At 36.1% G+C, this 144,179-nt stretch overlaps 1 protein-coding gene and 1 non-coding gene across 2 annotated transcripts; both read right to left on the bottom strand.

Annotated features, from left to right (window-relative positions):
• Positions 1-25,988: 25,988 nt before the first annotated feature.
• On the bottom strand, positions 25,989-26,061 carry LOC123845165 (small nucleolar RNA SNORD112). The gene has a single exon (XR_006790998.1). It is a non-coding gene; the product is annotated as a small nucleolar RNA SNORD112 (small nucleolar RNA).
• A 14,312-nt stretch (positions 26,062-40,373) lies between these two features.
• On the bottom strand, positions 40,374-105,634 carry SYT10 (synaptotagmin 10). Its single transcript, XM_045868555.2, has 7 exons — positions 105,286-105,634; positions 86,157-86,514; positions 71,685-72,252; positions 49,048-49,168; positions 45,954-46,125; positions 43,239-43,368; positions 40,374-40,445 (listed from the first exon to the last, which is right to left on the bottom strand). Exons 1-7 carry the CDS (start codon positions 105,434-105,436, stop codon positions 40,374-40,376), a joined length of 1,572 nt encoding a protein of 523 aa, XP_045724511.1. The 5' UTR covers positions 105,437-105,634.
• Positions 105,635-144,179: the final 38,545 nt, after the last annotated feature.

The following is a 144,179-nucleotide window of genomic DNA, read 5'->3' as shown; positions in this document are numbered from 1 at the left end:
TCCTTCTCCCATTCCCCCTACTTGTGTTCCCTCTCTCTCTGTGTCTCTCTCTGTCAAATGAATAAATAAAATCTTTTAAAAAAATGTTTGGCCTTTACTCAGGTCTTCATTTCCTTATGAATGCTCCCTTGACACATAAAACTTATATTAAATAAGGTTGTATGCTTTTCTCTTGTTAATCTGTCTTTTGTTACAGAGACCCAGCCAAGAATTTAGAAAGGTAGAAGGAAAATATATTTTCTCTCCCCTACAAAATGCATAGGTCAAGTTTTAACCTCCATGGTTTTAACCTCCACAGAAAATAAAGCATATGTTTATAAATTCTGTTAAATATTGTCTCTCATTTTTAAATTTTCTTAATAAATTAGAATGTTTATATCAGAAATATCAAGGAAAGGAGAACTTACAGTCACAAGAAAATTGCTCTTTGATATTAAAAATAGATTTACAGTGTATAGATGATTGGTTGAAAAAATCAATCTACCAGTAAACAATGAAATTTTCTTTACTCTTTCTCATATTATGTAGGTGGAGGGTAGCAGAATATGCCTCCTCCAAATATGCCTTTTGGGGATAAGGATTATTTTGAGCTCATTATTTTGAGAAATAGCAGATACTGAAGCAGTTCTGGGAACAGAGTAGAAGTTACCCTTTTATAAGGAAAATTTACATCTATAAAGCTCCATTTGTAATAGTGTCTCCTTGTCTGTTCCAGGAAGAGAAGGATGACTAAATCACAAGAGAGTTTTATCAATGGAGAAGGCTACCATTAAAATCTACACAACAAATCTTACCCTTGATTACCAAGCTTTCTCTGGTTACCTACTGGTCACTGACCAACCTCACCCACACACCTTTCTTCTTTTGTCTTTAGTTGAAAATGGTATTTAAGCTGGAGTTCTAAATCACCTCTCTGAATTACTCATTTTCCCTGGGTATCTCCCATGTATACATGAGGTATACATATTAGTAACTTCGGTTTGTTTTTCTCTTGTTAATCTGTCTTTTATTATAGGGATCTCAGCCAGCCAAGAAGTCAGAAAGTTAGAGGGAAATTATTTTTCCTCCCCCACAATCTGGTATTTCTATTTTTAATTTTTTGAGGTACCCCCATACTGTTTTCCATAGCAGCCACACCATTTTGCACTCCCACCAACGGTGTACAAAGGTTCCAATTTCTCTACAACCCTGCTAACTCTTGGTATCTTTTTTTTTTTTTATAATAGCCATCCACGAGTGTGAAGTAACATCTCATTGTGATTTTGACTTGCATTTCCCTAATGATTAGCAATGTTGAACATCTTTTCATATACCCATTGGCCATTTGTGTATTTTATTAGAAAAAATGTCTATCCAAGTCCTTTCCCATTTTTAAATCAGCTTATCTGTCTTTTTGGTGTTGTTTTTTGTTTTTGTTTTAATTTGTTTTCTTTTTGCTTTTGAATTACAGCAATTTAGTGTCACATTTTAAATAATAAACTGTATCTTCCACAAAAACACATATGGTCCTTTTGATTTGTTTTAAAACCAAGGAGTTAATTTTTAGTTTATACTTTCAAAATGAAGTTCATTGTCTCTATGATTTAAAATGACAGTTCACTCTAGCAATAAACATCAAAATTACACTTTGTTAAAAAAAATGCTTTCTTGTTTTCTCCAGCTTTCTTGACACTCTTCTTGAAGATTTTGCATGGCAAGGATAATGCTATACATTTATCAAATCTCATTTCGTTTTCTTCCTGAGCACACAGGAATACAACATTTCCCAAGCTCCCTTGCAATTAAATTGGGGTCAAATGACTGGGTCCTAAACTAATTGCCAAAGTAGGTAGCACTCAAGCCTGTGTCTTAAAAATGGCTCTTGTAATAATAATTCTCTCTCTTTTTCTGAGGTGGGCATTTTGGAAACCATACATTACAGAGATAGCTGTAAGGGTGGCCAACTCATGTTGGCCTTGGTGTGAGCAAGAAATAATCTTTATTAGATTAAACAATTTAAGATTTCAGGTTTTTTTTTTCAGATTTTATTTATTCAACAGAGAGAGACACTGTGACAGAGGGAACACAAGCAGGGGGAGTGGGAGAGGGAGAAGCAGGCTTCCCGCAGAGCAGGGACCCTGATGCTGGGCTTCATCCCAGGACCAAGGAGCAGGGAGCCTGATGTGGGGCTCTATCCCAGGGCCCTGGGATCATGACCTGAGCCGAAGGCAGACCTTAATGACTGAGCCACCCAGGCACCCCTCTTTTTTTTTTTTTTTTTACAAAGTATAGCCTAGCTTTTCATGACTAATTCAACTCTCATCAAACATTGTGTATTAAGCCTGTATAAAATTTGATACAGAAAGGATTTATTAAGAATTTAAAAAATGGAAAGAGGCATTTCACAACATAAATCAACATTTCCTATGGTATTCTTATAAAAAAATTGATATTTTACCAAATAACTGATAATGAATTAATGTCAGGAAAAAAATTAATTGTTTTTGGGATACCAAACTGCAGACTGGAGAAGTCTAAATATATTTAAGAACATTGGATAAGGCAACATTAGCTGTAATTATATTTAATTATATGGTAACAGTTTATGGGTTAACAAATTTGAGAAAATCTTTGGCAGTTGGAGCAGTTTATCTTCTTAAAAAAAATCTCCTTAACTAGAAGATGGAAAGAATAATACTGTTATACCAGGCAATTAAACTCAAAGTGCCAAGAGACCAAGGCAGGAATCTGAGGAATACCCATAAACCTAATAAAACTAAATGAATAGATCTTCAGTGAAGTTCTTGGTAAGTAAATCGATAACATTTTGTAATTTTCATAAAAGTTATATGCAAAGCCTGCAGACTGAAAAAGATTGAAGTACAAGCAATAAGGTAGCCATCAACTTCAGTATAGGATCACTCTGACATTATACAGAAAAAGGAGCAGTTATAGGTACTAGAGTGTGCAGTTTCAAAGTTCAATGAAGAGGTACCAGAACGTGTCACCCCCAAAGTAGGTTTCTTTGGCATATTGATTATTTTTAGTTAAAGGCCATTGAGAACCAGCAGATGCAGGAAAAGCTCTAAAAACAGGGTGCAAATTTTCCTTTTGTAAAGGAAATTTACATTTATAAAGAAAATTTCCATTTGAAGAGCTGTCTCCCTCTCCAGTACCGGAAGAGGAGGACTCTCAACTCTTATCAGTGGAAAACACACTGACTTAATTCTGCATAATAAACTTTACTAAAACAATCCTTATTTACCATACTTTTCCTGATCACCTTCTCATAATTTGTCTCTTCCACACAGAAGCCCCAATCCCTTTTCTTTTGTTTTACCTAAAATGGCATATAAATCCAAGTTCTAACCACCCCTTGGAGTTAATCATCTCTGGGTGCTCCCATCTGTAAGTGCAATGCACAAGCTAATACAAATTTTTTTTGTTAGTCTGTTTTTCTGTTACAGGGACCCCAGGCAAGAATTTAGGAGAGTAGATGGAAAAAATTATCTTTTTCTCCTCTACCCCGACAAATTCACCCCTGTCAATTTGTAGGGATTGTATACTATATGTGTATATACACCCACAACATCAATTTTTAATGAACCAGGTCAATTTTTGGTTACATTTTGATTCTGCTATCACTGTTTACACATAACCGGCCTTGATTTTTAGCAATTGTTTTAGAATAATGTGTACTTTACCATAAATAAAGATTGCTCAGTTATATATCTTCCCACTAGAATGACATTTATAGTTTTTTGAGTTAAAAACTTATGAAGAGAAGACTGACACAATTATAGACAAAATATTTAATGATCAGTATAATATGAACATTTTTCTCTAAGTTTCCATTAAAAAAAATCACAGAGAATCAATTCATTCTCTCCTGGGAAATTTATTCCACAGATGAATAAATGAGTGATACATAGAATATGCTTGTCAAAGTAAATTTTGGCTATGTAATATGGGTATAAGGCAGTGTCAGTATCTTAAGTGAGAAGTCACAAATTACAAATCATTAGAATTCAATTACTATATTTTCTTCATAAGTAAATTTTATTAACAGGACACTAATACTACAACAAATATGAGTCAAGAGTTTTTAAAATATACCTCCTCTTTGCTCTTTGAACTTCTCATCCTTAGTTACTAAGGTATATATTTTTCATTGTTTTATATTGGGTAACAAGCTAAAGAAAAAACAAGTATGACCAATTAAAGCCAAATGTTAAGACATTTGCCATGAACCTTCCCTTATGCAAGACAAAAAACAGAATAATTAATGTTTTAGAACTGGAAAATATCTGCTTTTTAGAGAGAGAGAAAGAAGGAAAGAGGGGGAGAGAGAGAGAGAGAATCTTAAGCAGGCTCCATGCCCAGTGCAGAGCCTGATGTGGGACTTGATTTCACAATCCTGAGATCATGACCTGATCCAAAATCAAGAGTCTGGATGCTTAACTGTCTGAGCCACCCAGGTGCCTCAGAGCTGGAAAATATTTTTGAGGTCACAAATGTTTTGCTTAGCTGTCCCTTCTTAGTAAGAAATCTTATTCTCATCTTTCTCGGGTTGATAGGTTGAGATAGTCAACAATGTACCAGGTGATAGCTGTTGCCCAAGCAACCTATGCAATTGCATTACCAAGAGATGCGGAGGTACTGCAGCCCAGAAAGGCTCTGCCAAACCAGTTTGGTAGCCAGAATTATAAACTTTTGCTTTTGCTTGATCTGTACCGGTAAGGCTCTAGGTAATCGTCAAATGTCCCTTAATTTCCCCCTCAGAATTAATGTCCCCTTTCTTTAAATGAACTAGTGAATACAACAGAGTCATACATAGAGACTGGCAAATAATGGAAGCTTTTAAAATGTTTGTACCTGAAATGATTGCACTTTGTACTTCTAACAAACCTCTTAGGACATTCTACTCTTAGTATCAGCACTGGTAGAATGTTCATCTCTGCCAGGAAATTGTACACTCTTTTCGGGTGAGACTTCATTTTGTTATGTGCCTTATGTAGTCTGTCTTGCATGGTTTGTTTATGTTTTTCTCCTTCACTATATTATGAGTTTCTGGAGGACTAACTTGGGTCACTTTCATCTTTGTACCTAACACTACTTGGTACATAATAAGTGCTCAAAAATTGTTTATTGAATTTGAATGATCTCTCCCCTGGATAAATTTATTTATAAAATATTCACATTTGGATGGGACTTATTTTATCAAAATGATTTATTTTGAAGATTAAGGTGATGGTGAATTAAGAAGATATGGAACTCTTTAAAGTAGTGCTTCAAACTTCATTAGGGGATTTAACAGGATCAGCACAGTATGGCAACATGTACAGATGCTATGTGGTACCTAGTTGTTTTCAGATTGTGTTTGCTTTGAAAGGGTAAAGAACCACCTCTTGGGGGCTTTTTGAAAAAAATTGAGTAAAGAGGCCCTAAAGACCATATGTGTTTAAAAGGCCTGTGTTCTTTGTATGCAGATTTTGGCAGTAATCACCTTAGGTTTATACATTCAAAGGAAAGGATAGCTAAGAAGCTAAACTACGCATTCCAAACAGTCAGATAATTGAGGTTTTTGGATTCTCAAAGAGAAATGTTCACTCATTCAATTGGTTGCCTATGTCTGAGGCAGGAAACCTGTTAGCCAGAGATGGAAGGAGAGTGAAGGAAGTTCTAAAAATCACTTTATTTTTATTCTATTTATTCCCCATTTCTAAAAGCTACCAAAATTCAGTTCTATAAAATTTTCTTTTAAATGCTCACTTGTTCGATTAAATGGGTTAGAATATGTTTTGTTTCTGATTTGGAATCTTTGTTTTCAAAAGATTCGATGTGTACCAATCTCTAGATACCTGTGAAGTCTTTCTTAATTTCCCTTCAGAATTGACTGTTGATTTGTTTGACCATTCTATTAAGATAACGATTTGACATCATTGTAATTATCAAAATTCTTAAAGTTGAAGAGGATGTCATCCAGTTTCCTAGGGTCAGGAAAGGCCCAGCATGGAACACTCTCTGCAACTGATTGGCCTAAAACTCAGAGTAATGGAGGATTTTGGTGTTTGAGCAGGTTAGGGTATCTGCAGTTTTCTTGGGAGCCCTAACAATTACAATTTAAAGGAAGCTCCTTTTAATAGCATTAAGTATGAGTTCCTAGAGGAGAGTTGGTAGAGTTGGTAGAGGCCAACTCTGTCTTTGAAAAGGAACTTTTCTCATATTAAAGTTAGAGCTCACCTCTCTTTGCTAATGGATATGGCAAATGCAATTTTACATCCAAAGTGAGACAACTGAAGAGTAGAGGGCACACTGTTAATAAACACACAGGGATTGCAGTGATAAACCAGTACTGTCTCAGGGAATCTACGGTCCCACATCAAGAGAAATTCTTATATTATAGTTGGTTCTGTTACTTTATGACTCATGATAATGATGATGATGATGATGATTTATTTTGCTTGTTTTCTTGTCTAGAGTCTAGACTGGATATCAGATTGGGAGTTTCTTAGGGAAAGAAACTATCTTTATTTCATTTTGAAGAAATAGCAGAATAATCTGTTTTATTTATTCCATATACATATTAGGAATAATGGAGAAATATAATTGTAAGAGTTTCCACTTCCTTTTCACTTTTTTTTTTTAAGATTTTATTTATCTGAGAGAGAGAGAGAGAGAGAGAGCGCTCATGAGCAGGGGATGGGGGATGGGGGGATGGGCAGAGGGAGAGGAGAAACAGACTCCCCACTGAGCAGGGTGCCCATCTCAGGGCTCAATCCCAGTACCCCAGCATCATGACCTGAGCTGAAGGCAGAGGTTTAACCAACTGAGCCACCCAGGTGCCCCTCCTTTTCACTTCTGTCTCCTCTTCAAACTCCTTCTCCCCTATGCTCTAGGTTTTTGAGGAGGAAGAATGCCTTGTAGTTTGGCCAGCTGCAAGTCTCTGGCATTCATTCCTATAGAACCTAAAATTGGTGGAGGTTAAGAGTAGGTGCTGGAAGAAATTGAGAGGGTCTGATGATCACTGATACCAGAAATGGCAGAAAGAAAGTCAGAGAAGAGCTTGGTCAAACAGGGAAAGAACAAGCAAGAAGAAAGGGGCCTTGTTAAATTTTGGAAATAGGAATGACTTAAGAGATGTGAGTAACTGCTATTTAAAGTGAAATTTAGGGGGAGTTTGGGAAGTTTTACTCTCTAATGTGGAAAGTAATTCTAATACATTTTCAAGTGAACTGCAATAAGGGCTTTCAATATTTTCAATGTTTCATGGAGCTGGGCTTCTATATCTTGTGAATGTAATAAGATACCCTCATTTTATGTGTGCTGTACCTATTAAGCACGTATCAAATAGCAGGCACTGTATTTGTATTTGGAGAGGTAATGTTGAATAAGGCATCTGTAACAGATGATGCTTGTTGAGTGAATGAGCAATGAATGCATGAATAAATGACCACATTTGGAAGACCAGAAAGTTTTTCTCCTCTGCGCAATTTAAGGGCTAGTTGCATACATCATGGCCCTTTACTCTAAAATATTTTAATGTCTATTCTGTTAAAATAGAAAATCACAATATTTTATTTACTATCTTGATTGTGTGGGTTTTTAGAGAGGGTGTGGGGAGATTCAGAATCGGGCTGTTGCTATTGTTTTCCTGAGAACTGTTTATTAATCATGTCTTTTCTCATACTGATATGACCCCTGGTGATTACTACAAAACTGTACATTGAGCCTGTGAGCTCCCTCCTTACTGTTCCACAGTCACACTCTCATGTTCATCATATTCTTTCAGATGTACTACTTGTGAGAAGACTATGAAGATAGTTTGCAAAACATTTTTCTAGAACAGCATCAACAGTAACAGTGGTTCCCTTCCAGTCTCAAGTCCTTCTAGCAGACATATAGCCTCAGTTAGCTATTCACATCAAGTGATTACCATTGTATTCACTTCCTCACACATGCCACTTCCTCCATTTGGCACCCTTATTGTATTCTGCTTTTCAGTTTCACAGGTAAGATCATTGAGTCAATGGGAATTCTCCTTTCACTTCCTTCTCCTTCTCCTACATGGGTCATTAGGACCTTATGTGAGTTCTGTACCCCCTACATTTCTCATGAATTAATTTCAATCATATTTTTTATTTATGTTATGATTATATTATGTTACATTATATTTTTATATATTTCTACTTTCCATATCTTGTTGCTTACTCCCAACTCACTTTATTTTTCATTTCAGTTCTAATTTTGACTCTCTCTCATTCTCTTTAATTTTCCTTTTTTATGCTTCCTGCAGTCCTCAAGAAAAATGCTTAATGTTAATATTCCTGCGTCCCCCAATATGTGGTTTGCTGGATCTTCTGAGAAGTTTCCTAAATTTTAGCAGACTCTGTTGGTGGTGCAGGAAACAGTGGGACGTCTGGACAGATTTAAATTGGTGTGAGCTTCCAAAAGTAACTAAAGGGAGAAATTGCAAACTTGTAACTGACACGTCACATGTAAGTGGCAGGACTGCAATTTCTTTTTTATTTTTTAAAAAATTTGACCCATATAGTGATTGAATCAATTTTTAATTAGTTACCAGCATTTTACATAGAAATTCTGGCTTCTCTTTAAGGATGATTCTCTTTAAAATATGGATTTCTAAGGCAACAATCTGCTGTAGCTAAGTAGCTGCTGATCTCCTCAGATGGGGTATATGAATTGGAGTTTACCAAGTCCCCACCACATCCATTTCAATCATTTATATTTCCTGCCTGACTTCTGTAGACATTTGAGTTTCTGGCATCCATATGAAAGGCTTAGAAGCAGCCTGTTTCAGGAGATGAAGAACAGAGCCTTTCAAGGTGTTAATTACCTTCAAAGGACACAGAGAACCCAGCTCTTTCACTTTGTTCCCTGCTGTGTGGTGAACTTTTGCTGAAAAATGACTGATTGACTGACTGAATTCTCAATCACTGTGATACCTTAATTTTATAAACTTCTGAAAACTCAGCAGTGCTAGTGTGAAGTTTGCGATCCTTTCAGCCCTAGGGACTAATGGCTATGGCAGAGGAGGAAGTTCTCTCACCCAGGCATGGTTCACCCAAGAGGCCAGGGCCAAAGGCACACTCTGGACCTACAGCGTGTACTCAACTGGCAGTGATTCCATCTTCTCACTGCTATTGGATTGGGAGTGGGGCCACTAGGGGTAAGGAAGAAACATGGGGGCCATTATGACCGATCAAAAATATAAATGGCTTCATGTCATGATCCTGATTAATACCATTCTTTGGATTTCAATTGCACTTGAGTAATATCTAAACTCCTTATTAGGTGTTCTCACTGCTCTCTGCCTTCCCTCATTGTAGCTCCAGTATAATCTTATATTACTCTATCACATTTGCTTCACTTCACACACACCTATGGGTCTCCTTCAGGTCTTGGACATCTATGTGAAAGACTTGGAATATTAAAGCCAGCCCATTTCAGACCATTTCAAGGTAATAGTTTGCCCTGAAAGGACATAGAACCCAAATCATGTCCTTTAGGTTTTCCCTGCATATCAGTCTCTTTGTTGCCCAGGAGATGGCATTTACTGAATGTCTGCATTGTCTTAGCTCATCTCTTGACTTGTTCTTTTCTCATCTTTTAGGTTTCAGCTTAAATGTGCCATCTTCTGAAAGGTCTTCTTTGATTATCTTGTTCAAAGTAGGCTCACTCATGTACTCTTCATTATGTTACCTTATTTAGTTTTATGTTAGCATTTGTTACAATCTAGCAGTATCTTTTTTTTTTTTTGTATTGCCCATCTACCTCAGACATGTATATGAACTCTATGACCACACAGACCGTGTGTGTCTTTTTATTGATATATTCCTAACACCAAGCAGTGTCTGGCTCAAAGATATTAGAATAAAAAAATGTGTACCATATGTTGACTGTCTTTTGTTAGTTTGTTATTTCTGCCTCCAGTGTTTAGGACCAAATTATATTACTGAAGCACAATATTTTAATTATTTTCATTATATATGTAAACTAAACTGAGAGTACCAAAGTGTTGAAGAAGAGTACAATTTACTCTAATTAAAATAATTATTTAATTTTCTTTAAATATGAATCATCAGTGATATATACTCCTATTTCTTTTTTCTTTTTTTTTTTTTTAAGATTTTATTTATTTATTTGAGAGAGAGAGAATGAGAGACAGAGAGCATGAGAGGGAGGAGGGTCAGAGGGAGAAGCAGACTCCCTGCCGAACAGGGAGCCCGACGCGGGACTCGATCCCGGGACTCCAGGATCATGACCTGAGCCGAAGGCAGTCGCTTAACCAACTGAGCCACCCAGGCGCCCTATACTCCTATTTCTAATGGTCTTCTTCCGTGATTCCTTTTGAAGGTGATAAGTTTGATAACATGAGGGCAAACTTTGTGGAGAAGATTGTGTCAAGGCAATTTAACTGAAGCATTTATTTGAGAAGTGTGATTACTGATTTACTGAACAATATGATTATCAAATAGGTTTTAATATATAACAAATTATTTCTCAGAGGACACTGTGAGATTATAATAGCCAGTGAAATGTATTCACTGGCACATTTTATTCTATAATTCTCAAACATCAAATTTATTTTCTTAAAAAACCTAGCCAATTTGACTTTTAGAGAATGTAATAGCCCTTGGAACTTTCACCTTTACATTTCTCTAAGCACTAGATCTGAGATTATTCAACATTCTCTGTGATTGCAGGCATACTCCATATTTAAGTGTAGTCAGAGGCAAAAGAAAGAGAAACTTGGAAACCTATGCCAGTGCATATCCACTCAGTACTGAATCAGCTGTTGCCTGCTTCTAATATAACCTGAGATCCCCAACTGTAGTGGTGAGATTTGCTGCCCTAAGCTCAGGGAACCAAACATACACAGTCAGGCAGGCCCCTTCTTGGCTGTCTTTTGTTTTTTTAGACCCTTCATCAGTTGCCTTTCCCCTCCCGGTTCTAGATCTTTGTTTTCACTCCAGTTTGTATTAGTGTTCAACTTATTCTATCCCCATTTGGACATGTGGCCAGGTTATAAGAAAGATTGGTTTTCTGCATCGGTCCATTTTTATTGTGCTTCACATATGTTTAGTCATGCATTGGATTTCTCTTACAATGCATATATCATGCATTGAATTTCTCTTACAAATAACCCAAAATGAAAAATATTAGATGTCATTACATTTGTATAATTTACTTTGAACTTTGAGTCTCATTTAGAAATAGAGCATTGAAGTTTTCAAGTGTCTTTATTTTGATTACGGTTCTCTTGGTGATTTATATCATAGTCATCTCACCTCTTACTGACTTAGCCCTCTTGGTTCTAATTTTCTTAGGTCTGCAGAAATGTCAGTACTATCCTTATTTATACTCACAGCATTGTCCAATACGAGTTCCAGAGGGGATCTCATCTAAAATCAGACCAAACACCAGTAGTATCTTATCTCAAACTATCTACCTTCAGTTCATTACCAGTTACTTTTGATTTCTAGTTTTAGTAAATCTCTATTCCCTATGATAGTGCTGACTATCAAGCTGAGAAGGTTATTTCTGTGATTAAAATTTCATGGTTTCTTACATCTAAATTCTTTGCTAGAGAGAACATTGAATATTCTCTGGAGGAAACAAAAATACAGCATAACATTTTCTGTTGTTGCATAAATTTACCATTACAAATTCAAGGGAATGCTCTTTCATTAGCTCTCTCTAGGAGAAATAGAATAATGGTAATAAGCTACAGAGCAAGAATCCAATTTGACAATTTATATTTATAATAATAAAATAGTATCTTTGATATATACAAGATGATTTTTTTCATCTGGAATTTTATTTTCAAGACCAAAGAGAAAATGCAACAATTCAGATGATTAAAACAACAATATACTATATGGTATATTGATTGTGCTAATACAGTCATGTTCCTCAAATATGTTTTTTTAAAAAATTTTTTAATAAGCCAGGGATTTTTTGTGTAATTAAGAATTTGGGGGAGGGTGGTATTTTTAATTGAATCATGAATTGGCTACCTCAAATCAAAGCAAAAAACATTTCTTAAAATCCTGTTATGTGCCTCGTTCTATGTTATGTACCGTAAAGGAATACATGGGCTTTGTTGCTGCAGATTTTATAATGAGGAAACAAGTAGATTTCCTCATCCTTTTGATGAGGAAATAAGTAGAAAGAGAAATGCAATATATATGTTATCAAGTTCTGGTTTTATAGCATAAAAGACGAGAGAGTAAAAAAAAAATCTCCATGTTGGCATCTTAAGATTGAGGAGTGTAGAATTTTGATTGCCCTTAAACAGAATGTAGGAATTAAATTTATGGATGGGTGAGGAGGAAAGGTCAGTTTCTACAAAAGGATGTGTAATCTTCCTGTAGGGCAGTAAATTTTTGTCTAATTCCTAATTTCATTGGACCAACTCTCCACAATATGTGTAGTATTTTCTTTAGAACTGTGGGATTTCCAGGTTTCTAGCTGTTCATCCCTCTAGAGAGGGATGGGCTTGTTGAGGTGGTTTACACCAAGTGAATTAGAACAAATTCAGTGTTATTCACTTTTGCCACATGTGTTTAGAGACAGCTATCACTAGAAGTTATTTAGATTTTATTTTAATAACAAGAGGTTAACTGATAAGGTCACTTTGTGATTCAGAATAGAAAAACAAAATGTTCTGAGCCAGATAATAAAATACAGTTGGACATGTGACCGAGATTGTTCTCAGTTCCCGGAATCTGAAATGTATTTTTATGTTAGAGAAAAACAACAAAATAATTTGGTGGAATATGTGACAGACAGGAATTAACATGTGATACTCGTGGTATCTGCATATAATAGGCATCAGATTTTAAGGAGCTTGCAAAGAGGAGGAGGGGATTTTAATATTGAGTGGAAATACTAAAGATTCCATAACTTCAGGGCAGTTAGGAAAAATGGTTTCAGACTTTACTCAACCTGGAATTTGTTCTCTTTTTACCAAAATTCAGGAGCTATAGATCCTTTCCACTGTTAGCATACTGATACAAAATAAATGGAAAAACAGAAATGGAGAAGTACAAAGAGAATACTGCTATAGAGAGAAAGAGAAGTAGAAACAGAGAGAAACCAAGAGAGAATAAGGCCAAGGCACAGAGACTAGATGATGAATAGAATATGGGTTATCAGCTCCCTCCTTTAACCTAATACTCAGTGTTATAAACTGAATTGTGTCCCCCCAGAATTCTTATGTTGAAGTCCTGATTCCCAGTATGCCTGGAGATCGGGCCTTTAAGGAGGTAATTAAGGTTAAAGTGAGGTCAAAGCATGGGGCCCTAATCCAAGAGGACTATTGTCCTTATGAGGAAGAGACACCAGAAATCTCTCTCTCTCTCAGTGCGTGCATAAAGGCCATATAGGAACACCCTGAGAAAGTGGCCATCCATTTTCAAGCCAGGAAGAGAGATCTAACCAGAAACCAACCTTGCTGGCACCGTAATCTTAGAATCCCAGCCTCCAGAACTATGAGAAAATAAATGTTTGTTGTTTAAGCCACCCAGTCCGCTATATTTCATTATGGCAACCAGAACAGACTAATACACTCAGTATGCCAATAGAGAAGCAGTATGCTTGGCAGATCTGGGAGCAGTGTCCATAATGGGAAACAATACCCATGAGAGGCACAAAGGGGGCAAACAATAGTTCGTAAGAGAGGATGGGGGCATAGCCTGGAGATCGGCAGTTGCACCCCTTTTTTTTCTCTGTATATACTCAGGTACACCTCAGAGTTTCAGTCTGGGAAGCAAAGCACAGAATCAGCTGGAGGTGCCTCCTCGATTACATTTGTATACTCTTGCTTATGCCTGCTGGATGAGCATAAAATTTGAATACAAAACATTACCATTTGCCTCTCTTCCCAAAACAAAACCCCAAACCAAAAACTCTGCATTACACACGTGTAATTTGGAATCCTAGGTTACCTGAGTCTACCTTGTCTGAGTCATGAGGCTAGAAGACACAGAGGACAAAGTACTAATCTGAGATCTAGACAGTCCCAGCATCTAGCTGGGGTGGGGCACTAGCAACATTGGGGTCAGCAGCCAGACTTGCTAACTTCCAAGTGTTGATATACCTACAAAAATCTTGTTTGTTTTCCTTAATGTGATACCATCATTGCATTAGACAGGTCAATATGACTAAGCCTTAGAAGAATTTTAAAATTACAAACATATTATTAGTAAAAAGTTACCCCAAGATATATTAAGTTGTTAATATAAGTTGAAGTAGAGGAAAGCTCTGCCTCAGTTTGACTAAGTCCTCTCTATGCCCCAATCTTGTTCTGTTACACCCATGTAATCCAGTTGCCCAATATTGGTGTGCACCCTAAGCCAACCTAAACAACAAATACAAAGTTAAAACAAAAATCCAATCTTCTTCCTGTACTCCTTACCTTCTCATGCCCAGCAAACAAACAAACTCTTGTCCTTGAATAGCCAAACCATTTTCTCTGCTATAAGGAGAAATGAGGTGACCATATTTGTTTTTATCTGAGTTTGAAGTGACACCACACTTGAGTTGGCTCCAATTTTGTTAGCATAATGGATATGTATTAGGCCATACATCAGCTCAGGAAGATCTTGAGCAGCAACCCCACCCAAAAACAATTACAATGACTTTCCCTAAATTCAATTTTATAACAAATCTAATCTCCACCCCTTCTTCTATCCTGAGACATTGCCAAGAGATCCAAGTGAGTCAGTGGTAGTTGGAATATATCAGAAAATGTCCAAGAAGCATTATAGCGTAGGCAGACAGCACTCCCTGCTAGGTGGTACTCAGTTTAGAGGTGACTGTCCTTCAAGGGAAGCCGTCTCACTAGTAGTAAGCTTAACCATGGGGAATGGATGCTGGACACTACTCCCTCTGGTGGAACTGGGTAAGGTCAGCTTTCCCCTTGAATAAAATGTTCCCTCAGACTGATCCTTTGCTTTAAAATCCTTCGTTCCTGTTCCTATGATTCACTCATGTTGGGCCTTCTCATCTTGGCTCAGCTCCCCACCACCCAGTCCACAGAAACCTGTTCTTGTTCTCAGACAGGTTGAAGTGGAAGAAAGTTCTGCTTCAGTTTGACTAAGCCTTCTCTATGTCCCAGTGAGCAGAGGCTTTTGAAACAAAAAGAGCCAGGAAGAAACTCTTTTTTTCCCCCCTCTGTCACATTTCTCCCCTGAGAAACTGATCATGGAAAATCTAGCTGCTGGAAAGCAGCAGAAGAAAGACATGGAAAAAAGTTCCAAGGAGGAAAAAAGAAAAAAGCAACAACATTGGTAAATATCTAAAAATATTATCCTGCTGTGCTTGTTACACCACTAGCTGTATGTATGTATGCATATAAACTGCTATAAGTCCCCCACTTTCTCCTGCCTTAAGAAGGAATTCAGGGAACCAGTGACCAATAGGAATGAGTTGAGAATGTCACACAGACTTAAGCCATGGAGAAAGAAGTGATATCATTAGATCAGTACTTATCAATAGGAATGACACTGCTCCCAGGGAGGTGTTTCTGGGTGTCACAGTTCTGTTTCATTTAATAAGAAAGGATCAGAGATATTAGATGTCCTGCAATATTCAGGGCAACCTTCCAAAAGAAAGAATTGTTTAGCATCCTGCATGACTTTTAATTGATCCACACAGAACATCCAGCTAGATGAAAATCTACTCATAATTATCTGAACCTAAACTTACCTCTGTTTTACATGTAAATGCAAAGTATTTTTTGCATAGTGTTGAAATATATTTAATTTTTCAGGAATAGTGCTATTGAGGGAAGATTGTACTTTCCTCTGGAAATTTACCAAGAGTTGTTAACTATTTGGAAAAATTGTGCCTCCAATGATACATGCTGCCAGTTGGCTTTAGACCTAAGTCCAAGCATCTAACTACATTACATATTATAGTCATGCTCAAACAATTTCATATTTAAATATCTATTGTTTTATTATAAATAATCTTTCTTCCATGTATTCTTTTGCATTATAATAAATGTCTTGTATGAATAGGGTAGCACTGGGAGAGATCAGGCACAAGCTGTCAGTTGTCTTCTCCCAGGGGAGTCACATGGACAGTGCTTCATTCTCCCAGCAACAATATGTGACAACATGTATAAAGTATTGCCAGCCAGGGAAGTTCACTTAAGCCATGTTGCCCAGGGTTTTGATTAGGGGGGCAGTCATGTAATTACGGAGTGCCCACATGGCTGACCTTACTCAGTCTCCAGTTCCTCCAAGATCAGATTGATATTGGGGCCAAATCTACTTGTTATGTCCCCATACCCCAGGTAAACAAAGGCATTCTTTTCATGCAGGATATTTCTAGAACTTAGAGATTACCTTTTAGGAGCTGGTCAAGGGCCAAACTTTGTTTGGAATGAGTAGAGTTTGGACAACCCAGGCCTGTTGAATTAATCCTCCATAGCATGCTATGAATTTTATTTCAGAACATGAAAGGAAGTATTACAAAACTTTTGTTTAAAAAAGCATCAGATCTGCTATTGAGGCTATTGAGAGCTTCCGTGACTCAATTTCTCATCTGTCAGTAAACTAATGTTGTAAATGCACCTACCAAGAACATAACCAGTTACTGATAAATGGTTCTGAATAAGCATTCAATGTCTGTTAGAATTACTAATAGTAATAGCTTTCTTAAGAGCAGAAATGGGATTACCAAATTCCTTCCAACGCAAAGGAAGTTTCATGGTCATTTGAAATTTTAGATGTGCCTTTTCAGGTTGGGGTTTTGATGGGCTCTTGCTCTCAGTCTTTCTCCCAATTAATGAAGGGAATACCTGCTATTCGAGATGAGTTTTGAATTCTAGGGAATGAGAAACAATGATAGAGAAGTGTCATTTGTCTTCCAAGGGCCTGCTCATCAATTTTGGAGGAAGAGAGCTTAAGCAAACCTCTTTTTTATTCCCAAATTGTTCCAAACTATTCACTAAGGTACTAATGAGACAGAGATTCAGGGCAGCAGTTTAAGTGATAAACATTTGTTTGAAACTTTCTTTTGGTGCTATTTCCATTGAGGGAGTCCGAATAGAGCTTGTGTGTGGCACCCTCCACACACATGGCAGTGAACAGCCTGAACTCATAAAACTTTTCTTACCCCAGAGTGAACAAATCACATTATGTAAAGAGATTTTGAAGTGCTTTAGTTATTGCTTTCATGATATAGATACAATTTATAAAAGTATGTGAATGATTCGTTTAGCCAAAATGGGTTGCATAAGTTGACTTTTGTCAAAAATGACTTAGAATAAGAGAATCCATTAATTGCAGACTATGTGATACCTCAGCTGAAGAGTCTCCATTTATGGTAGAAGTACAAACCACTTCGTCTAAAGTGAGGTGCCATCAAGCAGCAGAAAATGAGAATACATACTTTACATTTGAGAGCTTGCTTTCTAGATCAGCCTACAGGGCACGGAGGTGGCCCTTGGGGATGAAGTGACTCATTCTCCCAACCCTCACTAAAAACTATTAATCTTTCTTCTTTTTGGGAAAACTGTTAACTTTTTCAGAGAATTGAAGTAAAAGTTGGGTGTTGAATAATGCAGTTTAACAGAAGAAACATTCTCTAGGAGCTATCACCAAAGAGATCAAGAGAGCTTACCCTCTACCCCATCACAAGAAAAGGGGCATCTTTTCCAGACTTCAGCGACCCTGGGAAGCTGGGAGCCCACCACCTTCCAGAGACTGCTGAAGTGAAATCTGCCGTTTCATGTTCCTACTGTCCTCAGACACTCTATCATCCCACCACTCCCAAGTTCATATTCTCCTAATGCTTCTGGGGCTCCTCTGCACTGATCTGGTCTCTCATCCCTTTAGACTCACCTAAACCCTCTGACTGTGCCATTTGCTATTCCTTATCTGTGACCAGCAAACTCTTATAAAGCCTCAGTGTCATCCACATGTTTGCTTTAACTTAACTTCCTCCGGTAGCAGTTCTCAAGCAGCAGTTGTTCACCTGCTCATACTACGCTCATCTCTGGGTTAGATCATAATGAAACACTTAGGCTACTAATACCTTAGTCACCTGCCTGAAATGATATTCTCCCAACCATCTGAGATTCTCACTTCCATGTGTACATCCTGTATCTTTGGCTACCCCAAACTGCTCCAACTTCAAGTCACCAATTCAGACATCCCACTGTAAGGCCACAACCTCTTATACTTGTCAGTTTTTATAACCTTTTGACTTAATTAACTCTTTCCTGTTTAATTGAGATATAATTGACATGTAACATTGTGTAAATTTAAGGTGTACAATGTGATGATTTATATATGTATATATATATATTGCAAAATGTTTACCACAATAAGAATTGAGATATAATTGACATGTAACATTGTGTAAATTTAAGGTGTACGATGTGATGATTTATATATGTATATATATATATTGCAAGATGTTTACCACAATAAGATTAGTTAACACATATTTTACCTCATTTAATTATCATTTTGTTGTTGTTGTTATGGTGAGACCATTAAAGCTCTACTCTTACGGCAAATTTCCAGTATACGATATGGTATTGTTAACTATAGTCACCATGCTGCACATTAGATCCCAGGAACTCATTCATCTCAGTTTGTACATTTTGACCAACATCTCCCCATCTTCCCCTGGCAGCCACCAATCTACTAATTGTTCTGTGAGTTCACTGTTTTTAGATTCCACATATAAGTGAGATCATATAGTATTTGTCTTTCTCTGTCTGACTTATTTCACTTAGCATAATGCCATCAAGGTATGTTGTGGCATAGTTTTTTTTTATTTTTATGCTTCAACCCTTCAGCATCAACACTGACTTATGTAGCTTTCTCTTGCTCTCCAATAACTATTTCAGAATTTTCCTCTCTATCCTTAAAGACCTTGCTTCCTTCTTACTATCAGCAAATGTTTTGGATTACTTGACAGAGACGTTTAGACATTGCAGTCACCTCAAATTCAGTATGTGGAAAATATTTTTGAATCCTCCTCCTCCATCAGAAATGTCCTGCCTTCAGTATTCTTTATCTTTGTTTCACTCTTGCACACCTCCAATTTATTCCCTCAATATTAAAAAAATGTAAACCTGAAACTTTACTGTCTATGAGCAACCATTCCACTATTAGAAAGTCCAGGGGTGCCTGGGTGGCTCAGTCTGTTAAGCATCTGCCTTTGGCTCACTCAGGTCATGATCCCAGGGTCCTGGGATTGAGCCCCACATCGAACCCCGCATTGGGCTCCCTGCTCCGTGGTGAGCCTGTTTCTCCCCCTCCATCTGCCTGCTGCTCCCCCTGTTTGTGCTCTCTCTCTCTCTCTCTGTCAAATAAATAAATCTTAAAAAAAAAGAAAGTCCAGATGATTAGTAGTCATACTACTTCATGGGCTGGTTCCTACCTAGCTTCACCTTGTACTGCTCCTCACTTGGCCAACTTTTTTGTTCTACCCATAATCAGCATCTTTCTTTTCTTCTAATATGCTCAGGGTCTTGGTATAGGCAATTTTCTCTGTTTTCTACCACACTCACAACTGCCCATTTTTCATGTCACAACTAAAGTATCCCTTCTTCCAGTGAAGTTTCCATCAACCAAACTTTCCAACAGAGTGGGTTAGGTCTTCCTGCTATATAGTATAAAAAATTCGCATGTTTCAATTAGAATTATTGATTAATAGGCCTTTCCTGCCCTCAAATTAAGCTCCATAATGATAGGGGCTAGGTCCATTTTCTTCACTCATAGAGATTCTCAATAACATCCATGGAACAAAGTGAATGAATGACTTTAAATCAATCTGTTTACTATATTTTACAAAGTGAATTTATTGTGACTTACAGTGGTATGATTTTCTTTTCTCAAAGAAGACAAGTAACTGGAATCCTATTATCTCACTAACATGCACTGTTTTCTTGGATTGCTATCTCCTATCTTTCCAGTTCATCCCCTAAATTATTCTTATTCTATCAAAATTTTATGCCTATACTCCTGAAGCTGAGCATGACTGGAGAAAAATGTGCAACCACATTGACTGCTCCTACTTCAAATTCAGGGCCATGAACCTGAAAGTAGACCCTGAATTCTGCTCTGCAATCATAGTACATTTCCCTGGGCTGCTTACCCACCACTCTTCTGTAAGATTTTCTCACCTCTTCCTCTCTCAGACTTTGAATACTTCCCCTGTGGCCTTCCCTTTCAGGTGACACCTTTGCTTCCTTCTCCGCTGAGAATCCTGAAGTGTTCAAAGGAGAACTTCCTCAGATTCCAGCATCATATTAACCAACATACCAACAATGCCTGTAGCTAAAAGCTCTGGCAGCCATTGATAAATGAACTGTCTGTGCTCCTCATTCAATCCTTCCACGGGTGCATTAGACCTCGGCTCCTCTCATATAAAGACATTGCTCCACAGATTCTGCCTCTCTCTCTGGTATTATTATGTTTTCTCTTGTATTATTTGTTCTCTCCTTCCCAGCCAGACTTTGGCTTCATCCTTCCGTTGAACTGTGTGTATTAAGGTCACAAGTCACTTACTAAATCTGTTGGCCAATTCTCAGTCCTCATCTTGCTTCATCTTTTTGAAACATTTGACTCAGTTGATTATATCCTTCTCCTTAATATATTTTCCTCACCTGACTTGTAGAAATCTGCACCCTCCTGATTTTCCTCTACCACCTCTGCTGTGCCTTCTTAGTCTGCTTTACTGCTCCCTCTACAGGATCCATGCCTCAATGTGGGAATCAATGCCCTGGGGCTCAGTCCTTATTTGCCTATATTCACTCCCTTGATAATACCGTGGCTTTAAATTCCAATTATATACAGTTTAATTTTTTGAAAGATTTATTTATTTATTTTGAGAGAGAGAAAGAGAGAGAGTGCAGGTAGGGGGGACAGAGGGAGAGGGAGAGAGAGAGTCTTTAAGCAGACTCTGCACTGAGTGAGGAGCCCAACAGGGGGTTGATCTCACCACCCTGAGATCATGACCTGAGCCAAAACCAAGAGTCGGCTGGTTAACCGACTACACCACCCAGGCACTCCTAATTATATGCAGTTTACTTTCAAATTCATGTTATCGGTGTGGACTTCTCTCATATATACAACTGCCCACTCCAGGCCTACAAGTATTTCAAGCTTAAACTTATCCCAAACTAAACTTCTGTTCTTCTGCTTCCAAATCCACTCTTTCTATGTGTTCCGATTTCAGTTGAGGGCAGCTTAGTCCTTCCAACTCTTTAGGCCAACAGACTTTTAGCCATTTTTGAATCTGCCAGTAAATCTTGGTTCAAACTTTAAATTATGTTAAAAAACAATCAATTCTCTCCATCTCTAACTACTGTTACACTGGTGAGTGGCCATTCATCCTTCACCTAGTTTTCACTGGTCTCTCTCTGCCTCCCTATAATGTAGTCTATATCTGACATACTAGCTGGGCTGATTTTTGGTCAAACAGTTGGATTTTGTCACTCATGTTCTGAAACCCTCATAATGGCTTCCTAATTTGGAAGGAAGTCAAATTCCTTACAATAACCCAAAAAATCCTACATGATCTGCATGCACTTGTGCTCTGACTTATTCATCTCTGGTTCCTCTCTTCCTCACTCACTCCATTGCAGCCCAGTAGCCAGCTTGCTTTTCTTTGAACATTTAAGTATTCTCTATTTTAGGGTTTTTCACTGGTTATTCTCTTTGCCTGGGACATTCTTCTTTCTAGATAGCTTTATGTTTAACTCTTTCCTTGCTTCAAGTCTTTGCTTAAATTTGACCTCTCAAAGGCTTACCCTATTTAATTTTTTATTCTACTACCCTATTTAAAATGACAACCTACCCTTCCTAGCGCCAGTGGTTCCTCTTAATTTATTCTCTTTATTTAATGCCATTATTCGATTCTGCCATACATATTTCATCTATTTACTATGTATAGTTCATGATCTGACTCTCAGTAGAATTTGATCACCATAAGATAATGAATTTTGATTATTTTTGTATTTTTGATCACTGATGAATTTTAAGTCTTCAGAAAATGGCTGACATAGAGTAGCAGCTCGGTAGATATTGATTGAACTAATGACTAAAGGATTTTTTTCCTTGTTAGAAAATCTTTGGCATTTATAGTAAATTATGTTCACTATATTTGAAATATTACAATATATGTATAAAGAAAAAAAAACAATCACAGCAAAATGCATTGTCCTAAAACAGTGACACTTTTATCTACTTTTAATTTTCTTTCTATGCATCAATATGTAACTGAGATGGCAGCTGAGAGCACCCCACCCCTCCTCTCCTGGGCTTCTGTGTGCTTTCTTTCCTCCTGCCAGCATCACCCTGGCATGGAACTCAGCACCTGTACAAGTCTCCTTACACATCTGCTCACACAGATGTCAATGCGAACAATGAGGGCTTTACAGAAGGAAGAATGTTAAGGGGGTCATAGCAGAATCTTAAAGTCTCATTAGACATGTCTATTCTCTGATGCTCCTTCTAGGTTTGTTGTCACCAGAAGTTTCTTTCTGACACTTTCCCCTATAGTTCCCAGTCTTGTTGGCTCCAACCTCTTGCTTGCCTCTGGTTAAGTTCAAGTTCTTCTTTCCTTAATTTTGCAAAACAATTTAGCTCTGCCTCTTTCTGTTGAAACTGATATATCAAAATCCAAGGAAAAGATTAGCAAAAGACAATTTCATTAAAGAAAAAAACCAGTCAGGGGCGCCTGGGTGGCTCAATCGTTAAGCGTCTGCTTTCAGTTCAGGTCAAGATCCCGGGGTCCTGGGATTGAGTCCTGCATCGGGCTCCCTGCTCCGCGGGAGGCCTGCTTCTTCCTCTCCCACTCCCTCTGCTTGTGTTCCCTCTCTCATTGTGTCTCTCTCTGTCAAGTAAATAAATAAAATCTTTAAAAAAAAAAGAGAAAAAAAACCAATCACAGCAAAAAGCATTGTCCTGAAGCAGTCACAGTTTATCTACTTTTAAATCTGTGCATCTGCATGTAACTGAGATGGTGGCCAAGACTACCTCACCTCTCCTCTCCTGCACTGCTATGTGTTCATGCTCTTCAGAAGGTAAATGGTTGTTTTTTGTTTTTGTTTTTTTAAAGATTTTATTTATTTATTTGAGAGAGAGAGAGAGATAGCGAGAGAGAGCATAAGCAGGGGGTAGGGACAGAGTGAGAAGGAGAAGCAGACTCCCTGCTGAGCGGAGAGCCGGGACATGGGGCTCAATCCCAGGACCCTGAGATCATGACCTGAACTGAAGGCAGATGCTTAACAGACTGAGCCACCCAGGTGCCCTATCCCCTCGTTTTATAAAATCTTTTGCTTGCAATTTCTCTTTAAAATTTATAAAAATAATTTTCTGATATCAAGTATTTTTTTAAGTGTGATATTTTTTAATGCAGTATGTGGCATAATTTATTTTACCGAAGTCCTACTGTTGGACATGTATCTATTTACTTAATCTGACAGTGTTTGATATAAACAGGGGAGGTTTTCTATTTGCTTTATCTCAACTAATGTCTGATCTTATGTTATCTTGTTATGTAATTTATTGTTTTTAATGGTTTCTTATTGTTTTCCTTCTTTTTTTTTTATCTTTTGCTATATGGACTACTTTGCTTTCTTCTTTCAATTTAGAAGGCATAAACTTTTTTATTTTAGTAATACTGGTTTTTAGGTAACTATAATATAACTATTATTTTCCTTGAATATTTGTGTCTAAGCATGTATTAACAACCTCCATATATCATGATAAATTCAACTGGCCTTTCTTCTTCCATATTTTCCTAATTTCATTTCTAGTTTTTGTTTGTACTATGACTTCTCTGTTCTTAAGTTCTTTGTTTTTTATTCTTTTCTCATTTTGTTGAATTACTTCTTCAAATACTTTGTATTAAGTGTACGTGTTATACTATACTTTCTGGTTGCTTGAACATCTAAAAATATCTTTTTTTGTCCTCATAGTTGAATGCAAATTTAGTCTTGTACAGATTATTTTATCACATTATTCTCTCTGCAAAACTCAGAGCACATTGTTCTACTTTCTGATCTTAAGAATAAGTTCAATGAAGTTTGGGGATACATATGTCCTGTATCATACCCACAATTTGGAGGGGGAAGAATGTGCCACTGTTAAAATGTGGTTAAATTTTCAAAAATACAGGTAGAAAGGGATGTAAAAAGATAAATCATGTTTTTGTCTGCTATGTGGCAAAGTGAACACTGGAATATTTTTAGCCAGAAAGAAAATGAAAATAACACAACTGATTCTGGTACTTCTATCTCACCTTCTCTGTCCTACGTATGTCCTGCCTACATGCCTGTTTAAGCATACTTGCTTGTTTATGATGACATTGTACAATGTTATCATGTAAGACACATTAAAATCTCCTAAATCTCAGCTGTGGTCAGGTGACATTTATTTCTTGACCATAAAATGAGCATTATTTCAGTGTTTTAGTTCTTAAGATAATATTCCTATAAAATTGTGCAAATTTAAAATAGAATTATAAAGACTGGAATGCTGTATGACATTGGTAGCTAGATTCTTTTGGGCTTATTTAGTTGTTTCTGGCAGAAATATTGATGTACAAATAAATGACAGCTGTCAGTTCGTGCAAGATAGCTGGATTAAATGCCAAAATTTGTTTAAAACAAACTTCTTAAATTTTATTGTTGTTGAAGAGACAAATGGAAAAATTCAAAGAAGTTATAATGAATGTCAAATAAATCAAAGTTAATTTAAATAAGATCTGTGCTAATATTTATGGTATCTACATAAATTTGAATTTTAATGGTGATTTAGAAAACCCACCTTTTGGATTGAACAATGATAAGGCTTTGTAAAGAATAAGAGAATTCCAAAATACTCTGAATTAAAAAAAAATTATCTGACACTAAGCATTTGAAATTCGGGCATTTTGTTTCCCAAAATTTGTGTGAAGAAGGCAAAGATGTAGCATGTAAGAAATGATATTGTTTGCTGAAAACACATTGAATTATATATCATCATGGGTTATATGAAATAATGTTTCAAAAATGTAACTTGGCTAATAATTGGAGTGATTTGCTGAAACTTGCTTTCAGATTCACATGTTATCTTTTCCTTGAAACTTCTGCATTGTATGTTAAGAGCTGGGGCTTTTGCTCTAAGGGTGCCAAAGTAAGAGTATAGCTATTTCCCACTTCCTGTTCAAAAGTAGGAGCATTGACTAGAGACTAAACCATGGAGGAGGGTAAAGAGGAATTATGTAAAAGCAAAAATCCCCAAACCAAACAAAAAAGCAAACATCAAAACTAATATTTCAAAGTTATAAATAATAAAACAAACATTTTTAGATTAAACATTTTGTGAGACTAGTTATGAAACTTTTTTTTTTTTAAAGGTTTTATTATTTGACAGAGAGAGACACAACGAGAGAGGGAACACAGGCAGGGGGAGTGGGAGAGGGAGAAGCAGGCTTCCCATGGAGCAGGGAGCCCGATGAGGGGCTCAATCCCAGGACCCTGGGATCATGACCTGAGCCGAAGGCAGCCGCTTAACGACTGAGCCACGCGTGCGCCCCTATAAACCATGTTTTATAATATAAGAGCACTCTCCCCAATCTCTATTCCATTGCCAGTTTTATATGGCAGCCCTTCGGCCAGCACTGCTACTATCCTTACTCTTTCTTTCATTTCTCCATTGTCTATACAACCACTGAGACTGTGGTGGTAAATACAATGAAACAAATTTATTCAAAAGGGAATATGGGTATGGAGGAAATGGGGACAGTGGGGGAATGAACACAGATGTAATTATTGATCCTGGTGGAAGAGGGATTGAAAAAGATCAGTGCCTGTTCATTCTTGCATTTATTATTTTAGGTCATAAAATTAAATTTTTATCTCTGTTTAACAGATTCCACTAAGCATATTGATCCACTAACCCAGTTTTCTGAACTGGGGATGTGATTTATAGGATTTAACAGGATAGATGTTAATTAATTAATTTTTAAATGGACCTTAGTTGCACAGAATTGTGTTAATCATAATGCTTGGTTTGTAGACAAATTATCTTCATTGGTCCATGCAAGATCCTCTTTTATGTTTATAGGTATGGTACATATGTGTATTATTAATATAAAGAACATCCATAAACTCACAACTTAATCAAGAACTAGACTATTTCTAGTTATTTATACCTATACATTTATTCATCTTTATTCTGTTCTTCTAGCTCCCACTTCCAAGTAAACACTACCCTGGATTTTTTGTCATTCATTTTCTCTCTCTCTTTCTTTGTAGCAACAGCTTTATTGGGATACAATTCATATACCAAAAAATGCATCCACTTAAAGCATATAATTAATTTTTTTAGTGTATTCACATACTGGTACAATCATCACTACAATCAATTTTAGAATATTTTCATCATCCCCAAACTAATCCTGTGCCCTTTGCAGTCCTCCCCATGCTCCTCATCCCCTGCAGCTCCAGGCATCCACAAATCTACTTTCTGTTTCTATATATATTTCTATGCTAGCCATTTCACTTAAATGGAATCATCATGTTGATAATGACTTTTGTGACTGGCTTCTTTAACTCAGCATAATGTTCTAAGGCTCACAATGTTGTAGCATGTACTAGTGTTTCATTCTTATTTATTGCCAAATAATATTCCACTGTGTGGTTATACCACATTTTATTTTTCTATTCACCAGTTGATGGGCATTTGGATTGTTTCCTCTTTTTTTGCTATTATGAATAATGGTGCTATGAACATCCATGTACAAGTGTTTTTGCAGACATGTGTTTATATTTCTCTTGGGGATATATTTAGGAAGTAGAATTGCTGGGTCATATGATAACTTTATGTGTACAATTTTGAGGAACTGCCAGATAATTTTCTAAACTGACTATACCATTTTACATTTCTATTAACCATCAATGAGGGTTCCATTTAATTTTTTACAATTTTGTCAATTCTTGTTATTATCTTTTAAAATTATAGACATTTTAGTGGGTGTTAAATGGTATCTCATTGTGGTTTTGATTTCCATTTCCCTGATAACTGATGATGCTGAACATCTTTAGTGCTCATTGGCCATATGTATGTCTTTTGGTGGAAATGTCTTTTCAGGTCCCTCACCCATTTTTAAATTGGGTTCTTTGTCTTTATTACTGAGTTATAAGAGTTCTTTATATATCTAGACACAAGTCTTTTATAAGATATATAAGTTGCATATATTTTCTCCTATTCATTAGTTTGTCTTTTTACTTTCTTGATGGTATCCTTTGAAGCATGAGTTTTTAATTTTGATGAAATTCATTTTATTTATTTCTCTGATTGCTAGTGCTCTTGTTTTCACACTTAAAAAAATCATTGCTATATCCAAGGTCATGGAAATTTATGCTTATGTTTTCTTCTAAGAATTTTATCATTTTTGCTCTTACATGTAGGTATTTGAACCATTTTGAGTCAGTTTTTGTATATTGTATGGTCCCACTTCATTCATTTGGATGTGGATATCCAATTGTCCTAGCAGTCTTTGTTGAAAATTGTTTCCTCATTGAATTATTTTTGCATACTTGTCAAAAATTGATCATAAATATGAGGGTTTATTTCTGGAACCTAAATTTCATGCCACTGATTTATAGTATATTCTTACTCAATTATCACAGTTTTTATTCTATTGCTCTCTTAAGTTAGTTTGTGAGTAGTTTTTGTTTGCAATGATACAATATTCTTTAGAGATTAAAAAATTATATAAAGGTGTATTCATAACTTCTTCAGAGTTTAGTGTTTTTAGTCAACATTTTTTACTAAAATTTATCCATGTCATAGGTAGAAATAATTTAGTGATTTCACTGCTCTGTAATATTTTGTTATTGAATATACCATACTTCCTTTATCCAGCACCCTTTCTATAGGCATATGGGTCATTTCTTGCTTTTATGCCTCTTATTTGTACAGTGTTTCTGTGAAAGTTCTTGTACCTCTCTACTAAATCCACATGAGTAAAGGTTTCTCTGGGTGTATACTCAGGGGTGGAATTGCTCCATCCTGGGTATGCCCAAATATTACTCCCCTATACAAAATGTATTAGGAATCCTATTAGTCACCACCTTTTTAGAGTTGGTATTGTTAGACTTTGTGAGTTTGTCAGTTAAAAATGTTGATTTGTATTTCCTTGACTAATAAGATGGAACATCTCTTTATGTTTATTGCCCATATGCATTTTCTCCCCCTCCTTAAAATACCTTTCATGGTTTTCATGTTTTAAATTTTAAATTAGGTTATTTAAGCTCTTACTGATTGGTAAGATTTTTTTCATATAACTTGCTACTAACCCTTTGGTAATCATAAGTGTTGTAAATATCTTATCCCCAATTTGAGCTTCCTTCTCACTTTTTAAAGGTGTTTTTCATAATGACAAATTAAGTTTTTTTAAAAATGGAGGTATAATTGACATTTTATTAGTTTCAGGTGTACAACATAATGACTTGATATTTGTGAAATGATCACCACAGTAAGTCTAGTTAACATCTTTCACCATACATTGTTACAGCATTTTTTGTTCTTGTTATGAGAACTTTTAAAATCTGTACTCTTGAGAACCTTCAAATATTCAATACAGTATTATTAACTGTAGTTGCCCTGATGTACATTACAAACCCATGACTTACTTATTTTATAAGTGGAAGTTTGTATCTTTTGCCTCTCTTCACCAATTTCACACCACAACCCCCTCCCCCAACTCCTCCTACCCGCCCCACCACCACCTCTGGCAGCCACCAATCTGTTCTTTGTATCTATGAACTTAGTAGTTGTTGTTGTTGTTGTTTTTTTTTTTTTTAAGATTCCACACATACTGAGATCATATGGTGTTTGTCTTTCTTGGTCTGACTTATTTCACTTCACATAATGGCAAGATTTCATGCTTTTTAATGACTAATATTCCATTGCATATATATTTCACATTTTCTTTATCCATTCATCTATTGATGGACACTTAGGTTGTTTCCATATCTTGGCTATTGTAAATAATGCTGAAATGAACATGGAGGGGGGTGAGTGCAGATACCTTTGCAAGTTAGTGTTTTCATTTTCTTTGCATATATTCCCAGAAGTGGAAATGCCGCATCATATGGTAGTCCTGTTTTTTTTTTTAAGATTTATTTATTTGAGAGAAAGCTCACACGAATGCGGCAGTGAGGCAGGGCAGAGAATTTCAAGCAGATTCCGCCCTGAGCAGGGAGCCTGATGCAGGGCTCAATCCCACAACCCATATGATCACAACCTGAGCCAAAACCAAGTCAGACGCTCAGTTGACCGAGCCACCCAGGAGCTGCTGGTAGTTCTATTTTTAATATTTGAGAAACCTCCAGACTGTTTTCCATAGTGGCTATCCCAATTTACATTCCCACCAGTAGCGCTGGAGAGTTCCCTTTTCTCCACATCCTTGCCAACACTTGTTATTTCTTATCTTTTTTATAATAGCCATTCTAATAGTGTAAGGTGACAGCTCATTGTGGTTTTGGTTTGCATTTCCCTGATAAGTAGTGATGAGTATCTTTTCATGTGCCTGTTGGTTATTTTAATGTCCTTTTTGGAAAATCTGTTCAGTTCCTCTGCCCAATTTTTAATTAGATTGCTCTACAGTTATTGAGTCAGAAGAGTTCTTTATATATTTTGGATATTGACCCCTTATCAGATTTATGACTTGCAAATATTTTCTCTCATTCAGTTGGTTGCCTTTTCATTTTGTTGGTGGTTTTCTTGGCTGTGCAGAAATTTTCAGTTAGTGTAGTCCCATTTATTTTTGCTTTTGTTGTCTTTGCTTTTGGTATCAAATCATTAAATGTAATATGATTTATTGGTCTTTTTAAAAAATGTCAAGCATATTTTTTAGCTTAAGAAACCATTTCTGTCTCTAAAAAATTTATACTCTACAATAAAATTTTGAAAGTTTTTGACATTTAATGCCATTTGAAGTTGAATTTAGTATGTGGACTCTATTTTTCCCTATGAATAACCATTCTTACAAGTGTAATTATTTTTTTATTTTTATTTTTAAAGATTTTATTTATTTATTTTGAGAGAGAGAATGAGAGAGAGAGCACATGAGAGGGGGTAGGGTCAGAGGGAGAAGCAGACTCCCTGCCGAGCAGGGAGCCCGATGCGGGACTCGATCCCAGGACTCCAGGATCATGACCTGAGCCGAAGGCAGTCGCTTAACCAACTGAGCCACCCAGGCGCCCTACAAGTGTAATTATTAAATAGCTCCATTCTTCCCACAATCTAGTATGTCCTCTGTCACATATCTAATTTCCACATCTACTTGACATGTTTTTGCTCAATTTGTTTTGCCAATTTGTCTAACCTTGCACTATTGTCACACTGTTTTAATAACTATACCTTCAGAATAAGCCATGATATTTTTAAAGTCTCAGCTCTTCCTCCTTCTATTTCAGCAATATGACTGTTCATAGACCTTTGCTTTTCTAAACACATTTACATCAAGTCCTATTAAAATAAACCCTCATTTGGGTTCTGATTAGAGTGGCTTTGAAACTTTGAGTTGCTTATCAATTTGGAGGGAATTTAAATCTTTCCATTTTTAAGACATTCCATAATTGCCTTGGGCTATTTCTAAGAAACTAGAAAGTTTTAGCCAAGTGTGCCTACCCCAAGGTCATGAAGATACACTGCTTGGTCTTTCAGAAGCTTTATAGGCTTAAGACTTACAATTAGGTCCAATATGTCTGAAATTAACTTTTATGGATGATATGAAGTAGGTTTTCAAATTATTATTTTTAAACTGAATTTCCAGATGTTCCAATACCATTCTTTTCTGCTTTAGGATTCATTTAGGGTTCTTGTGTAAGGATATGGGATGTACAAAGATATATTTCCTAGAGGTGGCACTGGGCAGTAGAGAGTGACTTCTATGAGAATCTGGAGGTTTTTAAAACAATTAGCAAGATTTATAAAACTCAGAAAAGAGGTTTCATGGCTTGAACTAGAATAGTGGCAATGGAAAAATAATTTAAAAATGAGATATGATTAGCAGGATCTTATAGGACCTAAGCTTTTTACCATGCTCTTTCTCTTCCCTTCTTTGCCCTTTTCTGTAAGGTCAGGGTCAATTTGGTATCTCCTCCCTTCTTTTTAGCAACTTGATCTGCATGTACACCCAGTTTATGGCTCTTAAAATTATCTATCCTATCCATAGACATTAGGCATTAATGATAAGAATGGTATTGGTGACAAAAACCAGTACCTACTATTTGCATAATGGTTTACACATTATAAAAATGACATATACATTAACTAATCAGTAGGTCAAGCAGACAAAATTGATCTCAATTTATAGATGAGTAAAATAAAAGTCAATGAAGTTTATATATCTTTCATCTTTGTGATTTACCTACAGAGGCAAAAGAAGCCAGTAAATTCTCCTTTGTTTCATAGCATGTTTAGTGTTGTGTTCTGGGAAAGCATTAGCTAATAAATTGTGCATGCAGTTTGAGGGCCAAAGACCTAGATTTGAGGCCTGGTCCCACCATCTACTTCATGACTTCGAGCTTTCATTTAACCTCTCTCAATCACAAACACCATCTTTGGGAAATGGGAGTGGTAAAACTCACACGCTTTGTGGTAAAGACCAAGAAACAGCATGTGTGAAAAAAGAAAAAAAAAAAAGAAACAGCATCCATGAAAAAATTTTTAAATTGCATAAATATTAGCTTTTATATTTCATGACATGTAGAGAATAAAAGCCCAAACCATTTGTTCAAAGCTGTGCTCTACCATTAAATATTATGTATATCCACTTAATTGATCTGAACCTCAATTTCTCCATTTAAAAAAGGTCATAATAATACTTCATAGGGATTTTGTATAAATAGGGATAAGGTATGCAGTGAGCACAGTGCTTGGTGCATAGTACATGAGCTGTGTGTTTTAGGCAATATGCCCAATTTGAAACAAAACACAACAAAAAACCTCTCCTTTAATTCTTCACCCTTGCTTTCAGTTATAGCTTCTGGTTGAGGTAACTCTATGGCTTTTAGTACTGCTTCTCCGTTGTTGTTCACTAATTTAAGTTGGTTAGATTTGTGTGCTCCTGGAGGCACCATTTACATACACTACAGTGTGATCAATACCCTCAGGAATTGTGCAATTTGGTGGCCTGTTTGTGTTTTGTGTTCTCAATATGATTCTTACATGTTAGTTCCTTTATGTTCTGATTTGATTTCCCATCTCTGACTCAGGTGTAGCTTCCCATTTAAGATAAAATGTTCAGTCTTATTCGTTCTGAAATTCACACAAAAAAAATTGCTCATGAAAATGCATATAAGCTAACAATTAAACTCACTAAGTGCATTCAAAGTGGGAATTGATTCTGTTCACATAATTCATACTCATATTTGGAACTTTGGATGATTTTTTCCATTTGGAGGAAAAGTGGGTTAAAAAACCAGAAACTGTCGGGCACCTGGGTGGCTCAGTCGTTAAGAGTCTGCCTTCGGCTCAGGTCATGATCCCAGGGTCCTGGGATCGAGTCCCACATCGGGCTCCCTGCTCGGCAGGAAGCCTGCTTCTCTCTCTCCCGCTCCCCCTGCTAGTGTTCCTGCTCTCGCTATCTCTCTGTCAAATAAATAAATAAAATCTTAAAAAAAAAAAATAACCAGAAACTGTCAAGTGTCCTATTTGTGGTTACTATTCAGATTTTTGGTTTTATTCTCTGTAGACATTAATGGATATATATTCCTATTGTGTTGTATTATTTTATAAGAGTGGATAGAATCAAAACTGTTCAAATCTCGCACACAAAGGAATTTTAAATAGCTTACCCATGAATTGGATGCTTTCAATTTGTCAGATACATTGGTGGTGACAGCCCAAATTGTCAAGATAACAACTCATACTTTTCAAGAGATGATAAATTTTGATTACAGTTTGCTTTATATTTCTCACATATATTTTTTAATGTATATTTTTCATCATATATATTGTATAAGTTGCCTATATGATCATAATCTAATTATTATGCCTTCTGGTTAGCAGAATGGAGCTATGTTTAAGATGTGATCATATGAAGAATTTGTATGCATTAAAAAAATGGGATAACAACCTCTAAAAATCAGTGAGGAAGAAATTTAATAGAAGAATGGGAAAAGTCTTAAACAATGAAATCCAAATTTCCTATCAATACATATGAAAAGTGATCAATAACACTAGAAAAAAAGAAATAAAAATTAAAACATTGAAGAGATATCATCTTTGTCATGTTCAAATCGGCAAAGATTTGAATAATAACACTACCAAGTACTGACCAGGGTACTTAGAAACTATCCTATATTGTTAGTGGAAGTGTAAATTTTAAATCAGTGTGGATAGAAATATAAACGTTTGTTGAGATATTTGGAAATACTAACAAAAACAATCTTTAAAAGTAGACATTTAATTGCTTTTTTCAGAAGCAACTTGGATTTCATTTAGGTGCTGCACACCTCATTTAGGTTTCTACACACCATTTGGGTGTAGAAACTTAAGTAAGGCCAGACAGGTCAGATCACTAACTCTTTATCTTGCATTCTATCTTGCATTCTATCCAGATTTATTTACTTGCTTCTTCTTATAAGCTGTTTTTTTTTTTTTTTAAGTGATGATTCTAGTATAGCACATCTGGTTTATCAATGATCATGATTTCCTTTGAGTCATGTGCTGTGTTGACCGCCTAAGACTAGTTGTGACACCAATGTTCCTTATGAAAATCATTTTGAAAATCTGAAGAAAAACAGAAGCAAATGAACAAAATAACTGGTATACTCCAGCTACTGGATCACTTGCTATTTATAGGGACTTTTTGCAGATGAAAAAAATGTAACTAACATGCGTAGGTAGTATTTACATTTGATTAATGATTGTTTCATTATTCCCTGATGGAAATAATCCAGGACCTTAAATTAAGTTTTGCAAAAAAATGGTGTGTATTAAATGAGATTTTTAAGATACATTCAGTTGCTCGTGTTAGTGAATTATTGATAGATGCATCACACAGCTCTCTAATGAGTGGCAAAGACAATGACTACTAAAGTAAAACTTAGCAATGCAAAGGTCTCAAAATTAAATCTTAAAAAGGTATTTTCTTCAAAGACAAAAATAATTTATAATCACTTTATTTATTTTTCAAAATACATATGAAACCGTAAAATTATATTTCAAGTGCTTTTCCATTTTCTTTTACAAAAGTAATCATAAACTGTACACTTCATAACAGCTTTGAGGTTTCATTGTTACATAATTCATCTGAACCTGACAAATATGTTCCCACACATTCTAAAGAAGACATTGTAAAAATCCTGAAATGTATAACATCTTTTAAAGGTGGTGGCAAAACATTTGTTCTAAGTAATACAATTATATGTGGTCAAGTTTCACAAATGGCTGGTTACCATGTACAAAAACCCGAAACACAAATTTCAAAAGATTTTAAAATTTCTGCTCTATAATGCGGAAGTCAAAGATACTGATTTGAACAATGGCTACGTATTACATCACAAACCAGTTAAAAAGTCACCTTATGAACAATGACTGAAGGATACCAAAAAAGATCAAATATGATGGATCTAAATTATTCAATATCATATGTGAATGAAAAATGTTTGTGTTTTCTGGCAGTTTAGATAATTGGCAAATATCATGGACTATTTGTTGGTTGAATCATCACATTTACAATGTGAGGCAGCTCTTTAGTATTTTGACATCGATTCTTCATTCTGAAAGAAGGTCTCACTTCACTGTGTTCCATAACTTACCCATATACTGCTGATGAACCTCATCACTTCTCTCAGTTGGAAGGGTCAATAGAAAGTCAATGCAAATGACATGAACTTGGGTTGGACTCCTTATAAAAAACTATAAATGCAAATGTTTTTTATATTAAAGTTGGTTCACCTACTTCTTTCTTATACAGTGATAGAATTTATGAAGCTATTCATACTGGGGATTACTGTCTTTTAAATGGAAAGCTTAAAGGGTCTTTTTAAGGAAAAAAAAATAAAACCCACAAAATGATCTATATAGAGTAGATACAGATAGTACAAATAGAGTAAATCATGCAATATTTATGGAGACCGATTCTGTGGCTAGCTTGTCCATAGCCTTAAGGATTATAGTGTTTTTGTTGTTGTTTTTGGTTCACAAACTTTATTCTACAGCAAAATTATTGCCAAACATAATTCTGTGTATTGATGGTCAGACTGGGGAAAAAAAAAGTTTTGAAATAGATAACAAAAACAAAAATCCAATGCATTAACCATCCAACATTGAGACTTACTTCTCTTAACAATTTTTCATTCATTTCTATAATATGCCTCGTTATGCATTAAATTGTTTTTGAGGGGACAAAAATATGAAATTGAATAATTGAAATCCACCACCCTGTACAGTAAATAGGGATTCTATGCACAGCAGATGTAAATCACAACAAAATTTCTGAAGAAAATGACCTATTTTTACCCTTTCATAAGATCAGGCATAGTTTGCTCTTTGGAGAGGGTTCTTAAGACCCAGGTGAACTCAGAAGAGACTATTGTCAGTTGAAAACATTTCCATATAAATACTATCTGTACCTCTAGATCTATCAATAGCAAGTCATTTCCAGTGTTTCAGTGTAGATAAAAATAGAATTATTCTAATCAATTCCTCCTTGTAGGAGTGTATTTAAATCATTTCAAGCATAAAGAAGCCTATCTTTTCTCTTAAACACCTACTTGTTTTTTAAATCACCATTTCTAGTATTCAAAATGTTTGCATTCAATAAATCCTTAAACCTCACTTCAGCCCTTAATTTAGCTCTTTCTTGTTAAGTATCTATAGCATGATATTGTCATGCCATCAAATCCAACCCTGGTTACCCACCTTCCTGATGAACAGGGTGAAACGAAAATGCCTTTTTACTTTGATAAGAAAACACCTGAACTGAATATTAATTTACTGCCACTGTTCAAATAGACATCTTTTTGGTTAACTGTTAATGGAAGATGACAAGTATTACCAATGCATCTTTTTAAAAAAAATATTTTATTTATTTATTTGACACAGAGAGAGAGACAGCAAGAGAGGGAACACAAGCGGGGGCAGAGGGAGAGGGAGAAGCAGGCTTCCCGCTGAGCAGAGAGCCCGACGCAGGGCTCAATCCCAGGACCCTGGGATCATGACCTGAGCAGAAGGCAGACGCTTAACCAACTGAGCCACCCAGGCGCCCTGCCAATGCAACTTTTATTAAATTACGATTCACGCTAATTAACATAAAAATGAGTAAATATAGGAAAAGTCTTTTAATGAAATAGAAAATTCTTACCTTAAAGAGCATTGCTAAGTAATACATTGGAAACAGAATTTCGTTTAATCAGCTGTTTCCTATGTAAAATATAAACTCACTATTTTAAAGAATGAGTCTTAGTAGGTTCAGATGAATCATATCCTGAGCCATGTCACTGAGGAACTATTAAAATTCTGTGTCATGAGTTTTTTTTAAGCAGTATTAGAGGATTTACCTTACAGTAGAAGTTAAAGGTGGCACAAAGGAGATTTCAATTTTGCATTCAAAATCTTTATTTCTATGTGCTTTAAAATCTGTGTTTAAGTACCATCTAGTTATGTAGACTTTCACTTTAAATTATTTACTTTCTGTGCTTTTGCATCATCTCTTGCTGGCAGCAATACATTCTTAGCCTAAAAACTACGGAAGTTTAGATCAATTAAAGTACATCAGAACAGCCAGAGCTGCTTCGAGAAAAGTTGTGAAGAAAACAGATCTCCACATTTTCTTTAGATTTAGTAGAGGTTGAATGACTTTCTTAACTCCTCATCAATTCTTTTTTTGTTTTGTTTTGTTTCAATTATCAGGTAATTAAATCACCTGGCAATAATCACAACTAAGGTGGCAAGAAATAATCAGATGGAACTGCATTCCATGAAAATATATCTACTTAGTTAACATCAAGTACTCTTTTTAAAGAGGTAAAGAAATGACTGTGTGTTCAAAGTTAAGATTTTTGTGTCTCTTTATTATTAATAGCCTTTGGCTCTTTTGAGAACTCATTCTGAAATAAGTTATATTCTGTTTTATGGATAACAAAAGCTGAGAAGGGAGTGAAAGTTTGGCTTTTTCATTTTTAAAGCAATTATTAAGTTAAAGTCTAATGAGATTGATAGTTCCTTATTGAGTCTGCAAAATTTTAAAATAATAAACATTATATGAGAATAAACACGGGTGGAAATGCCAATTAAATATCACAATCAAATAAGTTCAAATATATTTGCTTTTATCTAAAACCTGAGTCAGTATTGATCAGTTGTGATCTCCCTGCAGTAACTAGAACAAGCACACACTCCCCAAAACTGCATAAGAAAGTGGATGCTTGGTTCTGCATTCCCGTCTCTAGTTCCCTGGCATAGTCATAATGATATTTTTTACTGAACTGTGAATATATTAATATCATGAGTTTTTACATGTGAAACAAAATTCCAGAATGGCTAGCCTAACAAAGAAAATTAAAACTGTCAAGAAACATATTATTAAGAAACCACTGTAAAAAAAAAAAAGCATCCGTTCAGATTTTTCTGAGAAGATTATACACTCCTCAAACATTAGCATACTTTTCATATTAAATTTCCTCATTCCTCTGATTACTTAGTGAATTGGGTAAAATACATAAATAAATAAATAAATAGATAAATAAATAAATAGATAAATAAATAAAATTTAAAAACCAAAAAGAACATTAGTATTGTTACATAATGAATCAAAACTTGCTCCTGTTCCCTAGACTTAGGTTTGACAAGTCCCTGAATAGTCCCTGAAATTAGGTGTTCATTATATACCTAAACTTCGACTTCAGAATGGGTCAGTGCTATCATCAAAATGTGGTGTCCCACACAAATTAGTGGTGGATATCTATAACATCAAAATTTATTTTAAATACTGAAATTAAAAACATCCTTCTTCAATCACACGCAGGAGGAGGATAATATAGGTTTGCATGGATGTGTCTGTGTAAAGAGTGAGGGTGTGTTGTATTGAAAGTGCTAAGATTATGTCTTTATAACATAAAATAGCCTCTAAAATGATCACAATTTATGGATAGGAGGGTACACCTCCCTCATGCATTGCATGAGAAAGTTGTGGTTGTTTCTCCTTCATCTCCCTAACAGGATCAACAAATATTGGGCATGATGAGCTTATTCTAGTCCCTATGAAACAGTTTTTAAAAATTACCTTAAAAACATATTCATATTTTAATCCATAATCCCCACAGTAAAGTCTCCTGTTTGGCTGGTTGTTTGTGTTTTTTCATCACAAGCATTGGCTTTTTCTCCATAGGAGGCAAAGAAAAGCAAGAGTTTCTAAGAATGTATACAAAGTCCTTAAAATATGTTTTCAGATGAAAATAATTATTATGCTCAGGAAATATAGTTGCTACCTAATTGTAAGCTGCAGCTATATCTACTAATAAAACACCTGTCTGCAAAAATGTCATTTTATTAAGAGTATAACTTGTCTTCCCATTTGACAATTTTTATTTCCTAGTAAAACAAAGAATTCCAAAATGGAAGTGTCATCTTCAGTCAGACTGTCTATAACAAATGGTTCTTTTAGGCTTCATAAGGTAGCTAGGTATTTTCAAACAGTTTCCTTCTATTATTTTCTGTCAGCTAATGCTAGCTAGAAATACTTGCTTTTACTAGGATGATACAGGCATTCTTGAAAAATTTTAGGGGATTGTGTTTGCCTTTAAGATGTTAAAGTGTAAAATGTTTACATCTGAATTAACAGTAATGCCATCATATGAGAGATGCCACAAACAAAATTTCACAGCTTTTAAATTTTTAATATTTAGAAATAAGAGATTTTACTAAAATCAAAATTTTATAACTGCTGATAAAATTTTCTCATTCTGATGAATATGTTTTTATATTCTAAGTACAGATTTTCTTGCTCTTTTTTATTTTTTTGTTCTTTTAACCTTCTATCTTGGGATAATCTTGAAATATGCACTATCCATAGTATATATCTCAAAAATAAGATTGGGGTCATTCAATATGGATACCTTCTGATAGGACCCAGACATGAGACAATAAAAAGTTGACCTGATTTAAAAGAAAGTCCCGTCATGTAAAAACATTTGCATAGTTTTTACAACTCCTGGCCTGATCCTTGATCCTTTCATGAAAGGACTATGTGTCTTGGCCTTTAGAATTATTTTTATTTTTATTAAATGTGTAAGTTATGTTATTTATGGTATATTTATATAATTTTCTGAAAAATAAGTCATCCCTTCTTTAGGAAAATACCCAATTCTAGTGATTAGTTTCTGACTGGGTTTAGAAGTCACTATTACTATGTACAATCTAATTGACAATGAGCACAGACATTTATTGTCCTTTTGGTGTCTGTTAGTATGTTCTGTCAGAAATATGGATCTACATATAGTTTCATGTCACAAAATATACATGCCAGAGTACTTGAGAACCTTACAAACACTTAAAAAATGAACAATTTCTGATTCTATCCATTAGGAATACTAATGCTACATTTGAGATAAAGAGTATTAGAATTTTTAAAGTATCAGTTAAACAGTTCAACAGATGTTTGAACTAATGTAACATTAACACAGTATAAAATGGTAGCCCAAATGGTTCAACCTCCATTTTCCAGATGCTAAGTATTACTTCTTAAATTTAACTCAAAATTGTTCTTTAAATTATAACATTATCTGTATGTTTTAAAGAATGAGCTTGAGAGACAAAGTTCTGAGTTTAGCAGAGCCAAACCTCACTGAGGACGTAATTTGCTGAGAATGAAAGAATATATTATCAGGTAAGTAACATTAATTTGCACAAGGATTTAATGCTGTGTAAGTTAAGTTCAAAATTTCCATTAAAGTTTATATGGAACCATCTGCACAACTAGAGATTAACATTGTTGTAACAAGATCAAAACCATACATACGTGACATGTGCTACTTTATACAATAGCAGCACAAACTATAATTTTAGATAAATACAGATTCTTTTAAAGGAACACATTTCTTTAGTTATGCAAAGAGTTGCAACTTAATGAAAACACTCTTTGTGCTAATAGGCATATGACATGAAGAATAAAATGCCTTATGCAAGTAAGGGATATTTGTATTCAAGTAAAATATATCAAGATGTCCAAAGTTAATGAACAGACAAAAAAAGTAAATGAGAAATTATATGTCAAGTTTGTTCATTATCAAGATATATTTTAAATGAGGAAATCAAACCTTCCACTCTTTTTCTGATCTGATGAGCACAGGGTCCTGGTTCCTTATTATAATGGTCTTTATTTTGGAGGCATTATGGTGTGGAAGGTGGTTTGGGTGATGGACAGGATCCTTGACTATCAAAACTGGTTGCTCGGCCAGGTAACTGAAAGACAATAATTTCATAATGCATGATCTAGTGCAAAAAAATAATAAAGTGGGTAGTTGCTGCTACCTTTTACTAGTGCCTATTCTACCCATGCTATGCGTGTCTCTGAAGAGAAGATGGACATAATTCCCCCCGCCCTCGAGAACTCACCTTCTCAGGCAGCATGATGGGGCACAGGCGTCTCATGGAGATGTAGGCAGAGCATGATGCAAACTGGCAAGCACAGCAGCACTGTACACACAACTATTCATGACTGCAGACTCCTTTCACATTCGATGATAGGCTTTTAATTCTTACTGTCAAACAATTATGGTTTGTGGTAGTGGGGGGGGGGTGACTGCTAGGTAAGAGCAAGAAGGCTCAAGGTACAAGAGACTGCACTGCACTTGCTCTAAGGCAGGAGGTGATTTTTCCAGGGGCGAATGATGAGACAAGAGGGACTGACTTTGGCTAATGGGAGCTATGAGTGTTGATGAATAATTTCTCATGGTCCCTAAATATTATGCATATTTAAAAAGTTCAGTTACAATGGGATCAACTTTTGACTAGGTACAAGTAACCAGATTTTCTAAATGATGCTTTAGTCTCTGTCCCACCAACTTATCCAGTTTTCAAATAATTGTTCCCTTCTCATTTTAATCCCTTCTTTGGCAATAAAACATATGATTATACACTCACCACTTTCCCAAAATGCAAAATCCAGCCAGTTCTTAGGTCTCTAGTCCATATATTCTGTTTGACCAATGAATGTAGGTGCAGGAGTTGGAAAAAAGGAGCTACTTGCTGGAGAAAGTACATTTACATAGTCTTTTAGTCCCATTTGTCCTCTGATACTCAGCTGCTAGAAAAATATCTGGGATCTTCTTCTGATGCCCATATGTAGCTTGTTCTTCCTGTATGTCCTACAATGACTGAAAAGTGTTCACATGTCCTGAGACACAAACATATGCCTATTCCAGAGCTCCCCTTCACCAGATAAATGTATAGCTGCTTATGTAACAGTCATCAGTATTTATAATATAATATACCACCCCTGTCTTTTCATTAGTGAAAAGTTCTTGTTCACATTATCTCTTTTCTCCTTACATAATTCCTGTGAAGTCTGTAAGGGCATGCATTTCTATTTGCATTAAATATGGAGAAATCCAGCTGTAGACAGAACAAGTGATCTGCTCAGGATTAGACAGCCAGCGGAGCAAGGATTAGATCCCACATCACTTTTCAGTGTGGTTCTCTGCCCAGCAAACTTTACTCTCATGTCTAGATTCTTAGAATTAATATTCGCTTTTCAAACTTTAATTGAAAGCAAGATGAGAAGCAGGAAAAGGATAGTGATTGTATAATAAGAAGGAGAGTATACTTTATACTTTAGACAGTACACACCGTTGACATGAAACCCAACTTTCCCAAGACTTGCTGAATACATCTATTTGTACTTCTGAAGCACTCTAGGGGAAAGTGCTGTGTGAATGGGCATTCATGTTTGTGTATGTGTGTCTTTTATGATTTACATTAAATGAAGTGAGATAAAGATTCAGAACATTAATATATATAAGCAGATATCTTATCCATGAGAATATCTGACCTCTCTTGACTGAGCATGCAGTGTTCATACAGTGTGCATCAAAATTTCCCTATAATGTCCTGGGTAACACAGCCAAGGTCACATTTTTGTGACTAAGCTGAAAAGAACCTGGGTCCACTGACATTTAGTTAATTACACTGTGCTGCCTCCTGCATGTAAGCCAGTGCTTAAAGCCAGAACAAGAAGGAGAACATGAACAGATGGCAGTGTATTCTTCACTTCCTATGTGGCCATCATAACTGTTCTTTTAATCGAATTGCAGAAATTCCATCATCTACCCCACGTCCTTTTGTCAACCTGCATTACTTCTCAATCAGGTCACATAAAAGACTTACTTTGTGACTTTTCAAGAGTCTCCAGCAATTATCTTTGGGAAAGAAAGTCATTCCATCTAGCAACATGCCGTGTATCAAGTAGACTGACCACTAACTTAAAGGCTAAAAATCCTGACAGAAACTGGTGTTGATACTTCTGGTTAATATAACTATTAATAGTAGTTATAATCAGAGCTAACATTATGTCAAACTCTGTGTTAAGCACTTAAAATTTGGCATATTATTTAGTTTTACTCTTTGAGTTTGCTACTATTACAAACTAACAGCAGAAGTGTAGAGAGGTTACAGGAACTTGCCCAAAGTTCTCCAATATGTAGTCACACAACAGAGCCAGGCTTTGAACTTGGGCAAGCTGATGCCTCAATATTTTAAAAATCTGTGAGCACTTTTACTTACTGCCCAGAGTATTGGGAGATATACCTGTCCCTTTACATAGAGGAGTTGTATTAGAAGATAGTACTTCTATTTAGGGATTCTAGGAAAGTTTAGGTGAGGTGGCTGTTTTCACAAAAGAGAAGCAGCAAAATTCAGTTTCCAGTTAGTAATGAATTTACTTGACTGCTCTATCACTCATCGATATAAGTTTTCAGGCTATACAAAGAAAATGACAGACTTGCAATTTTTATGAGCTTACTGTCCAAAGGAATATCAAACCCAGAAAATTTAGTGGTTTCTAAAATCCTACAAGGCACACAGAACTTTGAATACTGGATGAAAGAGTATGTGGGATGGAAGTAAGAGCAATGTTTAAAAAAAAAAAGATGAATATATAAAATGACAGACAAATGTTAGCAGATAAATAATATATAAGGCAAAAGAGATAAAAAAAAAAAAAAAAGAGAGAGTAGATGCCCGGGAACCACAGCATACCTCCAGCAAGGGGTGCCAATGTGTTATTGGTTTTCGGTGATAGGCCAGCATTTCATTCCAGTGGTCTCGCCCAAGACCTTCAGCGTCCAGTCCTGTTCTACACACTCCTATGACCTCATTGTGTCCTACCCTATGATTTGGAGAATATTACACTTTCACTCCAACATTCAAAGATAAATGGAGTTTCACACAGCTTAGCAGAATTTTAAACATATGATTTAAACACTAGATTTTATGATAGGTTCCAAATGATCCTGCAGGTTAAACTACTGTAGGTCAAATTAAAAATCTTAAGTAAACAAAATTTCCTACACAGGATATCAATTCAAATATGAATTTGTAAAAGGAGCACCCACAAACCACTTTAGTTCTCTGTAACTTGAGCAGATTTTACAAAAAAACTGAATGAGAAATGCCGGCTGCTCCTTACCTATATTGTTGAGTTTCCTTTTTAGCAGCACTACTATTAACTTTAAGTGATATAAATCAGATCTTGTTTTTTTCCACAAGGCTTAATATTTTATAATGACGCTTAGATTTCTTACCAGGAGCTCAATACCCAATTCTTGTACAAATGACCGTATTTAATTGCCTCTCCGTGACATGTCAGCATATGTCACTACTTGTACTACAATTAAACAGGGTAGGGCTATCTTCAGTACTATGGATTTGATTTATTACTGCACAGCAACAGAGCATACTGCACATCATTGCTATTTTCTATTCCTGTCCTGTTTTCACAGCAACAAATCAAAATAACAATGATACTTAATAATTCTGAGAGCTTATTATGTGCCAGACACTGTTATAAGTGATGTAAATGTACTGAATCACTTAATTCTCACACCATGACCATGAGTATCATTATCATCACCTCATTTTACAGATAAAGACACTAAACACCCAGAAGTTAAGGGACCCACCTCTACACAGTAAGAGGCAGAGACAGGATTTGAATCAAGACAGTTGACTCAAGTGTGCATGTGCTAAGTTGCTTCTCAAGAATGGAATGTAATTTAAAGGCATTTCTGCAGCGTTCTTTTGACAGACTTCTCTAAGGAGACTTTAGAGATGATTTTAGGACCTTTCATTACTTTCTTCCTGTCATTGATATAGATATGAATGTTTAGTTAGTTGTTTCTTCCATATGAAGTTTCCCAAACAAGCATATTTTTTTAAAAGATTTTATTTGTTATTTATTTGAGAGAGAGACAGAGATAGCAAGAGAGAGCAGGAGCAGGGAGGAGAAGGAGAAGCAGGCTCCCCGCTGAGCATGGAGCCCGATGCGGGGCTCGATCCCAGGACCCTGGGATCATGACTTGAGCCGAAGGCAGACGCTTAACTGACTTACCCATCCAGGTACCTCCAAACAAGCATATTTTTAGGAATAATTTTTTAAATCTTTCTTTTGTGTATATTGTCAAGATCCATTTCCCTGAAATTGTCTGCATGACAAACGCTCTGTTCTATCTACCTGCAATCCCTGTGAAAAATCAATAACAATACTTTTTTGGAAAGCAGAACAAGGGCTTCTCATGGAAACACTGCAACATTTTTAGAGTTTGAAATTTTAACTAATTCAAGACTTTTCTCTCTCTAAATAGTGACAGTTTTTTTTCCAAACTGTGATATTAATTAATTGCAAATAGATGGTATAAATCATTTTACTTTTTTAGTGCTTCATTTTCTAGCTCTGAGCCAGAGAATAGCATATTAATTTCTCTAGGTTATAGGGTCCTGGTTACTACTATTTTCATGATACTATAAAATGGAGCACTCCTTTTGAATACATTAGTACAAAATAAACATAGTAGAACACTGTCTATATGCTCGTAATTTTGTAGGTTAAACATAACAGTATACCTTTCCAAAAGGTTTATAAATATAAAAGGTAAAACAATACAAAGAAGTATATAACAAGGGCCAAATAAGAGATCTAAACCTTTGGTGGGACAAGAGTTCAGAGGAAGAAGAGGTTGGTTAGCTGAGAAAGACACAGAAGGGGTGACTTGAGCAGGGTTGTGAAGCCTGGGTGGGATGAGATCACAGAGCAGGGTGACGTTTCAGACAAGGCAAGAGTGGGAGAGTAAAGCTGGAGCTGAAGCAGGAAGAAACGTCAGAGCTGCAATTGGGAGTTTGCAATTTATTTTATGGAAGAATTGACTCAAAAGGTGTGAGCTGAAAGAATTACCTACAAAGCAGATTTTAAGATTGATGTGAAGGCATCAAGGCTGTGTCCCTATGGCCATTATTCACCTTCCACCCTTAATACTCACTGTTAATGGTTCTGTATTATGCTAATGTCTTACAAATGGGAAAAGTGAATCCCAAAGATTTTACATAACTTGCTCTTGGGTAAGAATTATGATATTCATATTCCAGCCCAGTTGGGAAAACAAACTCCATTGATTGTGATTTCTGTTGTTACTGTAAAAAGACGTCACTATAGTGCTTTCTGTAATGGGTTCCATATTACTTCTGCACTACTCTTTCACCAGCCCCAGGTGTCCTGTTCTTCAACTTAAGAATGACGTCTTTTGGAAAAGAAAAAAGAAATATTATAACATGGGAAAAATGAATTTTGAATGAACAATTTTTTCCTCTTCCATTTTAAATTAAAACTGTTAGAGCAGTAAATAACCTGGAAAGTTGAATTTGCTCTGCATATGACTAAACATGGCTGTTCTTCAGTGAGTGAGAAATACATGTACATACCTATCGTAATCCATGACCGCAATGGAGAGGCTGACCTGGTCCACATTTTCTGGAGGGATATCGAAAATAATGGCCTCATTGTACACAGGGTTTAGAGTATTTTTCTTTGTAGTTGTTTTCCTCTTTTTTAATCTTCGACCCTCACACATCAGAGACACTTTGACATAAGGATCTAGGAATGGTAAGGTAATTTCATTAAAATGAAAGTAATAGTACAAAGTATAAATAAAACTGTAGTTAATTGCTACTAAATAAGAAAAGTGGTATATTAAGCCTTTTAGTGTTATCAGTTTTAAATTCAAAATGACTTATTTAGGGGCAATAGACTAACACTTTCTTTTAAATGTAAGAATTTATCTTGAATGAACCAAAAAAGCACTAACTTTATCTGTTTTTAATACAACAGAGAAAACCTAGTCTATCAAGAGCCAGTGCAGAACTGTAATAATGTCTTCTAGTCACAGCTATTTGAAGACACATTTTGTTAAAAGTGATTTCTAGGGAATGTAATCCTAACAAGTAAGTATAATTGCCTTAAAGTTAATTTCCTTCAAAATGATTTAGGATAAGAAGACTAAAATTTGTGAGAGTAACATTGTATCTAGTGCATATGTGTGTGTGTGTGTGTGTGTGTGTGTGTGTACCCACAATGAGTAGAAGTTAGAATTTCCTCAGTTGTTGGAAAGGTACTAAAATAAGAAGTTTCATTTTACAGTCATAGTGTTGGTGCTTGATAAGGGGCTCAGGCTGAAGAAATGATCACTACAAATATATTAAATACATTGTGTTTAATTATAAACAATAGTATACAATAAAAAAGGTAATATTTGGTTTAAAGATGTTCTCAAGGAAGGTTCTTGATATGACATTGTCTATATGATGCCGACTTGAAAGGGAAAAAATTAGTAGGGGTATATTTTTATGGGCCAAAGGGGTCAAATAAATGTTTAACAAGTTCTACCCCAGTTGACTGATCTCTATTTTTACTTCTCCCACCCTGAGTAGGAAAACTGTTACAGTATTACAGAAAATTATGCAGTATTATACGAAAGTTTCTATAAAAGCCTCACTTTTGTACCTTTTTACAAGAAGGAGGCATGGCTTTGGGAGGGGGTGTTGGCACTGGGGTGAGAATGCTAGCTGGCTAAAACAATCAGTGTCTGCTCTACGTTCATTTATTTTTCCCCATTTATTCTGGTGGCCCTCCAACAGTAGCACCACCACATCTTTCTCCCTCTTTCCACCAATGTAGTAATAAGTCTCATTTCCTTAGAATAAGCCAAAATCATGGCAGTATAAATTTACTTGAATTTATGACTTTTAAGCTCTAGAAAAATGTATCTGTATATTGCATAAGCATTTCCATCAAGGAGCAAAAATATATTTTCTGGCTAGAAATAGGGTATGTAAAGGAAAACAAAGTAAAATGGCAATGTTCAATGGCTGTTTCCCATTTACTTCTCAATTTTTTAATAATAGGCAGTATGTTCTAAGGAAGAAACTCACTTCTGTGATACTCTTTTGTGTATGAGGCCCCAGGCCTAGACCTCTCATTAACAATGGGAACAAGGCATGCTTTATTCCCTGCCACCCCCATCATATCTCTGACGACATTTCTCCACCAGTGGTAAGGATAATTTACTGGTTCCTTAGTTGATTCACAAACCTCTTGTGAGAATTAATGAGGTGGTGTTCTCAGAGCAGGCACTCCTCCCATGAAAAGCTTCATATAAACAAAAAGTAATCTTGCACTTAATTACAACTTTGATGCTGTCTGCTTGTCTCAGAATTTGATCTCTTTTGATATATGGTGGAAAGAGTAGGATAAACGATAATTTGCAGAGTACACTGCTTAAATTCTTCAACATTTACTGACCCAGGACTTTTTCACCAAAATAAATGTGGAATTTACTTTCTTTCTACATTTATATATCAATGGCGTGTTGCAAATTTTGAAAAATGAAAAAATTATTCACCAAACAGTTCGAAAGTGAAGATGATAGAGAACGACCTACAATGAGGAGGCTCCCACCCATCTGTTCCCACATGTCTCTCTCCATCCCTAGTTTTCCTGTGTCACTCTGCTATTTCTTTTTGCAAATAGTAACAACATAAATATATATTGTAACACTCCCCATTCTTACACAGAAAGGAGCATGATATCCATATTTATTTTTGCACCTCACTTTTTTTTATTCACTTAGTATATCTTGGAGCCCTTTCTAGACTAGAACTTGGAGTTCCCTCATGCTTTTTGTAACGCAAATTTAGTTTATTTCTTTGTTCTGAAGAACCACAAAGTTATAGATTCCTTTCCCCATGTCATCCTTTCCTGTATCTCCACTACCATTTCTTATTTGTTTAATTTGACAAATGCTTACTGACCTCCCTCCTCTGTCCTGATCCATTTTTTCTTCTATAGAGCTGTGCCAGAGTTCACATGTTAAGTTAACACACACCCCTCCAGACTGTAGTGATATAAATGAAGGGGTAAAAGAGCATGATGTGGCTTTACCTTTTCATCAAAATTAGCACAGAAAGAGAAATTTCCTCCAAGAACATCTTTAAGAAACTTCAAGAAGCATTCCTTTACTTTATTATTTCTTTCAGTCCCTACACTTGCCCAAATTTTTATTTTGAAAGGTGGTAAGAATGCAAATGCAAATGATGGCCTTGGAAACTTGTTATTTCTCTGCAGATCAGGTGAGGGAGATAAATTCAGTCTACGTGTGTTTCCATACTTGTAGGGTGATGCAGACTTGAGGTCAAGGATGTTGTTTTATAAGCAACTGACTAGTTAGAAGTAGGGCAGTGATTGGTAAATTATGAATTTTTGAGAACAAAATCGGTAGAGAAAGAAATAAAAATCCAAGTTTATAGTCAATCTATTTGATAACATCTTTTAAAAATTTTGTAATGATAATGTAAACACAAGAGGTGATTTGAAGTACTTTGGTAATTTCTTTTTCTACTTTGATATTAATACCCCACTATAAACAAATGAACTCAAATTCAATAGCCATATATAATTTTGGATACAGGAAATGTTTTATTTGGAATGTACCCTTGACCCACTAGCCAACTGTGTACATACCTGATGAGCCAGTGATGTCCATAGCCTTCAGATTTCTGCACTTGATGACCGTCAATGTCATACGTCCAGCAGTTGGCAAATAACAAAGGGAGAACATGATTTCACCCAGATCTATACTTTCCTAGAAAGGCAATTGGTAATGTTAGTAATTTCAAACACCAGATAGTGAAAACAAGATATAATTGAAGAGGCTAAGTGGAAAATCACTTCAATAGAATATTTGAATGTCATTCTAAATTGTTTTATTAAGGATACAGATAATATTGCAAGAAAGCTGTTCTAAACAGAGTAAGAAAAGAAAGTATATTCCAGTTCCACTTGTGTTTTTAACAGGAATCTCAAACTTAATATGGTCAAAACCAGACTTCTCATTCCACTCACTCCCATCTTCCGAAACCAATCCCTCTGTCAGTCCTTCCAAAACCCAGTAAAGGATGTCTTCATTCACCAGAGGCAGGAGCCAGAGCCCAGCAGGTGCTTTTATTCTTCTCTTTCCCTCACCCTTACACATCCAACCCATGTCTTGTCTACACTGTCTACAAAATAGATCCCAAATTAGTGACTTCCTTTTCAGCTGTATTAATACCATTCAAGCCAATATCACTCCTCAGGATTACATTATGAGTCTCTAAAGTTGATCCATCTCAGAAGCAGCCAAAGTGATTACTTATGAAATGCAAATCAAGTTATTTCATTCTCCTGCTTAAAACCATCTAAGGGCTCGCAATTATACTGGAATAAAATTCAAACTCCTGGCATATTAGCGGGGTAACAATAAATCTTGGTATTTATGAGAAATTCTGGGTTTATACCCATTGTCCTGGTATAATTAGTAGGAACATCCCCTTCAATTCTTGAATATGTCTTTGGTTTGGACAGTGCATCACAAGGTCACACATATAAGGCCCTGTGTGATTGGGATCCTGTCTTTCTTTTCTTTTTTTTTTCTTTAAAGATTTTATTTATTTATTTGAGAGAGAGACACACAGTGAGAGAGGAAACACAAGCAGGGGGAGTGGGAGAGGGAGAAGCAGGCTTCCCGCCAAGCAGGGAGCCCGATGTGGGACTTGATCCCAGGAACCTGGGATCATGCCCTGAGCTGAAGGCAGATGCTTAACGACTGAGCCACCCAGACGCCCCCTACCCATCTTTCTAACTTTATTTCTCGCCTCTCTTCTCAGCTTATTCTGATACAGACTCAAAAGCCTTTTTTTTTTTTTTTTCTGTTATTCAAACAAATGCAGTTTGTTCCTGCTTTTGCCTGGTGCATTTTCTTTTTTTCTCATATATCTTTCCATGGATGACTCCTTCTAACTATGCAGGACTCAACTCAAACGGCATCTCCTCGGTAAGACCTTCCCCCTTCCTATCCTATGCTCACCTACTCACAGATCCTTCACATTTTTTTTTCATAGCACTTATAATCATCAAAAATTATCTTTTAAATTCATCTTTTGTTTCCCCAATTCCCATATATAAGGTCTAGGACAGCAGAATTCTTGTCTTTTGATTGCTACATCCTCCTGAAGTGCCTGGTACATAGCTGGCTCTCAGTGCATCTTTTTGAAGGAATGAAAAGATTATAGTTCAGATGGACAAAAACTGACCCGCTCTGTATCAAATATGAATTTGAACTGTCCACAGTACCCTGATATATATTTCCTCTCCATAGCTGCACAGATGGTGGGCAAACGAAAATGAGTGTGAACAATGCATATTTAGGATGCTTGTCAAAGAGCTGTTTACAGGATTTAATCAAATCATTCCTGGTAAGACAATATGTGGGAGATTTAATTTGGCAGGAAATAAGTTGCTATGCACCCAGGCTCACAGAACTAGGTTCCTAAAAATTCTTTTTTTTTTTTTTTTTAAGATTTTATTTATTTATTTGACAGAGAGAGACACAGCGAGAGAGGGAACACAAGCAGGGGGGAGGGAGAGGGAGAAGCAGGCTTCCTGCCAAGCAGGGAGCCCGATGTGGGACTCCATCCCAGGACCCTGGGATCATGACCTGAGCCGAAGGCAGACGCTTAACGACTGAGCCACCCAGGCGCCCCGGTTCTTAAAAATTCTTCATGACAGGGCGCCTGGGTGGCTCAGTTGGTTAAGCAACTGCCTTCGGCTCAGGTCATGATCCTGGAGTCCCGGGGTCGAGTCCCGCATCGGGCTCCCTGCTCAGCGAGGAGCCTGCTTCTCCCTCTGACCCTCCCCCCTCTCATGTACTCTCTCTCATTCTCGCTCTCCCAAATAAATAAATAAATCTTAAAAAAAAAAATTCTTCATGACAAACTATTAACCTTTGTTGGACTTACTCTTACAGCTTAGGTTCTGATTTATGTAATTCCTGTTTCTTTTTTTTTTTTTTAAAGATTTTTATTTATTTATTCATGAGAGAGAGAGAGAGAGGCAGAGGGAGAAGCAGGCTCCCAAGGAGCAGGGAGCCTGATGCGGGACTTGATCCCAGGACGCTGGGATCATGACCTGAGCCGAAGGCAGACGCTTAACCATCTGAGCCACCCAGGTGCCCCAATTCCTGTTTCTTTATTCATGGTCTAGAAGTAGTAGAGCCTGCTAATTAAGAGCATAAACCTAGAGTCATTTAAACTTGTGTTTGACTTCTGTTTTCTACTTCCTAGCTGTGAGATCCTTGGAAATTTAATTAAGCTTTGAATCTCTGAAACTTCATTTTCAAATTGAGGAAAATACCCACTCAACCATGGTTTTAATCATTAAATGAGATAATGTAAGTGAAGAACTGACATTACATGTAAGTAATGTAAGTAAGGTCTACGGCATTTAACACAGTGTCTGACATACAATAAAGGATGTTGTTTTATTCATGGCTGTATTGCCATCACATGGAGCAGTACCTTACACAGATCAGGTGCTCGGTAAGTACTGGATAATGAGAAAAAATTAATTAAGGAAAGCAGTTATTACTTTTTAAGAACTGCAGTAAAAAAAATATTTTAAAGCAAAGATATATCCAACTGGGTCTCTTCTGGGCTGTTGGAATGCTGCAAACCCAAAATAGTGAGCAAGATCCAACGGGAGAGGCCTGAGGAAAAAAACAGAAAGAGTACAACCTCCTACTAAGGATTCATTCTTTTCACCACCAAGCAATTACTGAGTATTATTTGATAGGTGTGCTGGTAGGTGCCATACATACCAAGATAGATTTGGCATGAGTCTGTCCTTGAAAATCTCAGTTGAGAAGGAAAAGAGTAGGCTCTAAAAGGCTAAGAAAATAAGTCTGGATCTTATTTTATCTGATGATTATCTTCCTGTTTCTCTTTCTATCTCTTTTCCAGTGTTTCTTTAGGCTGAGTCAATAGAGTTTTCTCTGAAGTTTTCTGTCTGGCAGCCACCACCCCTCCCTTTCTCTCACTGTGTATTTCTCCTTCCAGGAACTATCTATAAAAGTAGGCATATTTTGGGTGCCTGGGTGGCTCAGTTGGTTAAGCGACTGCCTTCGGCTCAGGTCATGAGCCCGGAGTCCTGGGATCGAGTCCTGCATCGGGCTCCCTGCTCAGCGGGGAGTCTGCCTCTCCCTCTGCCCCTCCCCCCTCTCATGCTCTCTCTACCTCATTCTCTCTCTCAAAGAAAAAAAAAAAAGTAGGCATATTTTGTCACCAGCTGGTAAAAAAATTAAGGGGTCCCTTTATGAATGTAGAGAGCAAGTATTAAGTTCTACCAAGAAACATGGTGGGGATGGCAATGGAGAAACTAGGGAGGAAATGGGGGACATGATCTCAGAGATGAAGTGATTACAGTCCAAGAGGGAACGTACCACATACAAACAGACAAAAGTACACAGACAGAGACATCTAAAGGGATTAGTAAATAAAACATATTTTTATGTGTATGATTGATATGGTTTTACTTTTACACATGAAACAATCTGTGGAAGTAATTTTTCTACTTCTCTAGATATATCACATGCTTACTGGTTGGAACAAAGAAAGTTTACTGTATTTGGTCCCATCTCTCAAAGGTCCTTTCTATCCAGCTGCAACATGATTTTGACTGTCTGTTATTAACAGGTATTGGTAAACATAAAGAAGTTAAACTGAGGAGCTGACCAAAGCACTAGCCTAAATAAATTGAAAGCAAAGAGCATGATTAAAGAACATTCCCAGGCAGCTCTGTATGACAGGCTAGCTGGCTTTTTGCCTACTGTCGTAGTAAGAAGTCTCCTTAAATATTTAAACTCCATGAGGTCAGGAGTTTTAATGAAACTGGAATGAACTGGTGGTAAAGATTAATGTATAGTATGCATGCATAATAACTGCACAAAAGTTAGATTTTTCATTAGACTAGATATTTCCTTCAGGAAGTATGAATGTGAAAGAACTGAAATTGCATACACACTGAAAAGGGCAGAATACTCTAAGGTAAATACCAATATTCTACAACTTTTTAAATCTGGAAGCAATCTAAGAGATAATTATGAGAAATGAACTTAATGAAGGTAAATGGCTGTATAACCTTTAAAAAGGTCCTGTAACAAATGTAACAGCAGAACTCCAGATTTTGGCTACAGTCCTATGAGCTAGTGTGCACTAATTGTTGGTAACCCCACTGAGTCTGTCTCTGTGTCGATGGCCCAGCTCCAGAGAGTGGGTTGAGTTTTCACTTCTTCTCTGCCCAAGATCACTGCAATTTATAAGGCCATACTCAGTCCCAATAGTCTGAACCCCCTCCTGCACTGCAAAGACCCAGAAAATAAGTTGAAGGTTCTCTGAACATATAGCATAAATAGAACAAAGTTATATGGTGAAATTCTTTTAAATGAGACTACCTCATTTCTTATTCATTTACTATTTACTTATTCATTTACCCATTTACTATTAGTTTTGACAAAATTCTAACAAGAATGTTTACTTTGGTATATTAATCTACAGCAGGTCAAAACTCACACGTGGAATGTGGAGATGGGGAAACTAACAGCTGTTGGTCTGGTGAAGGCAGCAATAAATGATAGCTGGAAAGACACTACTCATACAAGAAAGAAGCAAACATTTGAAAAAGGATAACAATCTGGAATTATTTTGTATCAAGAGGAACTGACACTAATAATGCCTCACTAACTTAAAAACATCATTTTATTATAGATTTCAACAGTAATTAATATTCAAAATGATGGTTTTTGAGTCACTAAGCTTAGAAAAAATATTCTATATGTTTTGTTTAAGAAAGTAGAGAAGCATACACTATTTTTTGGAGTTATTTTTATCCAAAATCCTTAAAATATTTGAACTGGTAATTTTGGGTTTTAGTTTCTTAAAATGAGAAAGGCTTTGGGTTTCTGAAAAGTTTAATTATGGATAACCTCATTTATTTCAATTCTATATAAACACGAACTTCCCATATTAACCTTGGAAAAACCATTGTATCTTTGGGCAAATAATCATTTGAAACCCTGCTTTAAGTCTAGCATATAGTGTTCCATAAAATTTCTTTCAAGTACGAAGACCATTCTCATACACACTAATGTATTTGTTGGAACATTCACAGTGACAATCTTCTGACTGTATTGTGAAAAAGACTAACACTGAGGCTGGGTCAGGGACTTACATTTGATTTCTTCATCCTGGTTCCACACATAGAGCTGAGTAGATAAAGATCATTTTCTAATAATTGGCTAAAGTTAACCTCATAAACCTAGTCACAGTTATAAAGATTTTTCCATGTACCATCTCTCCAAGATAGAAATAAAAGTCATTGGAAAGATAAGTTGATATACAAATAGTTGCATTGCACATCTTATTTCAGGACTGAGCTAATAGTAAGATTAAACTATAGCAACTGAGTACAGAGATGGAGGGGAAGCAGATTCAAGGCTTGATAACTACAGCATGTCCTAACCAAGGGAATCACCCCTGGAGGGAAGTAAACAGCATATTAGGGTTTGAGAACCTAAAGACATGGGACTGGCAGAGAAGAAGAGGAATAATGTTGTATGTGAGTACGATGATTAATATTTACAAATAAGAACGGGCAGTTTATGTTGAGAAATAAGGAGTTTGGTGACATGTCAGAGGAGGTTTAAGGCTCTATGTAGTTTATTCTGTGACTCCTATGGATAATAGGGATAAAAGGGATCCAAAGGTGTTGGTAATATGAAAGAGTGGGAGCTTGGCAGAATGAAAAGGGCATATAGGTTCCCAGATCAGAAAAGCCAGAGTTAAAATCCTACATCTCCCATGTACTAGTTGGTAATGAAAATAATATTTGGAAAAAATTTCTTTGTTTTGAGTAGGCTAGATTAGGATGAAAAAAAGAGAGGGGTGGGGCGCCTAGGTGACACAGTTGGTTGAGTGTCGGACTCTTGGTTTCAGCTCAGGTCGTGATCTCAGTGTCATTAGATCGAACCCTGCATCAGGCTCTACACTCAGCATGGAGTCTGCTTAAGACTCTCTCTCCTTCTACAAACCCCCAACTCTTTCTCTCAAATAAGTAAATATTTAAAAAAAAGGGAGAGGGGCCATTAAAATAAACAGGTATGTGAAGGTTGGCTGAAGAAAGGTTTGAATTCAGAAATTATTAGAAAGTAAGATCATTAAGACTTATTAAAAAAAAAAAAACCAACTGGTTGCCATGGTGACAGTAGTCATCACATCCACTTAGCACCCTAAATGCTGCCTGCCTTCCACATTTCCTGGATGGTAAGGAAATGGATGGTTTTCCTCACACTGTTAAACAATGTGTTAGATCAAATGAGCAACTTCATTAAATTACTAGTTTTTCATTCATCTGCTCACAAAATGAAGCTACTGTGCAATGCAGACCCAGAGTGGGTCTACTGCATTCAAACTACTATAAAATATTTATTTCTCTCTGACTCACATCATCCATCCACCTGAGAAAATCATGGAATTTAACCTTGGGCAATCCACTTAGCCTCACTCGACCTCAGTTTCTTTGGTATAACATGAGGGTGTTCAAAGAGATGAACTAATTTATTTTCCAGCTCTAAAATTTTGTAACTTTAAGCACTGGTAAAATGAGTACTAAATAGTATATATAGTTCAAGCATGTTCAGGAATGTATGAATAGGCCCCTTTAGCCCTTGTTTGCTATAGACCCAGCAGAGCTTCATTAGAAAAACCACAAAGGATCAACTAGTGCTAATAGCTCAATTTCAAGTTCAAGAACAGGGTCAGGGTTGATCTGGTTGGGGATACATGGGGAAAGACCATACTGGATAATGAACATACCTGATTCTTTTCATGAAATCTAGGAGGACTTCAGAGGTAGGTGACTTTTAATCTGAATTTTGAAGAATGACTAAAGGTAAAGAGAATTAAAAACAGAGGGAGCAGCATATAAAGAGGCTTGAGATGCATAGTGGGGGATCCAACCATGACTAAAAGGTAAACAGAGAACACTGGCTCTGGCAATGACATAGGATAATTTAAATGGCAACACACTGGCCTTATTCTAAATGATCCCTCCTTGTGGTGCCTGCGTGGCTCAGTTGGTTCAGCATGTCTGGCTTCTGCTCAGGTCATGATCTCAGGGTCCTGGGATCGAGCCCCACATTGGGTTCCCTGCTTAGTGGGGAGTCTGCTTCTCCCTCTCCCTCTGGCCCTCCACCCTGCTTGTGCTCTCTCTCTCTCTAATTAAAAAAAAAAAATGACCCCTCCTCAGGAATACGTAGATCAACCCTGATTTTTATTGTAGTCAGGATGAAATCCATTTTCATGGTTATGACAATTACCCAGAAGGGTTGCATTTAAATTATAAATTGATGATATACAAAGCTAATATATGTTATGGGCCCAGTCTGACACACAGTAGATGTTGAACAAAAATAATATATCTTTCCTTGTTTATAACAATTTGTCTAGGATTAGTGACTGGCATAAGGTTGATGCTCAATAAAAAAAACCGTATTGAATGAATAAATCATAAAAGCATCAGGCCAGGTCATGACTTTAGTGGCAGTAAGGACATCTACTGTTTGAAGGACTGAAGGCTACTCAGTAACCAGAGAACAAGTTAGCAAAGACACTGTTTATGGATGTTGTGCGCAGGCTCTGAGTGGAGCCCCCTGGAACTGTGCAAGGGCATGTGTATGTATGGTAGACCTGGGAGTATAATAGTCGTTAAGATTTGAGCCATGTAAAGATATGCTAAAGGTTTGGGGAGCTTAAGTTAGAGGATACTTATCTATTGGTTTTTACTAAACTTTATTTTTTATAGATCCCTCTACTCTAGTGTGATCTGGAATTATGTTTGCTATAATTCTATAGTGCATTGGAATTTCAGAATCAAATGTATCCGTAAGGTGTATAAATGGCATTTTTTCCTTGCACATCTGGGCATTTCCACCAAACAGGCAGTCTCATGACTCTGGGAGGCAAAGAAGGAGGAGGAAGCTGTTTGATGGAATACAATTAGAAGGGGCACCTGGGTGGCTCAGTCGGTTCAGCGTGTCTGCCTTCAGCTCAGGTCATGATCCCAGGGTCCTGGGATGGAGCCCTGCATCGGGCTCCCTGCTCAGCAGGAAGCCTGTTTCTCCCTCTCCCACTCCCCCTGCTTGTGTTCCCTCTCTCGCTATATCTCTCTGTCAAATAAATAAATAAAATCTTAAAAAAAAGGAATACAATTAAAAAATGTAATTAACATTAAAATCTTCTCCAGTTTCTAGCCCACTTCCTTCCTTTTCTTTCAAAGAACCACAATTTTTGCACAACACTTCCTTCCTGCCCTTCCTCCTTCTCCTAGTGATTGTGATTAAACCAGATCTCACCATGGTCAACGAGGATGGGGGAGGCAAAGGAGGGTTCTGTCACAGCACCTATTTAGACTCCTGGACTTTTACATACATTTGCATTATTGATTCTTCCCCACCATCTCCACTTGAAGACAGAAAATGCTCAGTAGGTGTCCTTTAGCAGGACTTGCTTGTATTTCTGCAGGAAGGAAAGAACACACTTTTCAGTAAGTGTGTAATAGTAAGTGTTGTGCTTGGCCATAGCACAAAGTCCAGGTGAAACTTTGCTGAAGTCAGGGCAGAAAGGGGGCAGAGAACATGGCAGTGTTGGAAATGGGATGATTACAAACCCCACTGAGCATTAAGTGATCAATAGTCACGACCCAGAGCTACTATTGTCAGCGACGCTATTTAATAGTGCCATGTTTCTGTTCAGTGGGAGAACCATTTTCCGCTCCCAATCCCAGCGGGAAATAATTCTGCCTGCCAAATGGTTTAGCTTTTATCCTATCCAACACAGCCTCAGACTTAGCCACTAGGAGGGACAAAATGCTGAGGCTGTAGAGAAGAGCTGAGGCCTTGGAAGAGCTGAGGTCTTTCACAGACTTAACAAATCAAATTTCATAACTACTGGTATAATGAGCAGCCTGAAGCAGAGGGGATAGCCCAATGTAGACACTGGGACAAGAGCAACTTGGGGCACAAGAAGATCCAACTTTAATAAGAACTTTTCCCTTGGGGCGCCTGGGTGGCTCAGTTGGTTAAGCGACTGCCTTCGGCTCAGGTCATGATCCTGGAGTCCCAGGATCAAGTCCCGCATCAGGCTCTCTGCTTAGCGGGGAGTCTGCTTCTCCCTCTGACCCTCCCCACTCTCATGTGCTCTCTCTCCCTCATTCTCTCTCAAGTAAATAAATAAAAAATCTTAAAAAAAAAAAAAAAGAACTTTTCCCTTTATAATACTGATTAAGAGATACCTTAAACTTTTTGGTGAGAGGAACTGGAGACTTATTCTCAAACCTTAATCACTGCTTATAGATAGTGGCATAGAAACTTGCACAGTACACTATGCAGCTCTCCTTGGAGTATTTGAAAGTTTTATTTTTTTAATTTATTGTTTTTTAAAAAGATTTTATTTATTTGACAGAGAGAGACACAGCGAGAGAGGGAACACAAGCAGGGGGAGTGGGAGAGGGAGAAGCAGGCTCCCCGCTGAGCAGAGAGCCCGATGTGGGGCTCGATCCCAGGAACCTGGGACCATTACTGGAGCCGAAGGCAGACACTTAATGCCTGAGCCACCCAGGCACCCCTATTTGAAGCTTTTAAATACCTAAATTCCTCATTAGAGACATCCCTCTCAGTACGGTTGTACAAAGACACTTGGACTGGATGAACCTGGCTTCCCTATTTTAGGGTCTACCTTAAATTAGTTTATATAGTTTCACCCCTATTGTGTACTGACTCATTATGATTTCAAACCCATGTTTTGAAAGCTTGTTTTGGACAACACTGTTTGTGGTTTGGACTTGTTTTGAATACCTTGTCTCAATGAAGTTGTTCTGCAGTTAGATATTAAAATTTTCTTACCAAATTCTTGCACATGAAAAGGAGAGGATCATTACCTCATTGATACCAGAGTAATGGCAGGGGTGTCCATCATGTGATGGACCTTAAAACTTGAAAAACCAAGATTTGACCAGTAACTTGAGAGTGTTTGGTCTGGGCAGGGCTCCTCTTTGCTAATCTGAATAGCTGTCTGTCGATTTTGAGACAGCCGCACCTGCCATGGCCAGGCTACTCTTGGTTGGCAGTGCTGGGAAACTGTGCAGCAGTGGCAGGAAGAGAAGGGACACGTGTTCCTGCCTTGGCCAGGCTACTCAGGCCAGGTAGTGAGGCAAGCTGTGTCCCTCGGGTAGTAACCTTCCGGGCAGCCTATCTTCTCTGCAACGTGGTGCGGCCGCCTGCTGGCTACACCCTCCTAGCTCCTGCAAGGCCAGCAGCTGATACCCGCGGTTCAGTTGGAAAGACCGACTCTACCGAGAACAAACCTGCTAAAAGGAGTACCTCAACGAAATGTGGACTTTATTTCATTCATTTCCTCTTGGCCTGAAACAAGAGTGTAATTAATCTATTATTGGCTTGGTATCTCTTTATTGGCATACTAAGAGATGTTATCCCGAATGCTATTGGTTTGTGAAGCACTATTATACATTATAATTCCTATGGTGAACCCATGTTAAACAAATTACTGGCAAAGACAATCTAGTCTCTGAGCATGATTTGATGCAAACCAAACAACCTCTGCTCCCCAGTGTCTATTCTCCACATAGTCGTCAGAGATCTTATCGATGCTAAGTGACACCATGGCTCACTTCTGATCAAAAGCCACCAATGGTCTCACAAGTCACTCGGACTAAAACTAAAAGCTCTTTCCATGGCTCGAGGGCTCCCAAAGATCTGACCTTGAGCTGTCTCTGATCTCATCTCCTAACAGTGTCATCAGAGAGTTCCCTTTCTGACCACTCTATCTAGCGTGGCCCCGCTCCGCTGCCACTTCCTGTCCTTTTACCCTGCCTCTGTTTCACAAAGCAGTTCATTCATTGGACACACTACCTATTTCCTTCCTTATTACCTGCCTCCCTTTTCTAGAAAGTAGGCCTTATACACTGGGGACAGATTATGCTCTAAAACATCCAGAAGAATGCCTGGTAAATAGGAGAAATAGAGTTGGTTGAATTGATGGATTTAAGATCCCTATTCTGTAAGTGAGCAGAGCAGGTAACTAGCCTCCATTACAAAATGTTCTTTTTTAAAAAAGATTTATTTAGAGAGCGTGTGTAGACGTGTACGTTGGGGGAGGGTCAGAGAGAGAATCCTTCAAGCCGACTCCCTGCTGAATGTGGAGCCCTGTGGGGGCTTGATCCCACAACCCATGAGATCTTGAGCTGAGCCTAAACCGAGAGCTGGACACCGAACCGACTGAGCCACCCAGGCGCCCCTACAAAATGTTTTTCTATCCATTATTTTCTCTGGATGGCCAATATATCACACTTGCTACTCATACATAACTAGACTGTAAGTTACATATTTGCAGCCCATCTTCTTTGACCAAAGCCTGACTGGGCACAATTTTCTGCTTCTGATTATCAGCTCTTTTGTGGACTGGCATTTGATAACTGCCTGTACTTATAAAGCATCCCTTTGCTTACCATGGGGTGTGGGATTGTGCATAGAGCATTTAAAAATTTAAAAGCACTCCAAAGACATGAATTACTGATATTCAGTCAGTAAGATCTCTGGTTTAGTGAATTAAAGTTATAGAAAGACTGAATGTGATATAAGCCATGGCATAGTCTCTTATAACATTGTCATATTTTATTCAAGATTGAAGAAAAGGATCAAGAAGAAGTATCTCATTCATTTTTTAAAAAAACATGAAGGTGATTCATTTAGGAAATTTAATTATTAGGGTAAGAAATTTAAAACATGGAAGACACTGGATATTAGCAACCAAGTAGGTAACAAATAGCTGTGTGCAAGAGTGTAGCACGTTGGTGATAAATGACACTGGGCAACTTTTACAGGAAGTTCACATTTATTATCTCATGTGATTTTCAAAATATTCCTGTGGGGTTGATAGTATTATAAAACTTTTTTTTTTTTTTTTTTTTTTTTGTGGATGAGGAAACAAGTGCAAAAATGTGAAGCAACTTACCCAAAGTAATGGAGGCAGAAGGGAGCAGAGCCAGTTTTCCAATGAAACTACACTCACTTCAGTTCCTGTAGATTTCTGCTTCCCTCTGTGACTTTCCCCAGCAGAAACAGTGCTTCAGATTTTACTAGCCAGGACAACAAACTTTAAATTGTTTTCATGGCCTTAGATTTCAAAGCTAGCAGTTGAAGTACTATATTTCTTTGAAAAAATGCTTTAGAAATTAGAAAATCAGTTACCTGATTTATAGGAAACTTTAATGCAGTCTATTAGAGAGAAGGAGGAGACTATTTTGAACATTCACATTTAAAAGTCAACTGCGTATTCCCTTCACTATATAAGAGCATGTTAATAATAAACTAGGTAAGCACAAGAAAGGAACAACTTTAACTCATGGTACCTTTAGAACTATACTGAATTCCTAAAACTTGCAACAGATACAGGCATGTTGCTAGCATGTCATGGGGCTGAAGAGCTTCTCCTTATCTCCTGCAACTTCCAAACATTAAAATACAGCGGGACACAAATGATAAAATTCAATTATACCCCACATACAGATTTTTCACTAATTACATCTGAGAGGAAAACTTGCCTAGAAATTTCCTGAAATAACATTGACTCCAACTGTTCTTTTAAAAAGGCCAAGAGAGTCATTATTTAGTTCTCCATGTATTTTGATACAAGTTGTTAACAAGATAGATTTGATAGGATTAGACATTTTAAAGGCCTTAAACACATATTTTTATCATAAGTATCATATTAAAAATTTATTTAATTCAAATTACGTAAGTATTTTGAGATTTCAACCTGTAAGCCAAAAGTTGAACTTCCATGTTAAAAAAAATCAATTCTTTTAATTTCTTTTTAGTATATTCCAAACATGGTAACACTCCAAGATAATTCAAGACAAGGAACACTGAACTAAGAGTTAAAGATTTAGAATCTAGTTCTGGATCTTCTATTAATCAGCTGGGTGAGCATAAGTAATTTTTTTTTTAATATTCCAAGCCTTCATTTTCTAAACTATAAAATTAAAGGATTATACTTGAACTCTCTAGCAATTCTAAAATAATATGACCACATGATCTAGACATGAGTGTTCTCAAAATCCTACTCCAAAATACTCTAGAATTTTAAAATTAATATGAAAAGACTTCTGATCTATTACAAGTCTCATGCACTTTACTCTGAGTAAAAGATCACTGGTCAATATTTAAAATGTATTGATTTTATTTGTATACAATTCTCCCAACTTAGGTATTTTAAAAGCAACAAATTGGAGAGCTAAGGAATGCAGGAAGCATGTATACTTATAATGGGGACGAAATAGTGTAATAGAAGAGCAATTGACAGAAATAAAAATCTGCTTTTTAAATTTATTATAACTAATGGTCATAAAGATCACCTCTCTTCAGAAAAGGTCAAATTATTCACTACATTTTACTTAAAAAACAGGGACATGCATAGTGTTTTATAAGTGTTTCTATTTTAAATTTTTAAAGTAAGAAATTGGGCACATAAACATGTTTTGAAACCTATAATATTAACATACACTTTTCTAGATGACTCTAAATAAATGATGTATTCTTCCTGTCTGAAATCTTGATTTTTAAGAGGCAGAAATTCTGACTTTTTCAATTGTGGTGAAATGTGAGATTCCATTTTAAGGAGTTCCTTTGAAATTCTCTGTGTATAAAGACTAGAGGATTTTAGCATGGCCATGGTTCTTTCTCACTTTCTGTGGTTGAAGGCCTTGTCTTACAATCAAGCGTTTAAAGGACTAAAGGTAATGAACACACAGAATATCTCAGACACATGGCAAAGTCCAAGAAGGTTATAGGAAATTAAACTGTAGTCAGGAATTCTTTGTTGTTGTTCTTTTTTTCCCCTTTAGCCTATCAGTCAGGGATCCAGGAGGAAATAGATGGCACACATAAACTAGGCTAATTCCAGAGGGCTTAACGAATGGACTATCTACAGAGATGTGAGCAGGGATCAGAAAACCACAAAAGGGGGTACAGCACCGGGCACTGGTAATGGGGGGGGAGGGGCTGTGATGACCCCTAGGTCTGAAAGGACAAGGGAAGGGGAACAGCTACCTGGACTCAGAAGGAAAAAGTGGTGAAAAGAAAAGGCTGCTTTGAGAGGAACTGTGCCCTCAGGTGAAGGACACAGTCAGACTGAGGCAATCTCTCAGAGCAAGATGAGAGAATACATATCCAAATGACATTCTCCTCCTGCCCTAACATCTCTCGCCAGAACCCAGAGAACAGTGTCTGTGGACCTAACAGTCCAGCCCCCTGAGCTACCGAACAGTGTGGAGGATGATAAGAGAGTGAACCTGAAGGAACACACGGAGTACATCTAGCAACTTTAGCTCCTGAAGTTTTATAAGATGCGCTCAATAAGCACATGTACAGGTTGGTAAAGGAACAAAGAGGAGAAGTGCCCGGTGTAAAAGGAAGAGTCAGGTTGCAGATGAGGGGCATGCAATGTGACATTATGAGTATATACTTCATAAAAAAATTATATACTCACTGAATCACAGTACACAGTCACTAAAAAGATTTAAATAAACTCTTAGACAAAACTTTCCACCCTACATAGATAAGCATACCACCTAAAACTACCTCCTACCATAATAATAGGACATAACCACTTTTTAGCACCAAGATCTTTATTCCTGTTTAATATGTAAGCTACATAACAACAACCAAAACCATATCCTGATGATAGCATCTGTAAAACTTCTTGGCAGCTAACATACAGTAAACATTGACCAATGCCTAGCTCTGCTAAGCATTTATCTTATTTACTCTATTCAACAAACTATGGTTTGCCTTCCCATAATCCCTGTTTTACAGATAAGGTAATTAAAGTTTAGAGAGATTTTGTAACTTGCTCAAAACCATAGAGGGAAGTGACAGAGCAGGGATGCAAAGCTTGTTAGTTTGTCCCAAAGGCTAAGTTCTTCAGTGATTAGGCTACAGGGCTTTCAACAATAGCCAGATAGGGAGAGGGTAGAGGGATGAGGGTAGGCAATGGGGAAGGGGGGAGAGGGAGAGACCCAAGGGTGATAGAGAAGTTAGTTATAAATCTTTACAAGTTGAGCAAGGTAGAAATTTAAATTAGAAACTATGTGGATGCAATGAATTTAGGCAAAAAAAAAAAAAATCATCTTGCTTTTTGAATAACCCCAAATATTATGACTAAAATATAGTTAGCTACCAATTTTTGACTGATGTTTTTTCAATGATTCAAAATGTCTTACTGTGCTTACCCAACAATTCTCTATTTATTTAAAAAGTGTGGCATCAGTGTTGAATTAAGACTAAAACTGGTGGGGCGCCTGGGTGGCTCAGTCGTTAAGCGTCTACCTTTGGCTCAGGTCATGATCCCAGGGTCCTGGGATTGAGCCCCACATTGAGCCCCACATTGAGCCCCGCATCACGCATTGGGCTCCCCACTCGGCGGGAAGCCTGCTTCTCCCTCTCCCACTCCCCCTGCTTGTGTTCCCTCTCTCACTGTGTCTCTCAGTCAAATAAATAAATAAAATCTTAAAAAAAAAAAAAAGACTAAAACTGGTGGCACCAATTTAAGTTTTAGATATGCATTAACTTTTTTTGTTTTGTGAAACAAAATGCTGTAACCAATATTACAGGGATCTACTGCTTAAACTGATAATAAAGGCTAATTTAATTGTTGTGGGCTATTTTAAAGCTAATTTGCCTGCAATCTTTCATGTGAAATGCAAAGGCAGTCAAAACAGAACGCTGAAGTCCTTGTTCTCTAAATGTACATAGATGAGGTTTAACTTTCAAAATAATATAAAAAACTATGGTGATTTATTGAATACCAAATATTCATGAGACAAAGTTCCTTATTTTTTTTTTCCCTTTTCCCCCATTTGCCCATCCCTCTACTCGCTTCCCCTCCGGCAACCACTAGTTTGTCTGGTGTTTTTACGGGTGTGTTCCTGCTTTGTTTGTTTGTTTTGTGGAGACAAAATCCCTTAACAGTCTTCCTGAGTTGAACAGGTGTTAAAGCCAAGAAGAACCACACTTTGGGAACTTTCATAATCTTTTGATAGTCTATGATAGACTCTATTATTTTGAACTTAATTTTAATTTGATTTTATATTACAACATAGGTACTTGCTATAAATTCTTGCAAAATGACTGAAAGACATTATAGATAGGTTCATAGAATTTATCTGCATCATTTGAGTTAATAGTCAATTAATGGTGGCCCATTAGCAGATGTGGTATCTGTGACACTCCAGGACAGGGTTTATGGCAGAGATGAAAGAGAAAATTAGGAATGCCTAAGGAGGAGCAGATCCGGGTTCATTGTCCCAATCTGCAGGCCTATGACTAATATTGCTTGCTGCACACCAAAGGCTGAGCTAGATGGCCCCTAACCAAAAAATTTACTCTCTACTGCCTTGCCTTCCACCACACTTTTTCCTTTAGAATGAAGTTGGAATTTTGCCACTCTTTAAAATGTTATTGGATAACAAATTATTCCAGAGTTAACAAAATTTAAGAGAGAATTGATAGCTAAATGCAAAAAACCAAAACAAAATAAAAAACAGTATTATTTTGATCCTGGAATAGATTCAGGATGCTCATGGGAAAAATTAAAAATATGTCACTAGAAGCAAGAAAACAAATAAAAAAAACTTTTAAACATTTAAAGATATTTTGGTACTGGGTATTAAAATACATAACTTCAAACTCAAGCTCAGCTAGTACATTCAGCACTCTGGTTGGTACAACAAACACAATAGTTTGTATTTGGCATGTCAAGGTCTACTCTTTCAAACTTGACAGATCCTTGGTTAAAAGATAATAGATTAAAGTACTTTATAGCTGTAAACCAGGTCATTGTGGTTATGTGCATACACTCTCTTTTCCTGTGAGAATTCCTCAGTGTCTGAACATCATTGGTGCTGAAAAAATGTTCATTGATTAGATGAGTAAATAAATATGTAAAATAGAGCTAGTTCTATTCAAAAAAAGAAAAGCTTTTCTTTAGCTACCTATACTTTCAATGGCTTCTTGAGTGTGCATGAGATCACTACATTTAAATTAGTCTTTATAATGAGTGACTTCTTGAAAAAAGTTAATTAAAAATTTGAAAAATATACTTACATAGCTTAAAAAATTAATGTATATGGAGCAATATGTTGCAAATCATGCCTTTTCTATGTTCAACTAGTTTCTACCATTTTTGCCAATAGGTAACTATTAGATTCTTGTGTGTCCTTAAATAGGCTTTACTAATATATATATAACCAAATATGAATATATATTTATTTCTCATTACCAAAATAGTGGCATAGGGTACACACTGTTCTTCAATGTGATTTTTCCCTATGTTGGGAGATATTTCTATATTAGTGCAAGCGATGACTGGCTTGCCCTATTTCTGTATATAGTGGGATGATCCTTCAAGTGAAAATTAATTTTTTGTAAAGAATAAAGACATACCTTTTTATTTCCTTATTCCTCAAACTTCCTTTTTATTCCCAATCTTAAAATTTAAAAACCTTGCTAATTCCTGATAAAAATATTAATCCTTCTTGTATAGAAATAATTAGTAATGAAATTATGAATACAAAATATGTGACTTTTGTTTCAACCTGAAAGGATTTTTGACAATAAAATATTCCTGCTTTATTCTGCATATGAATTTATGCCACACACTGAATAAATTTTTAATTTTTTGTTACAGAAAGTAGTTGATGTTAACAAATAGAACTAAGCATATATTTATTAATTTGTAAACAACAGGGTACAAGACTGCATTGTTTTTGCCCTCTGGTAGTGGCAGATTTATACTTATATACGTTCTTAAACTTGACCTACTATGAGAATTTGCTACATTAATTTATTCAACAAGTATTTACTGATTAATTACAAAGTGCTCATATACGCTGTAAAGAATACAAGAGAGGTACAAGATGATTTCTGTCTTCCAGCTTAGAGGCAAGGGGAAGACATAAGACATCTACTTGGAAAATGTTTAAATACATGCCTCAGATGGCACTTCCATGGCTGATGCTAGCTTCTTTCCATTTCCATTACTACCAGTCTCAGCCAGTCTTTATTTCTTCTAATCTAGACTGCCATGTTAGACTCCTACCTGGCCCCCTACATTTCATAAGCCCTCACTCCTATCCAGCGTACACACAATGCCATAGAGGGTAACAGCTCTAATAGTTTCACTCTTCACAAAATAAATATAAACCTCTACAGCAATAAAGGGCTTACTGAGTGTGGTTTAAATAGAACATTCTAGTTTTGGTTCCCTTTGGTCCCTTCTTCATCTCATATTCCCAAACTCACAAGCCTACTGTTTTCCCCCTGAAAATGTCCTAGAACTTGCTTTCTTTTTCCTCATGCTGTTTTCTCTTCAAGAAACATCCCTTTCCTTTTTTCAGAATTCTTTCATCCTCATATGGTGATCTTTTATACTATATTCATATTAGACATAATCTGTATGAGAGAGAGCGAGAGAGTGCGAATGTGTGTGTGTGAACAAGACCACATTTGTGGAGGTTATCAGGAAGATATTATATAGTTATTAATTATATATTAGCATATACTTTACTTCTTTGTTTACTTGTTTCTTCTATTAGACTAAAGTTCTTGACCAAAACTTGTATTTTACTAGTCTTTATTTCCACTTTAGAACAAAGTATAAGCTTTGTACATAGAAGGTTCTCAGTAAATACTTATGTAATCAAATTGAAGTTATTTGAATCCAATGCTGTAGAAAAAAAAAATCAATTTCATTTAGTGAACTGGCCTAGGAAGATTTTTTGAATAAGGCCTTGGACAGGTCTTTTTTTTTTTTTTTTTAAAGATGTTTTATTATTTATTTATTTATTTATTTGACAGAAAGAGAGAGAGCACAAGTAGGCAGAGCGGCAGGCAGAGGTAGAGGGAGAAGCAGGCTCTCTGCCGAGCAGGGAGCCTGACGTGGGGCTTGATCCAAGGACCCTGGGATCATGACCTGAGCCAAAGGCAGCCGCTTAACTGACTGAGTCACCCAGGCGTCCCTGGACAGGCCTTTGGATACATGGGGAAAACACTGACAGAGACTCTATGATAAAAATTTGTTGGAATGAGACACAAAATAATTAAAAACAACAATCGCAAAAAAGCAGCAACTCTGATTTCCATAGAGTTCTACTTTTAATAATCATATCATTGGCCTGAAAAAGTAAAAAGAGATCCATGGCATTTATATCAATATGATAGTAAAGTAGGACTTAATGATACTAAAGAGATTCATTAAACATTAAAAATATATCAACTATTTCAAGTTGGTAACAAAATTTTTTGACTAAATTTTAGAATTTTTAAGTTGGAGGTTTGCAGGATATAAAGTTACTCTTTTTAAAAACTCATACATGATTATTTCAAATAAGAATCTTAAATTAGGGGCGCCTGGGTGGCTCAGTCCGTTGAGCGGCTGCCTTCGGCTCAGGTCATGATCGCAGGGTCCTGGAATCGAGCCCTGCATCGGGCCCCCCTGCTCAGCGGGGAGCCTGCTTCTCCCTCTCCCTCTGCCTGCCACTCCCCCTGCTTGTGCTCTCTATCTCTCTGTCAAATAACTAAATAAAATCTTTAAAAAAAAAAAAGAACCTTAAATTATAAGAGTGGCTTAAGATCTATGTTTAACTAGTTATTTATGTGTATTTGTCATTAGTGTCTCCTGATATAAAGAGATTTATCTGTTACATAAAATCTGTGTTTACATAGTTGGATCACCTTTGCAGGTTTCTACAAAACTTGGATAAGTGAAGGTATATGACTACATTTCTTTTTATTTCTTTGCTTTCTTTCTTCTTCTCTGTATAAAACTCTATATTTCTGTACGAAATTATTTAAAGTTAAAATGTGTAAGAAAAGATTTCTTAAGCAAACTTCAACTCACATTTTTTCACTTTATTAATCTGAAATATGAAATTGTTTACTGATTTTTCAAAAGCTGAAGAGAAGCTTTACTTAAACATTACACTAACCATAAAGATGATACTAGTAAATATTTGGTGTCATAGTCAAGAAATTTAGGTTTCATTACTATCTTCCCAACAGAAAAGCCATAAGCAGTATCTAGATGAGTGGCTCAATGTTCCAGTTACAGAGAAATGTCATTTGGCTAGAATAATTTAATAATATATTTTATTATCTACCTACTTCTTTTTGTATCCAGAATATTGAAATGAAAATGTCGATAGATGTTGTACTCAGAATAAATACACTCCCAAAGATGGCCACATCCTAATTTCTAGAATCTGTGAATATGTTACCTACACGGCAAAAGGGACTTTGCCGATGTGATTAAGATTATTATGAACTTTAAGATGGGGAAGTTATCCTAGATTACCCACGTGGGCCCAAGAACATGTTTCGGAACAATTTTTTGCATCCCTATTACTTAGAACATGCCAAACCCATAGTAGGCACTTAGCAAATATTTGTTGAATGAATAAAAGAAGGAATAATATAATATTGGGGAATCAAGAAAGAAAGAATGTAACAATTAATTATTATCTGTATTTGTAGAATTCTAGAAGGTGTCATACTTTTTAAAACAGTAAAAATCACTGCTCACCATTTTTTTCCCTGTAGGAATATAGGTAATAAAGTGAAAAACACCATGAAATCAAAAGAGCCCCAATGTACCTTTGAAATATGATCCAGTTTGAAAATTTCTTCTTTGTTCCCGTGGAATAAAAACCTAACAATTGAAAATGTTATGATGATGCAATGCAACAAATTGGAAGTATAAAATTTTAAGTTACCTTATCTGTATAATAATTATAGTGAAAATATAATGACCCTAAATACTGATTTTAATTAGTAAAATACTGATGGGAGAAAAATAAAAAAGGAATTACTCTGAATTAAAATATAATTTTCTTATTTTTAAAATAATCCCTTATCTCTATTAAAAACTCCAAATTTTAAGCTTATAAATTTTGGTAAAATTTGGACAAAAGATGGTAAATTCATAAAGACAACCTAACCTGGTGGTAAAAAATTAAATGGCTCCATTGAAAAACCCAAAAATCAGAAGTACCTGGGTGACTCAGTTGGCTAAGCATCCCACTCTTGATTTCTGCTCAGGTCATGATCTTGGGGTCATGAGATCAAGCCCCATGTTGGGCTCTGTGCTGAGTGTGGAGCCTGTTTAAGAGTCTCTTTCTCCCTCTCCCTTTGCCCCTCCCCCCCACCCCCGGGCCAGCTCTGGCTCTCTCTTAAAACAAAACAAAAAAACCCCCAAAAAACAAAACAATTCTGCAGTCTAACCTAAGTGACCAGTTCTCTAGTTCCAATTCCATAGTTCTGTCCTAGACACATAATCTCAGATAAAACAGATTCATGTAACAAAGAACACAATATTTTTTAGTATAACAAAATTTATGCCTAACTCAAATATCCAACAATAAGAGAATGGTTAGGTAAATAGATCGTATATTTAAACATCATGCACTAAAACAAATGTAGCATGAAAGAAAATCAGTGTGGAAATTTTTAAACATAGTTTGATCTCAATAATTTTAAAAGATGTATAGAAAAAATTTAGAAAGCAATATGCCATAATATTACATATAATTGGTAGCATTATAGAATATTTTAATTGGTACTGTTTTTTACTGTTTTCCAAATTTTCATTATTAAAGTTACTATTTTATATTCAGAGAAAGCATTTTGTAATGGAAAAGAAAAATTCTAATATAAACAATCACTTATGATCATTCAACATTTCAAATTCTGTAATCATGTCTATTTCATGAAAGCCTCTGTAGGAATGGGCTGTTTTAAACTCACCCAAGGGCTTTTCAAAATAGCATCAAAGTACATTTTAGGTTTGATCTGAGGAACAAAATCTTCTTAAATAATGAAAGTCAATATTAACTACAAAGAGACAGGTTAAATAAACATTTTATGAGAGAAACAACCACTATTTTTGGTAACTTAAAGAGCTATTTTTTAATTTACATAATTACTGATATTGTGTTAGGTGGCTGAATTATTATTATGTATGTAATCAAATCCTACCTTTGCAGGTTCTTAGCATATAAATTCTATAACTTTGTACACTTACTACAATAAGCTGGTGATAATTAGTTTTATATACCACTGCTGGTCAAATAAAAACCAATATATTGGTGGAATTCTTACTTACCGTGGTAGCACAATGAATATCTTTCCACACTGTAGCTTCCCTGGAGAGATCAGAGACTTCAAACAAATTATCAAGAATCACTTCCCCAATCATGTCATGTCTAGAAAATCTGTCAAAATCATATACACTGAAATGTAGTTTTCGGTTGCTTAGTTGATCATATGCTACAGGAAATTGAAAAGTTTCATCAAATAGAGGATTTAAAGTCTTTCTGTGCACACGGGTCTGAAATTTCTTCTTCCTGTCTGGAAGAAGATACATCTTCATATAAGGGTCAGAAGTGCCTGTGAAGTCTTTAGCAGGGAGATCTAAGGCTTTGATAATTTTAACAACTAGAAGTTCATTTTCATAGTCATACTGGAGGGTGAAGTTAAGCTTCCCACAGGTTTTAATATCTTCTTGCCTGTTGCCCTCAGAGTCAACTGATTTCTGTTTGTAGAGCTCTGGTTTTATCCTCCCAATGCTGGTTGTTGTTTCTCCTCTTTGTAAAACGGGTTCTGTGCCCATGCTAAAATCAACACTGGAAACCTGCATTTGCCTCGGTAGGTGTCTCCGGAAGGAATTGTGGCTGTACAACACACACACAAAATAATTTAGGAAGATCATTTGACGACAACATTATATGGTGGCATATAAACTTTCCCCCATCCCCAGGATAATGAAAACATTGCATTTGTATCAATAGACAGACAGACAGACAGACACACACACACACACACACACACAAAGAGCTACTTTTGAAAAATGGGAGAAATGCAATATTCAAAGGAAAAGGCTTCTAAAATGATAGAAGCACCGGAAACACTCAAATGTACATTTTTTTTTTTTTTAAAGATTTTATTTATTTATTTGACAGAGAGAGACACAGCGAGAGAGGGAATACAAGCAGGGGGAGTGGAAGAGGGAGAAGCAGGCTTCCCACTGAGCAGGGAGCCCGATGCGGGGCTCGATCCCAGGACCCTGGGATCATGACCTGAGCCGAAGGCAGACGCTTAACGACTGAGCCACCCAGGCGCCCCTCAAATGTACATTTTTTATGAGCTTTTGGAATTTTGTACCATCAATCACAAGCATATAATTACATAAATTACATACTGTTGTAAAAAAACATGATTACCAACAAAGTTTAGTATTCCACAAAATACCGTGAATCATCAATCATCTGGTTATATCTAGCTGTCAGTCTTATGCAGACAAATCATTCAGATGGCTGGTTTCTTTATATCTACATATTTGTGTCTCATGAATCTCCTGTCTTACTGACTACCCCCATTACAATAAAAAACATAAGTCCACCTATTCTTACACTGTGTTAATTATTTCTAATACTTAAGATAATTAAATGAGTATTTACTTGCAAAGAGAATATATTTTGGTGACAGCCAAAATTAGTACATTTTTCTTTTTTCAACATGGAGTGGGCTTCAGAAATCCTGAGGATTAAAAAATGTAGAATTTTAGAATTTGGGGCCAACATAATAGAGTGTTTTAGAATTCAAACTGACTTTCCTATTATCACTGTTGCTACTAATCTAGTCAACATTTCCAGAACACTGGCTGTATCAACTAACTAGTGCTTTGTAAATGTGACTTGCACTAAGATCTGCTTCTCTTCTACCTCCTCTGTGATTTCTGGCAGGAACCATATCAACTTATGTGACTACTCAATGCTCAGTCCCAGGTATTTTGTTCTTTATTCTCCTTGGTCTCTCCATCAGTCTAATCATTTCTCAGACTATAACTGTCATCTTAAATCTGATGGTTCCTTGCATATATCTCAGATATATAAACTTCTAGTTCCATATTTCTATATCTCTAAGGGAGATTTCTAAATGGTTATCTTAATTTGGCTCCAAACTCAAGCAAATTCATTATTTTCTGCTTTTTACTCCCAAACTGGTGCTCCCTTCCACAATCTTAGAAAATAGCTCTAACATTATCAGCCACATATGCTTGGGAGCCTGCATTATGCTTTGGATCACCTTTCCTTTATTCATGAGATTTACTCAATTTTCTAAATCTTGTTGATGTTTGCTTTGAAACATCCCATATACTTGTCCATTCTGTTTCATTTCCATTGCTACTCAGTCCAGATCCTCATCACCTTATATTTGGCTTTCTATACTAGCCTTTGGCTGATTTTCCTTCTTTCAGCACTCTCTTATACTTAATATCTATGTAGCACTTACTTCAAAATCCTCTACTCACTTCTGTTGTTTATTACATCAGGTCTACATTATTTTTTACAGCAAGCGCTAAGTAATACTGAGGCTATTGCTTAACTAATACTTGATTCATTGATGCACACATAAGGACTGATTTAAGAGGGATAAAAAAGTAGTGATAATCAGAAGTAAGATACCTAGCCAAGATACCATTTGAGAAATAGCTCAAAGAGCTGAGGATATTGAGCCTAGAAAGGACAGGAATCTGACTTCTAATATCCGAAGGACTGTCATGGCAGAATTAATAAGAATCAGTGGAAGTTACAGGTAAAGATAGACTTCAGCTTGATATAAGGGAACATTTAAAAATATCTAGAGCTGTACAAAATGGTGAAGTAATGAACTTCCACAAACACAATGTATAGAAACAAAGGTCAGATGTTGAAGGAAAAGGTTTCTGCCTCAGGTGAGATGCTAGACTTCTAAGTGTTTTCTAACCCTTAATTTCTATGATTATCATTCTGTGACTCTTTAATAATTTTATTCAAGATATCATTATTATGATATCATAATAAGATAGAATTTTATTATGCAAATTGTAAATTATGTAAAATCAGAATTATAATCTGAGGTGTTCCAAATTCATTCTCTTACAATGAATTAGCTTATTTTCTATTAATGGGACTGAAATACTAAACAACTATCTTTTTTGTGTGTTTGGCATTTTCCATATTTCCTTTTTGTGTTGTTGTTTGAAATATTTATTTATATTCTAGTTAGTTAACATACAGGGCAATATTGGTTTCAGGAGAAGAATTTAGTTATTCATCACTTACATATAACCCCTAGTGCTCATCACAAGTGCCCACCTTAATGCCCATCACCCATTTAGCCCATCTGCCCACCCACCTCCCCTCCAGCAACCCTCAGTTTGTTCTCTATCATTAAGAGTCCATTTTATGGTTTGCCTCCCTCTCTTTCTTTTTTCTTCCTTCCCCTATGTTCATCTGTTTTGTTTCTTAAATTCCACATATGAGTGAAATCATATGGTATTTGTCTTTCTCTGACTGACTTATTTCTCTTAGCATAATACACTCTAGCTCTGTCCACGTCATTGCAAATGGCAAGATTTCATTCTTTTTCTTGGCTGAGTAACATTCCAGTGTGTGTGTATACCACATCTTCTTTACCCATTTATCAATTGATGGTCATTTGGGCTCTTTCCATAATTTGGCTATTGTTGATAATGCTGCTATAAACTTTGGGGTGCATGTGCCCCTTTGAATCAATATTTTTGTATCCTTTGGATAAATACTTAGTAGTGTAATTGCTGGGTCATAGGATAGTTCTATTTTCAACTTTTTGAGGAACCTCCATACTGTTTTCAGAGTGGCTGCACCAGCTTGCATTCCCACCAACAGTGTAAGAGGGCTCCCCTTTCTCCATATCCTCACCAACATTGTCGTTTCCTGAGTTGTTCACTTTAGCCATTCTGACAGGTGTGAGGTGGTATCTCATTGTGGTTTTGATTTGTATGTCCCTGATGATGAGTGATGTTGAGCATCTTTTTATGTGTCTGTTAGCCATCTGTATGTCTTCTTTGGAAAAATGACTATTCATATCTTTTGCCCATTTCTTAACTGGATTATTTGTTTTTTTGGGGTGTGGAGTTTGAGAAGTTCTTTATAGATTTCGGATACTAACCCTTTATTAGATATGTCATTTGCAAATATCTTCTCCCACTCTGAAGGTTGCCTTTTAATTTTGTTGATTTTTTCCTTTGCTGTGCAGAATCTTTATCTTGGTGAAGTCCCAATAGTTCATTTTTGCCTTTGTTTCCCTTGCCTCCAGAGATGTATCTAGCAAGAATTTGCTATGGCTGATGTCAAAGAGGTTGCTGCCTGTGTTTTAATCTAGGATTTTGATGATTTCTTTTCACATTTAGGTCTTTCGTCCATTTTGAATTTATTTTTGTGTGGGGTGTAAGGAAGTGGTCCAGTTTCATTCTTCTGCATGTTACCGTCCAGTTTTCCCAAAGCCATTTGTTGAAGAGACTGTCTTTTTTTCAATCAGATATTCTTTTCTGCTCTGTCAAAGATTAGTTGACCAGACGGTTGAGGGTCCATTTCTGGGTTTCTTTTCTGTTCTACTGATCTATGTGTCTGTTTTTGTGCCAGTACCACACTGTCTTGATGATTACAGCTTTGTAATAGAGCTTGAAGTCTGGAATTTGATGCCTCCCGCTTTGCTTTTCTTTTTCCAGATTGTTTTGGCTATTCAGGGTCTTTTGTGGTTCAATATGAATTTTAGGATTGTTTATTCTAGTTCTGTGGAGAATGCTGGTGGTATTTTGTTAGGGATTGCATTAAATGTGTAGATCACTTAGGGTAGTATAGACATTTCAACAATATTTGTTAAATATGAGCATGGAGTATTTTTCCATTTCTTTGTGTCCTCTTCAATTTCTTTCATAAGTGTTCTAGTTTTCAGAGTACAGATCCCTTTACCTCTTTGGTTAGGCTTATTTCTAGGGTCTTAACGGTTTTTGGTGCAATTGTAAATGGGATCGATTCCTTGATTTCTCTTTCTGCTGCTTCATTATTGGTGTATAGAAATGCAACAGATTTTTGTACATTGATTTTGTATCATGTGACTTTTCTGAATTCGTGTATCAGGCCTAGCAATTTTTGGGGGGAGGCTTTTGGTTTTCTATGTAAAGTATCATGTTGTCTGTGAATAGTCAAAGTTTGACTTCTTCCCTGCTGATTTGGATACCTTTTCTTTTTGTTGTCTGATTGTTGAGGCTAGGAAACTAAACAACTATTTAAATACCATAGAAATGGTACAGCTAATCCCATTCTAATTCTTTTTTTTTTTTTTTAAGATTTTATTTATTTATTTGACAGAGAGAGAACACAGCTAGAGAGGGAACACAAGCAGGAGGAGTGTGAGAGGGAGAAGCAGGCTTCCCGCCGAGCAGGGAGCCCGATGCGGGGCTCAATCCCAGGAGCCTGGGATCATGACCCGGGCTGAAGGCAGATGCCCAACAACTGAGCCACCCAGGCACCCCCCCATTCTAATTCTTGATATTCTTTAGCACTAATCTGATAATGGAATACCATTTATTTCTTTAAGCCTGTATATCTATCCTTGATACACAGGATTAGGGGCTTAAATTAGGGACAGGCAACCATTAGAGAGTATTTAGGAAAGTAAGAAGAATTTTAAAAGGAATACAAGTTCAGACCAACAATAGTACAAATCTCACTCCCTTCACTTGTCAGTTGCATGACTCTGGGCAGGGCCTCTTAGGGCTTCAGTCTGAAAAATGGGTGTAATGGTATTACCCACGCCATAATGTGTGGTGCAAATTATGTGAAATGATGCATGAAAAATAATGATATAAATTAAAAAAAATAATAAAGGAATATAAGTAGTATATGTTCTGTATTATGAAAGGAGTCTAGTATAACTTAGTTCTATATTCAGTGTATCTAAGAGATTAGGATATTTTGTTAAATAATTCAATATTTCTGCCCAAATCACTTTTACTTATATAATGATTTAAAAAAAAATTTGTAAACAAAATACCCCCAAAGGTAAATTCTTTATTTAAAAAAAAAATTTTTTTTAAAGATTTTATTTATTTGACAGAGAGCGCGAGAGAGCACAAGCAGGGGGAACAGTAGAGCAAGAGGGAGAAGCAGGCTCCCCGCCAAACAGGGAGCCCGATGCGGGGCTCGATCCCAGGACCCTGAGATCATGACCTGAGCCAAAGGCAGACGCTTAACCATCTGAGCCACCCAGGCACCCCTAATTCTTTATTTTTTATAGATTGATTCCATTCACACTCACTTATACTTTTCAGTATCATAAAATTTTAATCTTCTATCCTCTCCCTAAAAATCAGTAATTTCTTTCTTATGTCTCTGAATATAATTGTACAGCTGTAAAGCCCCTCCAGCAGGAATCAAAGAGTAGTAATGCCCTATAATTAAGGCAAATAGTGTATATTCTAAGTCATAGTTTAGCTAGTCAGTTAAGAGAAGCTTTAATTATTACAATGCTAAACTATTGCCATGACAAAACAGATCTTTTTTTCTTGCTCTCTCCCCAGCCCACCGGCCCCTTTTCTTTTTCTCTTTTGGAATGACATGATAAGTGGCTAGTCTCACACAAATATACAACCAATCAAAGTATAGGCCACTTGACTGTTCCTGATCTCATTCTTAGCCTTCAAACCTAGAACGGCACCACCCAAGTACTTCTCCAGGTAGGGAAGGAAAAACTTCCCCTACCTTACCTGGAACATCTGACAGTAGCTGGAGTCAAAATTACTTGATGCCATAGGAGTAATATGCATTAACATGGTGATTTTCAAATACTTATTACCAACAGATCCTTTCCTTCAAAAAAAATCAGAAGCCAGAAGTTGAGTATGTAAAGACAGAGTTGCTCCGGTTATTGTGTGGGTGGAGTCTTGGACTCTCACTGGAAACCAAGCCAGCTTTTCCCTACTACCCAGAAGAAGGTGCTTGAAGATCGTAACACTGAGAGGAGATGGGAAAAGTGCTGGCCTGGAATCAGACAGTGTGCTCCCAGCTTCCCTTGGGCAAGTCACTTAACTTGTTTGAGCTTTACTCTCCTTATCTATAAAATAGTCCTTTCACAGTGTGAAGACCGAATGAGATATTAGATAAGACGACTTTGAAAACTATAACTTCTTGTACTCGATAACAGTTATTGTCATTAGAATTCAGCTGAAGTGCAAATACCATAATGAATTCTCTGGTTCTGATGATCGCAAGCCTAGGGTTGCTGTTTGGGGCTGCAGAGGTGGAACAAAGTCATTCCTGTGTGAGCACGTCCTGGGCCACAGCCCTGGATAACAGGGCTCTCTAATTCACTCACTTCTTAGCACCTAGCAGTTCTCTTTCCCTTAAATGGGAAACTTTTATCCTCCTATTCTCAGCTGCAGTGTCTTTTTTTTTTTTAAGATTTTATTTATTTATTTATTTGACAGAGAGATTGAGAGAGAGAGAGTGCACAAGTAGGCAGAGAGGCCGGCAGAGGGAGAAGGAGAAGCAGGCTCCCAGCTGAGCAGGGAGCCTGATGCAGGGCTCCATCCCAGGACCCTGGGATCATGACCTGAGCCAAAGGCAGATAGATGCTTAACTGACTGAGCCACCCAGGCACCCTTAACTGCAGTGTCTTTATCATCTGTTAAGTTTACCTTAGATATTGCTTGAGAATTCAGAGAGGAAAAACAGAAATATATTTAGCAGCATTTTATTGATTTATTCAATATGTTCGTAAGGAACTCATCTCTCCTTGTTTTTGTTAGTACTGAACTTTTTATCAGAAACTATGAGCATATATTAAAAGCTATAGCCCCATTTCACAGTTAAGAAGGCTTGAATAGTTAAGACTAAATCAAGTGTGTGGTAAACTAAGTTTTCATCTTTGTTTCCTGTTTTCCTCTATTCATTTTGAAACAAGAACAGGAGTGATTCACTCAATACACTAAAATCTCAGCAAAAAAACCCACCCACAAACCAACAAACATACGTAATGCCACGCCTAACCAAGGCAAGGCACTACATACATGAAGGCAGACTAAGTTGTATGTCACAATGAAGTTTTAAAAATAAATATTGGACATCAGCAAAATCCTCTATAGCCTTAATCTCTTCTTTGAATGTTCTTCTCACCTTATTGCTCAGTAGAAACATGGCTTTTCTTTAGGACATTGTTTCCTCTGTGTCCCTCTCATGCGGCGGCTGATATGTTCCCCACAGTCCTTGTTCCACTAGCCTGGAGGTGGGGCAGTCCTGCATTCCTCTTGTTCCCCATTGTCACTTTGACACCATTCTCCCTCCATCCACCTCTACCAGCCCTGAAGCTCAAGTCAGCAAGTCACATCCCCATTATTACTTATTGTTAACCGTCTATTGATTAATAAATCACTCCCTTTAAAGTCTTCATTATTTTCATTTCATGGTTCACTAACACTCTCTTTGACAATGTTTTTGTTCTAATTTCTAGCAATGCACGTTTTTTTCTACCTTGTGGCCTCTAGGTTCTTTGAACTCCCCTCCTGCAATGATGCCCTTTACTTACTGAAATTACTACCATGTACATAGATTTTGTCATCATTAGCTACAAACTCTCCACAACCCCAATGTCATGCATACCTCTCTCTGATCAACACCTCTTATCTTTCTAGCTCAGACCCTCTTATACCCCTCAGACAACCTTTCCAAATGATGAGAACCTCTAATCTGTGACTGTACCACCATTTCATAATCCCTATGTCCCTGATATCATTTCCCTCTTATTATCCAGTTTTAATTCCATGGCTAATCATTAGAGTCACTCTCAGGGACACATCCCGAATTCCCTATTGCTCTCTACCTTCTTAGTTGCAGGACAACAACAACAAAAATAACTGCAGCTCTGGTTGAATTCAAGCCTCCATCATCTCTACACCTGCCCACGTGCAAGTGAATGCAATTGGAGAAAAACATAAAATAACTCTCATTGCTCCACTTTAAATTCATGACATTTCTCATGTAAACCCAAATGTAACACAGCAATTCCTTCTCCCTCTCAATCTCCTAGATTTGCAAGAAGACCATTTCACACCTTCTCACCTTTCTACAAACCTCTATCACCCTTCTTCCTCATGCTAAGGCTCAATTGATGACCTAGTTTTCCACTTCACTCAGAAAAATTGAAGCAAAGAGCAGAACCTTCCACAGACACCATCTCATCAACCCTCTCAGCAGATCTGTAACCCATATATTTTGCCTTAAAGATAATCCCATTTTCTCTCATGTCACCTTCAAGAATATTCCCTCTGATTCTTGCATTATTAATCCTCCCTCTCCGTTGGATCAATACTGTCAGCATAAAAGCACTGTTGTTTCTCCTGTCTTAAAGAAAACCTCATACCACTCCCTCTCTCTGTACTACTCTGTTTCTCTGACACATTTGTAGCAAAACTCCTTGAAAGAGTTGAGATAGTCCATTCACTATCCAATTTGTTTCTTTCTATTCTATTTAAACATACTCTAATTAGCTTTACACATGCTCAACTCCACCATAACCACTCCTGAAAATGTGAACAATGACTTCCCCACATTGCTAAACTCACAGGGCAATTCACAGTCTTTATCCCAGCCAGCCTTACTGGAGCCAATTAACATTTAATCTCTCCCGGTTGTTTACATACACTCTTCACTTGGCTCCCAAACCCTCCTGGCTTTTCTCCTACTTTACTAGTCTCTACTTTCTAAGCCTACTATGCTGTTCCTGATGTCTGCAAACAGTGTTTTGAAATTACTTGTTCTCACATCAGTCTTCCCTTCCTCAACACTTTTGCTAGATGGTGGTCTTTATAATGGCAGAGACTATGTATTATTCATCTTTTCATGAATTTCATACTAACATATACTGGGATTCAGGAAATGTTTGTTGGAGTTTGTATTAAAATAATTTACCCTAGGGGCACCTGGGTGGCACTGTCCGTTAAGTGTTGGACTTTAGGATTTGGTTCAGGGCATGAGCTTAGGGTCCTGAAATCAAGCCCCTTGTCAGGGCTCAGCACTGAGTGTGGAGCCTGCTTGAGATTCTCTCTCCCTCTCCCTCTGCCCCTCCCACTCATGCTCTCTCTGTCTCTCTCTCTCAAATAAATAAATACATCTTTTTAAAAAATCATTTACCAGGCACCTGGGTGGCTCAGTCAGTTAAGCGTTTGCCTTTGGCTTAGGTCATGATCCCAGGGCCCTGGGATTAAGTCCCCTGTGGGGCTCCTTGCTCAGCAGGGAGTCTGCTTTTCCCTCTCCCCCTGCCCTTCCCCTGTGGTTGTGCTCTCTCTCTGGAGCGCTCTCTCTTTCAAATAAATAAAATCTTTTAAAAAAATCATTTACCCTAATACTCCTGTGACTAATGAAATCAAATACCGTCAATCAATTTATAGTGATTGTAAAGAGGAGATCAATTTATAATTAGTGTTTGTAAAGAGGAGATGATATTTATCAGTGCCAGAAAACAAACTCTCCAAGTCTGATTTTATTTTATAAGGTTTTGTCTCTGACCTTGGTACAAACAGCCATCCCATTTCAGAAAAGAGTTGTTGTATTTATTGAATACATGTTTCCTGAAAAAGCTTATTTAACCATCTCAAGCATCTGTACAGCATTTTTCATGAAATTTAATTCAAAGAGATAGATTTCAGGTCCTCACAGTTTTGGGTAAGTGTTGCTTCTTGCTATCCTAGCTAGGTATATATCTTTTAAACTTTCCTTTTGTGTAACATCTTGCTTTCCATTCCTTACAGTGCCCTGGATGAATAATTGCAATTTTTGCTATCTTTTCAGAGGAATTTAATTAAAAAAAAATCTCTTAAACTATACAATCCAATTTTATGTATTTTTACATAATGCTTTCATTTCTCTTATGTGATGATTTTAAAAATTACTTTTCTAAGCAACCATAGCTTATTGTAAATCCATGAGCACATGTAAGTCAGTGATTTCTTCCCATGAACATTTTCTTGCTTTTGTTCATAAGTTCAATTGGCTCTGCCATTAGGTTTCCTAATTATTTTTCAGTAGGTACTTAGAATCCTCTCTAACAGTGGCTAACCTACATAATTCCTCATCCTCAACAAATTATTTTGCCACTTATTATTCACCTTTTCTGGGCACCCTTAATGAATGCACAGAAAATTGGTCCTCATACTCATCCTGGGAGTATACCATCATTAACCTCTTTCTAATATGGGCAGTTTATCTCACCACCTGATGCTGTTATTTAAAGGAGCAAAGTGAAGTGGAGAGATGACCAATCAATCAAAAGTGTCACTTGATGCATATTATGTACCTACACAGTAACAGAAATTAGGAATGCATAAAAGTAGGCTACACAGTCTTGTTCTCTGAGAACTTAGCATTGAGTTTGGCAAGTAGCTACAGCTCAATATTAGGACAATAAATAATTGCTAGATTGTAACTGTGGCTTTAAATAATAAAGGATAATAAGCTTATAATTGGGCAGAGAAAATAGACTCTCAGATACATTTTCTTAAACAGCTTATAGTAGATAAAAAAGAGGTCACCATTCTAGATGTGGGAAGCAATATAAGCAATTGCACAAAGATAGAGGTAAGGTCTACAGGAGGATAGTAAAAAGACCAAGCATTCCTCTCGTGGCAATCATAAAATACCTACTTGGATAGATAGATGGGGTCATCAAATTCATTTTTTTTTTAAACCAACAAATATAGCCTGAGTTCCTACAGTACTTTGTCTAGGTGTCAAGAGCAATACGAAGAGCAATCTTGGGCAGATTTTCTGCCTAAGAAAGCAGCACAGAGCTATATGTGTGGGGGAATATGGAATTAAAATGCTTGAATGGCAGCTTGGTATCATCAGATTGTAATAGTTCAAATGGCATGCTTTGCAAAGGTTTAGGCTATACTTGTAATGATTTGAAGTGTCACAGTGCTTTTTATAAGGGATCTTAGATTCTTCCCTTATAACTTCTCCCAGGCTTTTGTCTTTTGGTTGTTGTTTGCTCTTTCCTGATTTTTATCATGCCTTAACTATTATATTAGTTTCCAAATAGATGTCTTTTTCTTTAGTCTGTCCTATAAGCTATTGCCAAATTAATTTTTCTAAAACCTAGCTCTTTATCAAGGGCTTTAACAAGGGACTCTTCTGTGGCAAATATTTTTTGATAGGACAGAACTTGAACATCCTGGCCATGATTTCAAGGCCTCTTATACTTTGATTCCAGCCAACTTTCTCTTCTTCCTTTACTCCTCCACTAAACTCTGTTTTCTGATCAAGGTATTTTACCTGCTGTTTTCATGGCAACATTTCCTATTCTATGTCTTTTTGCATAAAATGTTTCCATCTGGGATGCACACCTTCTCCCAATTGCCATTCATGTGAATTCTTGGTTTCCTTTAGCCTCCGCTTAATCTCTCTTCTCTCAGCCTCATGCTGGAAATAACTTTTCTGTTCTCAGAATTCCACATTCTCCACCACAGTTTGCACTTGTAATTCCTTATACTGAAGTTGGTCTTATATGTCTTATCTTTGCATTATGTTATAAATTTTTTTCCAGCTCCCTTGGATTTGCAGAGTGGACGGAGTGTACATAATACCTGATGATACCCATTAGTAAATATCTACTTGAATAAGACTACTGGATGAATGAACAATCAATCAAGATACAGGCTAGAAGAATGTTAGTAATGAAGAACTAACTACATGGATGCCTCCCGGCTGTTTGGCCTCTGGCAGGCTGATGGGGCCAAATGGCCAGGCACTTGTAAAGGAAGACGAGAACTTGGAAAATGTGCCAGTTTCCACTAATGCTGTTAAGTTCGGACCAATCAAAATGTTAATTATAGAGACAAATAAAGCTTGAAAGGGTAAGATGTTTGTCATCTACTGTCTGAGCCAAGTCAAAGGGAGTCCCAACAGCAGACTGGAGCTGACATAGCCTAATAAGGTGATGAAATCAAGCATTAAAGTTAAGTTAATTATGTGTGTGTATGAATGTGTGCGTGTATATGTGTGGTTTGATTTTGCTAAATTTCAGTGAAGTTATGATTTGAGCAGAATAATCTAATTTATGATAATGTACCTTTGATCTCTGTGTCCAAGTGGGCTGCATAATGAACTCAGCAATTTCCTCCTCCTTCCACAAAGGTAATTTCTGGTATGATGAAATAATTAATGTAGATGAGGGGTTTTGAGAACTAAGTGTAGTCAAGTTTTTTAAAAGGAATTCATCCCAACACCAAAGAGATTAAAATCATGACTCTGGTCATTCATAATAACCACTTATGATTTTAGATTTCTGAGTAAATTGAGCAGGAAGATACCCTTATTTTTCAATCTCCAAACTATCTGTCCTCAGCAGACTTTGTAACCAACATCTTGATTTCAGAAAACTATATCCCCCTTGGCTTTAATGCTTAAAATGTGAAACCATCAATCTGGATAAATTTGAATTCTAACTTTCTCCAGCTGCATGACTTTAGGCAAATTTTTAAATCTCTCTGGGCTTGAGTTAACTCACAAGTAATGGGAACAATTAATAATACTTCATGCAGATTGGCAGAGGATTATCAGGAAGGGTGCTTGGCATAGTGGCTAAATTGTAAGGGCTCAAAAATAATTCTTTCTTTCTTCCTTTCCTAGCCACTCATATAAACAAGGAAATTCAAAGAGGCAGATGAAATGATACCAAAGTTCTAGCAAAGCTCTGAATTTGTATTCCACTTTTTCTCTTAGAAAATATGAGATATGTATAATTCAATCTTTATGTTTTTTTAAGATTGAGAGAAAAAGTGTCCTTATGTAGGGTGCACTTATCAGTTAAAAGAGCTGAATAATTCTGAATGCTAATAAGCTCACTGATGTACACAGCTGCTAATATTTAAAACATGTTTTATAAATTAATTGAACATTTTTACCCTAAAATTTCTGAGTCTCTTTACGGCTTTAATCTTCACAAAAATCTATTTTTCTTTTATAGTTAATGCAATCGGAAATACATTATAGCAAATTATTTTCATTCAAGCAATCTTTTGCTGATTTTTCCAAGCGGAGTTAAAATGTATCTCCACAAAGAGGCCTCCCTTTTCCCTCTTTTTGTGTACAATCTTTAGTATGCTCACGATATTCACCAAAACTCTTTGGCGGAGCTTATCACACTCTGCCCAGTGTAAGAGTTTGTCTATGTGGGTTCAAATAACAGTTTCCAGTGGTTCCATGTTGACGGTGTAGTTGCTAAACAACTGCAGACTAAACTTTAGTCTCTGTTACTCAATTTTGATTGTGAAGTTCTAGATGATTTCATGACAGACATTGCAAATGGCTGTTTTCTCAATATTTATTGGTTGACTTAAACTAAATTGAAAGACTGCAAGTAGCAACTATCAAGCCATGACATTTCAAGGTAAAGAGTTAATAAATAATAGTCTGTAGTTACATGATTTTACTGAGACCTCAAAATCTACTAAACTCCTTTCTTGGTACTGCTCCCTGTTTGGATCCTTTGTCCTCAGTTTCTCTCATCCTTGCTTACTCTACCCTTTTCCTTTTTATTCAATTATCTGTTTCCCATGTCCGTCTCATTTCTCCTGTTTGTCTTTTCTTTTCTCCTTTCCCACCTCAGTTTTTTTCTCTTACAAAATCACACACACACACATGCACACAAACACACACACGGACACACGCATGCGTGCACGCACGTACCCAGTTTTATGTATTTGATCTTTCCTTACCGGGATGAAGATGTAGGCTCAGTAGTTTGTCTTTGCACACGTGCATGTTTAATTAAATGCTCTTTTAAAGCAGTTTGGACTTCTGCTGGGATATCAGGGGAAGTGTGGCTGATTTTTATAGCAGGTTCAATAACTTTTAGAGCTTGCTTTTCATTTTCTTTAACTTCTTTTTTCTCTTCAGTCTCAAAAACTTCAGTAGGAGCACTTGAAATGCTCTGTGGAAGGGTACTGATGTTGGAAGTCACTGGTTTGCTTTTCCAGCAAGGCCAGCACAACTTCCAGAAGACAAAAAGTGAAACAACCAACAAGGCCAGGCCACAAAAGCTGACAACCACCGCCAACAAGCTGACCGAAATATCTGGAAAAAAATTACAATGTAAAGAAATATTAATTCATTGGTAGTATAGATAAAAGAGCAGCAATGGTGAGATAATTTACATTATGATTATTATTAATAGCTTTCTGATTGAGAGTTTCAAAATTTACTTTTAAGTTATCTTTGTAGGGAGGAAAGATTAATAATTGCACCTGGAAATTCTCAAAAGAGATATATGAAAATTTCGAATTGTACACAGAAAAAGCATATCACTTCCAAGAACACTACAAAGGGTCCAAGAGTTTGCAAACTGAAGGGTGGCAACTTGCAACCTGCCTTGAAGTTATGAATCTTAAGAAACTCGGGAAATGCACACAACAGGAAAGACTTCTGTTGGCTTCATCTTTTATCTAAAGATGTAAACTTCTCACTCTTGAAGCAGGAAATAATGTTAAATATTTGCATAAACCACTTTCTATAGTCTACATAAGGATAACATGTTACTAACAGAGAATGGGTATACTAGTAGCTGTATTTTTAAACTCCCCAGGTCCTTTCTGATAACCTTGCATGTTCCTACTTTCTAAAGTCCCAAATTAGTGATGCATTACTTAAGTATCTCTAAAATATTCTTACTTCAAAATATTCACAAACTTAATACATGCTCATTATGCAAAATAACTTAAAGAAATATAGTAAAAAAAGTTAGTAAGATTGAGTAAATAAATGAATGGGGGAGAAGAAACAAATCTCCTGTGCAGAAGAATTCCAAACAATTTACGTAGATACTCTGCTCTCAAGGAGGTGGAGCACAGCTCCCCCCTCCTTAAGTGTGGCTGCACATAGTGACTTCCTTTCAAAAAAGGAGAGTATGGAAAAAGGTTAAAACAAACAAACAAACAAATAAATAAAGGGTAACTCTATAGTGGAGAAACCTCACCGGGGTGATCAAAGTGAATATCGACAATAATGAATCATGTTGATAGTATGCACCCCTGATAAGTGATGAATATGGCACTCTACCTCTGTGGTCTTCTTCCCCAAACCCATAACCTGAGTCTAAACATTAGAAATATATGACAGATTCCAGTAGGAGGGCACTCGATAAAATATCTGACCAATACTCTTCAAGACTGCCAAGGTTCTCAGATAAAGAGAGTCTGAGAAACTATCACAGACAAGAGGAGATTACAGAGGCATGACAACTAAATATAATGTGGCATCCTAAACAGAGTCCTGGAATAGAAAAAGGATATTAGATAAAAACTAAGGAAATATAAATAAAGTATGGACTTAAATTAACAATGTATCAATACTGGTTCATTAATTATAACAAATGTCCCATATTAATGTAAAATGTTAATAATAGGAGAAACTGGGTATGGGGTATATGGGACCTCTGGACTATTTCCCCCAATTTTTATGTAAATCTAAAACTGCTCTAAACAGTAAAGTCTGTTTTTAAAAAAGTTAATGATATCCCACTACCCACTTCCATTTTCAGCCTCCTAAGACGACCAATACTAGCAATCTGGTGTAACAGTACTCTTCAAAACCAAATAGAGTTCCTGTAAAGGGAGATTTTTCTAGATGTAAATAACCATGTAGTTTTCTTTTACAACTTTGCTTAGCCTCAGTGTAAAATATGAATCCAATATCTTTTATTTGTTTAAAATAAAAATGTTAGGCATATGTTAGAGGCTGAATTATGTCTGTCCCTTCATCCCTTCCACTTTCTTATATTGAAGTCCTAATGCCCTAGAGCCTCAGACTGTGACTGTATTTGGAGACAGGGCCTTTAAATTAGTAATTAAGGCAAAATGAGGTCATCTGAGTAGGCACTATTCCAGTGACTGGTGTCCTTATAAGAAGAGGAGATTAGGACAAAGATACTCAGAAAGACCATGTGAAGACACAGGGAGAAGGCCACCTACAAGCCAAAGGGGAGAGGCCTCAGAAAAAAAAACTAACCCTCCTGACACCTTCATCTCAGACTTCTGGTTTCCACAACTGTGAAGAAATAAGTTTCTGTTGTTTAAGCCACCAGTCTGTGGCACTTTGTTATGAAAGGCCTAGCAATCTAATAAAGAACAAATCTAATTTCCTTTAACCACTACGGTAATCCAGGATTTCCCACCCCTCCTTAGAAGCAACCTTTGATCCCAGTTTGGTGTGTATCTGGCCAGCCCAAGCACTAATAAACAAAGATAATTCTTTAAAAACCCACAAAAACACAGAATTGTTTAATATACTTTTTAAAAAACATAAATAGCTTATTGCATACTTCTTCAATTTGCTTTTTTTTTTATTCAATGATCCTTGAGGTCTAACTTCATCTCACATAGTATTCCATAATACTTCCTCAGGACAGATACGTAGATTATGCCCAGTGTTGTGCTGTTACAACATAGCTACAATGAGTGTCCTTGCACCCTTCTTGTGCATATTTGTGAGTGTTTCTCTAAGGTAAATATCTAAAAATAGAATTGCAAAGTCATGGATTATGCACATATTTAATGTTACTAGGTATTTCCAAAAGAACCTCAAAGTGACTATAACAAAAACATGATATGAGTTTACCAGTTCCTACAGTCTCAGAGAAATGCTGATGTACTTTACTTTTCACTGATACGACTGGGAAATGATACCTTGCTTTAATTTACATTTTCCTGATTAGTAAGATAAAATGGTTCTGTTTAAACTCCTAATTTGTAGCTAATGGAAACCTATTCAGAAATTGAAATAATTCCAAGTTTTTAATGCTACTTAATTATAAGAATAAAAATTAATTTGACATGCTGTTATACATAGATATTAAAATTTTATCTCATTTTCCAGTTACTTATTAAAGCATCCATTGAATATGTTTCCCATTTATACTCCATTGATGAGGAATGTGATACTTTATATTTTGTAGTTTATTTTTACTTTTTAATTGTTCATTAGCCCCATAACTTGAAAAAAAGAAAAAAATACATAAAATGTGCTTCCTGATTATTAACTTTGGTTTTAAATGGAGGAATAAATACTACAATTATGGATTCATAATCTTTATGTATATTTGGCTCCATTTACATTATATTTTATGGATATTTTAACTCAGTTAATTTCTTTAATCTGCTAATTTCTACCCAGCTGGAGCCAAAAGCCAAGAAATAAGGAAACTGCAGGACAATGTGGGGTAGGGGCAAGAATGGAAGTAGTTTTCAGCCCACAACTGAAAATGTCTCCCTTCTTACTTATGGACATTAGAGAACTTATACTCTATGCACAAAAATTTGATGACATTTGTTTACGCCACTGTTCCTAAGTGATGGGCTTTGGCATTCACAAGGTTGTTCTCATCTTAGGAGAAAGTCCTGTGGAAATCTCTGACCTTAATTCCATTTTCCCTACTGCTGACAATTTTCTTTCTAAAATCAGTATCTGGTTCTACCATTTAGGGGACCATAAAATATTTCATCCATACTAAGTTACTCATGAAAGTGAAAAGTTGTGCTATCAGTAATGAGGGTAGCTGGAAGAAATCAAGTCCTGTCCTGGCAACTGAGATATATGGTCGCCTTACCTCTCTTTGCCTAACATCCTTCCGGGTCACCTCTTAACCATCTGAGACAAATCCAAACTTTGTAAGGCATTCCCCAGCATCTTTGTGATTTGACCGCTCAGTATTGATCAGCTTTATTCTTCTGCCACTTTCCCACCTAAACTCCTTCCCCCGACCACACATTACTGTCTTATGATTTTGTTTAGCCCGTTTGACGTAGCTCCAGTGCATTTTCTTCTCTCTGGCTGCCGGGCAAATTTGTATTCAACAATCAGATCCAATAGTATCTCTTTCTTGACACTCTCTGCCTCTTCTATTCCTAAGGGCTTTGAGAGCACCTCCACCGCTGTAACACTACTATTATAATAACTGACTGGCTTCTAATCCTTTACCTCAAACTCTGAGACATGACGATGTGTTTCAAAAATTATTTTCTTTTGGATGTTAGAAAGGCAACATGACGCACAGTATCTGGGGCAACATCCAGTAATCAAACACACCCATACGTCTATAATGAAATGTATGAATTAGTCACACTGAGTGGGATCACTGAAGATTTTAAATAGCTTAATGCCAATTCAGGTAAGATGTTGATGCCAAAGTGCTACAATTTACAAAATACTTTGCAGTTTTCAGGGTTTTGAGGTTTCATAATTGTGGATAAGAGATTGTGGATCTGTACTTATTTTGTTTTTCCAAATGTTCCCATCCTACAAATACTCTCATTCCTCGATCCTTCAGAGCAGAAATCAAATGTATTCACCTATTTTAGTGTCTGGTATTTATTACATGGTCAAAAAAATGTTTATGGAGCTATTGCATACATATTTTGGGAGTTATCTGACAAGGAACTCAAATGTCTGTGGACTTCAAGGTGGCTGGATGAAAAAAAATGGAGTAATTTGGAGGAAATATGCAGAAATTCTTGTACTAGGAAGATAGTATAATACAGCTTATAATTTAGCTTATAATAGCTTATTGATCTGGGTTCAAATGTCAACTCCACCCCTGTGACTTTGGGCAAGTTGATTAGGTTTTAAGAGTCTTAGTAAAAAGGGGTATTTATATTTATTTCATAGGATGTCGTGAGGTTTAAATAAATGTATATAAAGTATTTAGCATTGTAATTTGCATAATATGTACAGTGATGGGTTGCTATCAACTATTTACTTTCCTTTAAACAAGAGTACTGAGGGACAAAGAGGCATCGTTATAGATTAGATATGGATTGAACGGTGATTCACAAATTAGTAAGAAGAGGAGAGACTTATCTGACGATATCTGGTACTGAAAGGCGTGAATTTGTTTAAAATGAACACCATCATTTCTAGGTAAATACTAATGTTTCAGGAAGCTAACAAATAACATCCCATTTTTCTACACATATGTGCTCAGAACAACTGAGAGACATACACAGCGTTCAAAGAGGTAGCAATTAAAATACTAGCAGCTCTCCGCTTAAGTCTATCAGAAAGTAGTTGATAATATGCTACCTTAATTTAATTAGACTTGTCCATACAGGGACAGCCTGGCTGGACCACCACCGGTATTCCCCATGAGGACTGGACCCTGTAAAATTTACTACACAGAGGAGTAGGGAATATTTGTTTCCTGAGGATATGAAGCTTACACCTCAAAGAAAGGAGAAATAGGTAACTCATTTCTCAGAGACCGGGGTGGGCCAAGATTCCATTATTCCTATCTTGTAGCTCCTCTGATCCAAAAACATAGAGCAAAGGGGAAAAGGCATTTGTTCTCAACAGCAGAAAGTGAAAAAAGTTGGGATAGTTAGAATTTCATCCTGCAAAATAAAACTAAAGTTATAAAAATAAGCTTATTGTATTTTATATATTTTTACATTGCCTGCTATTGTAATTATAAGTAAATTATAAGTATTAAAAAACAAAACCAACTATTTAATACTTAGGTCTTTATAATTTTTTTCAACAAAATTTGTTTAGCAAAATAAAAAAAATCTGACTATAAAAAGATTAAGGAAGGATCTGGGAGAATTTACAAAGTCATCAAAATATTTTAAATGATTTTTTTTATGATTATGAGTCAACAATTAACCATGGCATGAAAAACGTTATGAGTCTGGACTTAGTTCAAAGAAAAATTAGTAGTCTCAGTCTTGACCATACATCAAGATACACATTTCGGAAGTAACACTCTAGCTAGGGAGAAGATAAGAGTGGAAGTCAGACTAGAAGAGGCAAAAGTAGTTAACAGATTATGATAGTCATCCACAGAGGGATTACAGTGGATCTGAATGAGGTTTGCTGAAATGGGGAAAAGAGCAGATTCAGGAAATCATTGGGAAGTTAAAACTCTAGTTAAGGAGTGTGAAGACTGGACAAGAATGTGAGTTAGTGGGAGACAAAAAGGATGATGAAGTCAGGAAGACCATGACTTCAGCTTTGGTCATATTGATTTTGAAGTACTTGTGGTCAGGCAAGTAGAAATTTGAGGAAGCTACTGGTCATACATGACTGCAACTACAGATAAAATTAAAGGACTTCCTTAATATTCCTTAATATTCCCTAAAACATTCCTTAAATAGTGGAATCTGGATCCAGGAAACAGAAGACAGAAGTTCCATAGAAACCTGAGTACATCAATATTTTGTTTTTTAAGATTTTATTTATTTATTTATTTGACAGAGACACAGCGAGAGAGGGAACACAAGCAGGGGGAGTGTGAGAGGGAGAAGCAGGCTTCCCGCTGAGCAGGGAGCCCGACGCGGGGCCGATCCCAGGACCCCGGGATCAGGACCTGAGCTGAAGGCAGATGCTTAATGACTGAGCCACCCAGTCGCCCCTGAGTACATCAATATTTAAAGAAAAAAGAACTTAAAGGAACAAAGAGCCTGTGTGCATAGAAGACTAAGAAATAGTACAGAGGTATGGGGAAAAAGTCAGGTCAATGTGTTTTCAAAGAGTTTGGAGAAAAATATATATATATTTTTTAAAGATTTTATTTATTTATTTGTGTGAGAGAGAATGAGAGAGAGAGCACATGAAAGGGGGGAGGGTCAGAGGGAGAAGCAGACTCCCTGCCGAGCAGGGAGCCCGATGTGGGACTCGATCCAGGGACTCTGGGATCATGACCTGAGCCGAAGGCAGTCGCTTAACCAACTGAGCCACCCAGGCGCCCGGAGAAAAATATTTTAAGAAGTGATCAACCATATAAAAAAAGTTAAAGTAAGTTCAATTAGAACAAGTAACATTAACAAGTAGGTCTTTGGTGAATTCAATGCAATTAGTGAAGCAGAGGCTGTATTAACTAGTTTAATATGGTTAAATAAATGATAGGAGTGAGGAAGTGGATTCTATGAGAGTAGATAATTCCTTCAGGAAACTGGATGTAGGAAAGGAGAGAGAAAGCAATAACTAGAGTAGCACATGGAGTTGATGTAGGTATTTTATTAGGATGTGTGATACTCAAGCATGTTTTAAAAATTAAGGGAAGGAATCAGTAGACAAGAGTACATAGACAGTTAAGGAGAATGAATAAATAATGTTGAAATCCCAAAAGAGGAGACAATGGATGGATGGGGTCTGAAACAAAGGTGAAAGGACTGCCTCATTTTTTCCTTTACAAGAAAAAGAGGATGCTTCTGGAACCAGGTAAGTTTATAGGTCTTTGGGCAGAAAGTCAAGTGAATTTTTGTTTATAATTAGTATTTTCTCTCCTAAATAGGAGTTAGGGTCAACTGCCAGTTATTTTGTGATATTTGGGGAATAGTTTGGAATATTTAAACACATTTGGGAAGTTTGAAAATAGGAATTATAGAGAACAGGAGAAAATTAAATAGGAAAACACAGGATTTCTGTTCAAAATTGAGGCTTCTTTTGAAATGGGAGGCTAATAGAGTGATACTAGCCTGCTGGTTTTAAAATCTCCTAAATATTCAGTTGCTCCGGTGTAGGGATAGAGAAGAAGATTAATTTATCCATGAATGAGGTCCCTCTTCCCCACAGCGCAGGAAGATCCAATATACTTCAAAGGAGAAAGTGACTGAAATGATGCATCATTAAGTATGGTGCCATATTTATTGACAGAGAATTCAGAGAAGTAGAAAGGTGAATGGACTAGAGTTTCCAAATGAGAAATGGTGAAAGCATAGGAACTTTTGGTTGGGGACTGGGGAGGTAAGGTAGAGAAAAGAAGATCACTGGAGAAAAGGGGTCAACACTGGGAGGCCAGGGTAATGAATATAAGTGGGTTGCCTTCTCTGCAGGGCTTCTGAAGTTACCCATTGCAATGGGCAAACTTGATGAGTAGGATCAATCTCAAATTTTTAATGTCTCTGGATAGTTAAAAAGAATCCATTATATGATATTCATCTTATTATATCTTGGTAAGACTAAGAGTTAATGAAATATACAGATACTAGATTAGGTGCCAAGATAATCAGGTTTAAAATTTCTCAAACTCTGGTTTGATTACATATATATGCATAACCATTACTTTACCACTATCTATCTACTTACCTGTCTGTCTGTTTGACTAGATATCTCTGACTCACTTTTGCTATAGAGATCTTACTCTTTTATTGTGTCTTAATATCTCAAAATAAAGTGAGCCATTTCTAAAAAACTGAGAAAAGACAACTCTCATCAGAAAACAGAGGAAGCCAAAAAATGTGATTCTTCAGAAACTTAGTGAAGCAGAACTTTGCTAAAGTCTATACAACCAGACCATAACATTTGCATTCACTGAGGCCTGTAAAAAGTGTTAGATCTAATTGCCTACTACCTATGCAGATGGAAATGATCACACAGAAAAGCACAGAACAATTGGCATGCTCTCAATTTCCATCATCACTGCCTTGATACCTGTGTATTTCTGTATCATTTTTTTAATTTAAAAACTCTAGTTCTTTAGTTTTCAAAGTGTATGCACATGTGATTTCTTGTAATTAATCAAAAATTATAATTTAGTTCACTGATTTTCCAAGCCTTTTGTTTCTTTGGTTGCTTCCCATTATTGCCAGAACATAGACCATATTTATGGCATCATTCCATAGAGAAAGAAGGAGAATAAAACTCAAATCAGCAACTCTTATTCAAAGAAAGCTGAGGAAAACTGTGTCTAGGATAAAAATTTGGAATTATCTTTGAAGTTAACCTATTTATTCTATTCATATGGTATTATAGTTGACCCTTAAATAAGGAGGGGATTAGGGGCACTACCCCCCAGTTGAAAATCTCCATATAACTTTTGATTCCCTAAAAGTTTACCTTTATTTATTTATTTTTAATTTTTTTAAAAAAATTTATTTATTTATATTAGAGAGAGGGAACACAAGTGGGGAAAGGGGAAGACAGAGAGGGATAAACAGACTCCCTGCTGAGTGTGGAGCCCCCAGGCCCCGAGATCATGATCTGACGCAAAGTCAGAGGCTTAACCAACTGAGCCACCCAGTTGCCCCTGTTTTTTTTTTAAGTAGGCTCCATGACCAGCATGAAGCCCAACATGGGGCCTAAACTCAGGACCCTGAGATCAAGATCTGAGCTGAGATCAAGAGTCAGACGCCTAACTGACTGAGCCACCCAAGTGTCCCCAAAACTTAACTATTAATAGCCTACTGCTGACCAGAAGCCTTGCCAATAACATTAACACTTGATTAACACATATTTTGTATATGTATTATATGCTATATTTTTAGAATAAAGTAATCTAGAGAAAATACAATGTCATTAAATAAATCATAAAAAGGAAAACACATTTAGAGTACTTAACTGTACTATAAAAAATCCACATATAAGTGGATCCGCGCAGTTGAATCCTGTGTTGTTCAAGGATCAGCTCTAATATTATAAAAGGCCATAATTCTGATTTCTATAACAAGGGGCAAAATTAACAGTGACTTACGCAAGGGAGAAGTTTATTTCTCTCTTGTGTAATTAACTGTCCTAGCATAAGCAGGCCAGAGCATACACATCTTCAAGGTGTCTAGAATCCTGGTTTCTTCTATACTTTTGTTTTGCTATTCAAAGGTTTTTGCCTTCTCCTTAAAGTCCAAGGTGACAAGTTACCATGTCCACATTCTAGGCAGTTGGGTGGCAGAATAATAAGGGAAAGGGAAGGTGAGAGTATGTCCTTTCATTTTAAGGGCACAGTCTGGAAGTAGTACACATCACTGTTGCTAGCATGCTAGTGGTCAGATTGATTGATTTTTGAAGATTTTACTTATTTGTGAGAGAGAGAGAGAGAGAGAGCAAGCATGGGGAGCGGCAGGCAGAGGGAGAAGCAGGCTCCCTGCTGAGCAAGGAGCCCGACACAGGGCTCGATCCCAGGATCCTGGGATCATGACCTGAATCAAAGGCAGACGCTTAACCAACTGAGCCACCCAGGCACCCCTTGATGGTTACATTTAGTCACATGGCTGCACCAAACCAAAAAGAAGGCTGAGAAAAGTTGTCATTTTTAAATTAAAAAAAATTTTAAATTTATTTTAATGCTGCCACATATGTCACTAAAAATCAAGGATTCTGATACTGTGAAATGAAAGGGGGGAAATTAATACTAGGAAACAACTAGCAGTCTCTTCTTCATCTATCAATCCAATACATAATCAATCAACATATCATCCTTGCAACAATACTTCTTTAATTTCCACTTAACTGTATTGACTTTTGCCTTTTTCTTGAATTTCAGTAAATGATAAACAACTTTATGTTAATAATATACTTGATTGTAAAATGCGTATTTTAAAACATTTTCATTTTCTGAAATCAGAATATATTTTAGTATCAATGGCTTGTTACAATCACTAATAGCCAGGAAGTAAGTGTGTCATAATTTATTCTGAGTATGTGCTAAAGCAAAAGCATCAACATCGACAGTCATAGAAAGTTTTCAAGTCTAAGTGGCTTGAAAGAAAACAGTGGAGAAAATAGTGAAGCTCAGCCCTAAACCTTACAAGCCAAACTTTTATTGGGGATAGGTGGAGAAGGCAGTGAGTCAAGTGAGTTTGCCAACATTGCTAACATTGCACATAACTGTACAGGTAGCTTAAAGCACATTCTTTTTTTTTTTTTTTCTTTTAAGAGTTTTTTTTTTATTCTTATGTTAATCCCCATACACTACATCATTAATTTTAGATGAAGTGTTCCATGATTCATTGTTTGTGCATAACATCCAGTGCTCCATGCAGAATGTGCCCTCCTCAATACCCACCACCAGGCTAACCCACCCTCCCACCCCCCTCCCCTCTAGAACCCTGTTTGTTTTTCAGAGTCCATCGTTTTATGAATTCTTTTAAGGCATTCTTGATGGCATGGGGCCCAATAATGAGTGCAAAACAAAGGTATCACCAATTCTGAATCAAAAAGCCATTCACTACATCTAAAACTAATGATGTAATGTATGGGGATTAACATAAGAATAAAAAAATAAAAAGATTAAAAACAAAAAAAAAAAGAGCCCGGCTGCCCCCACACCACCCCAGACTCCCTTGTTTTAAAAATCATTTGGGCCTCTTGTTTTTTCTCTTCCCACACTTTAAATTCCTGCTATTTTGTTTTAAATTCATCAATAATGAGTGAGCCTTCGAAACCCAAGGATCCCACTTACACCCCAATAAAAACAGAATCCTAAGCCCTTCCCTACTCTCCCCTGCCTCCCCATGACCTTGCCATGACACTCCAGGTGTCCTATGTAATTTGCACAATGTGTGAGTAGCAAACCTTTATTTTCACAGTTTCCTGATGGTTGTTCCTTGCAATCATGATAAGAACCACAAGGGCCAGTCCAGCCACAACAAAACAAGTTCTATGCAACTAGATCACATATATAAATTCATGTCCCATCATTGCAGCCACTAACCACTGGTACCACAAATCTGTTCAACATTTCTAATATGCTGTCATTTCCAAAATTTTATATAAATGAAATCAAACGGTATGTAGCTGTTTAAGATGGGCTTTTATTCACTCAACATAATACTCTGTATCATCAAATTTGTTTGGTGTATCAATAGTTAATTTTTTTTATTTCTGAGTAGTATTTCATGATGTGCATATAGTACAGTTTGTTTAAACATTTAGCTGTTGAAGGACATCTGGAATGTTTCTAATTTTTAGCTGTGACAAATAAATCTACTATGGACATTTGTGTAAAAAAAGCCATTCAGAAGAATCATACTCAATTTTAATTTAAAATTATTTAACCCATTTATGTCTTTTATGTTTTCCTTTTTATGTTTGTTCAAGAGTGATATCATTTTAAAAATTTAAGTCAGTTTTAAAAGTCTTTACATAAGTATGAAATAAAAATTCTATGTGATAAGAAGGCATTAAGCCACAATTTGACATTTCTTTTTCCTTTTTGGTATCATATAAAATACTGGTGCATCTTACCAATAGCATCTTAGATTCAATCAAATATGGAACTACATATAGTATAAAAGTATCCAAATGCATAAAAATTCTTTACATATGTCCGTAATTAAGTAAATAATTTATAATCTGTGATTATCTATTCTACATTTACAATAACTTGAACTATGCACGGTGTTTAGTTAATGGTATGAATATATTTTAATGTCTGGCACAGTGGCTTTCACCTAGTGTTCAATAAATGTTGAATAGACGCATAATGCTAAAACCACCTCTTGGATACAGTAACAACTCATACTGTAACATATTAGAAATGATAATATGCTTCTTGATATTGTTTTGTCCATTATTCCTATAAATCTATGACTACTGAAACAGAACTAAAGGAATAATAAAGACTGTAAACAGTAGTCCTCATTGTTTGACTGAAATAATTCTGCAGGATGAACAAATTGACATTTACAAGGTTTTTTCAATTGACTGTAATGTCTCTATTCAAAATAGATGTTAAAGAACAGATCCTAACACACCTCAGAATCCACCTGGATGGATGAAAAAAAAGTTAATATTGGTTCCCCCACCTCTGTCATTCTACCCTTCCAGCTCTGAGGCATCAAAGCACAATTTCATGATTATATAGTCATGTGATATCTACACACACACACACATATACATATACACACACATGTGTGTGTGTATATATGTATATACATACAGAGTTTTATTTTCTGATAGTCTACCTAAGCCACGTTAATGTCAGCTCTTACAGCTTCAGTGGTCATTTAAGATATTTAACATTATAAGGAAAAAGAAAACAAGTTTAATGTATAATAACAAGAAGCCATCTCTTCAGTCAGGGATTCTGTTTCTAAACTTGGCCAGTGTTGGATATTCCACCAACAGAGAAAATTGGTATTGTACAAGTTAGAAACAAGCAAAATAATTACTGACCTTTAATAATAACACTTCCTATTAGGAGGTCTAGTTTTCTTTGGCATCATAGCACTGTTAATAATGATATATATAGATGGTTGATAACGTACATTACATACCCCAAATATGGCAGGAAAATAAAGCAGAAAATGTTTTAATGTATTATTCTTCTAATTACAAAGTAATAAAAATAATTTAACTGACAATTTCATACCTGTTTTCATTATAGGCTTATTTATGGACATACAAAAGGAGCTATATTTATAATTATAGGAGTTCAAAGTTGTACATTTTGACACACTAAAATCTTTTATATGATTTTACCATTCAAATAAATCAGTTATATTTAGCTAAGAATTCATGAATAAACACTCATGTACATTTAATTGCAAATGCATTCATGTACTCAAGAAAAATGAAGAATGTTGTGTCTTATATTTGCGTGACAATATATCAAATAAAAAGAAATTTGGGGATTTGGGTCATAATTACACACTGAGAAATCTTATTAATATGGCACGTGGGTGGCTCAGTTAAGCATCTGACTTTTGATTTCCACTCTTGATTTCGGCTCATGTCATGATCTCAGGGTTGTGGGATGGAGTCCAGCATCAGGCTCTGCGCTCAGCGGGAGTCTGCTTCCCTTTCTCTCTCCTTTTCCCTCTGCCCCTCCGCCCCGCTTATGCTATGTGCACTCACTCTCTCTCTAAAATAAATAAATTACCTTCCAATATGCTACTAATTATAGCCAATAGTATTATAATAGTTACGAGCCTATCTTTACGAGCCGTTCCAGTGTCTATAGCACCAAGAATGCTCTCCCCAGGAAATCTTCCTATTCCTACTTTTTGCCGAACCTAGGATAGGATCTAAGGAGCCCTGGTTCTTATCCTAGTTGCATCATTAACTGGCTGTTATTTGAGGGGAAGTTGCTAACTTTTCCTGCCTTCATTTTCACCACTGCTGCAAAATAATTTCTAGTTCTAAGTGGTATGACTAATAGGTGTTTGAATAATGATATGATTATTTTTCCCATGCTATTTTCTACTTCAGCAAACAGGCTTTCTTTTACTATTATAAATTGATATTTTAAATAGATATTCCCACTTTTCTAGAACTTCAATAAAGTCAATAGGTTTATTATGCAACACTTTCACATTTAGCCACTGGATCTTAGCCTTTCCTGAACACACTCTGGAGAAAGTCACTGGATGTCCATATGGGGTTCAGTTGCTTTTTCATTAGTAACTTGCTCATGTTCTAGGTTTTAAATGCCTCAAATGCTCTAATTTCAGCCATTATCATAAACTACATATTTTGCATGCCTATCTACCTAGGATCCTGTATTGGACACTGGAGACACAAAGACACAAGTATATATAATATAGTTTCAGAGGAATTTGAAAATTATTAAATAGCACCCATCATTTTACAAATAAGGAAATTGGGTTCTTGAGGATATATTAATTCATTTATTCATTCTTTCATTTGTTCGACAAATATTTATTGAGACTCTAGTAGGAGCCACAGATTTTTCTAGGTACTGAGGATAAGACAGTGAACAAACCACTGCTCTCAAAGAGCTTATATTCTACTGACAATGTACACATCAGGAAGCACACAATTATGTTTTCAAAATATGGATAATTTTAATTGTCATTAGAGATTCCAATAAACATTTGTGATAGTTTATCTCCCACCAGCATTTTGTAAAAAAGAAATCTTATAAGTAAATGCAAGTGCATTCCATTTGTTTTTTGCATAAAACAAAATAACAATGATGATTAACTTTTAAAGAAAATGAGACTTGAATGAAATGGGCAGCTATAGATCTTGTATAAGAAATCATTCCTGTAAGAATCAGATTTCAGAGATTTACAGCTCCTATAAAGAGAAAATATAGATGTTGATTTGTTTCAAGAAAAAAAAAAGATTATAGCAAAAAAGGCCCTGTCAATATTGCCAAAATACTGATATCTCAGAATTAAGAAAAACAGATGTTTGCTGAGACTGGCTTGGTCTTTGAAGGTAGTTGTTCATTTCCCTTTGGAGTAAATGAGACCAAGCACAATATGTGTTGATGATCCTGTAAAAATGAGACTAGAAATAGCAGGTGGCCATTCTTTATTGGAATGACTGTGGAGGAAGGAAAAAAAATCCTCTCATACATCCTTCTTCATATGGGCCTATCTGAATTCATTATGGTTCAATTACTCTTTCTCAGACCTACAAGTCTTGAGGAAACATTTCCTCTATATTTCTAAATTGTAACTTTTTATACAACCATTAGAATGTGTAAAACTCAGTGGTGTAGTGATACAAGAATTATAAATTGATTGAGTAGTCATTTGCTTTGTGTCTGTAGAGAAAACCTATGAAACACCCTTATTCATGTTAAGCCCTTATCATAGACTTAAAATGCTTTAATCTCAGAGGAAAAATTATGATATAATTTTAAAATTTTACTTAGCCATCTCTTTTATTAGTCAAGTAACTTCAAGGAAATTCTTTGATAGACCTACTTATCCCCACATCTAAGAAATTGAGGAACACAGGTATGAATTTAGAAAAATTCATTTAAACTTTTATTTTAGAATTTTTAGTCCCAAATTAAAAGTATAAAATGCAAAATTAAAACAATGATGAATTAAATGTTTATTTAAATATTTAAATTAAGGTCAGGTCTATACAATTATGATGTGACTGTGTACTTCAGTGGGTTTGATTAGTTATGATTTATGAGGTCTGCCTTTTAAGCAACATAGTTTCCTGAAACCTCATAAGCATTTGGATATGGAGCAGCAATTAAAGACTGACCAGCAATGAACCCAAATGCAATTCAAAAACTATTACGTATCTTAGTTACAGTATATCTGAAAAATAACATTATAGGCGGATATATTGTTTTGTATTTTCCCTAAGCATTCTAGTATTAGTCCTATTGTGCATGAAGATGAACTTAGTGGGTGACATGTCTATGGGGAGGGGGGAGTATCAGTGGTAAAAAGAAGGCAAAAATTTGATTTTCTAAAAATTGCACATGATGAACTTTCTACTGTATGAGTAATGTTGACATCAATAATATCTCTAATAAACTATGCCAAGAAAGTAAACTGGTGTCGGCAGACACGATCTACGTCTTCACAAATTTTATGAAAACATGGGATTGGTCAACTTGATCAGTAGATCCTTAATGCCAATAACACTGCTGCTATTTCTGCTATTGCTGCTATAGTAAAGAGGATGGTTTTTATTGGCATTTAAAAAAACCAGTAGAATATCTTATTTATATATATGATTCATGAGTTCTTTAATGTAGAATGACTTTAATTGGGATTACCGGAATTTCTCTCCTTCTACTCCTGTGTGAAGGAATCTAAAAATATACACAATCTGGAAGCTTGAAATTGTCACTGCAACCTTTGAATAACTGACACCATATGGGCAGTGCTGATTAACAAAGTAAATAACCACTGTACCATTCAATGTCGATGTCCTCCTACAAATAATGTGTTTCCCATTAAACAAACAGTGAGTAGAAGGATCACCTACTAGAAATGTTTTTATTTAGGGTCCTGTAATAAAGGGCACATGTGCATAAGTTATAAGAAAATGAACAATGTGAAGCTGAGTGGCTAATTAATACAAAGGTTCAGTAAATAATATCTGAATCCATTTCAAAGGTATCTATTGGTGTTGGGAATTTATCTGTGGATTAAAGTATTTTATTTCTAATTGTTGCACAGATTTACAAATAGAATATGTAATCTTATGCATCTTTATATCTCATATACAACCTAATAGAATGTCTTCTTTAGTGGTGGCCACTCAAAATATATTCATATATTAAATCAAATACCCCATTTGGATAGTATACATATTTCCCTTAACAGAAGAAAAATATCCATGTAATTGTTTTAGACTAGGTTTTCCCCACTTTTTTCTTTCCAAGGGAAAGTCCAAAAGGAATGAGGACTACAACTACTTCTTGTAGTGCTTACAAGTCCAAACCCTTTCTGCAATTCATGAACTGTGTTTTACCTTAAGTTTATATGGTTGTGTACTTAGAAAGATTTATAAGCTAGTAATTGGTTTCCAACCTTCACAAATTATTCTCATTACCAACCCATCTGAGACCCAGGAAACCACTACTTGGTGTGTGATCACAAACCAGCTGGATTACAGCATCAACTGTTAAATGACCAAATTATAGGTCTTTAACTTTAAATACTCTAATTTCTTCCACTATGCCCCCCTTCTCTGAGTCTTATCTTTAGCATGTCTATCGCTAAAGACAGTTCAGAAGACTTTATCCAATAGCACCACAAAGGACTTTTAAGGTCACACTATTTTGAGTGTTTATCTCATGCTTAGCAACCACACACATGATGCGCATATACACAGTATTCACCAGTCCTTTCCACTAATAGTTGTTTCATACATTCCTAGGAATTAACACCCACTGAACAAGAGATAAAGACTTGTGTTTGTATATTCGCAAAATGTCTAAATTTCCAGCATGTGGACAGCACCCATTATGTATCATTCTGCTCCGGGTCCAAGTAGCCGCATCTCCGCAGGTTCTGCCAACTGCAGACAGAAAGAAGCCTCTCTTGGTTCCTGTTGCCATGATCAGAGAATTTGAAAACCCCGAAGATATTCCATTTACAAAATGGTATGTAAAAGCTAAACCACATCTAATCCTCCCCCCCCCCCACCCCATTTCCTCTCCCTTTTCTTTGGTGGTGGTGGTGGTGGGCAGGAGAGATTCACTAAGTGTGCCCTCCTGACCTCCTTCCAGCTTCCCAGGCTTTCTGCAGTCGTGCTCCACTCGAGTTGAGCGGTCCAGCTCTCACTTGTTGCCCTGGCTACCCTCAACCCACGAAGCCCCGCCAGGAGAGCCCAGTGACACGAAAGCAAAGGGAGAGAAACGAGACCTAGGGCAGGAATGGCAATCTTCCAGCCCGATGCCGAAAATCCCGAAACCAGTGTTTGTCTCCCAAAGCAACAAGTGACCCTCACAAGGGACTCTTGAAACCACGCGGCCCGCAACTCTGGAGTCCCTCTCGTTCGTGTGAACAGCAAACAGGCTGCCCAAACCAAACATTGCGCAGGTGGTTAAAACCCTACCCAAGCGTGACCGAACAGTAGTTCTGATACGGTTCCCCCCATTCCCCGAGAAAAATCTGTCTCCTGAGGCTCCTTTCCACCTCCAGATTTCTGACGGTCAATGTCCTTCACCATCCCACCCCATTTCTTCACAAGTTTCCTGAACGGAGAGGGAGGATGCCCGTGTGTTGGGGTGTGTCTGACAACATGTGTGTGGAAAGGATTTACAAGATCTTTATATGTGACCTGAGCCTTCGTTGTCGCCTCAAAAAAAATAGGACCAATAAGCCCTGCTGTTTTGCCAACGTTGTCAAGAAGCCCTACAAAATCGTATTTAATAAAGGGACTCGGACACTGTCAAAAGCTCGACAGGTTGCAGCCGCTAGTTACCCCTCCTGGGAACCTTTCTGCTCGCGGAATCCAAGGCAGCCCCGTTGGCAAGGCGGTTCTTCGCTTCCAAGCAGGGTTTTTCCCAGGTCCGACCCCTTCCGCAGGCTCGCGACCCGCGAGACCAGAGACCAGAGAGGGCAGCGCGAGGCCCGCGGGCAGCGCTGCGTAAGCGGGCCGGGCGCGGCCGCCCGCGCTCGCCTCGCCGCCGCGGAAGGGAGCCCGCAGGCGTGGGAGAGCGGCGGCGTGGCGGTGCGGGAGCCGGGGAGCGGGGGCACGGCGCGGCGGGCAAGGAGCAGACCAGGGAAGTGGAAGAGGCCGGGCAGGTGGAGACGAGGACCACAAACCCCGAACAGCCGACGCTCGAAGTCTCCAGGAGCTGAGCGGAAACCCGGAGCAAGGTAGGGAGGCGCGGCATCCCACAGACGCCTGGCGCCTCGCGGGGTCCCGGCTGGGCGCGCGGAAGCGAGAGGAGCCCTCCCCGGTTACCTGTGCTGCTTCCGCCCTGGTTGCCCCTGTCCCGGGGGAAGATGCCCGAGCACTTCTCCCACTCCACCTGGCCCGCGAAGCACAGCTCGGTGACGATGTGCAGCGCCTTCTGGCATAGGCTGCTCACTCCGTCCTCCTTGTGGAAACTCATCGTTGGGCCTCTTACTCCCCAGACAACCGTCCTTTCCCCTTCCCGTTACCTCTGGGCTGGCCCCTCGGGCGCCCTAAGCCATCGCCCGCCCGCGGGGAAATGGGCGGGAGAGCGCGCCGCTCGGGAGCGGCAACTCTTAGGAGCCACAAGTTAGCCCCATGGCAGGAGCGGAGGGCGCAGGGGAAGGCGGCGAGGCTGGGGCGGGAACCCGCGCGAGGCGGCGGCGGCGGCGGCGGCGGCGAGGTTTGCGCCAACTCTCCCGCCGTGCCAGCCAGTCGAGGCGAGCCGGAGAGAGCGACCCGGCATGGAGTGCGCAGGGGTGGGGGTGGGGGGGGACGTAAAAAAAGCCTAAGCCCTCGGCTCGCTAGAACGCCCCCCTCATCTTCCCAGCGCGTTTGTGTTTCTGGCCGGTGCCTGACGGCGGCGCGTCCAATCGCAGCCCGGCGCGGGCCTGGACGACCCGGGGCGGTACCCGCAGCGCCCCCTCCCGGCTGAGCTGGGGATGGAGTTGGCCCGGGAGGAGGGGCGGCCGCGCGCCCCTGCTGGGGCAGCTGGGGCTGGCTGGGGGTGCGGGGCGGGGTTAGAGAAATCTCCGTTTTCTCCGTACTTTTCCCAGCCGCAGTCCTCTGCCCCTCCACCTTTACGGCACATGTGTGCTGCTCTCTCTGGTTTCTCCGATTTTACTTTCCTGAAAAGTCATTTCAACTGAACACAAACTGAAAAAGTTAAATTTAAAAAATGAGTAGATGAATAATCAAGCCAGACGTCTATACAGAAAAGAAAGACGTGCCTGGAAAGCATGTTTAAAATGATTTCTAATGATGATGGTTTAGAGGCAAAATTTAACCCGAGAGTTCTTTTTATTGCTATCCCTGAAATTCACCGTAAGGTACGTTTCCTATTTACCCAGTTCAGTTCTTCTTTATGCATAAATACTATGATTAGTCAGATTTTAATTTATTGCCTTTGATTTTTCTTTTTTTAAACTCACTTAGGTATTGCGCAAAACGAAATGTTATTTGTATTAATATTCACTGTTGATTAATCCGTAATTGGCAATTGAGAATGCACAATTTGTCTTCTTTATCACTTTTGCACTTAAATACTGAAAACAGCAGGGCATGAGTGTTAAAGGGGAGGGGAGTGAAGTTCAAATCTGTCACATACACACATCTGTGCTTAACTTGATGAAATTGCTTTCAGGTCCTTCTTTCAATCTGTAAAATGAAGGGCTGGGACTCTCCTGTTCTTATAATTCTTTAATGCAAATGGGTGAAAATCACTCATGGAGCTACAACTACAAAATAATGTTAATAAGTGTGTGCCACAAAGTTACGGTAAATGGATTTACATTGTTTTTAAATTGTTTTGAGACAGAGTTTGATACCCTCTTATAACCTGAAGATTGATTTAGCCTTTATTAGGTGGGGATCTTTATTTTTGAAGTGGAATATCAGGACCTTGTTAGCATATTTATACTAGGAGAGTAAGTAATCTTATTTTAAACTACTAGGCAGTTTATGATAAATTATTTCCTGTGTTAGGACACTATGGTAAATTTACTGTAAACACTAGGTATGGCATCCCAGTAGCTAAGCATTCATTAGTTGAATCATTTTGACCTGATGCATAGGACAATTGGTATAACTAGGACTATTTTTATCATGAATCAAGACAAACTAAAATCTGCAGGCTTCATTCGCTTTTTGTTTTTATGCACATTGATTTGAATGGTTTTTAGATAAGATTGACTATTTTGAAATGATTTCACTGTCAAAAAATATTAAATATCTACTGTATCTTTGAAGTAAAGTAACACACTTGAATAGGGCCCTTTCCAATTGTCCTTGCTTTCCAGTCCTCCAGTCTAGACAGACCCATATAAGATAACCTGAAATGCAATTCTGTTCTTTCATATTTACTACATGAGCAAACCGTTATGTGGGAGTCCAAATGAGTAATTTATCTCTATACTACTTTCAGACACTAATTGCTTAAGTGGGGTAATGCAGGTCTCTCTCATGACCCTCTTATGTTTGATTTTGGTGTTAAATATTATTAGGTAAATAAATTCTGAAAATAACTTTCCTGGTATTTGTTTATGCTGTTCCTGGTCTGTTGTTACTCTTACCTGTGTTTCCCCAACAAGCAGAGTTAATATCACTTGTATATTCATTTTTCTGAATTTGTCTGAAATATTTTTGCATTAATCTAAAGTTAATACCCTAAGGTTTTGATTTTTTTCCCTTTGTTCTTTAGACCATCTCATACAGCTCATTAGCAGGTGAATCAAATCAGTTTTTTCTTGTCACTTATTAACAGCTCAGGTAAGAGGTGTGGGAAATGTAGAAATTGCATTCAAGGTCACTATTTTCAATGCTGAAGGATAAGCTGACAAGAATTTAAATTTACAATCTTTTAAAAAATGTTGGCGAATTATTTCAGTTAACAAGAGCCTACCCATCAAGTAATCCAAGCAATACAGATTTGCATTTACTTCCCCACCCATACCCTGAAGGAGTTGCTGAAACAGTAAAGGAGGGGAGAGCAGGTTAGACTGATTTTACTAAGCACAATTGCTATACTAAGTGATATATGAGGCATTGATAGTCAAAATATACAGGTAGGTCTCTGACACAGCTTTCTTCTAAATGATCTCTGCATTAAGTAGAGGAGGAATTGATATGGAGTTGAAGATCCCAGGAGCACTCATTCCCATCCCTGTAAGCTAAGCCACCCTCTTGAGAGGTAATTTTAAATGGTCAACACTACGATTTCCCTGCTTGTTTAATCCTCTCTCAATTCTTTCTCTTTCCCCTTTCCATGGCTCTTTCAAAATCTGGAGGGGAGGGAGTTATCTTCTTAGGTAAAGATCTCCCTAAGGTAAGGGGAATTTGGGAATTATTCCTGAGACTATAATTTCAAATATTACTTGATCCCCATATCAGGCACTAAGAAGGTGGGTAAATGAGGAAATCTCAGAATAGCTGAGCTCAGTCTGAATGAAGATCAGAGACAAGTATTAAATTGTAACTTACTTAAAACTTTCCTACCTTACTTTTCTGTGTTCTACAGCTCAGACTCATATGAGCCCAATTCTAATTGCCTGTACATAGGTGAGCCTGCTCCTATATTCCTTAATTTGGAGGGTGGCATCACCACTCACTCCCAACTGGTAAGATGACCAGACTTCTGGTTTGCATGGATGGGTATTGCTATTGAAAAACCCATTTCTGTTCTGACTCCAGATCCTTTGATCAGCCTGATTCATCATTCTGGAAGGTTTGGTGTCTTCTCTCTTTTCAGTGTGTTCATTTTGTTCATTCATCCTGATGGATACTCAGTAAGCACTTCAAACAGACTTGGTTTTGAATCCTTCAATTTTGAGAAATTCTAATGATTTATTCCTTCACTAATTCTCTGCCTTCTTTTTTTCTGTGTAGTTCCTCTCTGGAACTCCTTTATGTTGAATTTTTGACTGCTAGGATGGAATCTCTAATTTTTGTTTCTCTTCTATTTTCCATTTCTATCACCCCCTACTCCTTGTGCTTTAAGTTTTGGGAGATTTCCTTAGCTTTCTTTTCTGAGCCTTCTATCAAATCACTACAATTTCAGCTATTATAGTTCTAAGATATACATACTTTTTTGTTTAATGATTGTTTTGGTTACTTATTTCTTGGATATATAGTCTGTGCTTATTTATTTGACCATATTAATTATATATTTTTAACTACCCACCCCCCCGCCCCGCTTCTAACTTGTGTCTTTTTTCCTCTGGATAACTTTGTTTTGTTTTGTTGTTGTTCTTCTTGTTGTAAAATTTTGTCAGCTGTTTGATCCTCTATTAAATAATGAAGTATAAATACTCAACACTAAGATATGGAGTTGAAGGCCTAAGTATACTAGTAAGGCTTATAACCAGGGGCTTCATTGCAAGGTGAGTCAGGGTATTTTGAATTGGAGCACCCCCAGAGATCAGAGAGGGACTATCTAATCTTTTGTTAGGGATATGGGGCAATAATTCAAGTCTCCCTGCTTTTATTTTCCAATCCGGAGCCTGTCATGGTTCTGGCCTCTTATAGTTCTGGTGCCTTAGGTCTGGAGCTTTTCTAGTTCAGTATCTCCAGGGGGAAACTGTTTTATTTGCACGTTTGGGGAAGGGTCATCACCTGACCAGAGGAGCTGTATGGAGACTTGAGCCTCCAGACACCTTCAGAGTGACAGTCCCTGCATTTTTAGCCTTTCCCTCTACTGCCATCCTCTGCGGAGTCAGTACGAGGTGCCTCCATTTCCGAGGTTTTCTGAGACTCTGTGGGGTAAAGCACGAGCTTGTCATTGCTTCTGCTCTGGAGGTTTCAGCTCCCTCTGCTCAGTAAGGCGGTCACTACTCCTTTACTACTTCCATCTTGTAAACCGTTTGACAGCTTCTGTCCTTACGTCATCTCCTGTGTCCTTTCTATTCTTTCTGTCCTTTTGACTTTATAGCTTTTTATTGCTCTATTGTCATCTCAGTGTCTTTTCAGGACAGTCAGGAACACATGTACATTTTCAATCCATCATGTTTAACTGTTTAAAAAGGCAATTCTGATTTATGTCACTTTCAGTGCCTTCCCCTTGTGCTTTAGTTACATCCAATACCTTGAATGGGGCCTGTGGAGCCCTAGGTGCCCTGGCCTCTGCCTAGTTTCTTTGTTCTTTTCTGAATTCTTTGACTTGTGCTTTCTTTTCATTTCTATTTCTCCTTTGTAGTGCATAACATAATTCACATTAAATAATTAATTTGATATAAACTAGTAGGTAGAGAACCTTTCCTCCCTCGTCCCTGCTCATTTCCCTGAGCCTTCACTGTGCCAACAGTAATAGTCACTCAATATTTGCCAAATAAATTAATGTATGTCTTTTGTTAATCCTCGTTCCCTCTAGTTATCAGAAATAAAAGCCTTTATTTACTTGTTTAAGAAGTACCAGGGTACAGTAGAAACTGATGAACTGTTCTATTCCCAGGGAAGATGAGAGGAGAGGGATGAGAAGGAAGAGTGAGTGATAGTAGTGGACTATGTCCTTTGAGAAGGAAGAAGATGGTCATTTGTATCTTAGGAACAGACACTAACTTTTGAATACCTGCTTTGTGCCAGGTCTGTTATGTATATTCTATACATGGTTTAATAATAATGATGATAGTTTTTGTTTGATATGTAAGCTATATAAAACTTAATACTTTGTAAGCTAATTGTTACAGTAACTCTTCTATTGACTCATATAGAACAGTGATAGGTATAGTACTAGCCTTTGTACATATATTAACTTACTTAATTCTTTTCTTTTTTCTTTTTAGAGTTGGGGGAGGGGCAGAGGTAGAGGGAGAGAGAGAATCTTAAGTAGGCTCCATGCCCAGCGAGGAGCCAGACACAGGGCCCGATCTCATGACCTCGAGATCATGACCTGAGCTGAAATCAAGAGTCGGACGCTTAGCTGACTGAGCCACGCAGGTGCCGCTATATTAACTTAATTCTTTCAACAAGCTTGTGAGATAGGGCCTATTATGTTCTCATTTTACAGGTAAGAAAACTGAGCCACAGAGAGGTTAAGTAGGCTTTCTTAGGTTACATAGCCACTGGTAGTAGAGCCTGGATTCAGACTAATGCATTAAGGTTGCAGAAATTAGGTCCTAACTATTGTAGTATGCTGCTGCTTATCTATCCTTATGGCATGTTTGTAGGATGGGCAGGATGAGATTAAAGGGCTACTCAACCAGACAGCTATAACTGGTAAAAGGGTATAATGATACAGTTATGACCTTTATCTGCTTGACATTAGCAGTCAGTCCCTGCCCCAATGGTTATGCCATTTAAGAACTTAGAATGCATTTTGTCATATTCTTCTTCTCTCTCATATAATTAAATAAATGTACTGGTGGACGTGTGTATACATAGGTGTTCTGTCACTGTTTATTTTCCAAAAAGGTGCGGTTTTTGCCTGACTGTAATGACAGTATCTCTAGTCTCCCTGGGTAGCTTTAACTAATTATTTTAAATGGCTATAGATTATTCAACATGATGATATACCATAATTTATTCAACCAACACCCCACTGATAGGAATTCACATTGCTTTCAGTTATTTACCACTGTGGATCTCTCTGTAGAGTAGTAATGTATGTTGCAGTAAACCTCCTTGTAACATTTACTTACATACTATGAATTTTATTTATTTGATCTAGATTCCCAAGGAAGAGAATTCTGATATGTGAAATCACATTTAAAATCACATTTCTACCAGGAATATATACAATATTATTTTTTTCTTATCTCTTGCTTAACAAAATAGATGTTATGAATTCTTGCCACTATTTTCTGTGACTTTTTTTCAGACTTCTCTAAAAAGCATGAATTAAAGGGTCATATATATACATTTTTGTAAATTTTATCTATATAATAATTTTATCTATATATAAATGAAGTTAAAATTAAAGTTTAAACATTTATTTTCAATTAAAAAAGCAAGAATATGGGGATAGCCATTACTTATCTTTTAAATTAGTAATTTCAAACCATAGCATGTATCAAAATCACCTGGACGGCTTGCTAAACCACAAATTGTTGAGCCCCACTCCCAGAGTTTCTGATTCAGTAGGTCTGAGGTGGGGGTCTGAGGATTTGCTTTTCCAAGTTCCCAGGTGATAATGCTGCTTGTCCAGGGACCACACATTGAAAATCACTGTTCTATAGAGCCTCTTTAAAATCAAGAAGTAGGGGCATCTGGGTGGCTCAGTCGGTTAAGTGTCTGCCTTCGGCTCAGGTCATGATCCAGGGATCCTGGGACTGAGCCCCACATCAGGCTCCCTGCTCAGTGGGGAGCCTGCTTCTATCTCTCCTTTTGCTGCTCTCCTGCTTGTTATCTCTCTCTCTCTCTCTCACTCTCATAAATAAATAAAAAAAATCTTTAAAAACAATCAAAATAAATCAAGAAGTATTCCTAAGAATTTACAGCAGAAGTAAGTTCCCCAATAATCATACCTGGTCATAACCAATCTAAAATAACAAAAGATTGAAGGTGTTAGTTAAATTAGGTAGAAAACCTTAGTTTTGGTCTAAATTCCATCATTTGCCGACCGTGTGATATATAGCTTACTCTTTGAACTTAGTTTTTCTTTTTTTTTTTTTTAAGATTTTATTTATTTATTTGACAGAGAGAGACACAGCGAGAGAGGAAACACAAGCAGGGGGAATGGGAGAGGGAGAAGCAGGCTTCCTGCGGAGCAGGGAGCCGAATGTGGGGCTCCATCCCAGGACACTGGGATCATGATCTGAGCCAAAGGCAGTCGCCCAATGACTGAGCCTCCCAGGCACCCCTAGTTTTTCTTTTTTAAACCTTAGAATAATATTCTGTTTTACTTTCTATCAAAGGATTGTCCTGAGGCTCAGCAGAGGCAACAAATGTGAAAATGCTAAAAAAAAAAAAAAAAAAGTTGTCAAATACTATGCATATACAAGTTATCATCATCATTCTTTGGATTAGGATTACTTGTTATGTAAACCATACAAGTTACAATTTATCATTCCTTGTCAAGGCTTTTTTCAAACCTATATCTCATTCATAAATAAAACAACAGAGACCCACAAAAGCCTTAAAAAGTAACAATACATCTTTGTCAAGAGATAAGTGATAATATTACCTCACAAGCGCACCCTTAACTTCCCTAAATTCCTCTTTAGACAGTGCTGTCCTCCACTTTCCACTCATCGAGGAGGTCCCAGTTGTTCCACATCATATTAGAATATTCTATCATCTCTGTAGCAATAGCCTTTCTCTGAAATTATCTTGATTGTTTATGTGTTCACAATCTATCTTCCCCATACTAGAGTCCACACTCCATGAGAGCTAGATCTCTCTGACTTTTTTCACCCACTACCTCCCCAGAACTGAGGACAATGATGGGCATAGTAGCAGTGAAACAATGTAGCTTTTTAGGGACTAAATGAAACTGTACCACAGCTTTTAAGTAGGTTTTATCTGGGACTGACAGGTTTGAAATAGTCACTTAGGATGTGCTATGCCAATTCTTTTTTTTATTATTATGTTATGTTAATCACCATACATTACATCATTAGTTTCTGATGTAGTGTTCCATGATTCATTGTTTGCGTATAACACCCAGTGCTCCATTCAGAATGTGCCCTCTTTAATACCCATCACCAGACTAACCCATTCCCCCACCCCCCTCCCCTCTAGAACCCTCAGTTTGTTTCTCAGAGTCCATAGTCTCTTATGGTTGGTCTCCCCCTTCAATTCTCCCCCCCTTCATTTTTCCCTTCCTTCTCCTAATGTCCTCCATGCTATTCCTTATGTTCCACAAATAAGTGAAACCATATGATAATTGATTTTTCTCTACTTGACTTATTTCACTTAGCCAATTCTTAAACATCAGAAAGTTGAAACTTTACTGGTTATTTTGGGAAGTTCCAGAGGAAGGATATAATGATCGAATGTTTTATAAATCAACATGATTACAGTTTATGCATTCATTGAACAAATACTCACGCAATTTATATATGATTAAATTAACAGTTTGTAAGTTTTTAGGAACTTTTTAATTCCAAGACATATTCTTGGAAGAAAGCTCACCTAGAAAAAAACAATTCTAGTTTGGTACACTAGAACCAATTCTGCTAATATGAGGTACACTTTTCCCAGCAGAAAAAAATGAAAAATGATAAAGTTGTTGTGTCTACTCTTGGAAGCAGAACTAGGTTAAATGGTGTAAATCCTAGGAAGATAACTTCGGCTGAATATTAGAAACAACTTTCTGATGATGATTATTCTCATAATATTTCAATTTTAATTTGTTGAATAAGTTTTCTGCAGAAGCATTTGTAGCATTCTTGGCTCCAAACATTAAAGAGTTAGTGCTAGAACATAGAATGTGCTTATGAAATAAGGAGCATACTGTTTTTCTGAATAGTCATTTTTTTTTTAGGATTATCACTAGTTTTCAGAGTGTTACATTTACTCAATACTTTGGGATTGCTTCTTTTTGGACTGAGTTCAAAATCAATTCACATGCTACCAAGAAAACCAGAGAACTTCAGGATAACACCATTTTTTAAAACCTAAATTGTAGTAGTGTAATTTGATTAAATGTTTTATCAATGTTGAATACTGGCTGCTTAATGTTAACTTAAAAAAAAAAAAGAATCCAAGATTCTTCTATGATAAAAACATTCAACAAACTGGGAATAAAAGAGGACTTACTCAAGCTGATAAAAAAAATATAAAACATGGAAAACCCCAGTTAACACCATACTTAACAGTGAAAGACTGAAAGCTTTCCTCCTAAGAGCAGGAAACGATAAGGATGTCCACTCTTGCCATATCTATTCAACGTTGTACTGGAGGTTCTAGCCAGGGAAATTAGGCAAGAAAATGAAATAAAAGGCATCCAGATTGAAAAGGGGGAAATAAAACTATCTCTATTTACAGAGGACATGATCTTCTATATAGAAAATTCTAAGGCGTCTGTATCATAACTATCACAGCCAATAAGTGAGTTCTGCAAGGTTATTAAGATACAAGACCAATATTTTAAAAGACTGTATTGCTATACACTAGCAATGAATGCTCCAAAATGAAATTAAATAAGCAGTTTCATTTATAATAGCATCAAAAGAATAAAATATTTAAGAATGAAGTTAACATAAGCACAAAATTTGAACCCTGAAAACTGCAAAACATTGCTGAAAGAATTTAAAGAAGACTTTAATAAATGAAAAGTATCCTGTGTTTATGAGTCAAAAAATTGACCTGCAGATTTAATGCTATCCATATAAAAACCGCAGCTGCTTTTTTTGCAGAAGTTGATGGAATGATCTTAAAATTTATATGGAAATGTAATACACTCAGAATTACCAAAACAATCTTGAAAAAGAAGAAAGTTGGGGGATTCGCACTTTCCATTTTCAAACCTACTAAAAGCTCTATAGCAATTCAGACGATGAGGTACTTGTATTGATCAATGGAATATAATTGAGAGCCCCAGTGGGGAAAGAATAATCTTGTCAACAAATGGGCTGGGACAACTGGTATCCACATGTGAAAGGATGAAGATGGACCCTGTTTACACATCATACACAATAATTAACTCATAGTGGATCATAGGCCTAAATGTAGGAGCTAACATTATAAACCTTTTAGAAGAAAACATAGGAGTATATTTTTGTGACCTTAGGTTAGACAATGATTTTTTAGATAGGACACCAAAACCTCAGTCAACAACAACAAAAAAATTGAACTTAATGAAAATTAAAACTTAGGCTTCAAAGGAAATTATCAAGATAGCGAAAAGGCAATCTATATGTTTGGAGAAAATATTGCAAAACATATATAATAAGGGATTTTTATCTAGAAAATATAATGAACTCTTTTTTTTATTATGTTCTATTAGCCGACATATAGTACATCATTAGTTTTTGATGTAGTGTTCAACGATTCATTAGTTGCATATAACACCCAGTACTCATCAACAGATGAATGGATAAAGAAGATGTGGTCCATATATACAATGGAATATTACTTAGCCATCAGAAAAGATGAATACCTACCATTTGCATCAACATGGATGGAACTGGACGGTATTATGCTAAGTGAAATAAGTCAAGCAGAGGAAGACAATTATATGGTTTCACTCATATGTGGAATATAAGGAATAGTGCAGAGGGAAAACTGAATGGGAAGAAATCAGAGAGGGAGACAAACCATGAGAGATTCTGGGCTCTAGGAAACCGGGTGATGGGTATATAATGAACTTTTACAAGTCAACAATAAAAAGATAACCCAATTAAAAAATAGGCAATGTACTTGGATAGATATTCCTCCAAGGAAAATATACAAAACATCAATAAGCTTATGAAAAGATGTTCAACTCATTAGCCACTAGGGAAACACAAATTAAAACCACAATAATATACCACTTTAAAGTAAGTAAGATAATTATTACTAAAAAGACAAGCATACGTTGGAGAGAATGGACTAATTAGAACTCTCATACATTTCTGGTAGGAATATAATTGGTGCAGCCACTTTGGAAAACAGTGTGGAATGTTCTATTAGGTATCTACTAATTCACTACTTAGTATCTACTCAAGAAAATTGGAAACATGTTCACATAAAAACATGTACAGTGCTGTTCAAGCAGCATTATTTCTAGTAGCTAGAAATATATGTGGTGTATCTATACAATGGAATATTACTTGGCAATAAAAAGGAATACATTATTGATACATTCTACAGCATGGATGAACCTTAAAAAGATTGTTTTAAGAAGCCAGTCACCAAAGAGGACATATTATATGATAACCATTCATATGAAAGTCTAGAATACAAAATACATAGAGACAGAAAGTAAATTAGTGGCTTTTAGGGTCTGGGTGGGTGGAGAGAACTAGAGAATGGAGAGTGGCGGCTAATAGAGATGGGGTTTCTCCATTTTCATTTGAAAATATTCCCAAATTATATAGTGGTAGTGTTTGTACAACTCCATGAATATACTAAGACCCACTGAGTTATATACATTAAAGTGTGACTATTCTGGTATGGGAATTAGATCTCACCAAAGCTGTTGTATTTTGTAAAATGCTGATTTGTCACCATGGAGTTTATTTAATTTTGAATGCCTTAAATATTTAAAATTAATTATGAAATGAAAATTCCTTTTAGAGAATTTTGAATTATAAAAATTGAGACCATAACATACAGGGCAGAAATATACTGAAAAAGCACCATACAAATTGAGAAAAATATGTGTGGCATATATGCAATAAAAAGGCTAATGACAATAATAGTATATTAATAATAAAACATCCCTTACAAATCAATTAAAACAAAAGCTCAATTTTAATGAAGTAGGAAACATGAATTTAAGAAGCTGTACATATGACAAATTAACATGTAAAAATAACTTTATTAATAGTCAAATAACTACAAAGTTTATCAATATGACAATCTTTCTAGAAATGGTAAGGTACAATGTAGGCCAGATTTGGGGTGAAACTGGGTAATCGTATGCACTGCTGGTAAGACAAATTGAAACCATATTTCTCTAAATTATTTAACAGCATTACAGTTTTGCATACTTTACTGAGAAATTTCCTTCTAACAGTGTATCCTAAGGAAGATATCACAAATGAGTTCATTGATTTAGCCACAAAAATATTTATTGAAACATTGTAATATTAAAACATTTTATATTGTTGTAACAATCTGCATGTCCAAAATGGGGGATTTATTACATCACTTGTGTATATCCATAAAATTGAACACCATTCAGCTATTCAATAAAATATAATCAGATTATAGAGAAGTAGGAACAAACATTGATTTATAAATAGTAAGAAAAAGTAACAAAAAAAGTAACAAAATGCTCACAGTGGTTATGTCAGATGTTGGGCTTGGCTTGGTGGCTGTCATGGCTGAAACTCAACATCTCTTCCAACCTCTTCCCAGAGGCTTTCCTATACTAGAAAATAGAGTAGAAACTAGAAAAATAGAAATTCCATTTCTTAAACTCCACTACAGCTTGGGTTCTGTATCTAATTAAAGTCCATGAACACCATGTCATTGCAGGAGATTTCCAAGTTGCAGGTGAAACAAAAGCTATTATACTCTTGCCATTTTCTAAACAGAGTTGGAGAAGCATTTGATTTTTTTTTGTTGTTGTTGCAGCATCATCAGGGGTCCCACTTATAATATGATTGTCCCACTTATAATATGATTGCTAAGAAGCAATAGTTAAGTTTTCTAAGAGAGATAGATACTTGTAGTCTTTTCTTGGAAATCTGTTTTTGGGTGAGAAAGCCTAAGACTCACAGTCATGATCTACCAAGAAAGAATGGCTGTTACTTCACTATCACCTACATCCGTAGGACATCCATGTTACTGTTGTGTAGTATGGCAGGCACAGAAGAATTGTAGACCTTGTGCCTAGTCCTGGCAGTGAGGTCATGATTTTGCATCGTAACTTCTAATCTTGAAGAATCAGTAGTTAACTGTGGTATGGCAGTAGAATTCATTTCTGAAAGCACAACCTAGAATTTTTCTCTTCACCCTTTACAATAATTCTGTAAGCCATTTAGAGTAAAATTTCTTTCGGTTTACACTGGCAGAAAGGATTTGGTTCTCTGCAGTTGGACTCTGAACATGGATACAATTGGATTATTTTTATTTTCATTCTTTAGCTTATATATATCACATACATTTTCAACAACTATATATTACTATTATAATATAAAAATTTATATAATAATATTGTTTAGAATAAATCTGAAGTTTACAAAGGGGCTTCTTTTAAGATTATAGCTTTTGGAAGAAAGTATTGTAGTTTGGTAGTTAAGAGTTGGGCTCTGGAGACATGTAGGCTTAAATCCCAGCTTCCTCCTGTAGCATTCTTAAGCAATAACACTTCTAAAACCTCAGAATTATTTGATATAAATTGAGGATTAGAACACTTTATTTATGCTGTGAAGATTAAATGAGATAATGTATGTAAGGCTGAGATCCCAGTGCTGAATATTTTATAGGAATTCAATAAATGGCAACCTTGCAGTCTCCCTTAAACTTTCATAGAGCTCACATTTCTCCATCTTGATCGTGAGAATATCCATGCATATCTTTCTTAAATGCTTTGCTTTGAACTGCATTTCATTATATTCTTTACCCCAAAATAAATTTAGATAAATGTCCTAATCTCATGAAAATATTAAATGAAAGTTATTTCTCCATGTGAGTTTGTATTTTATACTTGACATTACTTAAGAAAACAAACTCTACTTTATATTTAAGTGATTTTAGTATTCTTTCAGCACAGTGATTGTTTCAAATTGAAATAAGTGCCAGCCTGTTGTTCAAAATGCAGCAACACATCAATGTCTGATAATTAAGGGGTCCATGCTTTGTGGATCTACATGCATAGCTCTTAGTAGAGTTAATAGTAAATGAGGGCACACAATGAATTTACTAGGAATTTAAAATAAGAATATGCTTCTGATTTGTTTTTAACACAAGTATCCAGAGTACACAGGGTAAATATTACCCTTGAATATTGAATATTTACACCTGAATATTGTATGATTACAGATAGATCTCTTGAAACTGTCAACAAACTCAAAGCACTTCATCTAGTAAAGCTAAATGGTTTCTGCTGATGTAATTGCATTTAACTTATTCTTTGGCAATGTTAAGTTGCTTATGGAAAGGAATGCAGTATGTAGCCAGTGCATAAACAGATAGAAAACCACCTTTCACGGGGTTCAAATTTATCATCTTGGTTTTATTCGCATATACACCAACTAACTGAGCTGATCTGCTGTTTTAATTATGAATAAATCCTGATATATATCTATCAGTTACTTTGAATGTGTAATTCCTATGTTCTTGACAAAAATGATGTTCAGGAGATTATTCCTTGAGCTAATGTGCTCCTGAGTTGTAGGAAACTATTTGAAATTCCTTTCTGCTTTAATTAGTGACAATGAGATTAGGAATGCCTCCTTACAACTTCTTCTTTTAAATAAGTGCTTGGCAATAATTTGTTATAGTGAGAACTTGTTAATTAAGTAGGAAAACTCTATTTATTTATTCATTCAATCAGTTCATTCATTCAATATATATAGGTATGAGACCTACTGGGCAATTTTCTAAGTGGTGGAGATACAGCAGTGAACAAAATAAGTAAGGGATGTAAATGGTGCAGCCATTTTGGAAAACAGTTTGGAAGTTCCTCAAAATGTTTAATATAGGGTTCCCAATATGACCAGAAATTCCACTTCTAGGAATGTACCCAAAAGAACTGAAAACATGTTCACACACAAAATAATTGTACATTAATATTCATGGAATTTTTATTCCTAATAGCCAAAAAGTGATAACATCCATCAACTCATCAATGGATAAACAAATGTGGTATATCCTTTTACTGACACACATTGGGCAATAAAAATGAATGAAGTATTGATATATAACACAACAGGGATGAACCTGTAATATTGTGCTAAGTGAAAGAAGCCCATCACAAAAACCACATATTATATGATTCTATTTATAGGAAAGGTTCAGAGTACACAAATCCATAGAGATAGAAATTAGATTACCAGCTCTCAGAGTCTTAGACAAAAATGAGGGAATGGGAAATGATTTCTAATGGATATGAGGTTTCTTTTTGGGGTGATAAAAATGTTCTAAAATTATATAGTGGTGATGTTTGCACAACTATGTGATTACACTAAAAAACACTGAATTATACACCTTTAAAAGGGTGAATATTATGGTGTGTGAATTATATCTCATAAAGCTCATTTTTATATTTAAAAAACTAAAAAATTAATTGTGAATCCTTTTTATGCCAGGTAATGTCTCAGGATCTGGGGATACTGCAGGTGTCAGAAAGTATAAATCTGCATTCAGAGTTAATAATTTTTTAATATATGCTATTGAAATTGAAAAACTATGCTCTGTATTTGAACAAAGTTTAACTAAATGAAATTATTAGTGGGTGTTATGGTTGGAGAACTCTTATATAGAAAGGGTAGGATTCTTCTTCCTACAATATTATGTGAGGAATTGTAGCACGACGGAAGGTGTTACTAAAGAGATGGAACATACTTCTTAAATTTAGGATGAATCAACACATCTTAGGAGCTTGTAGAAGCATATTTTCCTATAATTTTACATCAGAATTTCATGGAAGATAGCCATGACCTATAGAAAATTTTAGGAAGTGACAGAAATTAATATCACTCTGTGCCTGTCCTATATTGAAATATCAATGTACCTGCTGATATTGTCCCACGGTTTTAATTTTGGAATAAAGTGAGCAACCAATAGTGATTTTTATAAAAATTTAACTGTGAAAACAATGATTTACATATTAATTATACATTAGATGTAACATAAGAGGTGATTTCAACGGAATGATAATTATATGCAACAAATTACATAATAATATGTTGTAAGGAAAACATGGGTCACATAAAGACATCCAAATTGATTAATCATTTATTCAGAAGTTGCTATTGTCATTTCCAAGCAGAGGGGTCTGCTGTGGTTAGTTTTACATGTCAACATGACTAGGCTGTAGTACCCAGTTTTTAAATTAAATTATTTATTTATTTAGTTTTTAATTTAATTAATTAAATTTAGACTTGCTAGCCCCCACAACTGTGTAAGCTAATTCTTTGAAACAAATCTTTTTTGTTAAAAAAGATTTATCTATCTATATCTATATCTATATCTATCTATCTATCTATCATCTATCTATCATCTATCTATCTATCTATCTTACTAGTACTATTTCTCTGTTAGAATCCTGACTAATAGAGATTTCGGTATCCAGAATGGTTCTAGAAAAAGGGAATTTTAGGGTAAATTTTTAAAATTGGTTCTAGGTTTTCTGGAACTGATTCTCTAATCTCATTAGATTTAAAAGCTTTAATGACTCTATCTTGAGTGGTAAAGAGAACACTGGTAACCCATGGCATGATGTGGCTATAGAGAAATGCAAAATATTGCCATTGGATACTCCACATACTTACCCAACTAGAACATACTGGGGCTAGAATATAAATGTAGTTTATTCAGACTAAAATCTGTGAAGTTTCCACTGCATGAACAATAGTTCAGTCTTCTAAGAGTGATAGATACTTGTAGCCTTTCCTTGGAAATTTATTTTTGGGTGAGAAAGCCTAAGACTCACAGTCACAATCTACCAAGAAAGAATAGGTGTTACTTCACTATCACCCTAATGTCCTTTCAGACTTCCTAGAATTAAGGTCACCCTTTTACCCAGAGTGGCTACACTCAAGCTGTTAACAGAGTCAAAACTCAATTTTTCTGTCACATTTATAATCTTATTTGTTATCAGAAGAAACAAAAATCCTGGTGCTTGTAATGACATTGTACCAAGGGGCCATAGCAGGCCATGAAAAAGGACATAACAGACATTTTTGCTTCCATGTAAGACATAACAGGAAATGAATTAAATATACTTCAAGTTTTATTTGACTTTCTAGGCAAAGACTCTGAGTATAGAGCAAACTTGGTAGTTTACATTGAGTAGTTACTGAATTTTAGGCCTTGCATTTATTCTTGCATCTTACTCTTTATAGTATAGTAAGACTAAAATATCTCTCAGTTTCTACTTTTTATTTGATCATTAAATAAAATTTAAGTTGCCCACAAGATAAATTTATTTAAATTCATGCATCTATTACCATTGTGGAGTTTCAAAGAATAGAGATTAGGGGGCACGTGGGTAGCTCAATCAGTTAAGCATCTGACTCTTGGTTTTGACTCAAGTCATGGTCTTGTGGTTGTGAGATCGAGCCTCACATTGGGTTTGGTCTTGATCTCCATGCTCAGTGGTCTCTGTGCTCAGTGTGGAGTCTGCTTCGTAGTCTTCTCTCCCTCTACCCCTCCCCCTGCTCACGCACACGAGTGCACGTGTGTGCACCCTCTCTCAAATAAGTAAATAAAATCTTAAAAAAAGGGTAGAGATTATAATTTTGCCAGTAAAATGGGCACAGATATATAAAAGTAAAAAAATATTAAATGTATATATATATTCATTAAACATCTATGCAAATAAATTAGCAATTTGCTCCTCTGGATATTCATCAGAGTTACCTATAGGGCTTCCTAAAATACTCATGCTTGGATTATACTGTAGACTCATGAATAAGATTCCCAGAAGGGGAGATGCCAGAAACCTGCATTTTTACACAGTGCCAGTGGCTTTGATTCATAGCCAGTGTTGAAAAATACAAAGGTCAGAAAAGAGAAACTTTAAAATTTGCAAGTTAATTGAATCAATTGTTTTTCTACCCTGCTCCCTCTTTCTGAGCCCAATTTCCCATCCTACACACACATTCCTGTTCATTTTTATTAGATTCACTTTGCTACCACTTTAATTTTGGACTTTCTATTTAATTCCACCCTCCTGGGCTGGCAGGAATATTTTCTTTAATTCTGTCTTCTTGTTTTGTTTAAGGACTTGTAAAGCCCTGGCATATATCAGTTCTGGTTTGGTGAATATATTCTTTGAAAAAATTATTTTAATTGAGTTTTCATTCATATATATATGTATACAAATGGGTTAGTATCTAGATTGTTTCCTTGAATTAATTTGCTTGCTTTCTTGGAGGAAAGAAACAACAACATTTTGAGAACAAATACAAATGACTTATTTTCCATTAGCTGAATTCTGGAAGAGCAGTGAGAAATCAGCTGTGCAAAGCCACCAGATTGAAGAAGCACACCCATTCTGAATGTTCTCATTTTAAACATATATATAATTATTTTTGCATTGCCTTTTTATTTTGTTGTCTATAATAAAATTCAAATGGGTAACACGTCTCTCTCTTTTTTTTGTAACGTTAATGTTGGTAAATGGGCAAAATTTTCTTTGCTGTCTATGGGCAATTTTCTTATTGATATTTGAATAGCAGTATGAACAAAAATGGAATTAAGATTAAAAAAATCTTTTTATTATAAAATAAGTTCTCTTCCTGAGCTTATTTCTAATTTGAATTGAAATGAAATGTAGAGGGAAAAATTATCTGGTATGCTAGTCTTTGCAGTGTGACATTATTATTCTGTAAGTGGGTTTCTCATATCTGGGGTGCAGCATGATTCTTTAGGGGAGAATTTAGATTTTTACAATCATAGCCCCTTTTTTAAAGATATTTCATCTTGCTCATACCAGCTAAAAACTTACAGTCATCATTATATTAAAAGAACAGAAAATGGTAAGTGCCTTTAAAATGTTCTTGCAATTTTATATAATTGCAATTTTTATAAATTTTATATAATACTGTATCCTTGAATTTGATAAAAATGTACTACAATATGTGGAATAAGACCCCTTAAAAAGATACCTGCTTAAGAAATTTTACTACTTTTGAATTCTACTGAAAAGATCTCTAGAAAACATAATGGGTATTGTTAATAGGGTAAGCATGGAAAAATAATTTGATTTATAGGATTCAAAGATTTAGCAAAGCTTGTCAATCATCTAGGTCCTATATAGAGAATATGTTCAAAGTAAGTTATGAATTCAAATAAGATAGTTCTTTCCATTTGTAATTCAAGATTCTGTCAATAATTTGTACTTTTTTGGTATAAAACCTTTAAAAATACACTTTAACAGTGATATGGAAAATAGAGTAGGGAACTCACTCCACTGAAATTATCATTAAGGTGGCAAAAAGAGAATAAACTTCTTAGAGCTCTAGAATCTTATGAAAAATTTATAGCAACCAGGGAAGTACTTAATGAAGGAAATAGCTGCTAAGTTTTAGCATTTAAAGACATGTCAGTTGGGTCACTGGCTAAATCTTGAGACAATGGAACAGAGAATGAGTGACTACATACAATATGGAAAACAAATTTTGCTAAAATAGCTTGGAGAAATCACTAAATGAATGGATAAGTGCAGCCCTCAACAAGCAACAATAGCAAACACTAGGGAAGGGGGAGAGGAGAAGAGTCTGATTTCTGGAGTTCCCACATTATAATATTCAAAATATCAACTTCGCAGCAAAAAAAAAAAAAAAAAAAGAAAGCATACAAAGAAGCAGGAAAGTATGGCCCACTCCCAGAAAAAAAATGGACAGAAACCATAACTGAAAAAGCCTAGACATTGGATTTAATAGACAACATTTTAAATCAACTGTCTTAATTTTCTCAAAGAGCTACAAGAGGCCATTGAAAGAATTAAAAGAAACCAGGAGACTGATGTCTCATGAAACAGAGAATATCAGTAAGGACATACAAATTATAAAATAGAAATCAGATAGAAATTTTGGAGCTGAAAAAAATGCAATATATTGTAGTATATTTGAGTAGGCAGAAGAAAGAATCAATAAACCCAAATAGAGGACAATTGAAAGTATCCACTCTGAGGAATAGAAAGAAAAAAAAATGATATTAAGTGAACTGGGCTTAAGGAATCTTTTGGGCACTATCAGTGGACTAGCATAGCATTATGGGAGCTCCAAAACAAAGCATTAAAGAGGAAAAACAGTATATAAAGAAATAATGGCTAAAAACTCACAAACTTGATGAAAGAAGTGAATCTACAAATCCAAGAAGTTCATCAAACTTCAGTAGCATGAACTCAAAGATTAACACTGAGACACATAATAAAACTGAAAAACCAAGGATGAAGATCTTGAAAATAGTAAGAGAGAAATGAGTCATCATCAACCATTGATCCTGAATAAGATTAATAACTAATTACCGTTAGAAATCATAAAGACCAGCAGACAGTTCATGACATATTTAAGTTGCTGAAAGAAAAAAAAAGCTGTTAACCAAGAAGTTTATATCTGGGCCAACTATCTTTCAAAAATGAAAAAGAAATTAAGATATTAATATAAAAATAAAAGCTGTAGACTTGCCCTATAAGAAATGTTGAAGGTAGCCCTTTATGGTGAAATGAAAAGACTAGAAAGTAACTTGAAGATATACACAGAAATAAAGTACTCTAGGAAAGGTAACTACACAGGTAAATATAAAGTAGGTATTATTGTATTCTTGGTCTGTAACACCTCTTTCTTTTCATATATGATTTGAAAAATAAATGTATAAAGCAATTATTATAAAAACCTCAGCATAAACACAATGAAAGATGTAATTTTTGACAATAAAAACATAAAGGGGTCATGGAGCTATATAGAAACAGAGTTTGTGAATGCTATTGAATTTAAGTAGGTATCAATTAAGAGTAGACTGTTCTAAATTTATGTTGCTAATTGTAATCCCTAGGGAAATTACTAAGAAAATTACTGAAAGTATACAGAAAAAAAATGAGAAGGAAGTCAAAATGATACACTGGAAATAACCAAGCAGAAAATAAAGTAGTATTAGAGAAATTGAAGAACAATACAAGTTAAGAACATACAGAAAACAAATTTCAAAATAGAGAAGTCCTTACTTATCATTAATCACTTTAAGTGTAAATGGATTAAACTCACCAATTCAAGACAGAGATTGGCACAATAGATTTAAAAACCCAAAACATGACCCAGGAAACTCACTTTAGATCCAGAGATACAAATAGGTTCAAAGAGAAGGGATGGAAAAAAGATGCAAATAGAAACAACAAGAGAGCTAAAGTAGCTATTATAATATGAGAAAAGGAGAGTTTAAGTCAAAATTAATCAAGAAGATATAAAAATTATAAAATATACCAAACAACAAAGCCTTAAAATATTTGAAGCAAACACTGACAGAATTGAAAGGAGAAATAAACAGTTGTATAATAATCATTGGAAATTTCAATACCCCACTTTCAGTAATGGATAGAACATTTAGATGGAAGACTAATAAGGAAGTAGAGGACTTGAACGGCGTTATAAAATAACTGGACTTAACAGACATATATAGGACACTGTATCCAAAAACATCAGAATACACATTCTTCCAAGTGCACATGGAACATTGTCCAGGATACATGATATAAAAGCTGCAGTTGTCAAAACAGTGTGGTACTAGTATAAGAATAGACATACAGCTAGGTGGAATACAATTGAAAGTCCTGAATTAAATCCATATGTTTGTGTGCAATTGATTTTTAAAGTAAGCTCTATACCAACATGGGGCTTGAACTCATGACCCCGAGATCAAGGGTTGCAAACTCTACTGACAGAGCCAACCAGGCACCCCTGTGTGCAACTGATTTTTGACAAGGGTGACAAGTCCATTCAATGAGGAAATAGTAGTTTTTTCAACAAATGGTGATGGCACAACTGGATATCCACATACAAAAGAATGAAGTTATGCTTACTTCACCTGGTACAAAAAAGTTAACTCAAACTGGATCAGTTATGTAAGTATAAGAGCTAAAGCTATAAAACTCTTACAAGAAACCATAGTGATACATCTTCATGATGTTGGATTTGGCAATGGATTCTTCAATGTAACACTGAAGAACAAGCAATACAAGAAAAAGTAGATATATTGGACCACGTAAAATTTTAAAACTTTTGTTCACCAAAGGACATTATCAAGAAAGTAAGAAGACAACCCAAATAATAGGAGAAAATATTTGTAAATCATATATCTGGTAAAAGTCTATTATCCAGAATATGTAAAGAATTTTTTCAACTCAACAAAATGACATCCAACCTAACTTAAAAATGGGCAAAGGACTTGAACAGACATTTCTCCAGAGCAGATATATAATGGCCAACAAACAAGATGCTCAACATCATTAGGGAAATCCAAATTAGAGCCACAATGAGATACTACTTCACACCCAGGAGGATGGCTATAACTTAAAAAAAAATGAAAAACAACAAATGGTAAGAATGTGGAGAAACTGGAACTATTGTACATTGCTGGAGGGAATATAAAATGGTGCAGCTACCATGGAAAACAGTTTGGTGGTTCATCAAAAAGTTTAAGCAGAGTTATCGTATGGCTAGTATTTGCACTCATAAGTATTTACTCCAAAGAATTAAAAACAGAGATGCATACCAATTCTTGTATATGAATATTCATAGCAGCACTACTTAAAGTAGCTAAAAAGTACAAATAACTCAAATGTCTTTCAATAGATGTATGGATAAGCAAACGTGGTATATACATAGAATGAAATGTTACCTTAAAAAGTAATGAAGTACTGATACATGCCTCCATGTAGATGAAGCTTGAAAGCATTATGTGAATGAAGCCAGGTAGAAAAGTTCACATATATTCCATTTATATGAAATAATCAACATAGGTAAAGCTATGAAGACAGAAAGCAGATTGGTGATTTCTAGGAATGAGGCAAAGGTGAATGGGGAGTGACCATTTAATGAGAATAGGGTTTTCTTTTGAGGTGCTAAAAATATCTTGGAACTAGAAGGGGAGACGAACCATGAGAGACTATGGACTCTGAAAAACAAACTGAGGGTTCTAGAGGGGAGGGGGTGGGAGGATGGGTTAGCCTGGTGATGGGTATTAAAGAGGGCACATTCTGCATGGAGCACTGGGTGTTATGCACAAACAATGAACCATGGAACACTACATCAAAAACTAATGATGTAATGTGTGGTGATTAACATAACAATAAAAAAATTTTAAAAAAGAGTAATAGCACATTATAGTATGCTTATTTTATGATAGTTTGATTTTTTTATATTTAAATTTTTACTCCATAAGGAAATGATTTTGCTTTTCATAGAAAGATATTGATCCAATTTGTTCATTTTCATATTGCTAACCAATAGCAATTGGTCTCAGTTCCACATTTAAAATAATTATTTTCTATTGTTTTTAAACTATAATGTAATAAAATTCTTATATATGTTTGGACGAAAAAAAAAATCTTGGAACTAGATAGAGGTATGTGGTGGTTGAGTAACATTGTGAATGTATTAAATGCACTGAGTTACATACTTTTAAATAGTTAATTATGTATTAAATACATTACACCTCAATAAGAAAATAAGGAACCCATTACATTCTGGTAACTTTTTTTTGTTTGCTTTTAAATGATGGGAAAAAGTTGTGCTAGTCAGGGTCCAGTCAAGACAGAGAAACTACATAATAATTTTAGCAGGGAAGGTTTAATATAGAGAATTATAATGGATTACCTACTAAAATAAAGAATACAAGAAGAGCAGATACAAGGAAGAGCCCCTACTTTTTTGGCTGAGACAGAGCACTGAAAGAAGGAACAAATATGGAAGAACCTTCTTCCCAAGGCTGAGACCTAGACCTGGTTAGAGAGGGTATAGCAGTACCTCATACAATGGTGAAAATGTTCGCTGAGGTCCTGGGCTGGGGAACTTGCGGGTAATCCTCCTGCAAGGATGTGAATTGGGAAACTGCCTGCTGGGGGAAGGAGTGCTGTTGGCTGTTGTGCACTGCAGTTTACCCAGAGGAGTATCCTGAAATTAGTGGTGGCAAAGATAATTAACAGATAATGTCAATGCAATGAAGTATTGTCACAAGATAATGGTCTCCTTAGAGTATCCTGCTGCTGAGTTCCTGCAGCAGTCTGCTCTAACAAAGCTTAACATGTACCAACTGGCAAAGGAAAATGTTTACAAGCTTACATTATTATTTCCACTATTGCATAGCAGGAGGGAAAAGAGGGTTTTCAGCAGAGAAACAATCTTTAACTGGCACAAAATTATTTTAACAAAGTAAGTTTTAGATCAAATAAGTTACACAAAGGTATCTTGGCAATAGCCTCCAATATTAATTCATGAGTCATGTAATAATTCATATGTGATTACTTACTTGTCATTTGGGTTTGTGATATTACTTCCAATCTCCTGCGAGCTGGAAAGATACACTCCTTAGAAAAAAATGTAAGTTAAAAAAATAGGCATATTAAACTATAATATTCAATTGAAGGTATTAGATTAAAATATAACAATGAATTTAAAAACATCAGTAAGTCAGGCTTATTGATAATTAGCACATAATTTTTCCATTTAGTCTCTCAGAGGCTAATCATCATTTTCAAGTAGAGTTTTTCCAGGGTACCTGTGTAAGAAGTAAAATGATAAGTAGCTGTGCTGGAAAATACACTAAACATTTCTAAATTGTTAAAAATAAAGAAGCCAGATTTTGATCAATCTGAATAACCATAACATTGAATATAATGACAAATAACTGTCAAGACACAATTATAGCATCTCTATTATAAAATATTTACTTTTCTAACATTTTTTAGAGCAAGGTATAATGTATCCAAAATAAATTATTGCAATACAACATTGTTTAAAGGTTATTATTTTATGAGATAAAAATTCCTGTCTCAGCTTTGACATTTTTTTTTGAAAAATGGGTTCCATTTCAACATTTATATAGCAGCAGGAGACCATTATCTTGTGACAGTACTTCATTGCATTGACATTATCTGTTAATTATCTTTGCCACCACTAATTTCAAGCCTGGTGTGCTGTATATGCTGGCTCTTACCAGTTGTATGATTGCTCTTTCTTTCCTTATTGAGTCTGAAAAATATACAAAGCTTAATTAAAAGTGAAACTCAGACAAAGGTTATACTTTGCACAATCATAAAATACAGAAAATGAAAAACAGTATAGCTTAATAAATAATTTTATACTTAATAGGGACTATGTTCTTACCTTTTTCTAAAATTATAAAGTGTTCATATGAGCTGCATGGATATTTTAAATCTGAAAACTAAAGGAGAACATTTAATTATTGATATACAAAAACATTTAGCAAAGGAGAAAAATTTTGTAAGCACAGTCATAAAACATAAACAGATGAGTAGTGTGAAAAGAGATTTATTCTTGGAGACAAGTAGATCAATAAAATTCTGGCAATAAGCCTATCAGTTACTGTTGTTATTAAATTGCCCCTTTATCAGTGTGCTCATTACTTGGAAACATTTTTCTCTTTTATTTATTTTAATTTTAATTTTAATTTTTTAAAATTGTTTTAAAATTTTATTTTATTATGTTACGTTAGTCACCATGCATTACATCATTAGTTTTTGATGTAGTGTTCCATGATTCATTGTTTGCATATAACACCCAATGCTCCATTCAATACGTGCCCTCGTTAATACCCATCACTAGGCTAACCCATCCCCCCACCCCCTCCCCTCTAAAACCCTCAGTTTGTTTCTCATAGTCCATAGTCTCTCATGGTTCATCTCCCCCTCTGATTCCCCCCCCTTCATTTTTCCCTTCCTACTATCTTCTTCTTTTTTTTTTTTTTAACATATAATGTATTATTTGTTTCAGAGGTACAGGTCTGTGATTCATCAGTCTTACACAATTCACAGCACTCACCATGGCACATACTGTCCCCAATGTCCATCACCCAGCAACCCCATCCTTCCCACCCCCACCACTCCAGTAACCCTCAGTTTGTTTCCTGAGATTAAGAATTCCTCATATCAGTGAGATCATATGATACTTGTCTTTCTCTGATTGACTTATTTTGCTTAGCATAATACCCTCTAGTTCCATCCATGTCGTTGCAAATGACAAGATTTTGTGGGTTTTTTTTTTTTGATGGCTGCATAATATTCCATTGTATATATATACCACATCTTCTTTATCCATTCATCTGTTGATGGACATCTTGGCTCTTTCCATAGTTTGGCTATTGTGGACATTGCTGCTATAAATATTGGGGTGCACGTACCCCTTCGGATCACTACATTTGTATCTTTGTGGTAAATACCCAGGAGTGCAATTGCTGGGTCATAGGGTAGCTCTATTTTCAACTTTTTGAGGAAACTCCATACTGTTTTACTTGTAAACATTTTTAAAGAGAAAATTGTTAGTTCTTTGTGTATGTGTATGTTTGTGTACATGTGTGTGCATTATTATTTTTTTAAGAAAAAAGCTACCTATTGAAGGCTTACTTTTCACCCTTATCGATTCACATGCCTTCAGTATGGTATTCCAAGCTTAGGTTTTTTGTTTTTTAATTTACAGAGGCTTATCTTCTGCCCCTCAGGAAAACTCATAGAAGAGGGTATTTCTAATAAATTTATAACATCAAAAAGCAACTCAAAAAATAAATTGATATTATTGTGTGTTTTTTTTAAAGATGCTGAAACTGGGGCAAAGGTAAAACCAAATAACCTGCTTAAGTGTACACTCTGATATTATACATGTACAATGCATAGTTGCCTGACATATGGCAAAAAAATCAACAGATCATGGGAGCTATTGAAAGTAACCAAATACATACAAATCTACTGGATATTTGACCAGAAACATGACATTTTCTGATATTTAACCAAAATATGAATAGATCCTTTTTTGCTTTTTGGAGAATTTTTAATGGTGTCTATATGCATGTCTTACTGGGTTTGTATCTGTTTCTGTCACTTCCTGATACATATTCTTTGGTTCAATACCAAGATGGAAGATACAAGAGTCTGACATTTGAGAATATAATATTTACAGTGGGAAAATAATCTCTTTTCTACTATTAAATAAAACATAGGCATAGTCTCTCCTAATTAGGCTTTATATAAGGCTTAAACTGGTGAATAGGTGAGAATAAGCTAATACTACTTAATATTATGTGTTTTTAATTGCTAAAATAATATTTGTATCATTAAGTCAATACAAAATATTTTTTATAGCAAAAGCTATTAAAGAAAGGTCAAAATATAATTTCAATAGGCTCAGGCCTCCATGAACATAATTTACTTCTGAACATTAAGTTTGTAATAGCTTAATCTCAGGTTATATGAGAAAAAATTCAAATAACTATAAACATTTGTGGGCAAATTAACCATCATCTTGTGAGATTTCAACATACCTATCAAATAATTGATGAATCAAGCACACATTAATAAGGATATAGGATAAAATTAGTAAGCTTCATAAAGTGGATACAACATAATTGAAATTTGAACAATTCATATCGTTCTTAAAACATGTTTTTTTTTTTTTTTTTAGAGAGGGTACACGCGTCTGCTCACCGGGGCAGAGGGAGGGGAGGGGTGTAGGGAGAAGGAGAGAGAGAATCTCAAGCAGACTCCCCGCTGAATGGGGAGCCCTATGTGGGGCTCAGTCCCACGACTGTGAGATCATGACCTGAGCTGAAATCAAGAGTCGAACACTTAACTGACTAAGCCACCCAGGAGCCCCATGAACAACTCATATCTTTCTTAACCATTCATGAAATATTTACCGAATTGAACAATTAACATGACATAAATGAAGCCTCAAAATTTTCAAATAACTGGTAATTGTATAGATGTGCTCTGACTATAATTTAGTTAATCAAAAGTTCATATGTTAAAGATAATATATATCAAAAGCCTTGCATTGCAAAGAATTTCTAATGCACATGATAACATATTCAGAAGTATTTTGAAGTAACCATATAGTTCTTATCCTTTCTTTTATTAATGTGGTGTATCATGTTGATTGATTTGTGAATATTGAACCACCCTTGCAACCCAGGAATAAATCCCACTTGATCATGGTGAATGATTTTTTTAATGTATTCTTGGATTTGTCCATTGACTGATGAATGGATAAAGAAGATGTGGTACACACACCACACACACACACACACACACACACACACTAAATTATTACTCAGCCATAAAAAAGAATGAAATCTTGCCATTTGCAATGACATGGATGGAGCTAGAAAGTATTATGCTAAGCAAAATAAGTCAGTCAGAGAAAGACCAATACCATATGTTTTCACTCATATGTGGAATTTAAGAAACAAAACAGAGAAACGTGGCGGGGGGAAGAGAAGAAAACCAAGAAACAGACTCTTAACTATAGAGAACAAACTGATGGCTACCAGAGTGGAGGTGGGTGGGGGGATGGATTAAATAGATGATGGGGATTAAGGAGTGCCCCCTTGTTGTGATGAGCACCAGTGATGTATGTGTGCTGAATCATTACATAATATACATGAAACTAGTAGTACACTGTAAAGTAACTGGAATTTAAATAAAAACTAAAAAAAAGGTAGATAATGATATAAATCTCACTGAGACTTAAAAGATTTGAGTAAAGAATGTAGAATTGTATCTGCATGTAATAGGCATTATATAAATGTTATTTTTATTATTGTAAAAGCAGTGTAAGAGATCCATGGCATTACTACATTAAAGAAGTAAGAGCTAAAAATTTAAAATTTAAAATACACCATTAACAATAAGCATGGAAAATATAAGATATTTAGGAATAACCCTAACAAAATTTGTAAAACATTTAATGAGTTAATTTAAAAACTTATTGGAAGATAGTCAAGGAAACTTAATTAAATGTAAGAATATATCATGTTCATGGACTTGAAGCCCATTTAAAATATCAAATTTGCCCAAAAGGAACTAAAAATTTTAACCAGTTTCAGTTAAAATCCAGACAAGTTCTTTTGTGTGTGTGTGTGGTCAAATTTCTAATGATGAATCATTCTAATGATGATTCTAATAGAAGAGTAAAGAACAAGACAGGGAGACAGGGAAAATGGGATTTGTTCCAAAGATTTAAGGACTTGTTTCAAACATATAGGAATATTATTCGTACAGTTACAGACAATCCAATAACACAGGATAGCCTAGTAACAGACCTATGCAGATATGGAAATTTAATATATGACAGAGGTAGCATTGCACATGGTGCACAAAGGGTGAATATTTCTTTTTTTTTTTTTTAAAGATTTTATTTATTTATTTGACAGAGACAGCGAGAGCAGGAACACAAGCAGGGGGAGTGGGAGAGGGAGAAGCAGGCTTCCCGCTGAGCAGGGAGCCCGATGTGGGACTCGATCCCAGGACTCTGGGATCATGACCTGAGCCGAAGGCAGCCGCTTAACGACTGAGCCACTCAGGCGCCCAGGGTGAATATTTCTGTAAATATTATTGGAATAATATTTGAGAAAAAAATCAGTGTTTACTGGATTAAAATTTAAGTGTGACAAAGCTTTTGAACTTGTATAAGAAAATGTAAGAAATTATCTTCATGGCCTTGGAATAGAGAAAGGACATCACACAAAGGCACAAAACCTTAAATAAATATTTGATAAATTTTATTACATTAAAAAAACGGACTCATCAAAAGACATTGTTAAGAAGTAAACAAAAATCTATACTGGAAAGCAAATTGCTTTCAACACATACGAAAATTTTTTAATGTATTATATAAAATATTACAATATTAAAATATGAAAAAATAACTAAAGTTTTGAACAGATATGTCACTAAAGGAAATACATAAGTTGCCAAAAATGTGAAAAAATGCCCTATACCATACTAATCAGAGAAATGCAAATTTAAACCACAACGGTTTACATTTCAGACTCATCAGGTTAGCTACAGGTAAAAAGTCTGTCAATACCAAGTGTTGTTGAAAACATGGAGCAACAAAAATTTTTATATACTCCTGGTATAAATTGGAACTCTAAATTTGGCAAAGACTGATATTGAAAAAGCACATACCCTTTGACATAGGAAGCACTGTCTTAGACATATACCACAGAAAGACTCTTGCACTGTTCAAACACAGATGTGTTTAAGAATGTTCAAAGCATCAGCATTTGTAATCTCGACAAATGGAAATAGAATAAATATCTACCAGATGAACAACACAAATATATTGCAATATGGTTAACTGAACAGTAAACTGCATTGCAGAGGAATGAACCATACCACTAATATAGAGTAAAAAAAAAAGCAAGTTGAAGATGACATACAATGATATAACTTATAGTAATAATAACATTCATGTGCATTTACTTGGATGATTTACTTGAGTGCCTCTGGTACTACCTTGCCCCATCGTCAGTGTGACCAAACCCATGTAACAACCTAGGCCAGGGAAGCATGTGATTACAAGGATTCAGACACTGCGAGAATTAAACCTTGCCTCATACCTCCAGATAAGCCAGCCAAAACTGCCATGTAATAGCTAAGGGGAGGAAAATTTGAATGGCAGTGGGAGAGGATGAGTGTGAGTTACATCTCCAGAATTAACTACAATAATCATAGTTCATTCTTATAACCTCCCTCTTCTAAGTTTTCTCTCTGGGCAAGAGCCCCAAAGGAACATGAACGAGTAGGAAGTTTTGTTTTACCTCACCAAAGGCAGAATATCTGCTATTTTCCAAATTATTTGGAATCTTCTGTATGGGAGAATACTTCTGAATGGTAGATTTGTCTTTTCTCTTCCATTTACCTATTGAATCATTTGTTTATATCAGTATGGATTCATGGGGACTTATTTTATACTGTTATAACCCCAAACTATTTTATTTATTTTTTTGCTGAAATTACTCCAGCTTTGGCCACTGGATACTATTTCATTTGGTTCCTATGTCCTTTTGACATATCACCATCATTATGTTTTTTCACTTAATTTAAAAATTATATTTTTATTGGATATTAAATTTTGGCATGGGCATTTTTTCCCTTAGCACTTTCATAATGTTGTCTTGCCTTCCACTGTTTTTACTGTTAATCTTTGCTTTTCTGAATGTAATGTCTTTTCTTGTTTCACTTTATCTTTGGCTTTTTAGCAGTTTTATGATGACCACATGTGTTTTTTCAATATTTGTTTTTTAATTTAAAAAAATTTTTATTTAAAAAATTTTAAAAAATTAATTAGCGAAAGTGTGTGCAAGCTGGGTGAGGGGCAGAGGGAGAAAGAGAATTTCAAGCAGACTCTGCTCAGAGCATGGCGTCCACTGTGGGGTTCAATCTCATGATCCTGAGATCATGACCTGAACCAAAATTAAGAGTTGGAGGCTTAATCGACTGAGCCATCCAGGCATGCCTGAATATGTGTTTTCTTAATCCTGTAGCAGGTTTGCTGAATTTCTTGAAGTTTTTTTTTAAAGATTTTATTTATTTATTTGACAGAGAAAGACACAGCGAGAGAGGGAACACAAACGGGGAGTGGGAGAGGGAGAAGTAGACTCCCTGCCGAGCAGGGAGCCCGATGCGGGACTCGATCCCAGGACCCTGGGATCATGACCTGAGCTGAAGGCAGTCGCTTAACCAACTGAGCCACCCAGGCGCCCGAATTTCTTGAAGTTTTGGAGCTTGATATCTTTCACCAGTTTTGGAAAATACTCTGTTTTATTTCTTCCAGTATTTCTTCTGTTTCATTCTCCCTCAATTTTTTTCTTCTAGATCTCTAATTATATTTATATCACACTATTGGATATCATTCCACTGATCTCTGGTGTTCTAGGTTTTCATTCTTTTTTTCTCTTTGTGTTTCATTTTGGATAATTTCTATTGAGCTATCTTAGAGTTTACTGGTCCTTATTCAACTCTTAACTCATCCAGTGAATTAAACATATTAAATTTTATTTTAATACAACCTAAAGCTTACAAAAAATGGTAAGAACAGAATAATGGACTTAAAAAAGACTTATTGCAGAGTATGTTGCCCACATGATGCCCTATCATGCCCCAATACTTTAGTATGTGTTTTCTATAAAAGGACATTCCCCTACAAAAACACAATACACCTGTATAAAATCAGGAAAATAGAATTTACTTCTTATTACCATCTAATTCTTTGTTTCCATTAAACTTTTCCCACACTCTTAGCAAAAGTCTATTGGGGAGAATCAGTTGGAACTAGCTGTGTATTTTCAGTTTGTACAAATTCCAGTTCATCCCACCAACTCATACTGTCATTAAAAACTCTGCTAGTAATTCCTTAATTCAGTAGAGTATCTCAGCTTGCGGGAACATCAATTCTCTGCTCTCCATATTATTAGGCAAATGTTCCTGGTGAAAGGTATAGCTGCTAAATTCTAGTCATTTAGGAAGGGCTTGTGTCTCTTTTTAATAAAGTTTCTTTAGATTTGTTTGTTTATAATGTTTTTTTGTTTTGTTTTTCTAAAAAAAACCCTATCATTATTTTATTTGTTACAGTGGGAACAATGGTTTGTCTTATCCTATATTTTGCTAAAAGTAAAACTTCTGCTTCTATGGATTGCTTCTCTATTTTTTTCCCTTTTGAACTGATTGTGTAATTTTTTTCTTGTCATTTTTATTCTCTAACCAGTTTTGAAGTTACACATTTTCTTGTTATTATTTTCTTAACTATAATAGAAGTTAAAACATATATGCTTGTTAAAGTCTCAAGTTTCTCCTTTACCCTCCACTGAGAGGATCAAGTTAATTATTCCATGAACTCTCCTCTCAAATGTCATATTATGGTTGGTATGCATCTTAATTAGATATTTTTAATCCCACAAAATATTGTGTTATACAGCCAATGTTCATTTAATTTTACTTACATATATATAACTTTCTGAATCATTTTTTTCTTGCAGCTCAGACTTTTCTGTTAGCCCTTTGTTTCTGCCTGTAGTAAACTCTTAAGAATTTGTTTTGGTCAGTCCTTTGGTGGTGGCAAATTGCTATGTTGGAAAACTCTTATGGCTTGATTTTTCTTGAGGTATAGTCACTAAACTGTGAAACTCATCCTTTTTTGTGTGGAGTTCCATGACTTTTCATAAACACCTGCTGCCATATTACCACCAACAAGATTAAGATACAAAACATTGCCAACACCTCAAAGAATTCCCTCTTGCCACTTTTTAGTCAGTTCCTCTCTCAGCTCCAGCCCCTGGAATGATCTGTTTTCTATTCCTATAGTTTTGTCTTTTCTGGAATGATAGTATGCAGATCTTTTGAATTTGGCTTCTTTCACCTAGCTTAATGCATTTGTGATCCATCATGCTGTTGAATATACTTCATTCCTTTTTACTGCTGACTAGTGTTCCATTGAATGAGGTACCACAGTTTGTTTAACCATTCAGTAGTTGAAGTACATTGGGTTGTTTATAATTTTTGGCAATTATGAATATAATAGCTATAAACATTCACATATAGTTTTTTACATGTACATACATTTCATTTTACTTGAACAAATACCTAAGAATGGTATTGTAAGATCATATTGTAATGATATGCTTAACTTTACAGGGAATTGCCAAATACTTCCATTTGACTGTATCATTTTGCATTATCACTCACAATTCATGAAAGTTCCAGATGTTTGGCATCTTTATCATTTCAACCATTTTAATAGATGTATGATGGTATCTCATTGATTATAATTTGCCTTTCCCTGATCACTAATAATATTTAGCATTATTACATGTGTTTGTTTTCAATGCATATATCTTCTTTGGTGATGTATATACTCAAACCTATTTTTTAGTTCGTTGGTTGTTTTCCTATTATTGAGTTTTGAATTCCTTATATATTTTGGATAAAATCCTTTGTCCAATGTGTTTTGCAAGTATTTCCTCTCAATCTGTGGCTTGACATTTTCTTTTCTTTCTTTTTAAAAAATTTTTTATTTAAATTCAATTTAGTTAACATATACTGTATTATTAGTTTCAGAGGTAGAATTTAGTGATTCATCAGTTGCATATAACACCCAGTGCTCATTACATCAAGTGCTCTCCTTAATGCCCACCACCCAGTTACCCCATCCCCCCACCCTCTAGCAACCCTCAGTTTGTTTCCTAGAGTTAGGAGTCTCTTATGGTTTGCCTCCCTCTCTGTTTTTATCTTATTTTATTTTTCCTTCCCTTCCCCTGTGTTCATCTGTTTTGTTTATTAAATTCCACATGAGTGAAATCATACGGTATTTGTCTTTCTCTGACTGACTTATTTTGCTTAGCATAATTTTATTTTCTTAATGGTGTATTCCAAAGAATAGAGGATTTTTAATAGAAGAAATTCAATTTATCTATTTTTTTGAATGGGTTGTGCCCTTGGTGCCAAGAAAGCTAAGAAATGTTTGCCTAATCTAAGATCTGCAAGATCTGTCTTATGTCTTCTTCTAGATTATTTATAGTTCTGGTTTTATACATATGTCTATGATCCATTTTGAGTTAATTTTTATATATGCAGAGAGGTATGAATTGAGACCCAATTTACATATTTATTTATTTCATATGTATATCCAATTGTTTTAGCACTTTAAAAAAAGGATTATAAATTCTCTGTTGAAATAGCTTTGTTCTTTGTCTAAAATTAATTGACATACACCTGTGGATTTATTATTGTATTTCAGTTGTGTTTTACTGATCTATCCCTTTACCTTGATTTATAGCTTTATAATAAGAGTTGAAATCAGAATCTACATTCTTCTCTTCACCAACACTAAAGCCCACATTTTCTTAAGGTTGAAAGATCTATTCTTAATCCTGCATCATCAAATGATCTTAGTCAGAATTGCAAATTGGTTGGTATTATTTCCTAAATGTGGTAGAACTCACCAGTAAATCCATCTGATCCTGGACTTTCTTTGTTATGAGGTTTTTTATTACTGATTCAATCTCCTTAGTGGTAATTGATCTGATCAGATTTTCTATTTCTTCATGATTCAGTCTTGGTAGCTTGTATGTTTTTAGGAATTTTTCATTTCTTATAGGTTGTCCAATTTGTAGGCACTGTAATTGTTCAGAATAGTCTCTTATGATTTTTTATTTGTGTATTATCAGTTGTAATGTCTCCTCTTTCATTTCTAATAGCACCCAGGACACTTCTTTAATTTATTCATTTGAATCCTCTTCTCTTGGTAAGTCTAACTAAATGTTTGTCAATTTTGTTTATCTTTTCAAACAACCAGCTCTTAGTTTTATTGATTTTTTCTATTGTCTTTTTAGTCTCTATTTCATTTATTTCCACTATGATCTTTCCCTCTTTCTACTAACTTTGATCTTCATTTGTTCTTCTTTTTCTAACTCCTTGAGGTATAAAGTTAGCTTTTTAAAAAATTTCAGCTTTTTTTCTTGGTTATTGCTATGAACTTCCCTCCTAGAACTGCTTTTGCTGCATTTCATAAGTTTTGGTATATTATATTTTAATTTCCTTTTGTCTCAAGATATTTTTGATTTGTCTTTTGATTATTTCCAAATTAATTTTATTAGTCTACTGTTATCCTGGTACAAAACCAGACGAAGACATTATAAGAAAACAAACACAAAAACAAAAACTACAGACCATATCCCTGATGAGCACAGATGCAAAAATCTTCAACAAAATATTAGCAACCAAATTTAACAATGTATTAAAGGATCATTTGCTGTGATCAAGTGAGATTTATTGCAGGTATGCAAGAATAATCCATCACTTACAAATCAATCAGTGTGATATACCACATCAACAAAATGAAGGATAAAAATCATGTTCATTTTAAGGTGCAGAAAAAGCATTTGACAAAATTCAATATCCATGCATAACAAAAACTCTCAAAACACTGGGTATAGAGGGAAAGTATCTCAACATAATAAAAGCCATTTGTGATAAACCCACAGCTAACATCATTCTCAAAAGTAAAATGATGAGTGCTTTTCCTCTAAGATCAGGAACAAGGCAAGGATGCCCATTCTTATCACTTTTATTAAACATAATACTGGAAGTCCTAGACAGAGTAACTGGCAAGAAAAAGAAGTAAAAGACATCAAAATCAGAAAGGAATAGAAAAGTACCTCTATTTGCAGATGACATGACCCTAAAGACTCCACAAAAGAAAAAAAATTGTTAGAACTAAAAAATGAATTCAGTGAAGTTACAGAATACAAAATTAATGTACAAAAATCAGTTGCATTTCTGTATGGTAACAATGGAGTATAAAAAAGAAGAGATTAAGAAAACGGTCCCATTTACAATTGCATTGAAAATAATAAAATACCTAGGAATGAATTTAGCCAAGGAGGTGAAAAACTTGTACACTGAAAACTGACACTGATGAAAGAAATTAAACATGACACATGGAAAAATATTTTGTTTATGATTGGAAGAATTAATATTGTTAAAATGCCCATCCTATCCAAAGCAATCTAGATATTCAAGGTGATCCCTAATAAAATATCAATGGCATTTTTCACAGAAAAAAGAAATCCTAAAATTTGTGTGGAACCAGAAAAAATCCCAAATAGCCAAAGTAACCTTGAGAAAGTACAACAGAGCTGGAAGTATTGCAGTTTCTGTTTCCAAACTATATTACAAAGCTTTAGTAATTGAAACTGTATGGTATTAGCAGAAAAATAGACATGTAAATTAATGGGGCAGAATAGAGCGTCCAGGAGGAGGCAAGATGGTGGAAGAGTAGGGGACCTTGTTTCATCTGATCCCTTGAATTTAGCTAGGTAACTATCAAACCATTCTGAACACCCATGAATTCAGTCTGAGATATAAGAAAAAAATACCTGGAACTCTACAAGTAGAAAAGTGACTGCTTTTTGCAAGGAAGGAGGTGTGGAGAAGTGAATCTGAGGGGAGATATTGGAAGATAAAATGAGGGGGGAGAGATCCTCCATAAGATATCTACTGCAAAGTGATATAGCCCCAGAGGACAAAACTGGAACCCTTAGAAATCTGCTCTAGTGAGAGACATCCCTGTCTGAAAGGGGCTCAGGGGATGAAACAGGCAGAATCCTAGGTGGGTCAGTGTGGTCTCAGAATCCCAAGAGTCAGAACTGACAGGGGTGCCTGAGCCAGTAGGGTTCCCAAGCAGTAGAACAGGGAAACTAGTTATGGGCAGCAAGCCCGAGAGGGGACTCTCAGCTCAGGTCACCATAACTGAGCTGGCCAGATTGGGTGACATCTTTCCACCCGGATTGGGCACCCGCAATGGACTGGAACACAGAGACCATCCATCATCCCCTGGGATGGTGGAGCAGGTATGCGCATGATCCCTCAACCACTGGCAGTGCCAGGGTCCTACAAAGGGCAGTAACGGCTGACCCTCAGACCCCCCCTGGGAGAATCGCTGTTGGCACGCACCACAGGAGTCTGCAGCGTTTGGCACACACAAAAGTGAAGACTGTTTGTCCCAGAGGGTGTACTGAAGATGGGGGACTGTGATCTTTCAGCTCTGGGGCTGGAGATCAGGGCAAGGCCATTTTTATTTTGATCCTCTAAAGAGACACAGAAAGCCTTCAGGGAACAAAAGCCACATAGAGGACCAGCTTACCCTGAGCCCAGACCCCTGGTGAGGGATGGTGCAACTCCATCCAGGCAAAGACATCTAAGAAGCAGCACAGCAGGCCCCTCCCCCAGAAGACCAATGGGAAGAACAGGTGCACAAGGATCCCACAAGACTAAAACTCCATCTCTAGGGGAAAATAGTATATAGAACTTGAGGTTTTTTTCTCATGATTCATTTATCTTTCAGTTTAAAATTTTCCATTTTTACTTTTTTCCCTTTTGAACTAGTTTCTTATTTTATCAACCCTTTGTTTTTAAGTCACTTTTTAACTTTTATTTTTTACATCTACATTTTATACATATATGCTTCATTTTTGGCCTTTTTTTCACTCTATCCAATTTTATTTTTGTATATATAAAAGTTTTGCTTTCTTTGCAATTTTGGGATTTAGTGTCTTCTAACACACAGACCAAAATTCACTCAGGAATACATGGATCCCCCTGTTTTGTCCACCCTGTGAGATTATAATCTCTCAGAGGGTGAAGAAAGAGAGAGGGCCAGAAGGTATATTTGAGGAAATCATAGCTAAGAACTTCCCTAATCTGGGGAAGGAAACAAGCATTCATGTCCAAGAGGTAGAGAGGACCCCTCCCCAAATCAATAAAAATAGGTCAACACCCTGACATGTAATAGTGAAGCTTACAAATTTTAGAGAAAATCCTGAAAGCAGCTTGAGACAAGAGGCTCCTTACCTACAGGGGGAGAAACATCAGACTAACATCAGACCATCAGACCTATCCACAGAGACCTGGCAAGCCAGAAAGGGCTGGCATGATATATTCAGGGTACTAAATGAAAAGAACATGTAGCCAAGAATACTTTATCCAGCAAGGCTGTCATTCAGAATAGAAGGAGGGATAGAGAGCTTCTAGGACAGACAGACACTGAAAGAATGTGACCACCAAGCCAGCCCTGTAAGAAATATTAAGGGGGATCCTATAAGCGAAGAGAGATCCCAAGAGTAACATATACCAGAAAAAAACAGAGACAATCTACAGAAACAGGGACTTTACAGGTGATACAATGTCACTAAACTCATATCTTTCAATAGTTACTATGAATCTAAATGGACCAAATGCTCCAATCAAAAGACACAAGGTATTAGATTGTATGGAAAAGCAAGACCCATCCATATGCTGTCTGCAAGAGACTCATTTTAGACCTAAAGACAGCTCCAGACTGAAAGTGAGGGGGTGGAGCACCATTTACCATGCTAATGGACATCAAAAGAAATCTGGGATAGCAATCCACATATCAGACAAG

Source organism: Mirounga angustirostris, unplaced genomic scaffold (assembly GCF_029215605.1).
Source record: "Mirounga angustirostris isolate CCGP_5_RB_7025 unplaced genomic scaffold, mMirAng1.0.hap1 SCAF_5, whole genome shotgun sequence".
In the NCBI taxonomy this organism is placed as follows: Eukaryota; Metazoa; Chordata; class Mammalia; order Carnivora; family Phocidae; genus Mirounga; species Mirounga angustirostris.
The sequence above is the reverse complement of the archived record's forward strand: the minus strand, read 5'-3'. Positions and strand labels throughout refer to the sequence as shown.

Coding starts and splice junctions, on each gene's coding strand:
- SYT10 (XM_045868555.2), bottom strand. CDS start 105,436: ATGAGTTTCCACAAGGAGGACGGAGTGAGCAGCCTATGCCAGAAGGCG. Junction 72,253..86,156: donor GAGCCTACATCTTCATCCCG/GTAAGGAAAGAT, acceptor TGTGTTGTACAG/CCACAATTCCTTCCGGAGAC. Junction 43,369..45,953: donor GCGGTCATGGATTACGATAG/GTATGTACATGT, acceptor TCCAAATCATAG/GGTAGGACACAATGAGGTCA.